Here is a 144,179-nt window from a genome sequence, read left to right as displayed (position 1 = left end):
TCTGTTCATAATTATCTTTTTTTGTACACACAAAGAAAACATATAGACAAACAAAGTTAATATAAAATTTAATAATTATACAGCAATACAGTGGCTAACTATAGCTACTCTATTTAATTACCTATTCTAACGTGATTGGACTATTTCAATTATAAATCCTAGGAGAGATAAAATCTTTTTACTTATACACTGTATAAATAAAGTATGTTCTAAGATATTTCCATGATTTATTCCATGAATACTGCATGGATTTCATTGCATGTGAGAATTTCTCTGCTTCTTCTTCCTATTAACCATTAAATGTTATGTCATACTGGGGATGTGAGCCCTGAAGCAGTGGCAGGAAATATCTGCAAAATGGCAAATGCTTCCTATTACCAAGAGTGCTGATTACAAAGCTACCTTTACACGTGGATTATTCGTGTTTACAGCAACATAATGCAATGTTTTATAGTTTTTCAAGAAGAAAGCATCTGTGGTATAGTAAAAATTACTCTGAATCCTGGATGGAAGAATCTGAGTTCCAATCCAGCCTTTGTTACCAGTAGCTGGTAACAAAGTTACCAGTTAGTTAGCTACTGCTGTGTAACAAATTATCCCAAGACTTAGTGGCTTATAACAGTATTTGTTACCTCTTACGGATTTGATGGGTCAAGCATTTGGGAACGGCTAAACTGGATGGTTCTGGCTTGGGGTCTTTCATGGGGTTACAGTGATGATGCCGGTCAGGGCAGCAGCCACCTGTAGGTATGACAGCAGCTGGAGCATCAGCATCCGAGGTATCTTACTATGTGGTATTGGCAGAAAATATCCATTCCTCACTGGCAGCTTGACTGGCCTCACTTTCTAGCAGCTGACTTTCCCCAAAATGGGAGATACTGGAAAGAGAGGGTGAGAAGGAGACCATAATGCCTTTTTGACCTAGTCTTAGAAGTCATAAATCACCATTTATACACATTCAGTTCATTGGAAGTGAGTCACTACGGGTGGTCACACTACAGAGCAAGAAAATTAGGCTCCCTTGTATGAAGTGAGGAATTTTATATCTATATATCTATATATATAGATATACAGGTGTATTTTCATACCACCGTAGTGACCATAGGAGCTTGAGTAGTTAAACCTCGCTGAACATCAGTCTTCTCCACAAATGAAAATCACAATATCTACCTCAAAGAATTATTGGGACTGTTCAGTAAGATGATACATCTGACATTTTGTAAAATGTAAGCTACTGCGTCAATGTAAAGTTGATCGAATGTAATGTCAGTGATGTTTTGTCATGGACATCACCAATGCATGTTGAAGAAATCTTGTTTAGTGACTTCCAAGGTAGGCAGACACTGGTACTGTGCACCCTCCTCTCGAAAAAGAAGGATACAAATCTTTGACTGTTAAAGTACACAGCACTCAAAGATTTTGTTGTAACCATTGAGAATAATAATTTGCTAATGAGTCAGGTGCCAGTGGCTCACGCCTGTAATCCTAATCCCAGCAGTTTGGGAGGCCGAGGCTGGTGGATCACCTGAGGTCAGGAGTTCAAGACCAGCCTGGCCAACATGGTGAAACCCCATCTCTATGAAAAGTACAAAAATTAGCCAAGCATGGTGGTGCGTGCCTGTAATCCCAGCAACTCAAGAGGCTGAGACAGGAAAATTGCTTGAAACCCAGGAGGCAGAGATTGCAGTGAGCCCAAATTGTGCCACTACACTCCAGTCTGGGTGAGCAAAACTCCATCTCATAAATAATAATAATAATTTGTTAATGAAAAATGTTAATTTCCAAAGAATTACAGAGTTTAAATATCAGAATGATTTATCTTATTATTTTGGGTGGATTGACCAAATATACAGACTTTGTTTTTCGTGTTTTTGTTTGTTTGTTTTCCTGTATGACAAGAGGCTGGAGACTGGCAGACAGCATGAGCTTCTGCAGCAGGGCAGTTCTGTGAGCCATGGGGCTCAGGCCCCTCTGTTTCTGGGTAATCACCCTGGTCCTTGGTACCTTCCGCCTGCTCCCCTTGCAGCACTGATCCTTCATTCCAGGCAGACGGAATAAGATCAAAGCACAAAAAAAGTTTGCTGAATATGCCCTGTTTTACTTTAATTTCTTATTTTCAAATAAATTTAGACTTTTGGAAAAGCTGTAAAGATAGTAGAGAGTTCTTATATACCTTTCATCCAGATTCACTTAAGGATAACATCTTTTATAATTGTGGCATATTTATTGAAATCAGAAAACTAACATTCACAGTGAACCAATTGGTATTAGTTACACTATAACTAATTATTATCAACTAATAGTATCATTATTTACTTATCCATAATACGATGATGGTAATAACAAAATATAGAGTATAATATTAAATACTGCAACATAGGATATTAATGATAGTACTACTGCTAGTTTTAGTTAATAATATTAACTAATTTACAGACCTTATTACAATGTTCTCAGTTTTACCACTAATGTCTTTCTTTTGGCTCCGTGATTCACAATGCATTTATGTGTCATGTCACCACCGTTGTCTGTAATCTGTGCCAGTCCTTCACTCTTTTCTTGTCTTTTGGGAACTTGAAACTCTTGGAAACACTTGGCCTGTTATTATGTAGAATGCCCCTCAGTTTGGGTTTATCTAATGTTTTCACATGACTAAATTGAGGTTACTCAATTTTCCAAAACTGCTGCAGATGTGATGATACTGTGCTCTTCCCATTACATGATATCATATGATATATGAGATGTAAACATAGATTATTGTTTTCTTTCTTTTTTTTTTTAGATGGAGTCTCGCTCTGTCCCCAGGCCAGAGTGCAATGGCATGATCTTGGCTCACTGTAACCTCTGCTTCCCGGGTTCAAGCGATTCTCCTGCCTCAGTCTCCCCAGTAGATGGGATTACAAGCATGTGCCTCCACCCCCAGCTAATTTTTGCATTTTTAGTAGAGACGAGATTTCACCATGTTGGCCAGGATGGTCTGGATCTCTCAACCTCATGATCCACCCGCCTTGGCCTCCCAAAGTGCTGGGATTACAGGCATGAGCCACTGTGCCCAGCGGATCATTTTTGTTTGTTTGTTTGTTTGCTTTTGTTTGTTTTGTTTTGTTTTTTATGTTGTCTGTCAGGTGTCTTTACTTTTAAGTGATTTTTTTTCCTTTTTTTTTTTTTTATTATTATTATACTTTGAGTTCTAGGGTACACGTGCATAACGTGCAGGTTTGTTACATATGTATACTTGTGCCATGTTGGTGTGCTGCAACCATCAACTCGTCAGCACCCATCAACTCATCATTTACATCAGGTATAACTCCCAATGCAATCCCTCCCCCCTCCCCCCTCCCCATGATAGGCCCCGGTGTGTGATGTTCCCCTTCCCGAGTCCAAGTGATCTCATTGTTCAGTTCCCACCTATGAGTGAGAACATGCGGTGTTTGGTTTTGTGTTCTTGTGATAGTTTGCTAAGAATGATGGTTTCCAGCTGCATCCATGGCCCTACAAAGGACATAAACTCATCCTTTTTTATGGCTGCATAGTATTCCATGGTGTATATGTGCCACAAATTTATAACTTGTAAGTATCTTCTGGGAAGATATTTTTAGGCTATGGAAATATTGTTTTTCATCATACAGTTGCCCAGTAATTTTAGCACCAATAAGGGCTTTTTGCCTACAGTGACTACTTATGTAGTGTTTAATTTGATGACTTCTGTAGGGATATATAAATGAGCCAATGAGAAACCACAGACATCACATTTCTAGCTTAATTTTGAAAGGTAAACGTCTTATAGGCAAATTTTAAAAAGTTAAGGCAATTTGGTTTCATCAGGAGAACCAAAGAAAAAATGAGTAGTTTGAATTTCTGGTCATAATGATAGTATTCTTGATCTTCTAAATATGGAAGCAACTAATTAAATATATTTACAACAGGAAGAACTAGATATACTTGCAAAATTCAAAGAGGAAACCAAACCAATACAGCCAAGTTCTATTTGCGGGTCCAGTAGATCTTCCAAAGAAACGGCAGAATTGTGATAGGTAGGTACTTTTAAAACTGGAAAGAGCTGGGAAAGGTACAAGTGGATGTTAATCATGGCATAGACATCAATACATGATCAATCAAGTTTTACTTCTTGTTTTCATGAGATGAAAAATTCTTCCTTATTTATTCAAAATCACCATCACATTTTTTTTTTTTTTTTTTTTTTTTGTAGTAAGACTACTAGGGTTTCTGTTACTTATTGGAAGATACAGTTAAGGAGAGAGAAGGGGTGTATAAAGTAAAAATACATGGCAGCTGTCCAACAAAGTCAGTAATCCACTTCAGGGACCCCAAAACAGATTTTCTGGAGTGTCTGTCTGTGCACAAGTTTGTCAGCATTTGAGAGAAATGACTGAGCAGCAACAACAAAGAGTGTTTAAACAAACCAATCTGGATGTCAAAAGGTTATGTGCCGCAGAGGGCTGCTGGTGTTAATTCTACGTGGATTAACACCACAGCCATTTCCTAAAATAGAAAAACTTGAAACAAGTGTGTGAGCTCAGAGGCCGCTTTTTTTTGTATGAGGTCTAGATTAGACATTTATTTTTTTCTTTGAACTGGTGAAGTTCTCTCTACTCAGTGAGACTGGTGAGGTTGCATGAATAGCCTGTGAATCAATCACAGGACCCAGTTCTGCCCTTAGACCTCAAGGGGAGAGGAGGCTATGCTGGACCCCATACTGTAGAGGGTCCCCACTCTGACCCTCTTGTGAACAATGCACCCCTCGGCATGGGACAAGAAGTCCAAGAACACCATAAGCCAAGGGAACGTGCACACCCTTAGCCTGTGTCTCCTTCTGCACAATGCTTTCAGGGGCTCTTCCTTGCAGAGTGTGGAGCTCATTTGCAAGAGCAGATCTCTTGCTTGGATTCATGTTCCTGTGGTCACATCACACTATCCCCAGTAGGGGCCTCTCTCCAGCAAGGGGATGAGGATGTTGTTTGATCATGGGGCTAATGTACATGACCACTGGTACTCTCCAAGGTGTGGCAGGGACAGGACAGGAATAGCAGAGAATTCACTACAGGGGTGTGTGTGTGTGTGTGTGTGTGTGTGTGTGTGTAGGTAAGGAGTATAGAGCAGGAGGCTTTCACAATATTCCAGATGAACACAGTGAAATCCGCCAAGCCTAAATTCAAATTATACTGAAAGGTATCAGTGTCAAGAGAAGAGAATAGGATATACCTCACTTGTTTAACAGATTGTTTCCTTCTTTATATAAAGTAATTTTAGGTGGTAAAATATACAGAAAATATAAATATATATAAAACCTACATAAAATTTAACATTTTCATCATTTTAAGTGTGAAATTCCGTGACTTTAAGTTCATTCATGATGTTGTACAACCATCAGTACTACATTCAGAATGTTTTCATAATTGTAAACAAAACCTTTGTTCCTATTAAACACTAACTTCCCACTCCCCTGTACCCTCAGGCCTTGGTAACCATTATTCTTCTTTCTGCTTTCCTGCATTTGCCTATTCTAGATCCTGAATATAGTGGACACATACATTGTTATCTCTTTGTGTCTAGCATCTTTCCTGTAGCACACTGTTTTCAAGTTTCATCCATGTTGTTGCGTGTGTCTGTACTTCATTCACTTTTATAGATAAATAATATTTCATTGCATGTGTGTACCACATATTGCTTATCCATTCATTAGTTCCTGGGCACTTGTCTTGCTTCCATGTTTTAATGATGGTGAATATGCTGCTCTGAACATTGTTGTACAAGTGTCCTCTTGAATCCCTGTTTTCAATTTTTTTGGGGGTATATAATTAAGAGTGGAATTGCTGGATCAGACGGAAACTGTATGTTCAACATTTTGAAGAAGTGCCAAGCTGTCATTGCCTTGGTTTTCCCTTATACTATTTGCACATGTAGTATGTAGATCTCCACTGTAGCCCTGGGTCCTGCAAACATTTTTAGGGACAGGGCCTGACAGCAACCTTATGGATCTATACATGTAGAAAGTGAATCCATCCTTGTAAATGTTGGTCTTTCACTTTTTTCCTCTTTTGCTTTCCATATTATATAATTGAGAAATCTGGGTTTCCATCAGTGTTCAAACTTGGAAACTTTTGTGTCATATTAAAAAAAAAAATCCAAATCAAGCTGTTTTGTGGTATTTCAGATCTGACTGAAACCAGGAAGTAATAGAAATATAAAAAGAAAACTTGATCCTCTGAGGTTTTCTGTACCAAAGTAACTTGGATAAAAATTAAGCCTTTAAAATTTTTGAGGTTCATATATCAATGCCACTGATTTCTAAAAAATATTGTATGACTAGCTTCTTTTGGAAAGTAGAAAAAAAAAAAACTAATTCTCCTACAAGACTTTGTAGAAATTCTTTGTCTTAAATAATACAGCTTAAAAAATGAGCCTTTTAAAACTGTGAAGGATATCAGAAAGAAACAGGAAGAAAGAAGAAAAGCAGAAATTAAAAGATCGAACAAGAACTACGTTAGCAGTGAGACCCAATTTAAAGAGTTTGGGTCCAGCCAGAGCCTTTCAAATCTTTTGAGCTTATATAGTATTCTGATCGCTAACAACCCATATTCTTGAAAAATTAACCAGAAAACTAGCATGAGCTAAATGTCTTCATGTTTGAATTAGAGAACAGGGAAAGGTCTTGCTGCCTTCAGGGAAAGCTTTTAATCAGAATGTCTCTTCATCCTGGCTTTTCACCTTTCCTAACATTCAATTGTTTTTTCACACTGGTCTTGAAAGAGCCTGTGGCTCTAAGAAAAGAAGGATGGATTTCTTCCCCTTGCTTAGCACGGTTTATGTCAAGATTTTGCCCTTGTAAAAGCACCTAAGTGTGCTGGTGACACTCAGAGAGGGATGCTCATTCAAAAGTAGTCTCTGCTTTTGTTAAACTTTTATTTCAAAACAATCACTGCTATGAAAAATTCTAACTTTCGATTCACAGGTCGTTTTTTTGAAAGTATATTTTCTGATTAAAAACACGTATATCTCCAACTAGTATCCATCCTTATTTCTAGAAGTATCACCATGCATTTTGCACCCCCAAAATAACCTTTTTGCCCAGTAAAAAATGTTTTGTAAGTATTCATATGTACCCACAGTCCATAATTAAAACATCCCACTTCTCTTTGTTAAAAATTCCTTATGTTTACAGTTTTTAAAGAGCTTTGCATTCACTAACTAAGTAGTCAGAAACTTTTGAGACAGCTTTGCAGAACAAGACACAAAAACTACATGCTAAGTAACTTGCTCATGGTCACATGATAATTATGGAAGATGCTTGGTTATAGGACTGGGTGCTAACGTATTTTTCCTAAGAAAAATAAACATAAACCTTCATTGCATCTAGTCCACACCAGGATGATGTTTTGGGCATATGTTTCTCCAAGCATCTGGTAGGGACAGAACAAGTCTAAGGGACTTCTGAAAGGTGTAAATTCAGTAGGATTTCCCACTGAAATTTTTATAAAGAAATTTAGAAAAAAATAATCAAATGCGAGTTCAGAAGGTCTTGAGGATAGGAAAAATATTAGCTTATTAGGGAACTTGTTAAGGTTGTCAGAGTTTTACTATCACATTGCAGCTTCTTCAGTGCCTCCTCGTTTTGGAAAGTGTTCGGAACTTTTAGGCGCAGTTCTGGACACCTCGCATGTCTGGGCATACACAGTGGTATTTCTTAAAGATTATAAGGACTCAGCAGCAAATCAGGCTGTTTTTCACATAGTCAGAGATGGCTGAGCCTTAAGAATGCTGCAAAACATCCTCAGGTGATTATTAATACTCAGAAGGCTTCCCCACATCTCTTGCACCTGCGATCCTCATCGTACTCTTTCCCAAATATGGAACAGCCATGATAATACGTGTGTGATTAATAAATTATTACTAAAAGATTAGTAATCTTTAACATCTGAGATTCTCACCGGTTGTTAAGGATCTTAAAAATAGGACAATAATCAATTTAAACCTTTAAACTGTTTTGTTTCTGATAGTATTCCACATCCTAGCATTCAATGTATTTTTATTGGTGACTCCATATGACAAAGTGAAAAGGAGGAGGGTTTTGGAGAAAGAGATACAGAAATTCACATTTTAGCTACCCGATAACTGTAAAAACAAGGGCAGTTCTGTATTGGGCTTGCATTTTTCTTTTCAGTGAATCTATTTAACTGAAATGGAAATAAAACACATATCAATAATTGCACCAAGATACTGAAGGTAGTTTTTATTGAGAATGTGATCACTAAGGAATTGACAGAATTGAGAAATGAGAAAATTTCAAAGATACACATGCCTGAAAGCAGAAATCATATCTTATATGTCAGACATGAAAATAAAAGTCAGCCTCTTGAAATACAGGACTAATCCATCTTGAATCTCTGCAACTGTAGGGAATAGTTATTGTTTGCTAGTCTAGCACACATTTTAGTAAACTTTTCTGTTCTTAATGTTAAACTATATTTCTTATACATCTTTTTAGTGTTAATTATTTTAACATGCATGCTTATATTTACCACTTACATGGGAAGAAATAGAATTCTTAAGTCTGAGAAGGTTGGTAATCATTTACATTTCTGACACATAACTGAAGGCATGGTTGAGAATTAGAATAATTAAAATAGCACTGGGGGACAAACTGAAAACTGTGACTCCATTCTGATAGAAGGAGTCATTGTCCTTGAACAATTTGCAAATATGTTCCCTTCTTTTCCCGTAACAGGGTCCCATGTTTTATGCAACTCATCCATTATGAATTGCAGCCCTGTTTCTTACAGAGAAGTGAATTTACAAAAGACACACATTTCACATAATGTTCACCTTTGTCACCTCAATGACACCCTGCTCCCTTCTCTTACCTTCCCCGACACCACACAGTTCACCACCAGCTTTTCCTCTTTCTCAAAGCTCTCTAACTTCTAACCTGCCACTGAAACTCACGGTTGTGCTTAGTATCTGCATGAAACTTCCCTGCACTTGGCAAGTTTTAAAAGTCAACTTTCTTTTTCCTTACACTTTATTGTCTTCAGTCTTTTATTTCTACTACATTTTAATAAAAGTATTCCGTATTCCATTTCTATTAATCTTTTGTTAAAGTTTATTAGAAATAGAATGCTGAATAGAAAATAGGAAGTTTAGCTGTATTTAATGTGATTATTCATTATACTGATATTTTTCTTGTATAGTTTTTGAACTGATTTATGGGTAGTTAGCTCCAAACTAAAGGAATACCATGATATTTTCAACACTATTATCAGCACTATGTCAGGTGTAAAGTTTGATCCATGAGCAGAGTGCAATTTCAAGATCATGAATTTTCACAAACTTGAATGTTACTATTGTGTTTATGCTTAATAGATGATTTCTTTGGCACCTTTCTCAAACACACACAGACACACACACACACACACACACACATCTATACATGGTAACATAGACTAAAGCAAATAGAGAAGTTCAAGTATTGCAAAGACTGAATCACAAAAATATGTCATTGATCTCATTTGTTAATCAATGAATGGTTAATAAGATTAAGAAGACACATCACAAGGTCACAGTCCATTCAGCTGAATTATGTTGTTATGGCTAGAGGCTCATGAGAGGAAAAGGTATGGCTAAGAACAGAAGATCCGTTAAGCTCCAAGCCTGTTTAATTATTTAAGCCACTGAGACAAGTTAGATGTGGAGTGTGAGATGCCGGTGTAGAGTCTTCAACTGATTTTCCTTGGAGAGGTGGACCTGACTTAAGAGTGCTGGAAATCAGGTGGATTGGCTGTGACTAGCTTTTGACCAAAATGGAGTTTTCCATGAAAATGCAAACCAATCTTTAGAATTTGAATTACATAAAGCAAAAAATTCTTATATAAGTGCTTATAATTTTACCACTCTACCACTGTGGGATGCATGCCACGAGATTTTGTGAGTAGTTCTAAAAAGTATGTCTTCTTGGACAATATCCAAAGTAGACCACATGCACACTGAATCAAGCCTTACACAATAGCTTTTCTATATATGTATCTATATCTACATCTATATTTATATCTGTATCTAGCTAAAAGAAAAGCTCCACATACTGATAGAATTATATAAAAGCAAATACTAACGTCTGGGAATTTTGATTATAGTACAATGAATTGAAAAGAAAACAAAAATAATTTTTAAGGTATTAAGCAAGCATAGAGAGACATTTTGGTACTTACAAGGATTTCTGGGAATACAAGCAATTATTTTTTTGTCAGGGACCATATATTTAGGTACAGATCATTAACAATGCTTTCTTTAATGTTTATTTGGTGAATTATACATGTTAACTTTAAGGGCAATTAAAATCCATAATTATAATATGAGAAACTTTTGCTCCACTTAATTTTTTTTTATTATAAATGTGGCTAGCATTGAATCATTGACTATAACCATGTAATTTTAATGCTCAGGAAACATCTGTTAGAAGAAATTTCCCTATAGAAGACATTTATCAATGTCCTGCCTTATCTCTGGTTATCTTTGGTTTATTACATTTTATGATAACCATAAAACTGAAACCATCCTCATTTACAGTTTTCCTCTTCCAAATTTAGGGAAATTATATTTTTAAATGTTTATCATTATCTCATTATAAAATCTACAGAAATAATAAACCACAGCATGCCTGATTCTAAAATGAGACTTTTGAATTTCTACAATAAATAGAATATAACGAACTCTGCTTCTTTGGGTATAGCAGGTCAAATGTGGATTAATGAGCAGATAGCTTTAACATGTTTATCATGTTATAATCTGATCGTTATCTTTACTCATCAAGATACACTAACTTAACTGAAGTATCAAGTGATCTCAAAACCTCAGTAGTGTCTGATAAAGGTTGCTGTCTCACCTGTGCCACGAGATCATTGCCATTTGACTGCTGCTTCATCCATATCACCTTCATTCCAGGGCTCAGCCTGGCTGAATATCTTTTTACAGGATTGCTGATAATGAAGGATAGAAGGAACATGGTGAACACTATGCAGTCTCAGAAGATGTACTTGGAAGGGACATGTTACTTCTGCTGTCATTTCCTTGGCCAGAGCAAGTGAAATGCTGAACCTGATCAGTGGCTTGTTGTTTGAACAGTAACACAACCTACTGTTATGCATAGAATGATATTGGAGCCATATATTTCAATTGGCCATTATGAATGTCTCTCGTAGTTTTCTTTACACATTTTCTCAAAACCTAGAGTAAAATTTAAAAAAGGAAAGCCAGATAAATTCTCTCATCTCCAAATTCAGCGTCCTAAATTCCACTTACTTTAATCAGAGTATAAAAATCAGGTAGCTCAGATTTTAATGGACAAGTCATTTTTGTCTCTTCTTTTGTTATCAGTGTTTATACTGATTATTTGAAAGAAACAAGAGCCTCCTCAACCTTCCAAAATACACACACACACACGTACACACACACATCAGCAACATTAGAGAGGGTGACCTAAAAGTGTTTTAAAATCTATGACACAGTTAAAAGAAACTATGGCTTCAAAGTTTTCCCAAGCAAGTTATATGTCAGAATGTGAGTAGGAGAAAACTGTTGAACTGCCACGATTCTGCTGGTGGTTACATTGTCACTTCCAATCATGTTCTGACCATAATGTCATCAGAGCAATTAGTTCATCCCAAGCTTGTTCTGTAGTGCCACTCCATAGGGAAATAGCAAATCTGTCCTACTGACTGCAGTTCTCTAAAGTGTCCTTAAAGTTTAGTTATTTCAAACTTAGTGGAAGAAATGTGTTGTTGGTAGTGGTCGTCTGTGCTAGTACTCTTTAATCATTACCTGCCAGGAAACACTTTTTTATTTACCAGTGTATGAGAGTTTAGGTAAGAATTATTCTACTACTGAAAGCTCAAGACATATTTGTGCTGTAGTGATAAATATAGATTTTTTAAAAATTCTTACTTTTCAGGTACTTTTCTCTTTAGCTGTTTTATTTTAGTGTATCTTTTTTTTTTCATTTTTTATGGAATTGTAAGGCACATTTCGTGGTTCTAGTTTACAACTATAACATCATTTCCAGAGTCATCAATTCCTTTGTCAGGACATGACAGTATATTTTTCCATTGTTTAGACTTCCTAAAATGCCTGATAACCAAACACAAAGAGTTATCATTATACAGTTATGTATGATACAGCTTCCTCTATGTAATGTGTCGCATAGAGTATTTTATTTCCAGCCTAAGATCATTATTTGTTAGAGAAACTAAGGAACAAGAAATAAGGATGCACTGACACAAATAGACAGTAGTGAATTCAGAATGCATAGAAGAGTGTGCAAAGAAAAGCAAATGCATCCATGCCCAATTACCTAATTTGTAATTGCAGCTATTCATTGCACTTGATTCTTTCCTTCAACTCCTTCTGTTCCTTCCCTCCTCGGAGCTCCTCCTTCTCGGCGTTTGTATGGCAGCTTCGTAATACACCCAGAATACTTAGCAATCTCTTCTCCGATTTGCTCTAGCTTCAAAGGACTATGGTCATGATTACATGCAGTAATGATACATTCAATTTGAAACTACAATCTGTGTAACTTTGTGTTTCTCTTTGAAGGTTTAGTTATGATTGTGTCAACCACAAGAGGAAGAATAATTCCTGTGCTCAGAGACAGGTCAAAGACAAATAATGTGTGTGTGTGTTTGTGTGTGTGTGTGTTTGTGTGTGTGTGCATGTGTATGTGTGTGAGAGAGAGAGACAGAGACAGAGACAGAGAGAGAGATTGAAAAACATTAAAAAAAGCAAATTTTAAGAACTGAGCCCCAATTCCTTTTTTTTTTCTTTTTTATTGTGGCACATAACATTTACTATCTTAATCATTTTTAAATGAACAGTTTAGTGATATTAAATACACATATTTCATTGTGTAGACATCACCATCCTCCATCTTCAGGGCTCTTTCCACCTTTCAAAACTGAAATTCTATCCATTAAACAATTCCTTATTCCCCGCCCTGCCCCCAACTCGGCTGCTGGCAGAGTTCTACTTTCTGTCTATATGATTTTGATCACTGTAAGTACCTCATGTAAGTATAATCATACAGAATTTACCTTTTTGTGATGGGCTGATTTCACTTAGCATCCTAAAGGTTCATCCATGTCGAAGTCTATGTTAGACTTGGCTTCCTTTTTAAGGCTGAATATTTCATCATATATATCAATCACATTATATATGTTGTATCCTAAGCATTTTATATTTTTCGGCCTTACATTTGGGTCTTTGATTCATATTCAGTTAATTTTTATATGGAGGTTCATGTAAGGTTCAACTTCATTCCGTTGCATGTGGAGATTCAGTTTTCTCAGCATCCGTTGTTAAAAATACTGTCTTTTTCCCATTAACTGATCTTGCCACCCTTGTCAAAAATAATTTGGCTATGTAAGTATTTTATTCTATTGGTCAATATGTTTGTTTTATGCCAGCTGATACAATCATATATAACCATTCATTTATTAGTTTAATAATGGGATTTTTTGGTGGAATCATAAGAGTTGTCTACATATATGATTGTATCAGCTATGGACAGAGATAAGTTTACTTCTTCCTTTATTCCAATATATGTTCTTTCTTTTCCTTGCCTAATGGCTCTGGCTAGGATTTCCAGTACTATGTCAAATAGAAGTGAGGAAAGCGGACACCCTTGCATTGTTCTTGGTCTTACAGGAAAAACTTTTAAAAAAAATTATGATGAGGTAGTTTCCTTCTATCCTAGTTTACTGAATTTTTTTTTAATTATGAAAGGCTATTGAATTTTGTCAAGTGCTTTTACTGCATCACTAAAAGATGATTACATACCTTTTTTCTTCATTAATATGGTATATTCCATTGGTAATGTGGTGTATCCCATTGTTTAATTTTTGTATGCTGAACCATCTTTGTATTCCAGGCATAAATCGTACTTTGATTTTTGTATGTTGAACCATCTTTGTATTCCAGGCATAAATCCTCCTTAGAAGTGGTGTATAATTCCTTTAACATGTTGCTAAATTCAGTTTGCTAGATCTTTTTTGAAGATTGTTCCCATTAATGTTCATATGGAATATTGATCTTTAGTTTTCTATTTTTTGTGATGTCTTTGACTTTGGTATCAAGGTAATTCTGGCCTCATAGAATGTGTTAGGAAGTGTTCCCTCTTCTTTGATATTTTGGAAATTATTGAAAATTGGGGTTAGCCCTTCTTTAAATGTTTGGTAGAATTCAGCAAATACTCCATCAGGCCAAGGACTTTTGTTTGTCAGGATATTTTTGATTAGTAATCTATCTCCTGACTCTTCAAATGTCTATTACTATTTTCTCTTTGTTTGAGGTTTAGATTTAGTAGGCTTTGCATTTCTAGAAATTTATCCACTTCACCCAGGTTATTCAATTTGTTGGCATATCATTACTTTCATAATACTCTCTGTTGGCCTTTGTATTTATGTAGAGTTGGAAGTAATGTTCCTACTTTCCTTTTTTTTTTTTTTTTTATTTTGGTAGCTTGAGTCTTCCTTTTCTCTTCATTCTTTCTAGCTAAAGGTTTTCTAAATTTGTTACTATTTTGAAGAACCAACTTTTGGTTTCATTTGTTTTTGCTATTATTTTACATTCTCTATTTTATCTCAGCTGTAATGTTTGTTATTCCATTTTTTTGTTAGTTTTGGGTTCAGTATATTCTTATTTTTTTAGTTCCTTAAGTTGTAAAGTTAGGTTGATGATTTTCTTATTTTTCATAATGTATGCCTCTAAATTTTCTAACAGTGCTTTCATTATGTCTCATATGTTTTGACATACTGTTTGCTCATTTTCATTTATCTCCAAGTATTTTCTAATTTCTCATGTAATTTATTCTTTGGTCCATTGGTAAGAATATGTTGTTTAATTTCCACAAATTTGTAAATGTTCTCATTTTTCTTCTGTTACTGATTTCTTACTTTATCCCATTTTGATCAGGAAAATGTTTTGTATGATATCTTTCACTGTAAGTTTTTTGAGACTTAATTTGTGACCTAATACATGTTCTATCCAGGAAAATGTTCCATGTGTACTTGAAAATAATGTGTATGCACATTATAGTCACTGGGTATAATATAATATAGTCACTGGGTAGAGTGTTCCATATCTGTCCATTAGACCTAGTTGGGTGTATTGTGCCATTCAAGTTCTCTGTTTCCTTACTTATATTCTGTCTCATTGTTCTATTCATTATTGAGAATGGGGTATGATAACTGCAACAATTATTATAGAACTGTATATTTCTCTTTTCGATTCTGTCACTTTTTGCTTCATATATTTTTATGGTCTGTTATTAAATGCATAAATATTTATAATTTTAATATCATCTTGCTACATTAAATCTTTTGACAATATATAATGTCCTTCTTGTAGGTTTTAAAATCTACTTTGTCTGATATTAGTATAGCCGCTCTTGCTCTTCTTTGCTTACTATTTGGACGACATATATTTTTTCATCCTTTAACTTTCAGTGTATCTGTGTCTTTGGATCTAAAGTGAGTCTATTGTAGACTGGGCATTCATCATTTTTTAAAGTCCATTTTACTAACCTCTGTATTCTGATTGGAGAGCTTAATCCATTTACACTTAAAGTCATTGCTGATAAGCAAGCAATTTTGCTATTTGTTTTTTATATGCCTTATAGCTTTCTCATACCTCATTTTCTACCTTTCTGTCTTTTGTGTTTAGTTCATGTAATTGATTTTTCAGTTAAATATAATTTTTTTGCTATTTTGTTTCTTCTATATTCTTTGTTGTTACCATGGTGATTATATTCAACATGCTAAAGTTATAACATTCTAATTTGAATTTGTGCCAACTTAATTTTAATAATACACTCAAATATGTTTAACAGCTCTGTCCCCACCTCTTTCAGTTGTTCATGCTATAAAATCTTATCTTATACATTTCATGTTCAAAAACATAAACTAATACTCTTTTATGCATTCATCTCTCAAATTATGTAGAGAACAAAATGTGGAATTACAAACCAAAATTACAATACCAGCTTTTAGCATAATAGTCTTAGCGTTTTAGTGTCTTAAATGATGTAGAAAACAAAGTGAAGTTATACAGCATGTTACAATAATACTAGCTTTTAAAATTGCCTGTTGTTTAATTGAGATTTAATTTTTGTATAGCTTTTAGTTATTTTCTAGGGTCCTTTTATTTTATCCCAAATAACTCCCCTGAGTGTTTCTTGTAGTGAAGGTCTAGAGGTAATAAACTCCCCCAGCTTTTGATTACCTGGAATGCCTTAATTTCTTCCTCATTTTGGGTAACAGTTTTGCTGAATCTAGTATTGTTGGTTGACAGTATTTTACACTTCGCATTTTGTATGCCTTATGATTTTCACTTGAAAACTGAGAATTTGAATCTAATAATATGTTAACTCTGATAACCAGATTCTCCTTCTTTCGGAGAGTTAGCTGTTTTGCTCTTGATTTTTTGTTGTTGTTGTTGTAGCTGTCTCTGTGCCAAGTATTAGCATGAGGTGTAAACTTACTCTCTCCTCAGGTTTTTTTCTGAGCTTGTATCTTCCCACTGTGTCTACATGGTGACTTCCTAATTTCACACATGTATGCAGTTGCTTGTGAATGTCTTTATCTTCAATGTCAGGCGCCCAAAAGCGTAAAAAGAGAAAAACAAAGGGAGAAAAAACGAGGCACCACCCTCTTTACATGCCCTGGGAACCACTTCAGCCAGGGGAGAGAGACTGACAATAAATGAGGAAGTACAATAACAATGGCCACTGCTTCTTTGTCTGCACCTCTGGGATCAGAAACAGTGATCAGTGATCAGAGCATGGATCTCTGTTATCTGGGAGGCAGGGTTGTTTGTTGCCCACCCTAGTTTCTACAAACTGTGTGGTAGCTGCTCTAGGAACAAGTGGACCGCTGCCTACCACAGAGTTGAGAGGTGGGGAATGAATAGGTGCTATTGTGTTAACAGCTAAAATTGACCACAATTAACCACAATTGACAATCTAAGTCAAATCCTGGGAGTTGCAAGTACAAGTCTTTCCCTGGAATTTAATTTAATTTCAATAGATTCCAGAATTCCAAAATAGTTACATCAGACAGATTCTGCCAGGGCAATTTTTTTTTCTATGTAGGGATACATATTTCTAGTGCTACCTACTCTATCATCTTTCTAGAATACTCTCCTCTCCAATTTTTTATATCATCATTTCTGGAGTTGTAGGCCAATAATCTATATTTTACCAATTTCTCTAGGTGACTCTTTGTCTACTTTAAGTTTTCAAGCCAGAGTTAGCCCTCTCTATCCTCAGTATAAAACAAAAGCACCATGAAAACACCTGGCTCTAAGTGTGGTTGCTGTTTAATTTGTGTTCCAAACCAGAAAAAAAATTCAGAGTAAAAGAAGGTGCTATTAATAATTCATCTGTAATAACATATATGAACTAGGACTATCTGAAATAGTTTTTTGAGAGACATTTAGAAAAAATTATGCTTTGGAAATTTTTTTAGGGGGTGCCATTAATTTGATTTTGTCCAATTTTTGCAACAAAATTTTGACTTTTATAGTGAGATGATATTCATAAATCTGAGTATTCATATCTAAAAATCTAGAAGCATTTTTTCCTAAGGATGTCATATAGATCATACAAAAATAACTGTAGAAATGTTGAATCCATAATATGTCAAATGAGTTGCAGCCATTTTAATATTTTGTTCATTTTTATATATTCTATCTATATAATATATAGCAGTTTTCTGATAGTAACTTCCAATTCCTCTCTCAAAATGGACTGGACAAATTTCTTAGCCGGAAAAGACTGTTCTTATACCATTCAAATTTTATCAGTCCATTTCTCTGGGTCCCCTGTTGTTCTTATTCCATAGCATCTTCCATGGGATTGATCTCTTCCTTGTGTTAGAGTTAATATTATTATTTTCAGAAGTCTTGGTTTTTTCATTGGCAAATGTTCAAATAAAACTTTACAACCAAATCTTTATAATGCTGTTGCCAACTTTGTTTCTTTAAATAGTGCTATTGCTATAGGGCAATTGTGCAGTGGGATGGGTATATGAATCTGTGTGAAAAATGATATTTTAAATGCTTTGTAGGGAAGAGTAACCAATCTGGATTGAATTGAATGCTAAATTGACTTTTCATTTGGAAAAAATTTAGATGTTATAGTAGTTCTTATATAAGAACATTAAACATCTCACCCTAAATGAAGTACCTCAGGGGATGTTGTGATAGCTATAATTGTTTGTGACGGAAATATTCACTCTTAGAAGACTTGGGTATTGGCAAGAACGTGGAAAAGGAACAAGCAGCAACACGTATCCAACTGTGCTTCAGCAGGGGAAATACAGCTATGTTCCTGGGTCACTGGACTCTTGTTATGGATTGAACAATCCAAGCTATATAAAGAGACATAATGACTATGACCAGAACTTGGTGAAATATGACTATTCCGTTTGAATTCAGCTTCTAAGCAATATTCCTGAAAGAGATCTGATTTCGAGTCAATGTTGTAGCTACCAGCCTTGAAGTTACCTCAACTTTGGTATTCGATTATTCCCTTAGCTAGTAGAAACTGACTATGGTGAATTCTTACCCCAAATGTATTTTTCTGCACTAGATGAACTATAACCTTTCATAGTCTGTGATTGGTGCACCTTCTCTATCTCCCTTTTTTAGATGCACTGAGGAAGTCCCCTGTGGTCCTAAAGCTGCACCTGTGTGGCTGTTGTCTAATGTCCCATTTTGGTGCTCAGTGTCATGAGTATTAAGATGATTCTGAGTAAGAGTCCTAATTAATGCCACCAAAATTTGGTGAACCCTTGTCTTTTGGGGAAGAGGGGGAGAATTCTTCACCATAGGCCTCAAACCTGGCTTCTTCACTTCTGTGTATGAGATACTTTCAAACGACTTTTCTCACTTTTAAATTTTATTCATAGATGTAAAGTTTTGGCATTTTGGCTAATTAAATTTCAAATTTTTATTTGCTTGTTCCTGCTTTGATGAGCTACTTATGTTGTGTTTGATAGATAGTAGAAAAGAGGCTGCATTAGACAAGTATGAGAAGACATGCTTACAGTCACATAAAAGGAGAAGAAAAATATGTGTGTGACTGTAGACCGTACCTCCATGAACATTACAAATTTCTGACTGCCATCTAGAAAACGTGCTTTATCAACATGATGTCAATGATGTGGATATTTTACTTACTTTCTATTTTGTTATACGTGTTTGGTTTAGATGTAACCTTTGACCATTTCTGTATAATTTTAACAAAATAGATTTAACTGCACAAGAATCACCCTAGAAGTAACTTTCCATAATGCATTAAAGGTCATGCTTTCCCTGATGACAGCAAGTTTTTGTAGTTAGACCTTGGGAAAGACAACAAGGAGATCTGAGAGCTAATGCAAAATTATCTTTACTAGCTGGATCTCCTTGGACTGGTCATTTATCCTTTGAATCCTAATTTCCCCCTTAGCACTGACAAATATCATCTCCCCAAAGCCATAACTGAGCAGAAAGTGAAGCTTAGCATTTTTTATTCTGATAGAAGAGATTGTGTCCATGCAATTATGACAGTAAAAATAAATGAGCATAGCTTGAAATATTTCTTTAATAGAAACTTAGCCTTTGGATTTAAGGTTATATAAAGTGAAAAGGAAATTGGGTAATTAATATGAAGTCAAACATTAAAAGATTCCTCAAGTAATCCAAAGGTATCTAATGTTCAATGGCGTAAAATACCTCTCTAGTCCTTATGATGAGAAGAGAAGGTCCTGATGAATGTCTAAGTAGGGATGAAACTCTAAGGCTAAATTTCTATGAAGAAATAGTGTAATAAAATTTTTGAAAGATATTCAGAGATATTTCTTGAGATCATTATCATGTATTCTGTACACAAGTGCATTCTTTCCATTTTATTTTCAATTATTTTCCATGTACAGCTATAACTTTAGAAAGCCTGATTGTTATTCTTTGGCTTTTTTCCCTCAATTAAATCATGTTTTCTTGGTGGAAAGAGAGTTTTAAAATAAAATGGAAGCAAGCGGTATCAATTTAGAGAGTTACTAAAACCGAAAATCAGGGAAATGTAGATAATATAAACTAATATCAAGCTAATTCTTTTATGTGTTAGTGTTAATCTTTTATGGGTGAATGAGGTTAAATGTGTGTTAGTATAAAGGACATAAAGGAATAAGCAAAGACACTAGGATCAGAACATGACTCTATATCTATATCAGCTGAGTCTATTTATAGTAGAATCACTACAAAGTGGTGACCACACAGAGCTGCATTTTTTTTCTTTTGATATGCATACATTTTCACTAAAATAAAGAAGGAAGGAAGGAAGGAAGGAAAAATATTTTTTAAAAAGAAACTCTTTGATGATTCAACATCATGTAGAAGTTATTATTATGTTGAGCTTGACCTGAATCTGTAACTCTTGACATTTAGCTCTTGAAAATACATCTATTTTCTTGGCCGATAGTCTTAAAAGACAGAATCCAACATAATAAGCCTGCACATGTATCCCCATATCTATAATGAATGTTGAAATTATAAAATAAAATGCAATATATATTCACAAATATTAAAAAAAGTGCAGAGATATGGGAAGACATATGTGTCTTAAGTGTGCTTATTTCTATGAATTCGTTAGATGACAAAGCTCTTTTCTGCATGCATCATTGCTCAGATGTTTTTGTCTGAAATTCTCTTCACATTGACATACATGCATTGAACAATATGAGAATGTATGCATTAAACTAGCTCGAATGATGTCCACATTCTCAGTTTTTTCACCATAACTTTTTCTTTCCAAAGTGCATGATGCCGCAGAAAAGAAAAGCTAACTGTGAAACTCAAAGAAAATCTTTGTTAGGGCCTGAGTATTTTTTTTTCTTTAATCTCTATGCCTTTCACATTCTTAGCTTCGGTAATCCTTGAAGAGAACAGAGTCAAACCTTGTATTTTAATTAGGATCTTTCAGTGTTTGTGGCCTCGAGGAGCGAGAGCAAGAAAGACATTCTGTGGGTGTGTGTGAAAGAGAGGACCAAGGTTGTTTTCTTTGTGACTAGCGATTATATTGTGTAAGAGCAGATGACAAAGGAGATTTGATTTGCGATATGAAACCAAATGCACTAAAAGGAAAGCGTACTAGTTTGAATTAGGTATATTAAATCAGTACTTCATATAAACCAGTGAATAGTAAAGGAGAATATATAGGAGGAAAAAGTAGTAGAAGTTGCATTTCTTAACCAATCGCAACGTTTGCAAATGGGCTTGTCACATACCATCATGTAAGTACTAGTCAAGTCTAAGGTATAAGCAAGTATTTTTCATTTTTAAGGATTATTGCAAAGATAGAGAGTTTCACAATAAATGAATTGACTGCCCTTCTACAAGTCTTTACTTACAACTACAATTATAATTTTTCCATGGTCATATTATGAATTATTAAAAGAATATTGACATTTTGCTATATTTTTAAATCATCTTTAAGTCATTTCAAATAGTGAAATAGTATTACACTAATTAAACTTTATTAAGTACATTTTCAACCTCAGTTAAGTTTTTTAATCAATGTTTATTTCAGTTAGGGGATAGTTTTATTTATTTTTTTCTTCTTTGAAATAGTATCTTTGAAACCAATGTCCACATGATTTCTTTACAGATAAAAGAGTTCTGTTTACGAAATAAGAATAAACTCCCTGTAATTTTAATATCACCGAAACTATTTTAATCTCTTTTTGGATATGTACTTCAACTTAAACTACATATATAGCTATAGATATATAGATATGTCTATATTTAAATATAGACACATCTCTCAAAACGTATAGAAATGTATTTCTCAAATGTGTAAAGTATAGTGAAGCTACCAGACCACAAACGATGTTTTCTATTTATAGATCTATTTGCAATTTGGGATGTGCCAAATTCTCACACCTTGTTGTCAATATTAGTCTGACAAGACTAAAAGGAAATTTAAAATATTAAGATAATCCTCTTTAGGATCCACGTGGAACACTGAAAAAGGTGTGAAAATATTGATCTCAGACTTCTTGTGAGTTTGATGTGCTTTATATTTGTAATGCTATTCTCTTCGCTGCATTCATATGTGTGCTTGAAGCTTGCTGCCTTGTAGGAGACAACGCAACAACCCTTACCAATGCCACTTTTATAAGATTTTGCCTGCTGTGTGTCAATGTGACTCTTCAGTACAGTACTTAAGGGAGTGCAGGGAACATGACCTACCTTGAGTCATCCAAAGAATGTTTCTCCAGTTCCTGTAGTTCCTGTGAATTCCTAATGTCTTTATAATAAATGGTCACCTAGAAATTAATGTAACTGGGTTGATTGTGTTGCATGACATTAAGTAAACCTAACTGCTGCAACAGGGTGCGATCTGCATCATGGCAAATACATTGTGGGAGAGAGGGACACGTCCTCCCTCAGCACCCACAAAAGGGATCATTAAGCAAGGCTGGAACACTTCTCCAGCGAGAACAGATGTAACCTTGGAATCTTTCTCCACACAGTGCTCCAGGAAGCGATTCGACATGAGTCTGTACTGGCATAGGAAAATAAAACTGTTTGGCATGGCTGCCGTGTGGGTCTTATTTTCTTTTGCCTCTTACCAAGAATTATTTTAAAAATGAAACTATTGTCAACCAATGAATGTAAAGGTGTTATTTTTCATTATTATTTTTTAGGTTTATGTTTTGAAATCCCCCCTCAGTTGCAGGAAAAAAGTAAGATACAGAATATAAAGAGACAAAATAAATGATAAAAAACAAAATAAGCATGTTTATATGCCAGAAATCAAGAAGAAAAGGCAATGATAAAAACGGCTGAAGCCCGAGGCATCCTAAGCCCTGGGTCTGGAAGCAGGTGTTCACAGTGGCATACTTGGGCATTCTGGGGCACTGAGGACTGTAAGTACCACTCACAAGGTGACTGGCCAGCAAAACTTACTGCTTACCATAAACAATGTCTGGGCTCCCACCTTGAAAAATGATGCTGGAAAAAAAAGGTGTTATTGATCATTTTCTGGGACTAAGGCTTAGTGAGGTTTACTTACAGAAAATAAAAAAAGCAAGCAGTCATACAACCAACATTGGGCCAAGTTGCCTGTTGGATTTGACATATCCTGAAATCACAGGGAAAAGGTTGGCACTATGCTAAGATGTGGCTCAAGATGGGAGGCCACAGGGCAGGCAGGAAGGTGGCAAAAGCAAACTAGAAGACCTGTGTCACTAATGAGATAAGCAAGAGTAAGAGAAAGGAAGAAAGAGAGAAGATGGATGTCCTCTAGTTGAAATAAATATACTAAAACAAATAGAACAATATGAAAAGACCCTACATAGGTTAAGTATCCTCCAAAAAAGGCACAGCATTCATGTGAGTTTCATATTGCTACTACAGCAAATTGCCACAAACTTAGTAGCTTAACACAACATGCATTCATTACTTTACAGCAGCTTAGACATCCAACATGGGGCTCACTGGGCTCAAATCCAGGCGTTGGCAGGGCTGCTTTTCTTCCTGAGGCTCTAGGGAAAAATCATTTGCTTTGGTTTTTCAGCTCTGGAGGCTGCTGCATTCCTTGGCTCTTGGCTGCCTCTCCATCTTCAAAGTGCATCACTGCAACCTGCGCTTATTCCATCAAGTTGGCTCTGTCTCTCACATTTCTACTTCTCTCATGCAAGGACCCTTGGGATTCTACTGGACTCACCTGGATAATCCAAGATAATCCCTTCATCTTAAAATCCTTAATTTAGTCACACACAGAAAATCACTTCCGTTACGTAAAGTAACATATTTCCATATCCTGGAGGAATGGGGCATTGATTTGTCTACCACAGCATCCACAAAGGGAACAACAAACATGGTCCAATAAATGCATATAGAAATAAATTTGTGGATTCAAGAAAAAGTGGAGTCATGGTTATAAAAATATTTAATAGAGAGAAGAGTTTCCAGACTAGACATACAGGAAAGAATTCACCCAGGATGCAACTTAGAGAAAATGCTAAGGCATAGGCAAAGGAATTGCATGTATGTGCACACACACACACACACACACACACACCACATATAAAAGAACAATTCAGAGATGTGAAGGGTAGATTAAGAGACTCTGACATATAACCATGAGGTTCAGAATAAAAAGAATAAAGGAGAAACAATACTGAAAAAAGTAAGGAATTTTCCACAATTGAAGGAAAACATGAGCCTTCAGACTGGATGTGCCTGTCTAGTACTGAGAAAAATAAATGAAAATAAATCCACACCAGAGGCACAAAGTAATGAAATTGTAGCACATCAAAATCCATATTCCCTTTGGGTTTGATTGGAGGAATAAATTCAAGAGATGTATTGTACAGTGACTACAGTTAATAATATTTATTATATTATTGAAAGTTGCTGAGTAGATTTTAAATGTTCTTACTATAAAAATGAAGTATGTTAAATAACACGTATATTAATTAGCTTGATGTAGCCATTCTACAATGTATAAGTATTTCAAAACAACATATTTTACATAATAAATACATAGTCAAAATAATATAAGAATTTTTAAACGATAAAAAATACATTTTAAAAATTGGAAGTCCACGTTCTTAACAACTAAACATGAGAAAAGTATTATCCACAAAAAATAACAATTAGGCCTCTATAGAAACCTAACTCTTAAAAACAAACATTGGAGAATACTTTCAAAATGCTTTGGCAAAAACAAAAAACAAAATAACAATGAAAGAGCTCTATGAATTTAAAATTTTATACTCAGATAAAGCATTAATCAAGATGAGATACAAAATGAAGTACATGGTTTCTTACAGCTCAGTTTTCCTATCTGCATTCACTTTAGTTTTGCAATAGTATTTCTTGCAGTAACATTCTTTTATTTGTGTGTCCAAACATACCTATTTATCCAGTAACTAATTCAAGGTACGAGAGGAGTGACGATACTAATGACAGAAATCAGAGCAGGGAATCGGAAGAGAGAAGTGCACGCTCCCATGCATGGCGCTCTTGAGTTGACAAGAGGACATGTGATCCCAAGATTTCTCTTGACAGAGACTACGTTTACACAAATTAAAGGAATCGTGTAGCATTAAATAACCAAATTCATAGCCTTAGTAACTTACATTGCACTGGGTTTTAACATGGAGCTGTTGTTAAAGGAAGGGTCAGATGGTTGAAAAATTAATTGGCAAACACGTTGATTGCATAAGCTGGAAGTACTGTTGAAAACTGTGGTTCTTTATTAAACAAAAACACTTTGGATATTGGGAAGAGAGCAACAGTGAAGTTTCCTTTGAATCAGGAGTAAGGAATATGTTCTACTCACTATCTACATGATGATGATCTCAAGTTATTGTTTCTCATAAATATCATAGATGTGCTAAAATTTGAAATAGGTTTTCAATCAGGACTAATCACCCATCAGTGGCAATGTGGAGCCTTGAGTTTGGAAAGATTTTCTTTAGTGTGTTAGGTTGTTCTTGTGTTGCTACAAAGCAATATCTGAGACTGGGTAATTTGTAAAAAGAGAGGTTTAATTGGCTCATATTCTTCAGGCTGTACAGGTAGCATAGCACCGACATCTGCTTCTGGGGAGTCCTCAGAAAGAAGAAGGCAAAGGGTCAGCAGGTGTCTCTTATGGCAGGAGCTGGAGCAAGAGTAGGGAGAAGTGCCACACTTTTCAACAATCAGATCCTGTAAGAACTCACTCACTACTGCAAGCACAGCACCAAGGGGATAATGTTAAACCACTCATGAGAAATCCATCCCCATGGTCTAATCACCTCCCACCAGGTCCCACCTCCAACATTGGGGATTACATGTCAATGTGAGATTCAAAGAGGACACGTATCCAAACTATATCATATACAATCCCAAGACAGAGTCTAATAAAGTGTCAGATCAATTAATTGTAGATATCTGTCATTAGGTAACTGAAACAGAAGGAATGGCCACAGAGGTCTTGTAGGTTTGTGGCTTGTGCAGGTGTTTGCTGAGAAATGTTTTACAATAGGTTTTCATGAGTGGTCAGGGAAGGCCTTATTTGTAGCATTTGCCAATCTCCCTGATACAAATATTCCAGCCATGGCTGATTTACTCATAAGATGGAACTGAATTCTGACCACAGCTGTCTGTTGCCAGCTGGTGTGAGTCAGCTCCAGAACCTCAAGAGTCTGGTGGCTTAGTGCTGAAACTCAGTGTTTAAAGCAGTTGCCTTTTGTTCCCCTATAGGGAAGGAAAGTTCAGGTGTGAGAAGAGTTTGAGCCAGTTTAGTTAGTATTTATAAGAACGAGTTTAAAAGAATGGAAATGGTTCGTGGTTCGAATAATTGAGACTCTGAAGAGTGGTTGAATAAATTGCTGTGTTTTATCCTGGAGAGGAGGGAGCTGGAGAGTGATTTAATAATCTTTATATTTATGGGGTTTTCTTTTTGACAGAAGATGGTTCCCAGTTACTTTCCATCCCTAAGTTTCAAATCAAGATAAATCTAGACTTAAGTATTCCCCTTTCCTACCCAGTAATTATCACTTTAAAAATATTTTAGAAAAAAATGCATTGTATAAAGAATGCTTTCTTAGATTGACTATCAGTTGATCCACTTTCTATACTTCAACTCCTGCTGGCCTTTTACACTATATGTAAGATTAGGCAATAAAGATAGGGAAAGTTCAAGGGAAAACTTCTGAGGCCAAGTAATCCAATAGGAATCCAATAGCAACATGAGAAGGCAGAAACTATTTTACCCAATAACTCTAGCTAGAAATTTCAGCAATCGCCAACCATTCCTGCTCCCTCATATGTCATTCATCACGCTGCTTCACGAATTCTAACTCCAGAAGTCCTCTTGAATTTTTCCCAGCCTGTCCTCTCAAATCACTGGTCTAGTGCAAGCTATTCTTTATAATATTGCAATCTGCTTTTATTCCACTTTAAATAAACAGAGTGGAGAATTGTTGACCAGATGAATAAAAAGTTGGCCACCAATTTGACATTATCCCCCTAACTAACATTATCTCAAAGTATACTTCTCAGGAGGGTATTTTAAGTCATTTGAAATTCTAAATGCAATATTGAGTATCTTCTGCACGTGTTTTCATTGGTTCAATATGAAAGATTATACTATTTCCACCATATTACCAAATTATGATTGGATTGTGTTATAATGCTCTTAGGTTTAATCACTCTGAATCCTTTGCCTAAAATGTAGATTTTTGTTTTTGCTATAAAAAAGACATTAGAGTCTATGCCAAAATTTGCAATTCTTCTATAAAATTATTTTTTGTCTAAATCTTGAAAATAACTTAGAATCACAAAATGTTCAGGGAAATCTCTAGTGAGAAAAATAAAATTTATAGCTCACAGACTCTATTGAACAGACAACCATCTGTTCAACTTAAAACATTTTGTCTCAAATAACATAATAACTCACAAATGATGATGGATTAGGTAACTTCATTTCATATTTATTAATTTATTAACCCAACTCTTTTTAAAGCCATCAATTTGCATGAAGCTTATGAGTGAGATATATATAAAAAATCCTAACATTTGATGATCTCCTAATATGTGCTAGGTGCTTTATATGTATGACATTTTAACAAATATTTAAGTCAGATACTACCTCTTTTTTCAGATAAAGAAATTGAGTCTTAAATTAAATGATTTACTTATAGTCACAAAAATGAAGTGTGCTGATACAGTCTGAATCTACTGATGGCTTCAAAATCATTTTCTGTGATGCAATGCAGCTTCTTGTAGGGGAGTATAGCATGGAAATAAGGCAGGCAGTTTTTGCTTTCCAAATTTTTAGTATAGATGAAGAAAAATACATACTCAATTACCAATACCGTTTAAAAACAATGTCTTTGATTTAATATATGGTAAATATTAAATATGTGGTAATGAAAATAAGTATCGTTTTAGAGTTCACAGGGAAGGAAAATATCCTTTGTAAGCTGGGGCATTTTAGATATTCAATTTTATTTATTTTATATAATGAAATAGTCAGCACTCCAACCATCCATCTATCCACCAGTGTATTCATTTATCTACCTGTCCATCCATTCATCCATCCAAACATCTATGTAGCCATCCATTCACACATTCATTATTTCATCCTGCATTCATACATCAATAACTACTCTCTAAGAAAGAAGATAAATTTATTCAGGCTTCTATGTAGATGGAAGTGTTTTGATACTAAAATGTGGATGTTTGTAATTTTATTATTGCCATTTCCTTTCCAAATGTATGCCAATCATACATTTCTAAGACTTATCCATTACCTCTGAAATGCTTCCTCTTGGAAATGGTGCACATCACTTCTACTGACATTTTATTGGCCAAAGCACATCACAGAATCATGCCTGAGCCTATCCTCAGGAAGACAAGGAAGTATAATTTACCCATTTGTCCAGCAAACACAGGAGATCCAGAAATATTGGTGAACACTGATAATGTCCATGAAGCTGAAAAAATGTGGAATAAATATTAATACTTAGGACACAAAGAGGTATTTACCATGATAAAACATATTTAAGACACAAGGGTTTTTACTAAGAGCGAAAACAAACTTTGTCTTAGTCAGTTCTGTCTACTCTAACAGAGTACCATAGACTGGGTGGTTTTAACAACGGACATTTATTTCTCAGCCAGTTGTGATGGCTGGAAGTCTGAGATCAGGGTGACAGCTTCTGATAAGGACCATCCTTCTGGCTGCACACTGCCGACTTCTCCTTGTATGCTTAAGTGGCGGACAACAGAGACTTCCTGGAGTGACAAGGGCTCCAATCCCGTTTGAGAGAGCTCTGCCCGGAAGAGCTAATCACCCAAAGTCTCTACCTCCTAATACCAACACTTTGAGGATTAGAATTTCAAAATATAAATTTTGGGGCACACAAATATTTAGCCCATAACAACCCTGGAGGTAAAATTCTAAGTAGCAGAAATCTTTCATCTCTTCTAAAACTAACACTAGTAGAAAACATATTCTTTCATTCAACACTTAGAGTCCATATTGGAGAACAGGAAAAGATGTATTATATTACATGTGTACATATACAAACACACATACAAACAAATGTTTGTATGTATATATAGATATTTATATATAATACAAATAATATATAATATATACACTGCATCTGGCACTAGTAGGTAATTGCTATGTCAGGGCACATTTATTACAGTTTTCTCTCTAACTCATAGGGGATAGTTTTTTAATCAGCTGGTAATATCATATATTTCAGTTTTTTCTTGCAAATAAGAGTGGAATAGAAAGATTTTTACTGTTGACAATTGTGCCCTCAAGTGTTAACAATATTCACAAGTGTTTAAGGAAATAATTAGGTTCCTTTCATTATATCATACTTGTACTATATTTATAACATGACCTTTGTTCTATTTATATATACAAGGAGTATATCCTAACAGGAAATTTGTGAAGAAGAAACACTTGATAATATCCTAATTCCCCAACAGAATTATACAATAGTTCCTCAATGACCTTACCTTGAGAAAAAATTAAATCAAAGACACCTGCATTAGAGATCAATTTCCTGATGCTCAGTTTGTATTCATCATGCTGAGCTATCCAAGGACACCTTTCTTGCCCTGTCATTTGATGGAAATGATTTCCATGTGTTTTATGATTCAACTCCATTCTCCCTTAGACAATACAGTGACTTCAAACATTTGAACTCTACAATTGGCTGGCTGACTAGGCCTTGTAAAAATTGCTTTTTGTTGTTGTTGTTCAGAATATTCTATATTGTACCTAAGAAGTGCAAAACACAAATTTTGGGCAAGAATAGTGGCATACACATTATAGGGTGATTTCACATTTCAGTATTATTTACAAATATGACATCAAACATTAGTGGTTTTATTTCATTTTTATATCAGAGGCATTCTAAATACGATGTGACAATGTTAACTCTGAATTTCCTTGTTTTCATCCGTTTAACCCAGATTTTTGCTATGCAGTTCTGAACACTGCCATGCTTTCAACTTTTCAACAAGAAACAGGTGGTTAATACATACATGTAACTCTACAATTTGATCTTAGCATTTCATGTAATACTTTGGTAATGCCTAAATATTATGTATGTAGTTGTCCAGAGCATCTTATTTTCACCTTTTCAGTTCCATTAAAGAGCAAATTCATAGAAAATTAACCAAAATTGAATATGAATAAAACCTCACTTCCTTAGTGTATCCTCTTATACAAAAATATTTTGAGTTTTTTTATTTATGTGATAGCAGCCGCATTTGGGTTCAGTAAGCACGTGTTTTGATCATACTTTAAGATGTGTTGTTTCTTGACGCCCCTCAATTTGTACTGGAATCACTAATATATAATCTGAAATTGTGGTTATTGAGATTTTTCTCTCGATAATGGGATTCGAATGCTGCCCTGTTTGATCTGCATTAACTGTTTGGAATTCCAGAACATTGACTGGCACTTCAGAAGTCACCAGAGTATTCTGTAGCCTTCAGAGGGTAAATTTCAGTCATGTAGGGATGATTTTCTTGGCAAAGAGCATTTTGCACTCTGAGTCAAAATAAGTGGGTTTTAAGCCCAGGTCAGTCTCAATTCCACCACTTGTAGGTAAACTGCAGATGACTTTAGAAGTAATGTCAGCCTCAGAAACAGTAAAATATGCTGAAGATATGGACACAGGCACAGAGTCTGCATCATCTTAGTCCCAAACTCTCACATTAGTGAATTGTTCCAACAATGACATAATGAATTATATTTAACTCTTCTTGCTGCTCATGTTTTGCTATTTGTCATCAATTGGAGCTGGTGAGAGTTTTAGTAAAGTGCTTAGCATCACCTGAGGGTAAATTTCTATTTCTCTTGGATTCCTTTGATCATCCTCTGCACTTTATGTAATGAGTGACCTTTCTATCTGGTTCAAATAGAGAATGTAGAGAAGTAAAATGCTTCATGCAAGAGAACATCACTGATGTCAAAATGCAGGGGCAACATGAAAGAAGGGCAGAAGGGTTCCGGACACAAAGGGCAGGGCACTGCTTGGACTGGCTATTGTCGGGGTTGCAGCCAGAACCTTCCTTTAGAATTTGGGAACTATGGAGAAAACACAGTGATGCAGATCAATACATGCCGGTTTTATTACAGATGTTGAAGAACGCAGTTCACTACTGTGATCATACATTTGGGCTTCCCAAGTTTTTCTCCTGAATTAAACATATGACTAAATTGGCAGGCTTTTTTCCTAACAACTGTGAAGTGCTAGTCTTTAGACGTTTTCAGCATCCAGCAGCAAATAACATGAATGTCCAACGGTGGGGATGGCTCCAAAAAAGAGAGAAAACCAAATGAAACTGAGTTGAGCATTATTTTTTCTTTAAGCAGAGGAAGATCACTCTTATCACAGGAAGTTGTGAGTGGAGTATAAGAAGCTGCATGTGCCTAGGAGGTGGGAGTTGTGCCTGCTCCAAGGAAAAATGACAAGTGTTGAACAAGCAGCACTCCCAGAAAATAACACATTGCAATAGATGCCCATTACTGTCTCTCCATGTATTAAATTGGTTTAAAACATTGTCTTTTTGTTGGTCTCTTTTGAGTTTATAAGTTCCCATGAATATTTTCTTTCCTTCACTTATTTTGGGTTTAATTTGTGCTTTTTTCTATCCTTAAGATGAAAGCATAGATGATAACTGATTTTAGACTTTGCTTATTTTCTAATACATGCATTTAAAGATAAAAGTTTCCTCTTACAAGTGATTTAGCTGCTTTCTTCAAATTTTACCTTTCAAAAGTTTATACGGTTTATTTTTATTATTGTTCAATTTGAAATTTTTTCTAATTTCCCTTGTCAGTTCCACTTTTACATACAGATTATTTAAAATTATGCTGCTTCCCAAATATTTGGGAATTTTTACAGGCATATTATACTATTGTTTGTGATTTCTAATAGAATACCATTATATTCAGAGAAAAATATCATGTTATATTTCAATCCTTTTAAATTTGTCACAACTTATTTTATGGTTGAGATGGTGATCTACCTGAGTGAATGTTTTATATGCATAGAACAGATAAAGTGTATTCTTCAATTGTTCGATATAATGTTCTATATGTGTCAATTAGACTAATATTGATGGTGTTCAAGTCTTCCAGATCCTTATTAATTTTTATCTATTAGTTATATTAATTGCTGAAAAAGCATGTTTAATGTCTGACTGTGATTGGAGTCTTTTCTGTAATTCTCCTTCAGTTCTTTAAATTGTTAAATTTATGTAATTTGAAGCTTTGTAATTGTATTTATCCACATATTTAATTAGAAGTTTTTGTAGTTTTAAAAATATTTACCCTTTCTGGGGCTTTTTCTTTCTTCCAAACTGCTATTTTTCCTCTTAAGCCTGAAGAATTTACTTTAGCATTTTTATAGAACAGATCTGCTCTAGACGATTCTCTCAGACTTTCCTGGTGAACATATAAAAATATACAGAAATGCTTTTAAGGTATTGTCTCAGGATATTTACTATCATGTTATCTTTTACTATCTTTCAACTTTTTTTTTTTTTTTTTTTTTTTGAGACAGAGTCTCGCTCTGTCACCCAGCCTGGAGTACAGTGGCATGATCTCGGCTCACTGCAAACTCTGCCTCCCGGGTTCACACCATTCTCCTGCCTCAGGCTCCCGAGTAGCTGGGAGTACAGGTGCCCACCACCACGACTGGCTAATTTTTTTTTTTTTTTTTGTATGTTTAGTAGAGCCAGGGTTTCACAGTGTTAGCCAGGATGGTCAGTGTTAGCCAGGATGGTCTCGATCTCCTGATCTCGTGATCTGCCTGCCTTGGCCTCCCAAAATGCTGGGATTACAGGCGTGAGTCACCGTGCCCGGCCATCTTTCAACAATTTAAAGACATTTCATAGTCTTCTAGTTTCATTCCTCTTATGAGCGCATGCATGTTTTTTATCTCCTCCAGCCTCTTTCAAGATTTTCCAATCATGTTTGGTTTTCATCATCAATTTGGTGATCATTTGCCTGGTTCTTGTTATATTTGAATTTATTTACTGTTTCTTATTTATGTGAGTTGATATATTTCATCTATTTTAGAAAATTGTCACCCATGCTTTCTTCAAAAATGTCTTCTACCTTGTTATCTGTCCTCTTTTTACAAGACCCTTAACGTAAATATGTTTGATGGAATAATATTTTCCACACATCTCAGATGGCTCTCCTTTTCTTTTTTATTTTGTTTTATTTTTGAGAGGAGTCTCGCTCTGTCACCCAGGCTGGAATGCAGTGGCGCGATCTCGGCTCACTGAAACCTCTGCCTCAAGTCATTCTCCTGCCTCAGCCCCCCAAGTAGCTGGGATTACAGGTGCCTGCCACCACGCCCAGCTGATTTTGTATTTTAATAGAGACAGGGTTTCACCACGTTGGTCAGGCTAGTCTCAAACTCCTGACCTCAGATGATACACCTGCCTTGACCTCCCAGAGTGCTGGGATTACAGGCATGGCTCTCCTTTCCTTCTTCTCTTCCTTATTTTTCTCCTTCTTTCTTTTCCTCTCTCTCTCCCTTTCTCCTTTTTTTTTTCTTATATTTCAATGTGGGTGATTTCTATTGATCTACTTGTTTACTGATTCTTTCCTTTGGTATGCCAATTTACTGATAGACCTGTCCGATTAATACTCCATCTCAATTTTTTATTTTTTTTCTATTCTTGACATTTGGCTTTTTAGTTATGTTTATCTCTCTGCTAAAGTTCTTCATTTTTTCAGAAAAATTGTCTAAAAATCATATTAGATTATGTGACATATCTATTATATTTAACATAAAACTCCTCTCGGGTAATCTCAATATCCATATTTGGAACTACCTTTATTTCTCTTTCTTCTCTTGCCCATATGCCATAGTTATCTTTATACATCTTATTTTATATATATATATATTATACGTATATATATGTATAGCTTATTCATGTCTTGTAATTTTTTATGATCCCTTCCATTTAACAGGGCATGAGATCTGAGCAAGGGAGAGCTGCGGATTTCTCTTTGGGCTTTATAATCCAGCTGCTGACTCTCTGAGTCCGGGCTTCCAGTGAATTATCTTTGCCGTCTGGTTGCTCACCCAGCTTTTTCACAACTCAGATTTCTATGCTTTGTTGCTCAGCTCTGAGCCTTCGGGAGTTGAGTGGACTCAGTGAAGCCCCCAAGAGCCTTGGAGATGTTTCTCACTGCTGTCCTGCTCTACCCAGCTTTCGGCAACAGCTTTTTGGCTTAGAGAGTTTTCTCATGGCTCTCCTGAGCTGCTCCCAGTCTCAAGTCAGCTCCATAAGCCTCCATGGAGATATTTTTCAGGTCCCCTACCGTGCCCCCAAATTTGGGTACATTATGTCCGTGTGCTAAAGTAAAGGCCCCCTGGGACAGAGAGGTGAGTGGGTGCACAGCTGCCTCTGACGCAGCTTCCTCAGGGACCTGAATCATCATACTTCATAGGCTTTTAAAAATGTGTTCAAAATTGGACTTGTTTCTCACATCCCTTTGCTGGCAAATCCTTCCTCCTCTTCCATCACTCCAGCCAGCATCAGTGAAGCACTTCATTCCTCTCTCATAGGAAGAGATCATGACGTTCTATATTTTCGTTCAGTTAGGCTTGTTTGCATCTCCAGCTCTTCACTCTTACAAACTGTTTTGTTATTGTTGTTTTCAAGTTATCCATCTTGTTCTCATTTGTAGTTCTCTTACGGCTTTCTAATTCCGAACCAGAGGTGGAAACTGCTAGCTATTGTTTATAACATGGTCCATTTGCAGTTTATAGGGGTGGTGTGTGAATCGAGTGTGGAAAGGGCCAGAAAAAAATTGTAATGGAAGATGTTATGTTGTCTTAAGCCTTACTTTGCCTTTGCCACTGAGGCTGTGTAGTTTTAATCTTATTGTGCGTAGTACCTTCTCATCACACTAGTGTTTTGCCTTCCAGGGGTATCATTCATATAAGTAAACTGCTGGAAGGCCAGGCGCGGTGGCTCACACCTGTAATCCCAGCATTTTGGGAGGTGAAGCAGGAGGATCACTTGAGGTCAGGACTTCGAGACCAGCCTGACCAACACGGTAAAACTCGTCTCTACTAAAAATATACAAATGAGCCAGGTGTGGTGGTGCATGCCTGTAGTCCCAGCTACTCAGAAAGCTGAGGCTCGAGAATCACTTGAACCTGGGAGGTGGAGGTTGTGGTCAGCCAAGGTTGCTCTACTGCACTTCATTCAGCTGGGCAACAGAGCAAAACTCCATCTCAAAAATGAAAATGAATAAAAAATAAAAATAAACTGCTGGAAGAAGTTTATCAGGTATCCTAAGACATGTACGAATACCAGTGTAAGACCCAACTGGGAATCTTTATGTCTTATTTCGTCCACACCTCCCCACCCACACCATGGATTTAAGAAAGTGTTTTAAAACGTTTGTAGATCAAGCTATCTGGTTTTAAAACATTTGTGGATGAAACTATCTGGTTTTCAAGGAATTTATATTAAGATTGATTTTCAAATCCTGTGTGCTCTAGTCTAGCAGGATAATTATTTGTTAATGTAGATATTTCATAGAGACTTCAGGCAAACACGTGAATGAGGAACAAGGAAAGACCCAAAGAAAGCATGCTATCAGTAGATATCCTAAATCAAATTGTTATTTTACCAAATAATTTGGTGATGCAATTAAATCTAAGTTCTACATAATTAATTTTTCTGTTTCATGAGGCAGTGTGCATGTAACTATATGAAAAACAATATCAATTGGTCTATGATGGTTAGATGATACAACTGTCAGTATTCTTTCAAATAACGAGAAGAATGGATAATACTTTTTATATTTGTATAATCATGTTGTTAAAGCTCTCTATGAGATAGGAAAGCCTTCAGCTACATGTAAAAGAAAATCTAACTCATAGAGTTTTAAACAAATGATGAGTCTTTGCTTTTTTCCTTAAATTTCCTGGAATCCTGTTGACATTGGATTAGCAACAATGGTGTCAAGGACTGAAAGCCAATGATTGCTTTTGCTTTAGACTTTGCACCTACGTTCAAAACAAGAAGAGGGTAGGATAAAGCGTCATTCATTCTGCATCATCAGTAAAGCAAAAAGCCTTCCTAGAAACCTCTCAGCAGTCATATACTTAACACCTTTTTGGCAGAAACTGGGTCATGTTGTCCATGCCTAGGTGTGAGAGAGGGATGGAAGGTGGGAACATGGAGTTGTCAGACCAATTGTATTTCATCTCTTGGGAATGGGGGGATTGATATTGGGTAGATAAAAATCACTTGTTATCACTCTGCCTAAGTGTTCCTTTGAAACATATTACTTGATTCTGGAACTTTATTTGAAAAATTATTTGATATTCAATAGTTATAATGGTAATTCAATTCAAAATATATACGTTGCCTTTAAAAATGATAAATAGCAGTTTAATATCTAGAGTAAACTCATCTACATTTGACAGTAATATTGACTATTCTAGTCTCATAAATCTTGTATCATTTTTGTTGTAATATTGTCATTAATTTAGGCAAGGACAAGGAGAGTATATTTCCCAATCACAAATAGAAGTAACAGGTTGTTGTAAAATTATCAGTGTTTCTTTCTTGAACCACTGTACCTTGAATTTTGATTCAAGAGTGGAAGTATTGTTGACATCCATGGAACTTAGAGCAAATACCAATGCTAATCACATCACATCTAATACCAATGCTAACTACATCACATCTAAAATATAAGCACATTTCAAATTTATATGGATTTTAAATAATCTGTTTTCTTTGGCTTGTAGAAAAATTACCAAATAGCATATTGCATTAAGAATGAAATGTTCTTTAATCAGGATCAAATTACCATCTTATAGCAATAACACATAATTATATACATGCAATATTAAAGTTTATGAGCATATTCTTTAGACAAAATATCCAAAGACATCAATGTTTTCATTATTAAAGAGTTACTTTCCAGTTCACTGAATAAATGCAAATATCAAGAATTTGGTTATATTAGGAATAAACTCCAAGTTGTTTCTATTACTTCAGTATGAAAAGCATGCAAAAATAGTAACTACGTTTTGGTTTGATGGTTTGAAAAATCCGGCATAATTTAAAAGCAACTTTCCATCTGGCTGGTACAGTGAGCAAGTGGAATTAGAAGAGTTGGTTTCTGTTTCTTGATGTGAATGATTGTGATTAGTCTGATGTCTTTGGTTTGCTTTTATTACTGTTTTCACTTCTTTTCTTGGTATATCTGTGTGGATATGCATACAGGATGACATTTCTATCACATTATGGCTTAACAAATAAAACAGAAAATATGTTTACTTTGGATGTATGTGTATTTTGGAGACAGTATTTGTTGCCTACTCAACAGTGTTCTTTTTGCTTCTTGGCAGCCTCCTTGGTATAACCATGCATTTATAGAAGATGACATAACCAGCAGCCTTGGGGTAAGTCTCAGTCATCCGAAGCCAGTCTTGATAATCCCAGCAGACTAGCAACGGAACACAACCTAGTTCTGTCAAGTGAAAAGTGAAGAGAGCTGTGCTGGGAGGCTTCTCAGAAAGGGTTTCTTGTGGCAAAAGAAAGAGAGGGAGGAATAGTTCTTTTTCTTCTGCTGGACAAGGTCATGTGTGTACGTAAGAACTGGAAGTGCTCATGCCCACTGAGCGTGGGGAGAGTCCTGTCTAGCGTGACCCGGTGAGAACAGGCAACCCTTGAACCACCTTACCTAGGTACTCCTGGTGATACGACAGAATACATTTTTCTCACTGTTAAACTCTTTTTTATATTTGTAGCTGGGTGGCTCCAAACCAATATAATTAGCCATATGTAAATATCCTGAAATCTATGTCAATTCAAATTAAATTTAGGTTTTTATTTTCCAGTGATCAAAAATAGAGTATCTCAAGCAATATTGTGTGTGTGTGTATGTGTGTGATATTATTACATAATAACTGGAAGAATTTTGATGTAGATCCTAGCGGTGATGTTATATGCTGAGTATTTTACTTTTTTTAGGATTTAATAATTGTCACAATAAATTTATATGGAGAGATTTTTTAATTATAGAAACTCATTAGTTTGTCCATAATGTAAAAGTGTTAAATTATATAGTTCTGTTGATAATGATATTTTGTAATAGATATTTTTAAGTTGTTAAGAATGAAGGAAAATAATGGTGTAAGTGATTTGTTTTATGCGACCACCGGAGCAGGCGCCAGAGATGAGGCAAGTAGGCAAGGTAAAAAAAACTTTATTAGCTAGCCAATGTGAAGGAGGAAACGGCGAAGTTCACCGGTCTCCGGCGGTGGAGGCCGAGGAAGTCGCTCCGGCGTTCTCAGGCGAGGTTCCTAGGTCTGCATATGACGAGGGGCCGAGGAAGTTCGCGCCGATAGCTTCCTGGAACGGTCTTTTATGGACAGGGCTTGAGGTGGGCAGGATAGGGTCGGGGGTAGAGGCGTCTTCATAGGCGTGGCCAGGTAAGCTTCGATTTCTTCGTTTTGACGTCATACTGCGCAGGCGCAGACAGTCGGTGTTTTTCCCCGGCGCGGGAAAGTCGCTGATGAAGAACCCGGAACTGCGCCATCTTGTTTACCTTCTTTACCTTCTTCCGTCGTGTCCTTTCTCCCTCACCCAAACAGTAAGTAATCAGTTTTAAATAGAGTTTATAGATATTTTTATTATTTGGTATTGTCATGTTGTTTCATGCCTCATAATAGCTGATTATAAATAGGTTTTAACCAATCACTCTCTTTATTCCAGAGGTTTAAGCAGATAAAGAATACAGAGAATGCTTGTAAAGCACTTTCTACCAATATATCAGGACCATTTCTGGATAAGGTCCTTGACTTCTTTTAAGCATGTCTAAAACAACATTTCTAAAAACCTCAAGCAAAACCACTTTAAAAAATCTGAATTCATATAATTTTACCTAATGTGGAACATTGGGAGAGCAGTGACTTTAATATAATATTTTAATGTCTACGTGTATACATCTGTAATTAATAAAATCAGTACAACTCATAACACATGGTCATTCTTAAGCGACAGAGTCATAGAAATGTAACAGCACATTAAAATCCTCTTCTAGTGGCTCCGAGGGGCACCCCATAAACTCTTGAGTAGCTCTTAGCAAATGCAAATTAATGAGCATTAACCCAGACATTCGAAGGCCCAGATAAATCACCATGCTCTTCAGGAATTCGTATGAACAATTCACAGCACTATAATTTTTCCTAAGTTAAGATTAGACTAATGTTGAGAGAGACAGCAAGAGAAACAAAATAAAGGTGCACTGTCCTATGCTCATTATAGGGTTCTCTTCGACCTTGAGGAGACTGCTACTTGGGGACATGTACTGATTCATTTTCTGACTCCTTTTGTTCTTGATTTTGGCATAGCCTTGGTGTCGGGAAATTCTTCCCTCAATGCCTCAATCGCTAACGCTCATATTTAAACACATTTCCTTTTCTGTAATCAGTGAGGAAAGAGCAGCTGGTCACCATCTTCTACACACTAAACCTTTGAGCCTTTTCTTCAGAATAAATGATCCTACTTCTTAGAATCATAAAATTAGAAGGGGTTTTGAAGTCAGACCATCCTTTTTCTGCCTTTAGACAAGACTACCCTTCCCTCTTACCATTCCATACAGATGAGCAAAACCATCCTATTTTTAAAAGAGATCAAGAGAAAGTAATCAAAAGCCTCCAACAGTCACACATTCCTCTGATGAGCAACCCTTACTTTCAGGAAATCATCATCATTATCATCAAATAGCATTTTTCTAACACCCACATGTGCAAAATATGTTTGTGTATTCAGACCCTAAAGAGGGCCCTAGAGGCCCAGAAAAGGTTGAAAAAAAAAAGAACGTACAAAGGTACACAAACATCGCTAGGCTCTTTGCAAGCAATGAGAGAGTCTAGTTCATTGCCATAATAAATTATTTTTAAAAGACAGTCCAGAAACTCCAGGGGATTTTCATTTTCTATTCAGGAAAATGATCTTATAATTAAAGAATATATCCATTCCTTTTCTTTTGTTTGACTATTAGGACTTAGTAACGACTATCAAACTCAAGTCTAATGACCAAAATTGAGAACATAAATATGCAGTATGTGAAATCTGAAACAAATCTGTACTAAGGTTTTAAAATTTGCAACACATATAATCCTGAACCAGTTGCCTCTGTTACAAAGTGTGTGTGTTTTGAGGGGAATTGTCTGTAAAAACATTCAAATCTCTCTTCTCTCCCATTCTGGCTCCTCCTTTATGCTCCTGAAGAACAGAGCTCAAAGGTTGCTCTCAAATGTTCAAAACTTCCCACCAATGGCTGGAATGGTTCTGTTGTCCTTCAGCTTCACCTTCCAGTCAAGGAATTCCCAATTTCTGGGTGTTACTGATTTTTGCTAGGTTTTAACTAAATACAGCAATTTACTTGAAGGTAAGCCTTCCCTTTATATATATTTATAAATATAACATTTATAAATACATTTATATATATAAATATTTATAAATATTTGATAAAGGGAAGATTTGCCAGTCGAACATGCTGGTTGCTGCAGTGGGGGGATTTTGACCTGGGTGGCGCTCCAGTCTGGTCTTCACCTTACCTTTAATTGCTCTGCCAGGGGATGCAACACACAGAGTAAGGTCCACGTCATCCATGCACTCCTTCCTCTTTGTGGGTTTCTCAGCTTTTCTCCATTGCTCACCTTCGTGAGAAGCTCCCTGTAACTGTGCAGGTAATCACAAGGCTCAGAGGGTAGGAGCTGGCCCAGTACCTGCAGATCCTGAAGGGCCCCTAATCTAAGTACACCATTCACCCCAACAGGCTGGAAACTATTTGATACACAAGCTCAAAAGGTTGTTTTGATTACTGTTGCTGCTCCTCCTAAAGCAGAGGAACCAATCTGATATTTCATTGCGTGATTCCTGTACTATGAGTAGTAGGTACTATCTAGCAAGGCTTTACTGCAAACATAAAATATATTAATAGCACATACAATGGCATTGGCATACAGCTCTTTTCTAAATTTTTTTCTAATAGACATGTTTATTCTATTTCCTAAATGGAGTCAAGACTTAACATTTTCACTACCAGTGAATAACATGCTTAAATATTTTAGGAAAATGGTAAGATGTTAACCAGCTCTATTCGTATTAGTGAATGACTCTTAATATTTGAAAGGAAAGAAAGTGACACTAGCTGCTTTCATACACTATCACATTTAAACCTAATTACATTTCAAGGCAGGAATATTTATTATCTTTTTTTCTGTTAAGGAAGTTGAGCCTCCTTTACGACAAACTGAATTCAAATGTAAGCATCTCTAATTCCGGAGTGCATATGTGCACAATTACATAAATAATTTTGTCTAAGAATCAACAAAACTAAATAAATGTTAGGTGTCTAGAATTTATCTAAACATCCTGATGATTGACTATTTATTGCTGATTTTCCTATTGTAATATGCAGAAGTTTCAATTTTAAGATATAATCGCCATCATCTTGTATTTCCACAGAGCTAATCTGTCATTAAATGTACCTAAATTCTTCGCCATTGCCTTTTAAGATTTTCCAATGTTTATCTGTTCTCTGTATCAGTATCCATCACTGTATTCACTCTAAAAGCTGCACTTAATAGTGTACTTACCAAATTAGTAGTTTGGGAAGTACCCGGGAAGTACAGTATAGATACATGTAAATATTACTTCCCTCTGTGCCACAGACTGGGCTTTGATTGTTTCAATTTCAACATCCTGGCAGCATCCAGATTTTATAAATACCGTTTCCAATGCTTTGCATAAAGTTAGGAGCCAGGTCTGAGCTTAAGTCTCAAGGTTGACATTGTTAACATCAGGACAGGCGAGTTCAAAAGCACAGGCGCCAGCTGCCCCACCTCCATAGCACAGACGTCATGGAGCCAGCCACAGGTCTGTTTCAGACTGCAAAGGAGGGGCTCTGACTCCTGTTTCCTTTTGTGCTCTAGGAAGACATTGTAGGCTTCCATAAACAAAAATAAAATACAATCGAATTACAACCTCTTTTTAACCTATTTAGGCCATAAAGGTTAAACATGTATGCATCTATGAAGAAATGCATGTTAAAAAGTGGTTTGAAATAAGACGTGTGGAAGCAAAATTCATTTTTCTTTGTATGGATAAGTAGAATGTTTTTCATACCTCAAAATGCCATAATCATTGTCCTTATCTATTAACTAAATCTCAATGAGAAAGATAAATTATTACATTGCAGAAATATGAGATTTAAGACTTATTCCAAAATATTTAAAGGGTATTCCTTAATGTAATACACTTCTATAAGGAATAGTACAGAATTTTATCTGAGATATTTTTATTAATCAATATTTTTGATTCATATGAATCATTATTTGGATCAGATTTTGATCTCATAAATGTGAAGTATATTGAATAATTCAGAATTAATTAGTTTCCATTTAATCAGTTCAATTCTTATGAGTTCATGAGTAGGCAATTTGGAAAAGACTAAAGATTCTATTTCCTTTGAACTATGGAAGTATTCAAAAGAAACTGGTAAGTTCATGAGTATAATTGTCCCTGTGAGTTCTGTAATCTATGAATATATAGGAAGTTCTTGTCTTTGAGAATAAATGGTTTAAGTGAATTCTATTATCTATATTGTCATTTTGCTTGTATTTCAATTTTATTATGTGCAAACAGAAGCAATGGGTGTACTCTTTGAAAACAGTTTCACAAATTAAGAACTTTAAATAAGCTTTTATCTTCTATTTAGATCAATTTGTCTAAGTATATCAGGTAATTTTCATCCTCATCTTTTTATTTGTTATCTTGTCCAATCCTATTAATGAGCATAAATGGCTCCCCAAGTGTAAATATTTGAAGGGAAATATTGGGTCATTATAAATTCAGGTGGCATCCATAGTTGATGGTGGAATGACGGGAAGAAACTTTCCTCACTAAATGTCAATCAAATTCATCAGCATGATACTTTTACAGGTCTGCACAGCTGGAAAAAAACAGTCACGTCTGTTTCATTGTTATGTAAATTTATGCTGGTACTCAGTGTAATCAACAACCGAAGCTAGAACCATCCTTGAAACAGATTAGATGATTGGATTCTTTTCAATATAATTCTGAAACTGGAACTCTAGGTTCTTCTTAGGTACTTCTTAAATATTTATGGTTATCCAGTAACCATAATATTCTGTACTCAGAATTTCTGTAGTCAGCTAGTATAATCTTTTTCAAGTAATGTATGCTATTCTTATACCTACACCAACAAAATTGTATCTAAAAAATTGGTATCTAGCCTAGGAAAAATCTCAGGTAAGGTTTTATATTTCAGTGTCTTAGTCCCCTTAAGTCATTTCAGTCATAGCCTTAAAACCCTCCTTTAAACAGATTTACCATCACCTCTTGTAAAAACTGGATTTGAGCAAGATGCATTTTATTAATCAAATCCATAAGGCAGTCAATACATTACTTCTTTTGGAATGAAAAAGGAAAAGAGTTATTTCACAAGCAGACGAAAACTACATATGTAACTCTACTTCCCTGGGTAGGCTCCAATACAGGTTTAATCCTGAATTTTCCCATTTTGAAAGGCTTGCCAAGTTAGTTCTCAGACATTTCATGAAGCGTGTTGCTCAGAAGTGACATCAAACGTAATCCTGATTTTTGACAGATTCTTGTATACAATGACACATACCTGGCCTTCAAAATAGGGTAAACTAAAACTCACTGAAGAAGAATAAAAAGGTTACTCTTACAATTCTTGAGGCTTTCAAAAATCGATGATCCTACAGAAGGAGAAGAGGTCGTTTATCATTAGAGCCTTTTTGATGTCAAAGAAAAAAAAGAAAAAAGAAACAGAAAAACATATGCTTGTAACATAGCAGCTGATATTAGTAGCTTTAGAATTTACAAAGCACTTCACTGTTCCATTATTTCAATTAACTCTCATAATGTCGTTGTCTTAACATTTGTATTATACATTTGTATAATATCCAGTCTTAACATTTGTATTATAATTATTTCATTTGAAAGTTGAGGACAGGAGGGTTAAATAACTTGTATTATTTCCCAAAGTCTTGCAGCTGATGAGTGATGTTTCTAGGAGTCTATCTCCAACAGATTGAGTGTGAAATCTGTTTTTTTTTCCTCTATTCCATCGAAATGTGTATTTACTAACTGCGTATCTAATTATGAATTGAAGAATAACATTTATTTAAATTAGTGCAATCAGACTATATCCAGAATATTTCTAGAAATGATTTTTAAGTGATTGATGAGCAAAATGAAGAGTAAAATATATTTTTTGTTCACTTAAATGCAAACACTCTGAGTTAAAATTTTCTCAGTGATTATGTAGTTCAAACAATATTTTCCAAGATTATTTGAACTTAGATACAATTACTGAATTTAGGCAGGTATACATTAGAGTTTCTTAATCTTGGCATCATTGGCTTTTAGGTGGTATAATTACTTGTTTTAGGAAGCTGTCCTGTGCATTGTAGGATTTGGGGCATCCTGTCCTCTACTTACCAGATGCTAAAATTATTCCGGGTTGGGACAACCCCAAATATCTTTAGAAATTGCCAGATCATACTCAGGTGAGAATCAATGGTCTATATTAATTTAACTGTGCCATTTCTCAATATTACGTTGGACAATTATAAAGATTTAGCATGAATTAGCAGAGGCATTAATCTTTTAATGATAGTATAGTAGTGGATATACTGGTACATGACATAGCTATCTAAGATACTTCTATATATGCAGTACACTAAAACTGACACATTCCAGGCATCCCTTCTGATCTTCTATTGACTCCTCTTATCTACAGTAAAAATTTTCTTTAGCTTATTTTGCATCCTCCCAGCATATCTTTACTGGGAGAAAATTGGTCTCTCAGATTTTTGCACATTTGGCAAGTCAGGCACTGACCACCTTTTTGTTCTGGATTCTCTTTTGAGGATATTTATATAGCAAACATCCTTGGAAATGAAGAATCATTTCTCCCTGTGGAACAGTGTGCAAACATACTTACTCCCCATTATAAAACATTCAGGTTTCCTAAGTTCAGGTTCCTCTTACCCTGTAAATTCCCTTGCCCCTTCTAAATTATGGTTTCACATGATCCTCTTTGTGTTGCCCTGTGGGAACAAAATGTTGATACTCTGGATACTGCTGTTAATAAACTTTTCTTGATCTCTGTCCCAGGAGTCTTCTCATTGCCTCCTACTTGAATTCATATATCCATATTAGGATACATTTTTTTTGTTTTGCCAGAAACGCAAAATCTCCAGTCCATCTCATTACTTTTTTTTTTTTTTTTTTTAATGTGGCCTCTCCAGTCTGTCACTCAGGCTGGAGTGCAATCTCAGCTCACTGCAAGTTCTGCCTCCTGGGTTCAAGCCATTCTCCTGCCTCAGCCTCCCAAGTAGCTGGGATTACAGGCGTGCACCACCACACCTGGCTAATTTTTGTATTTTTAGTAGAGATGGGGTTTCACCATGTTGGACAGGGTTGTCTCAAACTACTGACCTTGAAAACCTATCCTTTGACATGAATGACAAATTACATGCTATTTATGCCCCAAAATGCTAACTTCCACATATAGCATTTTAGTATATCCTTATAGATTATATCACATGAAATTTCTTTGTGCACCCATTGAAAGATTATTCCTAAGGATGTCATCCACTATATCACTTATTTTTTCCTCTTTATATAAGCATATTTTCATTTTAAAGGAAAGCTGATTTTTACCTAAACAACAGTTTCTTTTCTTTATGGACATCACAAAAGTTGCGAGTTACTGTGTTTGCATCCTGCCTATGTCTTTTAGGAAATGAAGGCTTCCTTTTTTAAGCCAACCTTTGGCAGCTGCATAATATCATTGATAATAATATTGGGTGTTAACCTTACCACTGATTTATTACTTTTCTACTTTAAAATAATTGGACATCTGAGGAAATGGAAATAAGATATATATTAAAGATATGTGTGTGTATATATATATTCAAGTGTATATATATATAGTTTCATGCCAATCTCCATATTCTGTATATAAATATATATTCCATATTTATATATATGCCAGCCTCTTAAAAAGTTTACATAGAGAGACATCTTCGAATAAATTTTTATAATTAGTGGAGTGGGGGATAGAATCACATGAGCAAACTAGGTAGCAATATGTCTATCCTACATCAAGAAGATCACATGATCTTTGGTGTTTTTCATTGAGTATCCGGGTTAGTAGATAAATTATTGACACAGGGATCGTCAGGGAGGAAAGTGATTGTGATCCCAATGCAAAGCTTGGAAAAGTGATGGAATGGACTAGAGTGGCACTTGACAAACTATCCTGAGAGTACCACTCCAGGAACCTCTGGAGAATTCACAAGGAGAGTAACATTAATGACAAGGGTAGGTTGATACTAGTTTTCAGTACAAGCTCTGGCAGTCCTAAGAAAAGGCTTTTTCTGGCCAAAAGTGTTGCTTACTCTGGAAATCCCTAAGCACTGGCCATTCTGGCATGAAATCTTTCTTTGGGAAAGCATGCGTAAATGATTGAATATTAATTCAAAGAATTTTAATTGTTGAGCCCAAGTATTGAGCGACTTCGCTCTTCTCTGGAGACTGAAGTGGAAAGACCAAGTGTCCTTCAGGATGCGTGGACTCCATGTTCCACAACGTTGTATGGCAGCATCAGAAGCCACTGCCCCAGTTGGTGAAAACCACACTTTCCACCTTCTCCACTCTTTCTACCTTAAGGATGACTAATTCCCAGACACTGAATTTACCCTGGAATTCATGGACATTGTGGTTTTTGTTTGCTTTTGTTTGGTTGGTTAGTTGATTGAGGGAAGTGAGGGGAAATGGTAATAATATCAGATGGGAAGAGTAAATTGATTAAAACTTCTTAAAAGGGGCCGGGCATGGTGGCTCACACCTGTAATCCCAGCACTTTGGGAGGCCGAGGCCGGTGGATCACCTGAGGTCAGGAGTTCAAGACCAGCCTGGCCAACGTAGTGAAACCCCATCTCTACTAAAAATACAAAAAACTAGCCGAGCGTGGTGGTAGGCACCTGTAATCCCAGCTGCTTAGGAGGCTGAGGCAAGAGAATTGCTTGAACCTGGGAGGCAGAGGTTGCAGTAAGCCAAGGCCACACCATTGCACTCCAGCCTGAGCAACAAGAGTGAAACTCCATTTCACACACACACACACACACACACACACACACACACAAAGTTCATTAAAAGGTAATAAAAGAGGTACGATCATGCAGAGCGTTATGCTGACTACTTTTACATTTTTGTCCTGTTTTCTCATCTATGTTTCATTATTTTATGTGAGTTTTTAGATCTACTTAGGCCTTTGTAGATCAGGTTTGTTTAATAGTTAAATTCATCTACAATCAGTCTTACTTTATGCATCCCTATGTATTTATAGATGTTTAGAATGACATTAAAGATTTTGGTAGCTAAATCTGGCCAGTACAAAAAATATATATTATCTCTAGCCTAAAAGTGGAATGTTGTCATTTATGAGCTCATTGTTACCTGACTGTGGTATCTGATTTAAAAAATTATCATAATATCTATTGCTACCTTTTTAGAATGAATTATTTTAAAGAAGCACTTCCGTGGACCATAATCTCAGAGTTGGACAAGAGTTCTAAAACACAAAGTAGAAAAGCTGTCAATATTGTCAGTTATTAATGACTTCCAGTGATATAACACAACTAAATAAAATAAAATAAAAAATGACCCCATTTAATTGGTACTTCTAGGAAATTCAGGTGGGTGTCTGAGGCCACTGAAGAAACTGGGTCGGTTACCATATGGTGTAATCTAATCTCTTTCAATTCTGTAAGTCTGAAATATGTGGTATTTTCAATGCTTTTTTATTTGAGTATTACATTAAATCAGGAAACATTAAATCAAGTCTCTTGGCTTGATGTTTGAGATGGCAGTGCAAAAAGCCTTCTGCTTTCAGTGCTATGGCATTGCTGATCACAATATTCATATGGCATTCTGATATAAGATTTGAGAAATAAATAGAAAAAGAGTCAGTCATTTCAGAGAGGTGACTCCATTATAAAGGTGGGTATGTGTAGCATTTTCTTGAGAAACTTTTAAGTTTTTCTTTGATTTTTCTCTAAGTTTTATCAGCCCTAAGCTGATAAATACTTAATGAATTTTCAGTAATAGTAGACAACTTCCACTAGTATTAAATAACCTTTGTGAATCAACTTGTATAAATCACAACACAAATAGTAAAAACAAAACAAAACAACAAAAAACACTAAACTAAACTACAAAGAAGTCCGAGTGTTTGGATGTGACCCAAAGTGACCATTAAAGTTGTAAATTTTCTCATTAAATTGGTAACAATATAAGCCATCCTCTACATCAATTGAAATGCCAATGTACTTCTGAGTAATAACATCCCTTCCATGTGATCTCTGAGATTTTTATTCTAGCTTTTATGAGCATGAGTATATTCTTTATTTTGAAGGCTGTGTTGATAGATGACTCTGAATTGGAGGGCTACCAAAATCTAAAGGGATTCTTTGCTACTTGTCATGGTTACAATCCTTTTTCTCTTCAGTAGGTTTTGCTTGTCTAAAATGAGGAACTTTCTCAGTAGATGTGCAATTCAATCGAGTCATCTTTTTCCAGATACAGGAATGATTATTAATATTCTGCCCTCTCAGTTCTCTATGATGCCCTTTATGACCATTCAGACACAGGCATTCATACCTCACTGAGGACAGCAGGGACAGAATATGCTGCTGTGATACCAACTGACTCAATGACTTAGCTTCGTGCTCTCTGAGAGCTGCCGACTTCCGTGCACCTAATAACTCCCACCCCTTCCCTGCTTGGTCCAGTGGTCAGATTGTGGGGGAATGGGTCACCACAAGGCACTGCTTTCTGCTGTTCTGCTCTAACTCCTGACCAGACTTCACAAACAGCATGTGCTCGCTTTACCACCCACAAATGCAGAGAACTTTTGGGGGAATACTTTGCACAGTCCTCAACCAGTTCTTTCCTAAAATGTTTGTGAAGTCACCAAACACATCGATGGTCCTCAGTAGATTTTCTTCCGTCTTTCAGTTTGGATACCTCGCGTCTTTGTTTTCATTGCTTTCAGATTCTTTATTTATAGAAGGGAAAGGGGACGAGCTATATACCACACCCAAGATTTCAATTTTGAAAAATTTCGAATCTACAGAGAAGCTTCAAATTTATAGAAACAAAAGTATAATAAATACTAGTGAATACCTTTCAATTAAATTCACCAGTTACAAATTTTACCACATTTGTTTTTTTCTCCCTCATTATATCTATCCATCCATCTACCTAGCTACTTCACTATATCTATCTTTCTGTCTGTATATTACACATACACACACAAATGTGTTACCTTTTCCATCCTTTTCTATGTTTACTTTAGAAATCATGATAATATAGATCATGTATAAGAAAATCAGTAATAATTTAATATTATCCAGTATATAGATTTACTTATACTGTAATTTGTGGTTTCACCATAGTTTGGTTTGCTTTGTTTTGTTTCTGATCTCTATATTCTCTTTCATGGAAAATGTCATTTTATTTGTCTGTGTGGTGACTTGGTTTATTTTGGTTTCCATAACTGAGTTTTTGAAGAATCCAGAGGAGTTATCATTAGAATGTCCTGCATTCTGAATTTGTCTCATTGTTTCCTTCTATTAAGCAGCAAGTGAAACGTTTCTTCTGTTAAGCAGCAAGTAAAACATAGTAAGAATACTATGCAGGTGATATTGTGTACTTAAGGCATTAGAACAGGATGCACATAATTTTATGTTGTTTCATTATTGGTGATGCTGGTTTAATGACTTGGTTATGGTGGTGACTGCCAGGTGACTCCATTATAAAGGTGGGTGGGTGTGTATATATATGATGTGCCAGTGTGTGTATATATATATGTGTGTGTGTATATGTATGTATATGTGTGTGTATGCATATATGTGTGTGTATATATATGATACACACACATCCAGACACATACATATTATATTTATATGGTAAATATATATATATGTATATGATAAATGATAAGTGAAGAATTGTCATCTTGTGGCAATATGAGCATCCTTCTTCCTAAAAATTTTCATCCAGTGTTTTTTATCATCTAATAATTGGTCCTTGGTAAAATCAGTTATTATTATATATTAAAAAACGATGATATTTCTAATTTTGTCATATTCTTCTTATTAACTGGCATTCTTTGAAAATTACTTTTAATATATATATTTTCATCTTTCTAAATTATGTATTTAAGATATTTTAAATATTTAAGCATCTTAAAAAATTTAAAGTAGAACGTTTTGTAATTACTATGATTTCTTATATAAACACCACATTTTGATAAAAATAAAAAGTATATTACATAAACTCATTAAAGTCTTTTAAATATATACACTTATCTGTTTCCTTTCAAAGCAATTTTTGTTAAAAGTAGGAAGGAGTAAAACCCACTGTGCCTTGGGTTTTCATTTTCTATTCCAACTAAAAAGTGCATGTCCACAGAAATGTATCATTCATCCACTCAAACTTTCTTGAGAACCTGCCTCCATCAAGGGACTTCGTTAGCTGTAAAGTGCTGACTAAACTTGTGTTTATACCTCCACTCATGAAATAGGAAATACACACACACACATACACACATATGCATTTATGTTTATACCTCCACTCATGAAATAGGAAATACACACACACACACACACATACACACATATGCATTTGTGTTTATACCTCCACTCATGAAATAGGAAGTACACACACACACATACACACATATGCATTCGTGTTTATACCTTCCCTCATGAAATACGAAATATACACACACACACATATGCATTCGTGTTTCCGCCTTCACTCATGAAATAGGAAATATAGACACACACACACACACACATATGCATTCGTGTTTATACCTCCACTCATGAAATAGGAAATACACACACACACACACACACACACGCATTTATGTTTATACCTCCACTCAGGAAATATGAACTATACACACACACATATGCATTTGTGTCTATACCTCCACCGATGAAATAGGAAATACACACAAACACACACACACACATATGCATTCCTGTTTATACCTCCACTCATGAAATAGGAAGTACACACACACACACACACACACACATACACATTCATGTTTATACCTCCACTCATGGTATAGGAAATATGCACACATACATGCACACACATATTCTTGTTTATAACTCCACTCATGAAATAGGAAATACACACACGTACATTTGTGTTTTTACCTCCAGTCATGAAATAGAATATATGTATATAATATATGTTATGTAAATAAAATTATGTGTATGTATAACATACAATTTTCTAATTTGGGCTGTAGGTCAATATACATACATTTCTCCTGGCTGTAGGTGACCATGTCACTTGCATTTATTATAATATATTTTAATTCATGGAATTTAAATGAAGTTTTAACACCAGAGACTTTCACAGAGATTCAGATAATTTGAGATAGTACATAATATGTTTAAAAAGCTTATTTTTTTCTGTGAGTATTGCTTGTTTCCATAGACGTTTCATTCTATAAAGGTTCAAAATATAATTTTAACTAACAAACTATGTAGGTAATTATACCCATTCTGCAGTCTGTTAGCAGCTTTTGATCAGATTCTCATAGCAGAATTTTCCCATATACAGTTGCTAATATAGAAGAAAAATATCATCTTCTTATTGGATTATCTTGTTAACTTGCTTTTGCCTAATGTTTTGGCATCTTTTGGTAAATTTCTGAAATGAATAACAATAATTTACACAGACTACTCTAATAAAGGGTATTTATAGCCTATGTGAAAATAAAGATACGCATTTTAGGAACTTTTGCAGACATAAATACTTGTTCTGTAAAATATTTGTCAAATGTAGCAGATGTGGAAAGCACAGATCCTGGAGTGAAAAACCTACAGCTTGAATTCCACTCCATCATTTATTAGACCTGTGACTTGGTCAAGTTGCTTAATTTCTCTGAACATCAATTTACTTGTCTGTAAAGAGAGAGTGGTGGTACATAATAGATATTTTGACAGGTTGTTAAAAGCTACAGATGATGTGTGTTGGGAGTCTGATGCCTAGTACTTCTATTAGGCAAGGTTTTTCAGAGGAAAAAACCAATAGGATGTGTATGTATACATATGTACACACACACACACACACACGAATGAGGGACATTTAATTTAAGGAATGGGGTCATGTGGTCATGGCAAATCTGAAATATTAAGGACAGGCAGGCAGGTCTGAAGACAAGGGAAGATTTAACACTGCACCTCCAGTCCGAAGGCAGTCTGGAGTCAGAATTCCTTCTTCCTCAGGGGACCTCAGTCTTTTTCTCTTAAAGCTTTCAACTGATTAGATAAGTCACACACATTATAAAGGACAACCTGCTTTAATGAGTCTACTGATTTCAGTGTGGATCTCATCTGAAAAATACCTTCGCAGAAACACTTAGTCTGAGGTTTAACCATATTTCTGGGTGCTACACATCAAATTAGCTATCACAGAACCTCTACACAGAAAGGTACTGACATTTGTTAAAATCATAGAATTCTATTTACATGACCAACCAGAGTGTGTCTAGAGGGCTCCAGTGGCCCTGCAGAGTTTCCATCTTTACTGACAGTTTCTTGGATAGTGTCTCCTATTGGCTGCTCTCACTTTCTATCTTTCATTGTTTCTTTGAGATTTCATAGGAACAGTCCCATTTTAGCTGAAAGTGTCGCTGGCTCCCAGGATCCCAAAGCCAGTGAGTAGATATGGCAAGTAATACCTGATCCCATATAGAAGAGGGAAAATCCCTCTCTTCCATACCTGTGGCTTAAGGTAGCACTGGTTATCTAGCAGACTCACAAAAATCTACCACGAAAACAGTGACTTCAACTTCTAATTTAGCTTTTCTCCCAATTCATTCTCAAACCAATCCCTCAAATTAAGAAGCAAGGAATGCTTCATTAGTTACCTTCATTACAGTCGTCTCTCTCGAGGTGCACTGAACTCCTTTGTCTTCAACTGATCCTCTCCTCTCCCCACAGAAGATCAATGTGCAGAGGAATATTTCCTTTAAAGCCGGGAGTGCATGCAGCTAAGCAACTTTAGAGATGAATGGTTCCATATTCCCTGGAGCCAATTCTAGATGAGCTCAATTGATATACTCTTAAAAATAGTAATTCTATTTATTTTACAAGTGCTATGTAAACAGAGAGGTAAGTACCAGCATTGTAATTCACTACAAAGACCTGATTTTGATGTACAAACATAACTAAATAGTTACACCCTCTAATTGCAGAATCCAGATTTCCTCCAAACTTTATCTCATTCTAGCCAGGAAAACAGCTATCATCTTTTTTTGGGTTTGTTTTTTTTCATCGAATGCTTTTATTATCATATTTGAAGCTTTTGATTAAGTTGGCATCGTAAGAAACTCTTTCCTATTTTCTTTCTTGTTTTTCTTGATAAGCCTGAGTCGGTAATTCTGGCTAGTATTACAGGTTCGTGTTTTTGGGTACATTCATTTATCATGGAGTGAGTCACTTTGCTGTTTTTGTTTCCACTGTATTCTGAAAGGCACCCACAGAAACATGACAAGAATGCAGGCTTGCATGGAAGAAATTCTCATGCCGGGTCTGCTCTGTCTCCACAGTGAGTCTAGCCTACATAACATCGTCTTTGAACAATAGAAAGCAATGGCTAAGGATAAAAGAATGGGTTCAGATAAAACAGAATTTTCTACCACCCCGAATATTCACTCCATATTTAATATGAAGCCAAATATTTTAACATAAATGTGTTTTTATTGTCTTTGTCCTAGTCTCCCAGTAGGGAAGTTTTTGTACTTGGTACTTCTTTGTGTTTTTTTTTGTTTGTTGGCTTTTACTGTTTTCTTAATTTTAAATTCTAAGCCTCCAGGTGCCTTGTTTATAAAAACGATTCCGGATTTTATACTTTTTAAATATGGTTTCTTAACCATTTGCAGTTTTGCTAAGAGGAAAGGAGAATCTATAAAGTTTGTTTACATGAAAGGAAAATCTCTGTATAGCATTCTATCAAAACTGTAAGAAAATGAAAATTAACTATTAGTATTGATAGGTTTTGGCTGTTCCCTCCAAATGTCATGCTGAGATGATCCCCAGTGTTGGAGGTGGGGTCTGCTGAGAGGTGTTTGGGTCATGGAGGCATATCCTCCATGACTTGGTGCTGTCCTCCTCGACTCCCTCTTGCTCCTGCTCTGGCCGTATGACATACCTGCTCCCCCTTCACCTTCTGCCATGAGCAAAAGCTCCCTGAAGCCCCCCCAGAAGCTGAGCAGATGCCGGGACCAGGCTTATACAGCTTGCAGAACTGTGAGCCAATTAAACCTCTTTTCTTTATAAACTATTCAGTCTCAGGTATTGTTTGGTAGCAAGGCAACAACAGCCTAATAAAAGTAGACCTAATGGAAAGTGAGCCATGCCGTTTGTTCCTTTGAATATATTTGGACAATTAAACCAATATAAAAAAAGAAATTATATGCAGTTTCTGACTCGGGTTCCCTGAATTTAAATGGTAGCAGAAGATTCCCCTATCTGGAAAAGAGAAAGTCTTCCTAGGAAAACGCAGAAGCTGTTCCAAATGTGTAATGGAGCAGCATCCTTCTTCTGAAACACATTTTCACTTGGAAACCTAACAGATAAATAAAAATATGAAGAGGGAGCTTTTCTATTTAGAGTATGAGAAAAGGGTGTCGGGTGCCAGGTTCTACTTCATTAAGCTCCTTTCAAATGCTGAGATGCCATAGACCCTTGTGCTATCCTCCAGGAACTCAGACTCAAAACTCTTGCACCAGAAACAACTAGATGGATAAATCATAAAACGAAACAGAGAGAAAAAACAATTTTCCAATGCTATCACCCCTATTACCTGACAAAAGTCCTGGACGATGGTCTTGAAATCAGTTCCTTCAGGTCTTTAGAGGGTCTCTGTAGTTTTTCCATAGGTTACCAGCCACGTGCTTGGAGGCAAGCTGGCTAAAGTAAAATTCTAAACTGAACTGAGCTTGATAGAGTTCTGTGGTCATATTCCCAGCACAGTCTCTGTGTTGGGAAGGAAAATTGCTTTTTCTCTCATTGCAGAAAAAAAAAAAAAAAGTGTCAATGATCAAATCTAGATTCCTTACAACTTCTGTTAGTTTCCTGCACTTCACGGATAATCAAATTCCTCACAACAAAACTGATGAGCTGTCTCTCAAAATTGTTGACTTTTGCCTTATAAGGTTGGTGGAAGTGAGAATGTGGTATTTTAGGTTCTTAAGACCGACTTTGTATATCCATAGGGAATAATGTATTTTATCCTATTTTCTTACTCTGTATGTATTAACGGCCATTTAAAAGTTCTCTCATATCAGTAGAAATAACTGAGCTGGAGTTTGCTTGTTGACAATGTATAGGTACAATATATCATTAGAAGAGTGATATGACTATTATTTTGGTGAAATAATACAAAAGGAATCATAAAAATAGAGCTGTCTAATAATGAACCATGTGATTAAAAAAAGAAAAGTTAACTTTCTCATCACTGGAAATAAGGAATGAGCCAGTGGCCATGGATCACTGATATCATTGTAAAGATTCCTGTATTGAGTGGGAATGCAGACAAAATAACCTCCGAAGTCTCTGCTAAATTTATGGTCATGTAAAAGAAATACAGCTGGATTGCCTATCAAAAAGATCCAGGGCAGTGGATACTAACTTTCTTTACTTGCAGCCAAAGTTTTGAAATCTTAGTAGAGTGTTTTGTTGTAAATTTAATTGATTAACCCTGATTCTACTGCAGTCAGCAAATTAAATTCAAGCCTGTATTATGAAATATTATGAAATAAGCACTTTAGAACTGTCATCTGTATTAAGCAGCTGTAAAAAAGCAGTGTCAAGCCTTGATGATTTCATATAAAATTGAAATAATTTTCAGTATTCCTCATGGTGATGTATATGTTTTGTTATACACACACAGAATAAAAACAAGCAAACAAAAAAGCCAAAATGTTATTTTAAAATACTTAAGAAAAAAAAAAAAACGGTTTGGAAAAAAATCTCGATATCAGCACTAATTTAACTTTATAAACTTTCCAATGTAGTTCATGTTCAGTATATTAGCATAATATTGATTGTATTAGAGGGGCTCGATATTTCTTACTGACTTAAGTATGTTTAAGTAAGAGCATATCTATTTTGATTAATGAGGTCTATATACCTTCTCTCTTGATTACTCTCCAGTTTTGGGGAAATTACTTTGGTAGCTGTATTAGCTCTTTCAGGCCACCTGAAAACTTCTTAACAAACTAAGTGGTACACTAGTAAACAAAAAGAACTCACGCGGCTTCCCTTGAGACGAATACGTCATTGGGAGTTCTGAGAAACCACTTAAAACATAATTATTGTTTTGAATGAATCAGCAGAGAATTCTAGTCTAAACTCTTCTAAAAGCCTACATTTTTTTCTAATTTTATTACATTTAAATTTAAAGATTTTTTTCAAACCGTTTTTGAACAAGAACAGTCATTAGATTATTTTAAAAGATTAGGCTAAAATATGCAAAATTCCCTTCAGTAATACATTTTTTAACTGGAATTATAATTAGTCATAAGGGGAAAGTCATTTTAGTGGAAAATAAAATTCAAAAAAGCTAAACATTAACTGCTGAAGTTGCTTTTTGCCCTTTGCAAATTCTTTCTTCATTATATCATTCTCTCTATATTTTTGAATGCATGTATTTCCAAAGAAATTACCTTTTGCTTAATATAAAATTTTAGGCAATTAGATGCAAAAGTGTAGTAAAGCAACATTAAAGTTGCCAATTTAAACATAGGGAAGCAAAACAGCCCAGGAGTTAAAGTTCTGACAGCTATTTTAACTAGCACACATGGCCAGTGCCACTCAGTACATATAGACACATGCCCATTTTCACAGTCACTGAGGAGTTCTAAGAGTTGATTTTGAAACATAATGGAAATTTCCTTTTTGGGGGAAATAATAGAAATTTGAGATAAATTATTGACTGTCTGTACTCAAAAGATTTTTTTCCAAAATGAAAAAAATATATAAATGTCTTCAGCATAATAATCTAGGATAAGTAGTTAATGATACTACATTAAGGCATTTCTTAGGGCTTGCAAATTCATGATGGACATTTGGTGATAGCCATGTCCAGGGTTAGAGGAGTTCTTTCTTGCCTCTTTCTTTCTTTCTCTTTCTCTCTTTCTCTCTTTCTTTCTTTTTCTTTTCTTTTCTTTTCCTTCCTTCCTTTCTTTCTTTCTTTCTTTCTTTCTTTCTTTCTTTCTTTCTTTCTTTCTTTCTTTCTTTCTTTCTTTCTTTCTTTCTTTCTTTCCTTTCTTTCTTTCTTTCTCTCTCTCTCTCTTTCTTTCTTTCTTTCTTTCTTTCTTTCTTTCTTTCTTTCTTCTTTCTTTCCTTTTTCTCCCTTCCTTCCTTCCTTTCTTTTCTTTTCTTTTTTCTTTTCTTTTCTTTTCTTTTTTCTTTTCTTTTCCCTTCCTTCCTTCCTTCCTTCCTTCCTTCCTTCCTTCCTTCCTTCCTTCCTTCCTTCCTTCCTTCCTTCCTTCTTTCTTTCTTTCTTTCTTTCTTTCTTTCTTTCTTTCTTTCTTTCTTTCTAAAGGAATGTGTAAATTAATAACAAAAACCTTTAACATATAAATAAATTGATAAATTACTGAGCAAACCAAACCAAACTGTCCACCCATGTTTTTCCTTGTGGTAGCCTGCTCCAACCATACCAGCAAGGCCTACAAAAAGCAAAAAAAAAAAAAAAAAAAAAACCTATGTATTTGGTGATATTTTCTTAAACAAAGATTTTTTATTGTAATGCCTCACTGTTTCTCTCGTTTGAATCTGAGTCACAATTTAGACACAAATCCTGAGGTCAGATCCTGGCTCATAGCTGGATACCATAGAGCATGTGCTGTGTTCCTGACTCCTCATCTACGATATAGAAATGATAAATCCCACAGCAGAATGTTCGAGTGAAAAAGAAATAGGAAAATATAACATCATACATAAGACCTCTTATAAAAAACACAGATTCCAAAATGACATGGTGATTATCATCATTTTATTATAGCCAATAAATTGCCAGGGATTTTAAAAACTATCATTCTCTGAGAATTCTATTTAAGAACATACATATAGATAAACTAGGCATTCAAGATTTTGTAACAGGATCTGGAAATAAAGTCAACACAAAACTTTTATATCCTGCTGCTGGTATTCAATTTTTCTGTTCTTGAACAGATATTAATTGTCCACATTCCCTAATTTCTCTCTCAAGTTTACTTAAAAAAAAAAATCTACTGGGATTATCTACGTGGTGCCAGACACCCGTGAAGGACAGGGTAGCAGAGAAAATAAACACGCTCCCATTTCTATGGAGTTTATCCTATGATGGAGGACATTCTTGGCTTGTGCATTTATTTGGTTCAGCTATGTAAGGGATGGTAAAGGGAATATGTTCATTATAAAAACATAGTCTTACTTTCTCTCCTAATTACTGTAAGTGTTCAGAGGTATGGGAATGGTCAAACAGAAAATGGAAAATTATAATAAAAAAAAGAAAGATATCCAAGTCCAAAGTAAAACTATACAATTTTATAACACAGACCAAGAAAATTTTCACGTAGAATTTGGTATACTTTCGTTGCCCCATCAAATCCACCCTTTTAGTGCTCTATATTTTCTTTCTGTTTTTAACATATGTAACTGGGCATTCTGAGCTGGCTTCCTAGGAGTGCAGACATTAGTAATACAGACAACTTCTGTTCCTCTTCCCCCTACACACCACTTGTAAATCAGTACTTACTTATTTGTATGTTTTCAACTTTTGGAGTTATGACAGAGGAGAAGTAGACGAATTTAGGTAGAAAGATAGGAAGGAACTGCTGAGCCAAAACTGGATGAGAATTGAACAAAGAAACTGGTCTCACCATGGGGTTAGTCTCCAACTCAGCAAAAAATGAATTTTTTTTTTATTATTATTATACTTTAAGTTCTAGGGTACATGTGCATAACGTGCAGGTTTGTTACATATGTATACTTGTGCCATGTTGCTGTGCTGCACCCATCAACTCGTCAGCACCCATCAACTCGTCATTTACATCAGGTATAACTCCCAATGCAAACCCTCCCCCCTCCCCCCTCCCCCCTCCCCATGATAGGCCCCGGTGTGTGATGTTCCCCTTCCCGAGTCCAAGTGATCTCATTGTTCAGTTCCTACCTATGAGTGAGAACATGCGGTGTTTGGTTTTGTGTTCTTGTGATAGTTTGCTAAGAATGATGGTTTCCAGCTGCATCCATGGCCCTACAAAGGACACAAACTCATCCTTTTTTATGGCTGCATAGTATTCCATGGTGTATATGTGCCACATTTTCTTAATCCAGTCTGTCACTGATGGACATTTGGGTTGATTCCAAGTCTTTGCTATTGTGAATAGTGCCGCAGTAAACATACGTGTGCATGTGTCTTTAGAGCAGCATGATTTAAAATAATCCTTTGGGTATATACCCAGTAATGGGATGGCTGGGTCATATGGTACATCTAGTTCTAGATCCTTGAGGAATCGCCATACTGTTTTCCATAATGGTTGAACTAGTTTACAGTTCCACCAACAGTGTAAAAGTGTTCCTATTTCTCCACATCCTCTCCAGCACCTGTTGTTTCCTGACTTTTAATGATCGCCATTCTAACTGGTGTGAGATGGTATCTCATTGTGGTTTTGATTTGCATTTCTCTGATGGCCAGTGATGATGAGCATTTTTTCATGTGTCTGTTGGCTGTATGAATGTCTTCTTTTGAGAAATGTCTGTTCATATCCTTTGCCCACTTTTTGATGGGGCTGTTTGTTTTTTTCTTGTAAATTTGTTTGAGTTCTTTATAGGTTCTGGATATTAGCCCTTTGTCAGATGAGTAGATTGCAAAAATGTTCTCCCATTCTGTAGGTTGCCTGTTCACTCTGATGGTAGTTTCTTTTGCTGTGCAGAAGCTCTTTAGTTTAATGAGATCCCATTTGTCAATTTTGGCTTTTGCTGCCGTTGCTTTTGGTGTTTTAGACATGAAGTCTTTGCCCATGCCTATATCGTGAATGGTACTACCTAGGTTTTCTTCTAGAGTTTTTATGGTATTAGGTCTAACATTTAAGTCTCTAATCCATCTTGAATTAATTTTCGTATAAGTAGTAAAGAAAGGATCCAGTTTCAGCTTTCTACTTATGGCTAGCCAATTTTCCCAGCACCATTTATTAAATAGGGAATCCTTTCCCCATTTCTTGTTTCTCTCAGGTTTGTCAAAGATCAGATGGCTGTAGATGTGTGGTATTATTTCTGAGGACTCTGTTCTGTTCCATTGGTCTATATCTCTGTTTTGGTACCAGTACCATGCTGTTTTGGTTACTGTAGCCTTGTAGTATAGTTTGAAGTCAGGTAGCGTGATGCCTCCAGCTTTGTTCTTTTGACTTAGGATTGTCTTGGAGATGCGGGCTCTTTTTTGGTTCCATATGAACTTTAAAGCAGTTTTTTCCAATTCTGTGAAGAAACTCATTGGTAGTTTGATGGGGATGGCATTGAATCTATAAATAACCTTGGGAAGTATGGCCATTTTCACGATATTGATTCTTCCTATCCATGAGCATGGTATGTTCTTCCATTTGTTTGTGTCCTCTTTGATTTCACTGAGCAGTGGTTTGTAGTTCTCCTTGAAGAGGTCCTTTACATCCCTTGTAAGTTGGATTCCTAGGTATTTTATTCTCTTTGAAGCAATTGTGAATGGAAGTTCATTCCTGATTTGGCTCTCTGTTTGTCTGTTACTGGTGTATAAGAATGCTTGTGATTTTTGCACATTAATTTTGTATCCTGAGACTTTGCTGAAGTTGCTTATCAGGTTAAGGAGATTTTGGGCTGAGAAAAAATGAATTTTTATATTGAGTGACTTGTCAGATCAGGATAGAAATTAAAGCTAGAAGCCCTCAGAAATTGGAGAATTTAATAGAACATTATACGCAAATTAAGCAGAAATTCAGGATCTTCTTTCAGGTATATTTGAATCAAAAGTAAACCAGGGATTGGCAACACAGATGCACATCACCTCGGGACGTTCAGCTGCCCTCAAACCATGACTTTTGCCTAAGGGCCTCAGGTTGGTAATATCCCTAACCTCAGTGTGACAGAGACAAGTCCATTAATCTCTGGAATAAGGCAATCTCATCATAGGCTTCAGCTTATTCAAATCAGTTTTCAAACATGATAGGCAGCATATACTACAGGTTCAACAAGCATAGGCAGTGATTTATCTATGAATGGGAATAAACAGAAATAACCCATTAAGTTTCCAGATATTGAAATTTGTAGACATGGTCTACCAAAATACTATGTTTTTAGGGAAAATGGTAAGTATATGCACTCAAACAAGGGACTGTGTATTAAGTTATCTAAAATATTTAAAACAGATCAAAGGAAACTTCTATAAATAAAATCTAAAAACCTGAAACCACAAAGTCTATGGGTGAAATTAACAGTACGTTAGAAAGAGATGAAGATAGAATGAGTGAGTTAGAAGAAACTCAAAGAAATTATACGGAATAAAACAGAGGAATTAAGAGACATAGAGGACTGAATGAATGGTTAGGCTTTATATTGAATCAGAGTCCTTGAAAGAAAAGAAAAAAGGATGGGTTGAAATAATGTTTGAAGAAATACTGCCTGCGAATATTCCAGAGCTGAGGAAAGACACCAGTACTCAGATCAATGACTGGAACAATTTTTCAGTAGTATAAATACAAAGAAATTTTGCTGATGGTATAGCTGCAAAATACCAAAATCAACTAAACATTTTTAATGTAACCTTGAAAAGAAAGAGAATGTAATAAATTAGCATGATAGGAGAAATATTTAAATCAGTAATTGATTTCTCATCAACAGCAATATAAGACGAAAGAGAATGAAGTAACTTCACAAGCTGAAACATGATAACTCTGAATCTAATGCTTGAATTTCTTTCACAGTTATATTGTCTAGTAATCCAACAGTCACATTAGAAATTAAATAGGAGCAAGAATACTTACTGCAGCCTTATTTGTATTGCCAAAAGCATAGAAATAGCATCCAGGTCAATAAGGAGGCATTTTGATAATAATTATGAGCTAGCAGTTCATTGAAATGTTGGGCATCCATTAGAAAGGAAAAGGCAGTTCTTAAATATCCATGTGGAGTTGTAGTCCAGATGTAATTTTTGCAAGTGCATTGCCATTTGCATAGAGAAAATATATGTGTATATGCAGACACGTGTAGATTTTGTGGTAATCTCTGGAGAGATACTCAAGAAAATAATTGTCCTTGTGGAGAGAAATGAGGTGCTGAAGAAAAGCAGCCAAGGTTGGGGGGATTCATACTCTTTCTACCCCTTGTACCTTTTCAATCTTGTTTCACATGTACTATTATTCATAAATTACACATATTTTTAAAGGTTGGTTTGATTTTATTTTTTAATTAAAAACATAGCTAAAATACAGATATCTCCACAGTTATAAACAGCACAGATTAAGGAATAGTGTTGTGAAGTATCTTCATTTTAGGGGTGATTGTGTTAAAGTTCTGGGAACTTAAATGACCTTTTTCATACCATCCAAATACTGACTTGAGAATTTAAATCCAAATCCCTCTTCAAAATCCATCCTCTTATTTTTACTGTTTAATACCTCCACATATTTTTTAAAAAGTTCTATACATTTGGTACTATATAAGTTGTATTGCCATCAAATGAATATTCATGTTCACTCCAGCATTCATATGTGTTGTCCAACCTATGGGGTCCTGGGTAGATGATTAGGTCATGAGGGCAGAGTCCTCATGAATGAAGTGAGTGCTCTCATAGAGGAGACTCCAGAACACTCTCTTGCCACTTCCTTCCACCATGTGAAGGCCCAGCAAGAAGAAGGCCATCTGTGAACCAGGAAGTGATCCCTCTCCTCTCTAGACACCAAGTGACTCTGCATGTTGATCTTGGGCCTCCTAACTTCCAGAATCCTGAATGTATTTCTGTTTATAAGCCAACCAGTCTCTGGTATTCCATTACAGCAGCCCATACATACCAAAGCTGTGGCACTAACAAAATCCAACAGAGAAGAGTTGGATCTAATTGTTTTATTAAAATTTGATCTTTGCTATGGCCTAAATGGCAGAGACCAGAGTTTTCCCTTTCCACTGTGTGAGCTTACAAATGGGCCGCTAACAGATAACAAATCTACCAGCACCTTGAATCTTGGACTTCCCAGCCTCCAGAGCTGTGAGCAATCAATTTCTGTTGTTTGTCAGCCACCTAATTTATGCTTTTTCATTAGAATAGCCCGAAACGAGTAAGAAGATCCCCCAAAGCAAATCAAGTGCCTTTTACATGCCTATATGCTCAGTAATATTTTTTTAAATGAATAAATGAATAAAGGTAATGTGACTGTGTATTCCCTTTGAATGTAAACCTTTAATACCGTTGCAGTATGATATTGAATTCACTTAAGATTTATTTTTATATAATTGTATAGAAGCAATTTATAATATGGAAATGTTTCTCAAATTTACAGAAATATGATCAATATTATATTTATTATATTTAGTTTGTTATTTAAACAAACTAAAAAGACATGTTTCTTCTCTCACTGTCCATGTAAATTAGTGGAAGACATTGATCTCAAATTACAATATTTAACTGTATTAAATTGTATATATAGATGCAGACTGCATGATAAAAGATTAAATGTTTGATAATTTTAAGCCAGATCCTATTATTAAAATCATCAATGATTTTTACTCTGGAGGTGTAGCCAGATGACATTACCTTCAGAAAGCTTCAAAGCAGCAAAAGCATGTCACAGATCCAAATGCAGTTCCCAGTGCCAAGAAAATAGCTAATATACATGGGCATCGTTCCAAAAAAACCCATATGGCAATGTGAGTTGAACATCTTTTACAGCAGCAATTCCATTCTAACCCAAGTTCTTTCCCTTAAATAGCACCTCTTTTATTTCCTGTAGTCAAACTGGCTGTACAATCCTCACTCTTGCCAAAGCCCTTGTCTGGGATGTGCATCTCCAGGAACCAAAGTGCTAAACCTTTCTTTTTACTAGCCTGCTCTGCCAAAATCCATCTTGACACACCTTAAATTATATTAGATCAAAGGCTGAAAATTACATGCCATCAAAAGCAGAAAGATAAAATGTTTATCTACCGCATTAGGGATGTGCGATGTTTTTAAAGCACTTGATGTTTGAGTGAGACATTATTCAACGTCTCTGCAGTGCAGCATGGCTTACTTCCTTGGGGTAGTTGATAGATATATTGTAACAGGCTGGTGGCAAATATGAAGTGGCATATTCAGTATGTGTTTAGGATGTTTATGTGTTCTCTGATTCTTGTGGTGCTCTGTCTAATTGGAAATAAGGTTTACGTGGTGAGAGCAGTGAAGCAACGACAGGGCAATACTATAAAAGCGAGTCCTGCCACTGGCACTCCATTTCTTTTAATGGATTTCTACATATTTGGAAACTTTTCTAATTTCTCCTTAAAAAATAAACCCATAAATGTCAAGAAGAATGTTTTTCTTCCTAATGGAGTTTGCTTGCCAAGCTGGCTTTGTTGCAACGTTTGTAGGTGGGCTACGGTAAAGACCAGTAGAATTGCAGTAATTTTAAATGAATATTGTCTCAAATGAAATGTAAATAAGGAACTGTGTACCCAGGCTTCAAATTGGTAAACAGATGATGCTATCATCAAGTATATCTTTAATAAATATTTGATGGAATTTACTAAAGTTCATATTTCAATAATCCATCATCCACTCCTAGATATACATTGAGATTACAAACTTAGCAATTTGTGCTGTTTCCAGAATTAAAATTTCCTAGTAAAGTTCAACTATTATATACCCTTAGCATTTTTGCACCCTTAAGTTTTTTCCTGATTATTTTGCAGGCTATAAACATGTTAACCTTTAGGACTCTTTTATGTCTGGGTACTATTTAAAAATGTATTTTAGACACAACAATCATACAATATTTTCTACTGTTATAACTAAAATTATATCTATATATAGACAAATTCTCACGCTGTCGCCCAGACTGGAGTGCAGTGGTGTGATCTCGGCTCACCGCCTCCCTGGTTCAAGCGATTCTCCTTGATTCTCCTGCGTCAGCCTCCAGAGTAGTTAGGATTACAGGCACCCACAACCATACCTGGCTAGCTTGTGTATTTTTAATAGAGACAAGGTTTCACCATGTTGGCCAGGCTTTAACGTAATTGATTATGTTTCAAAAAATAATACAAATTTCAGAAAAATTCACTTGGAAATAATTTTTATTAACTTACACTCTGGGTAGAGAAAAGTAAAACATTGAAAAAGTAACTATTTGCTTTAACACTTACCCTGAAAAAAAATTAATGAATTTATCTACAATTTCTTGGAAGTAGAAATATATTCTCAACATTGTTTTAGAAGCACATATTTAATGGAGAAATTCATTTTTATAGTGTCATTTTTAAACGTAATTTTTAATTTGGAAAATTATGACAAAAACTCATTCATTTGCTTTTTTGGGAAAATGATACGTAACCACAAGTATACGTCAAGTCCTGCAATATGCATAGGGGTTTAATAAAATGTAGGATGACATGGTTCAGACTTGTTTAAGACAAACAGCACTGATAGGCTGTTCCATAAAACTTGTTATATTGCTTGGAAGAAATGAGGCCCATATATAACTGAATACATCAAACTTAGGAAAAAGACAACCATCACCATGTGTTTATCTAGCCCCTGCAATATAATGCATTTTATGCTACACTGTGAAGATCGCTAGCCATTATGAAGTTTCTTAAGGGCGTGGGATGACAAAACATCTATAATGCAATGATTCCAGCACTGTGTGGTGAGTGCTCTGGACTGTGTGGATAAAATGCTTTGGAAACATGAGAGATACCTATGAAAGGTAGCTGGAAAAAGATTCAGAGGAGATAGAACTTTTGAATTTGGGTCTTAACATTCTAAAAAAGGAATAGTTTGACCAAAGACATGGAAATTTATTTGAATTTGACATATTTGTTTGTTTGCTTGATAGAGATAGGGTTTCTCCACATTGCTCAGGTTAGTCTGGAACTCCTGAGCTTGAGCAATCGGACTATCTTGACCTGCCAAAGTGCTGGGATTATAGGTGTAAGCCACATGCGTAGTCTTGAATTTGACATATTTTGATATTTGGGTAAGGGAAGAAGATTAGTGCAATGGTTTGCACATTTGACCCCTCCAAACCTCATGCTAAAATTTGATCCCTGGTGTTGGAGGTGGGGCTTAATGGGAGGTATTTGGGTCATGAGGGTGGATCCCTCATGCATGACTTGGTCCCACTCTGGCCTTAATGAGTGAATTCTCACAGTGTCAGTTCTTGGGAGAGATGGTTGTTAAAAGGAGCCTGGAACCTCACCCCTCTCTCTTGTGTTCTCTCTATACGCATTAGCTTCCCTTCACCTTCCACCATCATTGTAGGTTTCCTGAGATCCTCACCAGAAGCAGATGTTGGTATGCTTCTTGTACAGCCTGCAGAACCGAGAGCCAAATAAACCTCCTTTCTTTGTAAATTACCCAGACTCATGTATTTCTTTATTGAAACATAAATGGACTAAAACATTTGATGTGGTTGAAGTGTAAGTTTTATGGAAGAGATGGTCAAGGATGTGTCCAAATGGGGTGGTTGGTAACAGACTTTGAATGTTTCCCAAATGTATGCCAAAACATCTAGACTTTACTTTTGAGCTAGAGGAAGAACAGGCACAGCCAAAACTAATTGGAAAAGTGATAGATTGCATTTTGGTTGAGAAGGATAATTCTGTTATTAAAATACTAGATCGCCATAGAGAGAGTCAAGAAGACACCAATTTCAGTGGCCATTGTGAAAGAGGACTTGAGTTCATGGAACTTGGAGAAAGAGGTCAGAGAGCATGGCCAGGCTTTTGTGGTCAACTTGACATCAGGGATGATGTACAAAGAAAAGGCAGAGAGGAACAATCTGGGCAGTGATGTCAGTAGAGATTTGGGAAGCTCATTTTGATAGAATGGATCAAACAAAATCCAAATAAAGTGAAATTCTCAGTTATGAGAATTCAATTAAATAATTTTGCTTTGAAGGAAACTAAGATTTTTAAATGCCAAAGATAAAAGCTGAAAGTATTATAACTTTAGTCTTCCCTAAAAGTGTTTTAAGCAAGAGAAAAAAAAAGCACTATATTTTTGAAACAAGTTGACAGGGTATTTGGCTTAATTTAAATGATTTCTCCAGCAGATATTCCTATTGTGGTCCATAAATTTTCAGTCATTTATTAATTTTTGGACCACACAGTAAAGGGTTGGACAGAGATAAAAATCAGGGAAAAGGAATGTCCAGACATAGAAACCGCCGAGTGGGCAGAGCACTGTCCGAAATCAGGGGTCACAATGATGGAAGTGCCGCTAAGGTTGTTTCCAGGCTGTCCTAGATGTACAGAGCCAAGAGGGTGAGTCTTTCAAAGCGACAGTTGAGAAGGAGGTCACTTGAGTAGCAGGAGAGAAATGTTGGCAAGATAACTGGGCCACAAAGACAGTCCAAAGAGAGATCACAGAAGCCCATGAGGAAAGTCAGGAAGGAATTACTACAACTCAATGGCTGCTATCATAAAAACAACCCTGCTGGTATGTGGGAGCTGGTGTCTTCCTGTGAAATATACTCCACCTAATTATCCTACAGCAAGATACTGCATCAGTGCATTCACGTTGCCTGTAAGTCTGCCTTGCCTTGTCTTGCCTTGCCAAGGGTGTGATCCAAAACTGAGTGGGCTGATATGAATTGGGTGGTGCTTTCAATTCCCTACATAGTTTGCCTCCTAAAAATCTCCTTTGGTATTTGGACCATGGGAATGTGAAGGAACCGTTCATCCAGGTAAATTAGAGCTGGAGGTAGGGGCTAACCCTCTCCTGGGGCCTCAGGGAGCTTCGTTGTGGGTCCTGGCCTGAGTGAAAAAGATAGCATCTAGCATCACAGATAACTTCTTTTTGATGCCTAGCCATATTTCTGATTTTCGTGTTTATTAAGAGTGAGAACTACATTTCCTACTAGGCTAGGTCTTACTTCACAGTTCTTAAAACGTGTTAAACCTATTTGTGGTTCTCCTTTGAATTCTTCCCAAGTTCTCCCCATGCCTCTGAAGTTGTGGAGCTGGTCCTCTAGAGATGCTGTGTCTATGATGCCAACCCAATTACAAAACACAAGCAAAAACAAACAGCTACACCAGACTTTCCAGACTCTAAACATCAAATCTCCTCTTTGACCCTATCATGAAAGTGAGTTTTTTAAAGAGTCATTGATTTGCTGTTAAATACATTATTTGCCAAATAATTTGACTCTGTAATCCCAGTGTAGTTATAATTCTGTGTGGCTAACCCTGTGTTGCTCTGCAATTCTGTCCTTTGATTTTATGAATTCTAAAATGCTGATTTAATTTAATTTTTTAAAGATCTTCCAGTTTACTTGAGGCTGATCCACAGAGTCATATTCAAAGAATTCCAGTGAGCCTTTAGGAGGATCTTAAGCCCTCCACTACCTTCCTGGCATTAGTTGGCTTTGAGAGCCAACCTAAGTATTTCAGAGCTGCTAGTGAAATGAATCTTTCTTACAGGTTTTACAGAGGGTTACAGAAAGTTCAGTTTCTGACTCACCCTGGTTTAGGGAAACTGTTTTTTAGGGTCACTCTGTAAGGTTGGAATCTCTCTCTCTCCCTCTCTGTTGGTTAGTGCCCTATAAACACTGACAATTTTCTTTCTCTCCGGTTCTTCATTCTTGGTCTTGTGCTTCAGTTTCCAAGTCCACATAGCTATGCTACAGTGTAAGGTTATTTAGACACACAATTTCATGATTTCTTTCTTCTGGAATTATTTGCTTGACTTGTGATTAGCTTCTCTGAATAAACTTTTTAACTATTGTTACATGATTCCCCTTTTCCTTAAATTTGTTGTTTCTATATTAGAAGCAGGAAAAGGGCCAACGTTTAGAATTTGAAAAGCAGTGTTTGAATGCACTTATTACCTGGTGAATCAGGCATTTACTGCTATCTTACAAATGACCACAGCACATAGTAGATTTAAAGAACAATTATTTGCACATTTCTCAATTTTGTGGGTCAGAAACTGGCAGCACTCAGCTGAGTGACTCTTCTGTTTTATGGGAATTCACGGCGTTCACTCAGAGACAGATAGCTGGTGGGTAGTCCAGTGCCAAGGACCAAGGATGGCGTCACTTATGTGTCTGGCCCTTGACAGGGATGCTGGAAGTCTGGGCTCACCTGGGAGTGGAGATGGCAACACCTACATATGACCTCTCCAGCACGGCAGTCGCAGAGTGGATATGGCAACAACTACACATGACCTCCCCAGCATGGCAGTCTCAGAGTGGATATGGCAACAGCTACACATGACCTCTCCAGCATGGCAGTCTCAGAGTGGATATGGCAACAGCTACACATGACCTCTCCAGCATGGCAGTCTCAGAGTGGATATGGCAACAGCTACACATGACCTCTCCAGCATGGCAGTCTCGGAGTGGATATGGCAACAGCTACACATGACCTCTCCAGCATGGCAGTCTCGGAGTGGATATGGCAACAGCTACACATGACCTCTCCAGCATGGCAGTCTCGGAGTGGATATGGCAACAGCTACACATGACCTCTCCAGCATGGCAGTCTCGGAGTGGATATGGCAACAGCTACACATGACCTCTCCAGCGTGGCAGTCTCAGGTTACTGGCATTTCTTAGGTCTCAGCTGAGGACTCCAGTGCAGGTGTTGCAAGACAGCAGATGCAGCACTGCTTAAGGGTATCCTGAAGTCCCAGAAAGTTTCTTCAGGTACATTCCAGTGGAGAAGGGAGTCACCAAGGCTGGACAGAGTCGTTTATCCTTGGCAGGACTAGCAAAAAATCTTCAGCATCTCTCATCGCACACACGTGGGTAAGTTTTGGACTGGTATGATCTTTTTCCATAATCTCATTTTCATGATTTCTTAATTGAGAATATAATAGTAAATACCAATCTCACAGAGTTATGAGGAATGAAGAAACTTAATCAAATGACTTAATTATTATTTTCATTTCTTATTAATTTGTTCCTGTTGAAATTAATGTTATGTCTGGTCTCATTTTAAATTATTCATTGTTCTGAATTTGGATCCCATCCTCAAGTTTTCAATGCTTGACTCTTGATGAATTCTTGTGTTATACCTCAAAGTTAATAAAATCCTTTTAATCTTGTCTTCACCCTAGCATTGTCTATACTGTCCCCTGGGTGGAAGTTTCCCATCATTCTAATTATTTTTATCCACAAATTTGACTTGTCTCTCCAGTCCCTCTGAAAAACATGTCCTTTCCGTTACATAGTGGGTAGTTGAAGGCCTTTGGACTTCCTATTTTTCCTAGATGAAATGCTCTTCCTTCAGATATCAGAATTTTCCTCTCTCTCTCTCTCTTCCATTCAGAACTCTGCTAAACAATCATCTTACCAGAAAGATCTTTCTTCATCACCCTATGCTAAATAACATTGGTCCCATGCTGCGTTGAGTTACTCTTTTTCCTTGAATCCTGCTGTAGACTTTTCTTCAGACACTTACCATCACCAGGCATAATGTGAATGTGTTTGTTCATTGCATGTCTTCTCCAAGTGAACGGAAACTTGATGACAAGAATGTGTTCCATGACTGGGTGCGGTGGCTGACGCCTGGAATGCCAGCACTGTGGGAGGCTGAGGCGGGCGGATCACGAGGTCAGGAGCTCGAGACCAGCCTGATCAACGTGGTGAAACCCTGTCTCTACTAAAAATAAAAAAATTAGCTTGGCTTCTGTAATCCCAGCTACTTGGAGGCTGAGGCAGGAGAATTGCTTGAACCCTCGAGGTGGAGGTTGCAGTGAGCTGAGATCACTCAAGGAAAAAAAAAAAAAAAAGAATGTTTTCCTTCACCCTAGTGTATAGAGGAGAGCCTGGAACAGAGTAGAGGTTCCATAAGCAAATCAAATAAATGACTGCAAAAGAATTAAGGGACCAAGGTCAAACACAAAAAACTAATTCAACTGCTAAACGATTATTCTGTTTAGGCCAATTGGTAACCCATGACTGCTTGTAAAATTAAATTTCATTGAATGGTACATATTTCAAACATAAACATAGGTTTTTCTTATGAATATAACTGAACTGCAGATTGCAATCAAGATGTTTCCTCCCTTTCTCTCTCATTTAGATTTCTCATCTTATTAGCCATCACTGATCCTACTCTAGTGGTTAAATGCTTAGTTTGGGACATTATCTCAGCCATACCCTCAGAATGGTTGATTCAGTGGTTCGTTGCCCATGTCTGCTGTGATGTCAATAGGCTGTTGAATGCTGTGGGCAATCTCATATTTGGCTAATGATGGTTCTTCAGAAAGCAACACCCTTCAGATTAGTTCAGCAGGGTTCAACTCTGCAGTGACCACAGTTGGGCTGAGCAGGCTGCGTGCCAGGCAGAGCTGTCCGTCTGCTCCAATCAAGAGTGGAACGGGCACTTCTTGGGATTTGGATAAGGAAACATTTGTCTGAGCAGTTTTACCACCTTAGTATGGATTTGATTCTTCTATTTGTATACAGAATAAGCCACATTAAAAAATAAAAAGAAAAAAGAACCAGTTCATTTAATCAAGACATGTTAGTGGTTAGACGTCTTTTATAAGAACCACATCGATAATTCACCTTTTTCATTTTCAAATTAGTTTTTGGTTATTTTGTAGACAGAGAGCCTTAGCCGTAAATTAAAAGTAATGATAATTAGGCACATGTTCTTCATTATGGTGAGGGCTTTGAACATTTCTCCACATAGCTATTAGACATGTCAGCCACATGTAGGACAAGGAACTATAGAATTTCAGAATTTTTTTTTTTTTTTTGGAAAAATGAGCAACAGAATTTTAAGGCAGAAGCGTGAAATGCGAGTGATGGCAAGGCCCAGTGAAGTGGCGAATAGTGTGCTTTATGTGAATATCTGATATTTGTTTTCTTAGTGCTTTTGATCTCAGAACACCTGACAGGACTCGGGCAGAAGCTTTTTGCTGACTGGTTCCATCAGTGCTAAAGATGAAAGGAAACAGTCTTCGTATTCACCGTGGTGTTGATTGCCCTATAAATAGGAAACTACCCAGTTAACCTTGCCTGTTGTCATACGGAGAGTTTTATTAAAAATAAACAGTGCGTGGCGGGTAGCAGAATGTGGAATTTCTGCTTAGATGCCCACAATGCTTTCACATACTTCATTAAAATGTGCAGGAGAACTTCAGAGCCGTGAGTAAAAATATTGTTATGGAAACTGAGGCCTGTTATCATAGCTTCAGTGATTTGCAATAATTATTTAATGAATGAGTTTATGTTTGAAAATATTCACTGTGATAATACGAATTTATCACTCCCCCCCAACCCATCCGATTTCTTTTATTTTGACACATATGGAAGATGCTGTTTTGTTTTGACACTCAGAGGAGATGCTCTTTTTATCAAAAATCACTGAGCAGTAATGAGATTTAGTGAACAATCTTACCAGACTTCCCGAACATAAAGAAATCTGATACTGAGGAGTGCACAGTGTTCTATAATAAGTAATCTTAGGTGTGTGCATGCTTTTCAGTGGCAGTATTCATTTTTCAAGAGTTTCGTATTTGATCTTACCAGGATTTGATGTAAGAAGACTTGGGTAGCTCTTGTGTAGACACAAAGAACAGAGAGGACATCCATAAAGCCATTGAGGCAGGATGCCAACCACAATGTGAGGAGAAACTGATGACTATGCCAGTCATGCATCACCATCTCTTTAGCCTAAGAGCAGGGGGTTTACCAAGCTCCCAAAAAGCTACCATTCCTCTTTCCGCGTAATTGGAACTCATCTTCCTCCTCAGAGGGCTCAGGGATGAATTCAGAAGGAAGTTTGAAGAGAGAGCCCATGGTGTCCAGAACTCAGGCCTGCTTGCAAATGAGTGTTTCTGGGACTGTCTTTCCACATCTCCAGGAGCCTATTTTCTGGGAGCAAAATGAGAGCACTGTTCAGAAGTACTGGAAGGATCCTGCCAACATTGAATTTCTTGAGAGTCTCTGAAGTTAGTTCTTCTAATTTTTAGTGCCCTGACAATTTCATGCAAGTTAGTAACTTTTGCATACTTCAGGTTTCTCATCCGTAAAATTGGGATAATGATAGTATCTACCACCCTCACAGACACAGTCAGGATCAATACTTTGCATCCTTCAATCCAATCAAGTTGACACTCAGTATTAACTATCACATGGTTCCTGAAAATTCTATTTTATTTTGACTTGAGAATAAAAAATCTTTCTCTTTGACCCTGAAAGTTTTTCTTTTTCTTTTTGTTAAAATATTTATATGGATTTCTAAAATATTGTGAGCCCCAAGAACTGTGGTTAATGTGCCTGATGATCTATGTTGCCATCAGGGTTGGTTTCTGATTAGGGTACTTCCTGGCTTGTAGAAGGCTACTTTATCACTATGTCCCAAAATGGCTCTTCCAAGATCTCTGGTCTCCTTTCCTCTTACAAGGACACCAGCCCTATCAGATTAGAGTCCCTCTCTTATGACTTCATTTAGCCTTAATTATCACCTTAAAGGCCCATCTCCAATTGCCTTTGGGGTTAAGAAATCAACATATGAATCTTAGAGGGACACAATTAACTCAATAACAGTGACATTTTAAACACTACAACATAAAGCAAATACCACAGTTTTTTCTTAACTTTAACATGGATATCACATCATATTAAAAGATAGATCATTTCTTCATTTTAATTGAAACCAGATTTATATTGGGATAAGGGGTGACCAATATGGCTTTTTCAACATTCCCTCTTATATTAATGTGTGAGCAGAAGACAAGAATTCGATATTTCTTAATAACTTTTCTAGAAATTGACAAATATTTTTATTTTTACTTTCTCAGATATATTAGTTTTAATAAACTATTTTTGTTGTTATCTAATAATAATCAATTTAGACAATTTGGAGAACATGGATGCACATAAACACACATAAGAATAAAAATGTGCCCTGCTTTCAGCATCAGGGATAATTTAGGGTTATTGCAATTGTTTCTGTTTCAGCAAATTGGAAGGATTATGGTTGATGAGCTGAGGTGAGTATTCTAGGAAGAATATCTGCTGTTGGGTCAGCCATGCTTTCAGTTGTTATGGATGTAGAGTTTGATAGACCATTGAGACATTTAAAAGATGTTCAGAAGGTATTGAACTTTTGGATAGGCAGATCAAAATCCCACAAGGGAAGCCTGACCTACATACAGACATTTGTGAATTGTCTGCATACAGGTGGTTCTGAAGCCATGGATGAAATTGCTAAGTAGAGCATACTCTTGTGAGGAAAGAAGTCGACGACTTACCCATTGGGCACATTAACCACAGTTCCTGGGGCTCACAATATTTTAGAAATCCATATAAATATTTTAATATATTTTAACAAAAAAGAAAAACTTTCAGGGTCAAAGAGAAAGATTTTTTATTCTCAAATCAAAATAAAATAGAATTTTCAGGAACCACGTGATAGTTAATACTGAGTGTCAACTTGATTGAATTGAAGGATGCAAAGTATTGATCCTGACTGTGTCTGTGAGGGTGTTGCCAAAGGAGATTAACATTTGAGTTAATGGACTGGGAAAGGCAGACCCACCCTCAGTCTGGGTGGGCACCATCTAATCAGCTGCCAGCATGGCCAGGATAGTAAGCAGGCAGAAAAACATGAAAAGGCTAGACTAGCCTAGTCTCCCAGCCTACATCTTTCTCCCATGCTGAAAACTTCCTGCCCTCAAACATCGGACTCCAAGTTCTTCATCGTTGTGACTTGGACTGTCTCTCCTTGCTCCTCAACTTGCAGATGGCCTATTGTGGGACCTTGGGATCATGTGAGTTCATACTTAAATACCTAATAAACTCCCATATATGTGTGTGTGTATATATATATATATATATACCATATTAGTTCTGTCCTTCTAGAGAACTCTAATATAGACAATAAAAATCTAGAGTTTTTTCTGAAACAGAAAAAATAAAATATTTAACCATTTAAAAATGTTCAATGTTGATATCAATATGATGTCAGAGTCCAATGAAAACAAAAATACTCAGTTCCCACAAAAGTTTTAATGAGACCCTGATTTGACCTAGTTTGGAGATAGCAACCTTTAAAATATTTGAGAAAAATAAATACCTACACAAGTGTTTGAAAATATCCCAGGTGTCTAACATCTCACTTTCTCTATGTCTTTTCCATACCCCAAATATCAACCATGGCATTTTTCTGCAGATCTTTCAGATCTCAGAAGGTGACATGAAGGAGATCCCTCTGCTGTGAGATGGCTGTTTTCCTATTGTACCTCAATTACATTTATAAACTTCTTTCATGCCATCCTAAGTGGTTTCTGAATTTATTAACTTTAATGTTTAATAAAGCAGTTTCTATAGCAACAATCATATCACAGATGTTTTGTTAAAGTCTCTTTAAAGCACACACCTCTGTCAATATGTTATTTTGAACATTTCAAAGGATAAACTCTTGAAAAAGGCTGCACATATCTCAAGTTTCAAGCTCACAATTTGCATCAATAATTATACCCTCCCTTAATAAAAGAATTATTTAATAGAAAGCTGATGAGCTAATTTTAAGAATAATACAGTAAAAGGTCAAAATAAAACTTAACCACTCTTGAGAAGAAAGTTTAAGGTCAAGAAATAAAAAAAATTACAATCATGGACTACGTACTTTCATCAATGTTAATTACTATAATAAATGTGTGACGAATGATTACCAACATTTTAAATCTATGTGCATTTTTCTCTAATGAGTGGCACTGGTTTTCGTTGCACTTTTAGAGTGCTAACTCCTGGCATATGTGGGTCACTGACCGGGAAAATGCCATCTCAATTCACTTTCTTTCTTCATTGCTATTTCTTATCTGATCTTGAAGTTAAGGCATTGAAACTATTGCAAAACTCTCATTATTTTTTCCCAAATTAAAATGGTAATATTTAATAGCTGCATATTTTGATTACTAATTCCATGCTTTTGGCTCGGGTTTCCTTTTTTTTATGGTTTGTGGTTGTTATCAAGGATTTTTTTTTAAATTGCTTTTTTGTTAAAGAACTTAGCAAAAAATGGATTATACTAAAAGCTACTTCACCTAGAGAAACATAATTTGCTGGGTTTTTTAAAATATAATTTTCTTCTGCTTCTTTGGGAAAAATCAGAAGTAGTCACTTAGGGATGGCAAGGTTTATGCTGAACTCTAAGTAATGCATGTTGTCACTTGCCAGTCACTGAACTTTCTCTGCCTTAGCTTCCTCATTTTTAAAGTGGACTAGGACTCCACTTTTATATCACCAGGTCCAAGTTTAGACACGTGACCCTAAGTTGCTCTATCAGGGATCTCTAGGCATTTCCTATGTGAGACACAAGGTGTGTATGGACTGCAATCAAAGGCAAGTGAGGTGTTTTGTTTTGTTTTGTTTTGTTTTGTTTTGAGACGGAGTCTTGGTCTGTCACCAAGGCTGGAGTACAGTGGTGTGATCTTGGCTCACTACAAACTCCACCTCTGGGTTCAAGTGATTCTCCTGTTTCAGCTTCCTGAGTAGCTGGGATTATAGGTGCACGTCACCGCACACTGCTAATTTTTGTGTTTTTAGTAGGGACGGGATTTCACCATGTTGGTTAGACTGGTCTTGAACTCCTGACTTTGTGATCTGCCCACCTTGGCCTCCCAAAGTGCTGGGATTACAGGCGTGAGCCACCGCTCCTGGCCCCGCAAGTGAGTTTTTAATGAATGCGTGTTCTTGAGGACAGAGGAGGAGCCTGACATTTCTAGTGGGAGATATGCACAGTTCTGTGAGTTAAAGGTTGTTCTTCCTCTTTCCCTGTGCTGGGGAGCTAGGGCAAGCCATGTCTTATGTCTCCCAAGAGTCAAAACCTTTGACTCCTTCTAAATACCACACTGGCTCATACTAACACTGGATGAATGCATTTCCACAACAGAAACTCAGAATCCATCTGTTTAAGGATGCATGACAAATTTCATTTAAAGCAACAGTATGAGAGTCATATTCAAATGTGAAGCAAGAGTGAGCACAAGGCTTTTATTTGTTCTTTAAGAAAAAAAGGAGATATTTTTAGTGAGTTTAAATCATCAACCATGCTTCAGGAAGAAAAATGTAGCCTGGCCTCCTTTCCGTCTCTTTGTGATTGTGGAAAAGTGGACCTTTAAGATTTCTCTGAAAGATTACAGACCTGCTCATTAATTTTACATCCCAAACCTTTGACTGTTGATAAAATGAACAAAAGAATTTAAAATAAAAGTGAAAAAAAAAATGGATCCCCTGTCATCTATGAGGGCCCTCAGGCTACATACAAACACAATACACAAAACCTGCATTATTTACCTGGGACAATGTTATGGTCTATTAAGTCGGTTCTTTTAGAACAGCAGTGAGTTAATGGATTGTTTTCCTGCCAATATTTGTAGTACAGTGAAAAATAAAATGGTGACAATATTTTTATCTGGCTTTTAAATGTTATGTTTTATGGTTGGGTTGATGCTTTGGCTGATCAACTGTTACATGGTGCATGAATATTGACGGGCTTCTCCGTTAGTGCTGATGGTGCATCACTGGCCAGCTATGTGATCTGTGTTCTCCCACTGGCTCTTGCTTAGCATGAGCGATGCATTTGTAGGATGAGGGGCAGGAATGAGAGCTATCGATTGTAGTAACAGAATATAGTAGAGCCGAATGACCAGTTTCAAAATTAAGAAATCTGTTTCCATATCTTGCATTACACTCTTTTTATATTCTTACTCTAAATTCCTTCATGAAATGCACAAACTCCACCCTATGTATACATATATATATTTGCATTTCCTAGCTATTAAAAATAGTTCAAAGTATACCTTCTCCAAAGGGGAAATACTTTGAAATATTTTTGGAAGAAAAATTGCATTATTTTAGATCCATAATAAATAATTATAACGTTTACAAAGCTGGTGCAAAGTAACATTTTCTTATATTGTATAACTCTAAGCCCTTTGGCTTAGAAAATGAGAGAAATATTCCTCTGCTTTTCATCACTTATAGGGATATTCTTGGTATTATTATATAAATTTTATTTTTATTAAATATACCATAAAATTCCAAATGTGTGTTTTGAATTACTGGCAGAAAAGTGTTGGTAATTTTTTCCAGTGTGACTTAACTGTCATTATAATTAAGTAATTGTCTCCCCCAAAATGTTTATTTAAGCAATAAATTTCTGCATATTTGAAAACCTAATAAAAAGTTTTATTAAAGCTGTTCACTCAAAAATGGACAGTTGTGCCCTGCTGAGCAGTAGTTTAACACCAAATCAATGATTTTGCTATTATGTAGACAAGAAAGTGACCTATCATTGACATTAGTAATATTTCCACCAAGTTGAATGTGATGAGGGAACTGTTTGCTGTTACCCTGGAAACTATTCAAAAGGTTTAGGGCTGCTGAAAAACAGAAGACTCTGGGGTGACCCCCGGGATTCCGTTGTCTTTCAGACCACCTAGGATCCACATTTTGGGAATGTATTCTGTATGTCTGAACATGCTTTATTGCCATTTTAGACTGATTGTAGCTAATTTTAAGTTTACGAGACCACCTCTCTTTTTCCCTGTATTTCCAGACTTTCTGGAAGACTTTCTGAAATCATTCAAGTTTATTCTCATTTTTTTATATCTCAGGACTAGTCACTCAATCTTTAACCACTTTTGATCAAGAGATTACTGTACCCTTCTGACACAACTTAAGATCATAAAAAAAGTTGTTACAATTCAATGACTTTTTCTTATATTATAATTCATGCCCTGGCTGAATGATTCTAACTGTTTCTTTTTTTTTTTTGAAACGTATCTTAGGTTTTTCTGGTTCTCAATCAATCTACATGAGCACTCATTCCTTATTTATTCTGGTTCCTACTACATCTTTTATCAGTGTCTCTTTTTGCATTAATTGATCAGTATCTCTTTTTTTTTATATGCAGAAAAAATAGAGTGTGCTTGTAAATGTTTAAGTATTAGCCAGCTATGTAATTTCCTAACACCATCTAATATGCTTATTATTAAATCTAACTCATTTTCTATGCCTTTTATTTGCCCTACACACTATTAAGGACAGAAGAGCAATGGAGTCAGTCTACAACCACAGAACCAGAATCCCTTACTCCCACAGAGAGATTGCCTGTGGGCTTTAGGTATCAGTTTACTTGTCTCTAGAGTTCCAGTTCAAAGGCACCAATAGCCCCATGGGTAGAGTCTGAATCTCTGTTCTATACGACCTGTTGACGAATGCATTGCTTCTGCCTTAGTTATGTCGGAGCACATTAAGTGTCAGCTAGCAGTACGGCACAGGAACACTACATGCGATCTGCTCACCTGAGTTGTGCTGCTTTCAGAAGAGAAGGCACTGGTTTAAATCTGCATGGCAAACCTGCCTGAGCTAGAATTTGATGAGAACCCTCGGGTTAATAGCTTTGCTCTTTGAGAGTGCTCTAAGCTATTTTCATTCCAGGCCAATTTTACATTTACACACTCCCTGTCACTGAAACCCCAAGGTCCTTTGCCAATGAGAAGCAGATATTTACTCACTACAGTTAATGTATCTCCCCAGTGCTTTCTAGCCTTTGGACACAGTTTTTGGGCAACAAGGAAAATAATACGTGTGTATAAATGGCCATTTGTGTTCCTAAAATAGCAAGGGGCTATAACCCAAAGCGTAGAATTATTTGTTGGTTTTTTGTTGTTGTTTGTTTTGTTTTGTTTGGAAACAGAGTCTTGCTTTGTGGCCCAGACTGGAGTGCAATGGTGCAACCTAGGCTCACTGCAAACTCGGCCTGCCCGATTCAAGTGATTCTCCTGCCTCAGCCTCCAGGGAACCTGGGGTTACAGGCACCAGTCACCACGCCTGGCTAGTTTTTGTATTTTTAGTAGGGATGGGGTTTCACCCTGTTGACCAAGTTGGTCTTGAACTCCTGACCTCAGGTGATCCACTGTCTTGGCCTCCCAAAGTGTTGGGATTACAGGTGTGAGCCACCATGCCCGGCCCTAGAATTCTTTTCCTTAAAGACAATTACAATGGTAGCTCCGTTTAAAATCTCACTATAAATCTATTTCATTTATTACTGTGCTATTTTAATATATCGTTATTCCACTTAAAAGAAAAATGTATCAGAGAAATCAGCAAGGGGGCAATAACAAATGTGGATTAGGGTACACAACCCACTTTGGGACCATATTCAATGAAGAATAAGATGAGGGCAAGAGAATGTGATTTCCTTTATTATCATTATTATTGTTATACTTTAATTTCTGGGATACGTGTGCAGAATGTGTAGGTTTGTTACATGGGTATACATGTGCTGGGGTGGTTTGCTGTGCCCATCAACCCGTCATCTCCATTAGGTATTCCTCCTAATGCTGTCCCTCCCCTAGCCCCCCAGCCTCCGACAGGCCCTGGTGTGTGATGCTCCCTCCCTGTGTCCATGTGTTTTCATTGTTCAGCTCCCACCTGTGAGTGAGAACATGGGGTGTTAGGTTTTCTGTTCCTGTGTTAGTTTGCTGAGAATGATGGTTTCCAATCCTGATGAAACTGGATTTCTTAAGATCAATAGTAATTACGGAGTGTGCAGTTCATGAGTGAGTTAGGATGTTTTCTGTTACATGTGAGAGAAAGCCCAACTCAATCTTCCTTAAGCATAAAAAGATACCTTATTGGCATGTATGAGTAACAGTTCAGGAGTAGATCCTCAAGAGTGGCTTATTTAAGGCCTCAGAGGTCATAACCAGAGTCTAATTTATTTCATCTTATATGTATTGATTAATCTTCATCTATGTAAGCTCTATACTTCAGCTCCAGTTCCTACTCAGAAAGAGGGTGACACTTCCTGGTGGACATAACTGAAACCCCAGAATAGGGTCATGGAAGCCCTGAGTTAGCCTAATGTGTGAAAGAGCCCACCTCAGAACCAATTGTGATGCTCAAAGACGTGGGAAGTGCTGATTTTGGAACTCCATCACTGAAGCAGTGAAAAGGAGGCCTGGCATGACTGGCCCCATTTTGCTCCTAAGCCAGCCTTTAGGTGAACTGCTTTTGCTTATCTCTGCATGTTGGCCAAGCTGATTATGGGAGGAAATTAGTTTATAGTTTCACTTTAAAGAAAAGTTTGTAATAATCCCTCCCCAAAACCACGGAGGAAACAAAAAGGGTGTACACATAAGTAAGAACGTTATGTTAAAGATTATAAGAGCATTGTGACGTGACCAAGGACGAAGAATTTCATAATCCACTCCGCTGAACTCTCATTGCTCTCCAGATATATGTGGTCATTGGTTGCCTCGTGATTTCAACTCCTTCCCTCTTTCCCCTTCTCCTAACTTAAAGGGAGCTTAAAATTCTATTAGGATGGTTCTTTAGGACGCTAATCTGCCATCTTCTCAGTTTGCTTGTTCTCCAAAATAAAGTCAGCTTCCTTGCTGCAACACTTGTCTCTTGACTTATTTGCTGTTGCGTGGCAAGCAGTACAAGCTTTGAACTCAGCTACATGTCTCCAAGTCTATGAAAATGATGTCCTCTTAGAGTCCTTGTGTTCACACCTGTCTCCATCTCCTGGGCCTGGGGATGTAGTCAGCTTGACCTAAGCAGAGGAGATGGTGTGTTCTCTCAAGCTGTATGTGAATTTCCTGTTGCCATAAGAAGGTTGATGCTGGGGCTAACAAAACATCAAAGTCTATTATAGATAATATTTCATTAAATCTATGGATACTTCTAGTTTTGTTAGCTTCCAGCCAATTGTCAATGCCACTTCATGAAAATTAAGACAGGAGCCTATTTTTTGGAGCACTTAATATAGACTAGATCTTATGTTAAATTATTTAGACTAGGCAGATATTTATCATGGCAGTTGTGTGAGTAATTATAATTGTGTCTTCTTAGAGCTGAGGAAACATACACCAAAACATTTTAAGTAATATTGACAAGCCCACATAGCTAGTGAGAGGAGAAACAGGAGCTTAGAAACAAGCTTGTCTGACTCCAGAGCCTGCACCTTTGCTTATAAAGACAGAATAGAGAATGCTGTTTGAAAACATAGGTTCAAATGTACGTTTCACCACTTAGTAGCTATACTTCTTTGAATTCTCCACCTAGATTTGGGATATTTTCTTCTATAGCTAATGCCTAAACACTTAAAAGTATTGTTCCTTTAAGGACAGGCACCTTCAGAGCCTGTCAGAAGTTGCGATCAAACTTCTTCCTTAGTCCTGCAATTTCTATTAGCCTCTTTTTCTATGTCAGTTACTCTAGAGTTTACTTAAGTTAATCAACCTTCACTTCAAAACTTCTTCCCTGGAATCTTTTCCCTTTTCCTTTCATGCAGCTGAGCTCAGAGTCTATGCAGTCTTCTAAGCAGGGGTATCTTTATTTATTTATTTGTTTGTTCGTTTTATTTTATTTTTTTGAGAGTCTTGCTCTGTTGCCCAGGCTGGAGTGCAGTGGTGTGATCTCAGCTCACTGCAACCTCCACCTCCCAGGTTCAAGTGATTCTCCCACTTCAGCCTCCCAAGTAGCTGGGATTACAGGTGCCTACCACCATGCATGGCTAATTTTTGTATTTTTAGTAGAGATAGTCTTTCACCATGCTGGACAGGCTGGCCTCTTGACCTCCTGACTTCAGGTGATTTGCCCGCGTCAGCCTCCTAAAGTGCTGAGGTTACAGGCGTGAGCCACCACGTCCAGCCAAAGCAGGGGTGTCTTTAATGCTGCATCTTCAGTGCCTTCCACAGAGCCCGGCATGCAATAGAAGTGTGTGCTAACTCCTCCACTTATCCCTGGGGCAGGCCCAACTCCTCCAGCTTTAGTAGTAGAGTCAAGGAGATCCCAGAAAATCTGTTTTCTCTGTACCCAGCCTTTTAAGGCATCATGAGCAAGACTCTGCCTTTTCTTAGTTTTTCCAGGTGGTGAAGATGTGGAAGAGGAGAAACCACATAAAAATGCAATCACATGAATAAATGTTGCCTACAATGGCTGAATTCGACTGAAGAACTTACACACTAAATCAGGATGCACAGGCTCATGTTTATGCCTTTGTCCCAGGCACCAACTTCTGTTGAACTTCTTTGCTGACCCTGCCTGCAGGTGGAGTTAACTAAATGTTGTGTAGATCTGTCTCATATCACTATTTAGCCCATTTGCAGGTAGGTATGATATTGTTAAAGTGGTGAAAATGCCCCACATTTGACTCAGTTGGATATTCTGCTCCAGCAGATCAGGTTCTAACTGGAATCTTGGTTCACTTCACTTTTGTGGGCTAAGATATTCTATTTGTACTTGATTGAGCATTGTATTAATGATCCTTGATAATGCAGCTCGTCAAATGTAATAGATTTCTTTTGTAATTGACTGGCCATGCCCACTCAAGAGATATATGTTTGTTGCCTGATTGAGTGTCTAAGTAAAGAATTAAATGAATAAATGAAAGAGTAACCTAAGAAATAGACGACACCGGAGCAATGAACTGAGACTTCATTTATTAGGAAGTAATTATTGATAATTTTGTATACGATCTTAAACTATAACTAATATACTCAAAATGCAATAATAGACAAGATAGAAATGGTCCCTTCTTTCATACTTGTGGTTGAAATATATTGTGTTGCTGATGCTCCATAGCTTTTTTACACGTGTTGTTTTCATTTGTTTCAACTAACGGTAAGGAATGTGGATATTTGAATTGGCCAGTGCAAAATGCAGTGACTTGGAAAGAGGGAATCACCCTTAGTGAATCATAAACAATATTTGAAGGTCCTTCAGTGGTTTATTAACTTCAAATAATATAACTAGATGGGTCTTGGTTTTACAAGTAACCAGGAAGTAATGCAAAAATCTTAGCAGGGGGTGGTATCAAAAATATAAAGTTTATGTATAAAAAGCCTTTGAACTCATGAATTTGACATAGACCTTAACTGAAAATGCAGTTATTTCTTGTCAGTTTAAAAATAAATAAATAATTTGTTAAATTGAAAGCAAGGGATCCCTAATCAACTTAGCTCACAGGTAATTTAAAATAAACATAATGCTTATTAGCAGTTCCAATATTTGACTTTTTGCTCAACCTAAATTTAGCAATGTGATGCGCTGAGATATATCACAATAAAGAACAGTTGCTTTAGTTTTGTGTTATTTTGTTTTAATTTATTCCACACACGAGTTTCTGCATGAGCCTGAATCTTTATAATGTGAAAGCTGTTTGGATTCAGGTAGGAAATAAGTTTGAACTGATACATACCAAGTTTCCAAAAGTTCACCTTTTTATCTTACTGCTTAGCTGTTGAATAACACAACTTTTGCTTAGTCAAGCCTTCTTTCATTTTCTTAAAGATGAAAATATAATTCTTGAGTTACTTCTGAAGAACAAGTTGGGGAAATGCAAATAAGAACATTACTCTTCTAGAGTACAAAAAGATTACCAAATTTAGGTTTTCTGGTCAGTAAAATTATATTTTCCTAACTTGTTTACTAATTAGAGTCATTTAATTAGATTATCATTTCTTCTTTTTCCCTTGCCATCTTTTTAAATGATGATATTTCCAGAACTGCTGTATTTAACTGTTCAGTGACATTACATTCACGAAGCTGACAATTATTCAGAAGTAAGTTTCCTCTGTAACTCTCCCATTCTTCATATTCTTTGTTTCTAATTTATATTTGAGTCTGAAAATTGATAAAGTTACTAGTTTAGAAATAATTAACTGTGACTTTTTATTTTCAGAAACATAAATGAGGGTGCACTTCTCCACAGAACCTTTTCCACATTCTTTTAACAACCAAATCATTCCCAATTTTCTGGTGTGTAAATTCAATGTGATCAGCACAAATAAACAAACTGACAAGATTTGGGCAGTTGGAACCCATTGTTTTACAATGTCTTTGTTTAAAATCTTTCATAATTCATCCACAGCAATGGCCTTCCTAGTAATTAGTTACCTTTAATATCTTCATTTTCATTTAAATGTTCAATGATCAGGATAATTAGAATTAATTTCTCATTGTCATTTTATGGTAATGAAGCTTCTGCCACTTATCACAAGCATCCTGCAGGCACAGTGTTAGCAGACAAATATGTGACTCCTCACACTTCACACACTGGTTTATGGTCCCTGGTTAAAGTGATAACAGTAGGACCTGGCCTGATTCCAGTTTAAATATATGCCATATTCGATGAAAGACTGTGGGTAGTCAAGCCGATATTCTTGCCCCTTGTGGAAGGCATTCTATGTGCAACTCAGTTCTCCTTAAGCAACACAAGAGAATTTTCATCTCCATTGGTCTGGGTGTTTTACAGAGTGGGATTAGTTCTACGGTTAGAACAAAAGGAAATATCTTTGTGAATGAAGATGGAAAGCAATGTCAATTCAAACCTTTATAAAAACTTCAGATAGAATTCAGGAAAGCAAAGGTCGAGAAACCGAGTACCAGAAAATCTATGAAGAAGAAAGTAAGGCAGTGATTTCTCAAACTAGAAGAGCCTTCTTGCATTATCTGGTCTAGGATTTTCCAGTCACCAAAAAAAAAAAATTTAATTGTGTATTATCCTCCCCATTCATTCCCTGCCATATCTCTGCCTCAGCAACTGCAGCGGAGTTCATCCTATCATTTGCATTCTCTCCCTTATTCCTGGGAAACATTTAGATAGGGTAAAGGATTTGATTGAGCAGAAACGTGGGGTGAGAAATAGGGAGCATATCTAGGTTTGTCAAAGAAGGTATTTAAGGCTGCCCTGTGAAATCATACCAGTTTCAAAATTAGAAACTTGATATTTTTTACAGCTGAGTTTTCTTCACCACATTTTAAACTTTTTCTTTATTCTACATTTTCTCAAGAAGAGATATGATATTAGCAAGTTCTATATTAGTTGAAATTATCATTAATTAATTATTTGCTGTTTTACGTGACGAGAAATACTTGCTTTCAATAACCCCAACCTCATTTTCTTATGAGTTTGGGTAAGCTAAAAAGAAGGTCAAACTTAGTAACTTAAAGAAAAACCACATTTTATTTTGCTTATAATTGCTGAGAAAGGAAATTGGAAAGGGCTTGGCAGGGCAGAATCGGAAGTTTTCCTTTGTGTCTGGCAGATGTTGGCTAGTGTTGCAGTTATGTGGAGTCTATTTAAACTGGACTTCCTATGGCTTCTTCATGTGGCTGGTGGTGAATGTTGGCTGTTGGCTGGGAACTCAGCAGGGGATGACAAGTGGATCACCTCCATGTGTCTTTATAGCATGGCAGTCTCAGGCTTTTAGAATTTCTTCCAGTGGCTGGTATATACTTGAAAGAATGTCCCAAGAGAGTCCAAGGCAGAAATGTGTGGCTTATTTATAACTAGTTTTGGAAGTTACAATGAGACATTTCTGCTCCAGTTTACTGATCACAAGAGAGTTACTAAGATTGATTGAGTCTCTATCCATGTGAGGGAGGTGAATCAAAGAACTTGTGATCAGATTTTAGACCTGTCATAGAGTGTAGAAAAGCTAAGAGGCTTCGTATTCAAGGGAAGAAATACTTTAAAGTTCTCCAGGGATGAGGGTTAGTGATGATTCGGGGCAAGACCAGTGAAGTAAGAGAGGCTGGGACATGCATTGAAGAAGCTCAGTGAGAAAGTTCTCTGGTAATGGGCTGCGATGTGCTGGAGTTAGTCCACAATGGTTTGCAAGAGCCAGTTACTCACTTGTTTACTCAGTTCTAGCTCTGAGTTCAGTGATGTCATTGATAGTTTGGATATGACTACAGTGGAATATTTACACCACATTAATTAGCAGACACTACAAATAAGGGTGTTTTTCTCCCCAGGAGACGCAGTTGCTGAATAGTTACCAATTGGTAATGGGGCAACTTAGAAACTACTTTTTGGAGAACTGTACTTCTCATAGCAATTCTACATTGTGAACTTTAGGGTTAAAAACACTCTGCTTTTGTAAGCTTTTCAGTAAAATTTGCAAAGTCCCCTATTGCTTTTGGGTAAGTGACATTTTTGGGGATAATCTAATGTGATTCTGAATTTGAGTCAACACTGGCTGTTTCAGAACAGCACATGTTGAAGCAGGAGCCTGATGCAGAATACGTCATTAGAGGGAAAGTGCTGGTAATTAGCAGAAATTACAGGAAGCTCTGGACTTCAAAGACTTTAAAATTGAGTGTGTGAACCAAGCACATTTGAGTTTCCAGGGAAGGAGTGAAGCTCCAGTTGATACTTTGGTTACACAACTGCATGAGAATTTATCATTTACGGCATACTTTTATGTAGCTCATAATGTTTTAAGTGGGTTATAGATCGAATGCACATATTTAAATATTTTGTATGACATTGGACAAGTCACTTAAATTTTCTGATACTCAGATTCTTTATCTCTAAGAATTAGCTGAAAGTATCTTTATAGAGAGTTGTTTCAATGGGTGCTATAAGATTAAAAAGAAAAATAAGAGATCAACATTGGCCATGAGTTTAGTAAATATTTCCCAGGCGTGGAACACCACTTCCAAATTTTTGTAAGTTGGTGTTGATGGGAAATAAGCAATGATTAAGCAAAGGAAAATCAGGAGAAATATTGTTCACAAAGGGCAATGCTGTATAAGTACAAAAAAAGGGGGAAGCCACAGTTTTTGGGTTTCACAAGGAAGTAGAGGGCTGGCTTTCATTCATGCCCCACTCCTGCCTCAGTTTCATTGCTTCTTGCCTGCAAGGCTTTCTCACTCTGACAGAAGGCAAGCAAACTCAGAGGGGCCCCAAGGTGGTCTGGCAGAGGAGGTAAAATATATAGTTTTGCAATTGGAAAATAATATTAAAGTTCTTAGAGTGAGAATGTGAGTAGAAAGCAGAGATTTTAATAATATGACACAAGGAAGTCAATTTTAAATATTTTGCAATATTAACAAAAATTTTTGGAACTTAATAGAATATATTTAACTTAATAAAAATATATATTTTATTTTATGTGTGAATAACACAAACAAATATTTGAATGAGTTCAGAGTTGATATTTTAAAATAATAAATGTTTCGTTCTAGTTCATTTAATTGTGGGTCTTGACTGGCAATTTTGGAGAGGACTCAGGAAATAAAAAAGGAGAGTAAGGAAAGCCTCAAGTTTAGATACCACCTAAGTCGTCATTAATAGCTATTGGTAGAAATATGGGTGGTGAAGACCTTTCTGATGTATTCCCAGATCCTATTGGGGAGAATGGGATTGGAAAATGGAGAAAAGTCTATCTTTGTCATGCAGTGTCTTATAACTTGGCTGAATTGTGTTCCTGTCCTGATGTTTTGGGAAAGGTAGAACTTGTGAGTGATGAAATTGTATATTTGGCTGAAGCACTTTCTAAACAACATTTTGAAAGAGTAGCTTCATTCCTCTTTGCTGCTCCTAGTAAACTGTGAGAAGAGAAAAATTATTTGAAGATGGAATTGTTAATCAAAAGGAAACCAAAACTTAAAATATTTGGAAAATTCTTAGTCTATCCATATTGTAAAGAATGAAGAAGTATCTTTGTAAGAGATGTCCAAGTGTGTGACCAAATGACAATCTGATATAATTACTCAGTCATTTAACAGAATCTAGAACCTGTTGTCCCAGACCGTGGAAGAATCATCCTAAAAGCAATTCAAGAATTATCAGGGCTGCCACTCCTATCAAAATGCAAAAACCTGGGGAGCAGGGTGGTTTCCAATTTAAAGGAGAGACCACCACTACCCCGTGCTGCTTCACATTGTGGGTCTATCTCCCTTACTCTGTTACCATGCACCTTGGTAGCCCCAAATTCAGTTCTAATGAACTCTGGTAGAGAATTGCTAGAGGGGCAAAGCCACCACAGTGAACTTCTGTTAGACCAATGCCCAGCAGAGTCACAAGAGTAGGGCTGCCCTGAGACCTCAGACTGGGAGAGCCACTGGCATAAAATTCTTGGTTGGGAGATCCACAGGCGCACATCTCCAATCCATGAGAGCTGCAGTGTAAGTTGTATCTGGCAAAGCCATGTAGCCAGGGGTTCCCAGAGCTTTGGGGGTCCAAACTCTGGGGGCCAAAGCTAAGGGAGTACCACCCAGGGTGCTCAGAAGGGACTTCTCCCCAAAGTGGATTGGAAGGGCAGAACATCAAACCAAAGAAGATTGTTACTGAGACTTAAGATATAATGTTTTCTCTGTTGCGTTGTGGACTTAGAGCCTCTTGCCTCTTTCCTCTTCCTGTTTCTATGTTTTGGAATGGGGATGCATGTTCTGTGCCTGTCCCATCGTTGTATTTTGGAAGCACATAACTTGTTTGATTTCATAGGCTCACAGCTAGGGAAAAATTTTCCTCAAAATGAATCATACTTTGAGTCTCATTTATACCTAACTTAGATGATATTTAGATGAGATTTTGGACTTTGAACTGTTGAGTTGATGTTTGACCAAGTTAAGATGTTTGGGGCTACTGGGATGGAATGAATGTCCTTGCTTATGAGAAGAACATGAATTTTGAGGGCTGGGGCAGAATGCTACAGTCTGAATGTTCGTATCCCCTCAAAATATGTAAAAATTTGATTTTCCAACGTGACAGCATTAAGTGGTGGGGCTTTTAGAAGGTGATTATGGTGGAGCCCTCATGAATGGGATTAGTGCACTTACAAAAGAAGCCCAAGGGAAACCTCTTTCTCCTTCCAACATGGGAAGACACAGGTGAAATATGACATGTGTCTTCTATGAACCTAGGAGAGGATCCACACCAGACTCCAAATTTCGTTGTGCCTTGATCTCAAACCTCTTAGCCTCCAGAACTACGAGACATACATTTCTGTTGTTTACAAAGCTGTGCAATTTATGATATTTGATTACAGCAGCCAGAAGAGTCTAAGACATGGTCCTACAATGAAGTTAGAGAATTTTTAAAATGTCTGTTTACTGTTACAAATGGCAAACAAAAAGTCATTATGCTTACACACACAATAAATGTGTGTAAGTTCAAAACAACAATTTTTTTAATATGAAAGTCCCAGTTAGTTTTAAAAGGAAATGAACAACTGAGAGGAATAAAACTTTTGTTCTTGTTTTGACAGTGATGGAGAAGGGTTTTCAAAAATAATGAGTTGACTTCAGGTTGGAATTAAAGAATTACCTACCATAAAACTGTCTTTTGGATATCCTAAAAACTCATCTGTTTTGAGATATACAACATGTAAAGACCAATGACTTTATTTTCCTGCACAGAGAAAGGAGACCTAAAAAGGATTATTTTAGGTTTGGATTCAGAAATGGCCATTGTGTAAAGTATGTGAGAGCAGATTTGAATAATTGCCATAGTGCAGAAATAATTGCTTTTAGTACCTGATTTTTTAAAGTTATTATTTCATCCATAATATATATTTTTCTTATATCTTTAAAAATTTTACACGATAAAATGAAAATTGAACTAACTTAGACAAAGGTTATTTTCAAATTATGAAAGTATGTATATTTCAAAATGTTTATTGAATACTTATGCACAATGGTCAAAACACATATTTTTATATAATACACTATGATTTTTAGCATTCTGAGCAAATATGTGAAACCTTTTAGATATTTGCCTTATTGTTAACAAAGAAGTTAGTGAAATGTATTACATATATACAGTTCTTTTATATTAGCTTGAGTTTTTTAAAATCAGCCTTTACCAGGTGTATTAGTCCATTCTCACTCTGCCAATAAAGGCTTACCTGAGACTGGGTAATTTATAAAGGAAAGAGGTTTAATTGGCTCACAGTTCAACATGGCTGGGGAGGCCTCAGGAAAGTTACCTCATGGTGGAAGGGGAAACAAACACGTCTTTCTTCACAAGGCAGCAGGAAGGAGAAGTGCTGAGCAAAGAGGGGAAAGCACCTTATAAAACCATCAGATCTTCTGAGAGCTCATTTGTTATCATGAAAATAGCAGCATGAGGGTAACCACCCCCATGATTCAATTACTTCCCACCGGGTCCCTTCCACAACACATGGGGATAATGGGAATTACACTCAAGATGAGATGTGGGTGTGGACACAGTCAAACTATATCATTTTATCCCTGCCCTCTTTAAGTCTCATGTCCTCACATTTCAAAACACAATCATGCCCTTCCATTAGTCCCCTAAAGTCTTAACTAATTCCAGCATTAACTACAAAGTCCAAGTCCAGAGTCTCATCTGAGACAACGCAATACCCTTTCACTATGAGCCTGTAAAATCAAAAGCAAGTTAGTTAGTTACTAGATACAATGAGGGTACAGGCAATGGTTAAATACAGCCATATCAATTGGGAGAAATTGGCAAAAACAAAGAGGCCACAGGCCCCATGGAAGTCCAAAATCCAGTAGGGCAGTTATTAAACCTTAAAGTTCCAAAATGATCTTAGACTCCATGTTTCACATCCAGGGCATACTGACACAAGACGTGGGCTCCCACAGCCTTTGGCAGCTCCACCCCTGTGGCTTTGCAGGTACAATTCCCCTCCTAGCTGCTTTCATAGGCTGGCATTGAGTTCCTGCAGCCTTTCCAGGTGCACAGTGCAAGCTGTTTGGTGGATCTACCATTCTGGGGTCTGAAGGAGGGTGGCCCTCTTCTCAAAGCTCCACTAGGCAGTGCCCCAGTAGGGACTCTGTGTGGGGGCTCTGACCCCACATTTCCTTTCCATACTGCCCTAGCAGAGTTCTTCATGAGGGCTCCACCCCTGCAGCAAACTTTTCCCTGGACATCCCAACATTTCCATACATCCTCTGAAATCTATGCAGAGGTTCCCAAACCTCCAATCTGGTCTTCTGTGCATCCACTGGCCCAACACCACGTGGAAGCTGCCAAGCCTTGGGGCTTGCACTGTCTGAAGCAATGGCCCAAGCTGTACCTTGGCTCCTTTTAGTGACAGCTGACATTGAGCCAGTTGGGACTCAGGGCACCATGTCTTGAGGCTGCACAGAGCATGGGGACACTGGTTCTGGTCCAATAAAGCATTTTTTCCTTTTAGTTCTTCAGGCTTGTGATGGGAGGGGCTGCCATGAAGGTCTCTGACATGTCCTGGAGACGTTTTCCCCATTTTTTTGGTGATTCACATTTGGCTTCTTGTTACTTATGCAAATTTCTGCAGTGTGCTTGAATTCCTCACCAGAAAATGGGTTTTTCTTTTTTATTGCATCTTCAGGCTGCAATTTTTAAAACTTTTATGCTCTGGTTACTCTTGAATGCCTTGTTGCTTAGAAATTTATTCTGCCAAATACCCTAAATCATCTCTCTCAGGTTCAAAGTTCCACATATCTCTAGGGCAAGGGCAAAAACTGCCAGTCTCCTTGCTAAAGCATAGCAAGAGTCACCTTTGCTCCAGTTCCCAAAAGGTTCCTCATCTTCAAATGTTCCATGTACTACTATATTAAGCACATACAGGTGCTCAGTAAATGTCAATGTTAGGCAAATAAATGAACGGATAAATCATGGACCAACTTAGCTGCTCAGTGAGTTTATGGTTGCTTATCTTTGAGAAGCATCTTTTGCCTTTCTCCATATTGAGATTGTTTAACTGAGCTGCATAACTTTGGTATATATTACTATATGTGTTTAAATTTTGTATATATTTTGTCTACATTTATAGCAAATTTTATTGAGAATATTTTTTTTCTCAAAACAGCATCCCTTTAATCTAGAACAAAACAGTTTTTATAGCTCTCTTTTGAAATAAATACTAAAGAATAAATTGGTCAGGTTCTTTCTCCGATCGTGAAGTACCTGCAAACTGCTTCCCATAAATGGCGGAAAAGGTTAAGAGACATTACCAGGATAGCTGCCCCAAATTGTTGCTGGTATCATTAAAATAGTCAACAAAAATGTGGAGCCTACAGCCTTGTAAAAATAGAAACATTTAAATCCATACTTCAGTCATTTCCTTTCCCTGATTTATGTTTTCTTGGTGTTTGCAGGCACAGTCAACAGCAGTGGAAAAGATGGCTCATGTGTGGCTCAGGCTGACTCCACAATCAGAGTAATTATGTGGAAATCAATCAGAATTTTCTTCTTAGAAGACATTTGTTCTGACATAATGACTGACATTCCAGCTAATTTTTATTCATAGGCTTCTCCTTTCACAATGATCTCTATTTCTCTAAATGTTATTCTGTGTCTTTCTTGCTTGCCTGCACATTCTGAAAAAAAAGGAAAATAATTCCATACATTTTATTTTGATACTTAATGTTGTTTGCTAACATATTCAGAACACAATGAAACTTTATTTATTAGAGCACTTATAATATATATTAGGAAAATATCAGTTAGGTACCACCAGTTATTTTAGACAGGTATCTCTTGGGGAAAATGTGGTGAAAATAGAGAGGTAATGATTGAATTAATATGTGAAAGAGTCAGTCGGCCATCATTATGCTAAAATTATTTTGCAGTTCAGGGGACATTTTAAACTTTATTTTTTAAGAATTCAACTTTAATTTAATTTCTTGTAGTTGAAAGAATTCTAAGATGCCACCAATGTCCCAGGCCTTGTCAAAAACATCCTCTCGAGTGTGTGTGAGTGAGACCCGAAAATTGCCCCTTGCTGCCAGAACACGGCAAAGGTGATGGGATCTTTTATGTTTTGTGGCAAAAGTTAACCATATTTACAGGAGTGATTATTCTTCTTAATCAGCTGACTTTAAGTTGAACAAAAGGGAGATTTTCCTGGGTGAGTCCTGATTTAAGCAAGAAAGGCTTTAAAAGAGGCCAGAGAATGTAAATGTGTGAGAAATTAGAAGCAGCGGAGCCTCTGTTCTGGTGATCTTCAGTAGCAGGTCACTGTGAATTCTACAGCTCGACCACCTTATCACTGGACTGTTGGCCCTTTCTACAGCTCGGTCACCTTGATCACTGGAATATGGGCCGTTGGAGCCACCGGCCATCATATTAGCAATCTGACTATGTTGAGGCCACTGTGTTGTGAGGAAGCCCAAACTAGTCCAGAGACCCTGACACTAGTTTAAAGGATAGAGATGCCCCATTAACCCTCCCCAGCTCTACTATCACCCTCTGCTCCTCTCCCTACTCAGTCTTAGTCACCACTTAAATGCAATCACAAGGAAAGACTCTGAACTGGAAACACCAAGCCAAGCTCTTTCCTAGTTCTGGTGCCCTATAAACCCTGAAAGTTAATGCAATTATTATTATTTTTAAACCACCGAGTTTTCAGGGTGATCAGTCATGCAAGCCTGAAAAGGACTATTCTTTCTGGCACTGAAAATTACGAAGAGTGATTAACAAGATAAGAATGTAGTTTGTGCTGTCTGCCATGGATTTGTGTTGTAGCTTTAGTGATTGCTTGAAGCACCCTTACTAATTGCCAGCCTATTGCTGATACCTAGCTAAATTAGCATATGTTAGCTTTGATACCACTATAGGCATTTAGAGGATAGCTGATAAGTTCTATATAAAATATAATTACTTTCCTATCTTTAGCTTATCCTAAAGTAGCAGCTATTATATTCTCTTCTTGATTAGCTTTATACATAACCAGAGAAAGTAAAATATCACAGAGTATATTTGAAGACATAAAAATCTTTGAACAAAGTTCAAGTAATGAATCAGGATGCTCTTACATCCTCCACCTGACAGTAAATATATTTTATATTCCTAAATTTTAATCTTTTAACAAAAGTAAACTATATACTGGAGTATTTCAATTTCTAGGGAAAGGAAATTATTATTTACTGCCTTTGAGGCTATAATCTATTTAGCTATTATTTTTATATTGATCGATTTATAATAAAGGTCAGAGAAAATACAACCACATATATGTTGTTTATATAATTTTAACTTTTGTAATTAAAATACTGGGTATACTGCAAGATGTCAATATTTATAAAACCCTATATTTGAAACAATGTATTTTATATACTCCTAATCCATTGCCTTGTGTGTCATTGAAGAAACTGAAGTTCACGATAATGACTGAACAAATGCCTCAAAGATGGTCTGTGGCAGAACCAAAAATGTCCATGTTACCTTTCTCTTTCCACATTGTGGTGATCTGCCTAATTTGACTTTCTGCTTAGATGTCTAGACTCTACCCCTCATTCGTTCTGCTAGTGTATTGTTGAACCCTTTCTATTAACCTACCCTCGATTTTTCTGTTGCACAATCTGTAGCCTGAATGTTGAGTCCCAAATGCATGACCTACCTGGCTGAGTAATCTAACTAGGTTAGTCCGAGTATATCACTTTAAGGCCAATGTAAAGTTATCTTGTATCTACCTCATAGTTTTGCAGAGGCAAGAAATAGAAGTTAAGGAAGAGAAGAAGCCCATCGTGAATCAGTTAGAATTTCGTTGGATGTAGAAAATCTCTACAAGCAAAAACCCATTTGATTGAACAAGCAAGCTTATGCAGTTAAATATATCAAAGAACTTGTCACAAAAAGTGCAAAAGGAAAGTAAAATAAGGAGGGAGCATGAAGAAGCCAGCTTATATGAAGGATTCAAAACAGGGATATAGGGAAATTCAAGCCAAAAAAAAAAAGGAATTCTTATAAATGACCCAAGCGTGAATTCAATATTTGGTCGATATTCCAACAGATTTAGTAATGCTATTTGTAAAGTCAACAGGCTGCCCATTTTTGCCTCACACTCTGACTGCATGTAATCTGTCAAATACTCTGATGACTTCTGGAGATGCTGATGCAAAAAAGATATACAAACTTTACCTTGAAAAGATAGTTCACAGTTTAGCCATGGAGTTATGGGAAGCATCTTGTCTTCAATTTCAGCCCCTCCTCTGTCCCTCTCCCAGACACCCACTGTCCTCTTTCTCACCACATCCATCCCCTTTTTTGTCCTGGCTTTGGTGCACTATTTATAATTCTTTCTTCTCATACCTACCATAACTATGTTGGGTAGTAAGAACATCAGTATGGAGACCGCTTAACCCTAACTAACACCAGCTCCATCTGTTTGGTATTAATTTGTGTTTACTGAACTTGAGGCCTTGAGTACTACAAAAAGTAGAATACGCTACTGGTGAGCATTACTTTATTAATAATTAGGCTCCACTTGGATGTTTGCCATTCGTATGTAGCCGTTCTTTCCTTGGAGCCTGTGAACTTTCTATGGATGTCACAAAAAGAGTTTTAAGGATTTTGTTTAAATTAAAATTAACACACCAAGAAAATACTACGCCTCAAACAAAAAATAATCAGTTAATTTAGTTTTTTGAAATCTTTTACAAAACACGTGTGATAAACATTTAATAATCTTTATGCAAGGATATTTGGGATATTAAACTTGTCACAGATTTAATGATGCATTTTATTGTATAAAATTTTTCTTTTATCTTCAATGTGAATTCTCTAAGTAAAAACTGAAGAGTAAGATGTTATCATTAAACATTTCAGAAAATGCACACTGTCCTAGACTGCACGGTGTCAAAATGATCAGCCAGTAGAGGTTGTGGTGAACATGTAGTAAATTTTATCAACAAGTAATGTGAATATATGAAATGTATTGATTTTCCAAAAGAAACTTTTACACTTCTTGGTAAAGATAAACTTTCATGGAAGAAAAAATAAAAACATAATTTTAGCAACCCAAACCATACTAAAGTTATAAACACTTGACCAAATGTTTGAGTACCCCAAAAATTATTCCTGTGTGGATTCTTCTTCTAGAATGATTGGTCCTCCTGGCCTTATTACTCTCCATTTCTGTCCCACTGAGGTTAGCCAGAGTTCACTTGCCTTGTCAGTTAAGTTTCTAAATCAGATGAATTATGTTTTCTATAATTGAGTTAACCACAGTTAATTGCTTAATAGACTCTGTCTACACTAACTGAAAAAAAAGAATTAATTGCTTGGAAAAAAATGCGTTATATATTTTAGTCACGTCTACACAGTCATCCAAGACAAAGTGACAAAGGCACTTTCAACAGTGGCCAGAGCCAATGGCGACAGCGGGGCCAGCGCTTAGCTCAGCCATGTGTTGAATCTACTACTTTGGGATGTGGATATAAAGAAAATGAGTTATAAATGGAACTTCTCCTTAGAGCTTAATTCATTATCATTATTATTATTATTTCTTTACATAAGAAAATAATTTTAGGACAGCCTTGGCAAAAGTTTAGGTACAATTTAAGAAAATGCCATTTGTAAAAAAAAAAAAAAAGACTTTTTTTTTTAAAATTATGTTTTTACTTTTAATGATTTAGGTTTAGGTTTTAAAAATGTATTTCCTAGCCAAGATCTAATACCAGCTATCTGGGATTTTTCTAAATTTTCTCTGAAAACATGAGATTCATGTACAGTTATTTAAAATTTGCTACAGCCATTTTTAATATATCTTTTATGTTTGAAGAGATGCCAATAGCTTATTATAGTAAACTATGATAGCAATGCCAATGAATGCTCAATTCCATTGCTTAAATATAAGTGAAATAATAAAGGAAAAGACCAGTATTGAATATAATGCCTCTTCCTGCTACACTCTAACAAATTCGCTACAATAAATGGAAAGTTGAAAATATAATAAAAACTTAGGTAATATATTTAAGTATAATTTATAATCAAGGCAATATCAGAAAATCTTGAATTATTTGTACTCTAAAATGAATTTATGCTTTTCAGTGCTGGAAGCATTCTAGAAGCTGTTTCAATGGTGAAATCATTTTGTCAAACATTCTTTGAAGTCTATGACCTTAAATAGAGCATTTAAATGGAAACCATCATTCTTAGCAAACTATCACAAGAACAGAAAACCAAACACCGCATGTTCTCACTCATAGGTGGGAACTGAACAATGAGATCACTTGGACTCGGGAAGGGGAACATCACACACCGGGGCCTATCATGGGGAGGGGGGAGGGGGAAGGGATTGCATTGGGAGTTATACCTGATATAAATGACGAGTTGATGGGTGCTGACGAGTTGATGGGTGCAGCACAGCAACATGACACAAGTATACATATGTAACAAACCTGCACGTTATGCACATGTACCCTAGAACTTAAAGTACAATAATAATAAAAAATAAAAAAAGATTAAAAAAAAAAACCCAATGGTTTAGAAAAGTCCAGAGAAACAAGTATATTGGCAATTGTAGATAATTTTTGAGATATTTAACAAAACAGTGAAGTACAATAAGCATCCTATTCACAATTCCAATGTAAAAAAAGATGTGGTCATAGGCAGAATTATACTAAGAAAAACCTATGAAGAAAATAAATCTTGTTTGTTACCTCCAAGATCTCACCATATTTTTCCCATGTCTCTACATCTATGCCCTACTGTTTCTGCTGCTTCATTAATCTTAAATTGACTTAAGTTGATATTGGTTATTTGAATATTTCTTATCTGTATCACAAGTTCAACAAGGAAAAAATCTTGATAATAAAAAAAAGGCAAAGGAAGCTTTTAAAAATTTACCCATGGATTGTAATTAGCCATGATCCCCATCCTGTTTCTTTAGAACTGTTAGATAAGAGTTTTCTGCACTTGAAACTTTGAGTGTTTCTAAAAATATTTCCTTTTTTAAGCTTACCAAGTTTATAGATATCATCCAGACAGAGTGAACTGAAGCAAGAGTCCCTGGCTAGAAAGTGTGCCTGGCATGTTCTAAGAAAACAAAAGGCCCCATAAGTGTTCCTAAAAGGGAATAAAATCAGAAAGTGGGGAGAGGGGATGCACAGCTCCTTGTCGATTATTAGAAGAACTTTGAGAAATGCAAAACCACTTGTGGTTTTGTGAATCCACTGCTGTTTTCAGGATACACTGCAGGGGGTAATGGCACAAAAGGGAAATCTCCTGGTTGATAGTTTGGTAATCTAGACAGACTATGGTGTTGGCTAGAATCAAGTTAGTAGCAAGTCGAGTTATCAGAAATGTGGAAATTGGTTTTATATTGAGAAATAAGCCGATGGTGTTGCTGAGAATTGCATGTGTAGTGAGGGAGAACAAAGAGACTCAAGAGTGCACGTTTTTTAACCAAAGCAGCTACAAAGATGCCATTGCCTTTGTACCCTTCATTCTCTGATTCCTTTTTTCTTCTCTGCCTTCATTCTCTGATTGTCTTTCCCAAGACAGCTTTAGCTTGTCCACACCTAACCATGCTTCTGTCTAGGGCCTTGGCACTTTGCAATTCCTTCCACCTGGAATGCAGTTGCCTAAGATATCCTCATCAATTCTCTCTCATGTTCTTCAAGTTTTTGTTTGAATGTCACCTTTTCAATACAACTTGCCTTGCCCGCCTATCTTAGATTGTATCCCCCAAAATATACTTCCTGTCTACCTTCTCTGATTTGTCTTACTCCGTAGCATTTATCCCAATCTAACAAACATATTTTGCTTATTTTATTTATTGCCTATTTTCCCAGTAAAATGGCAACTCAGTAACAAGGATGTGTGCTTGTTTTGTTCCTACTCTCTCTCCAAAACCTGGAATAGTATTTGGCATATAATAGCACAATAAGTATGGGTTAGATGCATGAATTAATGCAGGAAATTAGCCAAGCTATTTATTGTACTCTGGTCTCTGAGAAAATTTGCAAGCAAGAAGAAAGATTGTTCTGTGGAAGAATGTAGGAGACAAAGCAAAAAACTCCATCATGGTGTATCAGGATGAAAAGTTTTATACTTTAATTTAGTTTGTGGTAAAGTCTTCCTCATAAGGAGGATGAAAACAAAAGCCCTAGTAGTATTAGATCCCCAGAGAAAAGCAATTAGCTGAGCTCCTTAACATGACTCAAACTTTCTCTAATTTGGGGGAATGGTTGGCCCTAACTCTCACTGAGCCTGCATACTGAGGAGAACGTGTCAAAATCTAGCAGTCTAGAAGGATGAATGCAAAAGAACAGTAACACCAATATTCCCTCTACCCAGCTGACATTTCTCTCCCATCCTTCATTTCCTTACCATAACCCTCTGTGCTAGCCCATTGCGCATGGATAATGTCCAAGACTGTGCAATGATGTACAAGATCATGATAATCGACTTGTAACCTCTGTCCTTTTTCTTCATGCTCCCCCAAATCCAGTGATTCTGAACTGCTACAGTTCCATAAACCAAACAACCCTTTTCCCCAATTTTACGATTAAATGCTTTTCCTTTTCTATTCTGTCTAGAATAGCCTTTCTTATCTCATTTCTTTGTGAATTTTAATTCATCCTTTAATAATGATTTATAGCAGTTCTTCATTAGTGAAATTCCTGGTACATTTTCCACCATCCCTGAAAAATTAATTGCTCCCTTATTGATTTCCCATTGATTCTAATAGTTATGAAATATTTTATTACAATTACTAGTTCACATATCTGAATTCTGCTTGGGGCTGTGAAGAATCTGAAGGCAAGAAACATGTTCTTCTTTCTTTGTATAAATTGGACTTATCACATAATAATGTCTCATTAGGTTGAATGAATGATTAATATTAACAAAGAAAATTGTCAAAATTAGGTAAGCTTGTTTTAAAAAGTTGAAATTAAACATTAGCCGTAAGTTTTCTAGAAAACTGAGCACTTTCTGATGTGTTTGGAATCACATTAAGAAAGTCGTCTCTTTTGCTACTTTGGTTTACCAGAATGAAGGTTAACTGGAAAGATTTCCCAGAGAAAACAAGACCACAAATGTTTTGAAGTGGGGGAAAAATATTTTATTGAAATAGAAGTGGTACAAAAACAAGAAATATAACATGTGATACAGTGGATATAAGCGTATGTGAAATATATGGATGAACATCCATACAGGTTTCACAGGACTGAAAGGTGCAACTGGTACAGAGAGGCTGGTTGTTGAAGTATTTAAAACTCACAATCAAAGCTCTGATAGTAGGATGCAATGTCAGTGCTTACTAATCGAGACAAATTTGCTTAAGATCATTGTATAATTACACCCAAATTCCAATTTGTGAATAGGTTTACTCATCGTGACCTAGCTGATAACGTGGAAAGATAAACGAGGCAGATACACAGAACATTTTGCAGACTATGGTGGCTGCGAGAATAGCTTTTCGCTTGATTCGGGCTTTAAGTGTTAGCCTGAACACTCAGAACACTACTTATTTTTGGAAAGGGATTAACGAAGACATTTATTTTAGAGACTACTTTGTTGTTGTTGACTTTTTCATTGTTGTTCTTCCCTCTCATCTGGGATATTTCCCTTGCCCTTCTGACAGCTTGTCAATGGGAAGGCGTCCGTTCCTGCTTTATTTATTGCATATCTGTCTGCTTAATATGAATCTATTACAGAGAATAAGGAAATCCATTTAGGGCCGACTAATGTAAAAATACTCTTTGATGAGCAGTATATTGCAATATAGCTCAGAATTTTCAAATTTAATATATTGGCTCTTCCAAATATTCATATTTGCTGAGGGTTGCTTTTATAAATTTCTGCTTTGGAGCATACAGCTCAGTGGAAAGATACATGTTTATCTGAATTAGCTGGCTCTAGTCCCAAATGAATATTTGTACAAATCTGTTTTTAGCATTGATATTAATTTATTAGACAATTATCATATGGCAAATGATGCAAAGTTTGGAACTTGTTTCACATTTTTTTAATGGTTTGTACTCACTCCCCTCCCCCATATACGAGATTTTAAGTCTATAGGGATATCTGAGTACATATTTATGCAGATTACTTTTTATTTATGGAAGGGGATTGCTTTTTCCCCCAGGTGGTTATAAAACTGCTATTTCACTTTGACATGATACAAATTGGTGTAGAGAAAACAAATTATTCTAAACTCTTTAGAAACCAAAATGATGCTGTTGGAGCATAGTAATAACGTAAATAAATCTAGAAGATGGAAATTTTTATTTTTCCAGAACTGGATGGGTTTGTCCTGGATCATGCCTCTGAATTTAGGTCTCTGATTTTTATCCAGGGGTGATTTTTGACTTGTATAAAGTCGTGGAAACCAAGAGCCATCATAAACCAAGAATTGTTTTACAATCTTTGGAAATGTGTATTTACATAGACCATGAAATAAAAAATATTTTGTTCATGATAAGTTGTTTTTAATGCTGCTCTGAACAGCAGATCAAAAAAAAAATTTTTACGAGCAAGTAAGTCGTTTTGTGTTTTACTTGCCTGCCTTATAGATATGGAATGTTGGACCACAAAAGAATACCTGAGTTTAGGACCATAGATTCTTTTAGTAAAATTTTATTGAAAATTAAAGTATATATAGAAAAGTGCACAAATCCGAAGCCCACGGTTCAATGGATTTTAAGTGAATATAGCCATGTAACTAGCATGCCAATAAAATAAGGCATTGATAGAGCATTACCCGACCCAGGCCTTCTCATGCCTCATCCCAAAGGTAATTGCTATCCTGCCCTTTAATTATTACATATTAGTTTGGCCTATTCTCTTGCAGACAACTCTTCAATGCATGTAAGTTCCATTTTAGAAGATCTTGCAAGTGGAATTTGCCTTCTGCCGCTAATCAGTCTTTAACCAGGAGATATCAAGATGGAATCAGAGGAAATCTAAGCATTTCAAGTGGTTTTGCCATGATAGCATCCTTTGTGATTACTGAAAGAAACCTGGAAGTTGATAAAGTAATCCATGATAAAGTACAGATTTTGCTTTGATAGTGGCCAAGTTGTTCATGCCACAATGTTTCCCTGCACTATTTTTACCCAATAATGAGTTTAACAGTAAAAGTTTAAGTAATGCCATATTCCACTAACATACAACAATACAATGGAATTAGGTAACAAATTTTAAAGATCAGAGAAAAAGGAATTGTGATATTTAAGAATTACATGTGGTTAGAAATCTTTATATATCAACATATTGAAAGAAATTAATTCAGTCAGTTCAGGCATGACGTTTATTTTTAACAATTAGTATTCTATTCTCTGTAATCATGTTCCACAGTTTAATGTGCTTAATGAGTTCTTACTGGAAGGGGACTATTTCGGGAGAGAATAATGGCCTTTAATCACTTCACTCAAGCTATTAGCAGGAAAGATTGTCAGGAAATATTATTACTTTTGTTATAAAATTAACTGAACTTTCACTTGGATGAAACAAGAAGTTTGTCAATATGGTATATAACCTCCAAGGTCTTTCTCCCTCTTCCTTATGCTATTTCCCCCTCTTCTTCACCATGTGTTATTGATTCATTTGAATAATCTATGATTACTTTCCTTCTTAATAGCCTGAGAAGAAAAATAGCTTCTAACTAAGCAACTCCCAAGTCCTTAAGCTAGATGTTATGTTTATATTATCTCAATTAATCCCACTCAGTGTAGTAGATGGTATGACCATGTTACAATTGTGCAAAATGGAGTTTCAGGAAGATACACAATTTGCTCAATATCAAACTCGTATAACTTCTACAGAAAATAATTGAAGCACAAAGTCATAGGACTCTTAACCTCTGCTGAAAGATGCTTTTATATAGCATCTAAAATGTTATGTTAGATATATTAGCTGGAGAAATTTTATCTTTTCCAAAACGGAACAATATTTTAGTGTTTTCTGAGTGAAAATAGTAAACACTATTCAGATTCAGGTGATGGTATCTTTGATTATCCTCACGAGACAATCAGTGTAGGTAGTTCAGTGCATCTCAAAGCATAGTACCTGGACCAGCAGGACAGCAGTGATATTGGTGAGTTTGTTGTACACACACAATTATGAGCCCTGCCTTAAATCTCTGAATATCTGAGCATGAGACCCAGGAAATTATATTTTAATAGGTTATTGGGATGATTCTTATTTATGTTAAAGTTTGGGAACCACTGACATATTTCTTAAAAGCATGAATTGCAGAAACACACTATGTAAGTTTATATTCATGTTCTGTAAAATACTAGCTATGTGACATTGACCAACTAATTCATCTTTCTGGATCTCTGTCTTCTTCATTTATGAAACTTATATAATAATCATATCTGCATCACATTGTTGTTTTGAGCTTTGGTGAACACACATAGAAAAGTGCCATGCTAGGGCCGGGCACAGTGGCTCATGCCTGTAATTCCAGCACTTTGGGAGGTTGAGGTGGGTGGATCACCTGAGGTCAGGAGTTCAAGACCAGCCTGGCCAACATGGTGAAACTCCGTCTCTAGTAAAAATACAAAAAATTACCCGGGCATTGTGGCAGAAGCCTGTAATCCCAGCTACTCGGGAGGCTGAGGCAGGAGAATCGCTTGAACCTGGGAGGCAGAGGTTGCAGTGAACCAAACAATCCAGCCTGGGCAACAAGAGTGAAACTCCATCTCAATTAAAAAAAAAAAAGAAAGAAAAGAAAGAAAAGTAAAGTACCATGCTCATAGCAAGAACTATCTTAGTGATGGTAAATACACAGATCTTGTTTTAATAATACAAGTTAAGTAATGATATAAAGCATTCATTAAATATCTCAATATTTGGGGAACCATTTCTTTTAATAATAAAGTCTAATAAATGTTGTTATTAAATAGAAATACACTTTTATAAACATGCATTTTTTAAAAATATACGAATCAGAAAAGGAAAGGTGATGGAAAACTCATACAAATATGATATAGTAAATTGCACTGTTTTTGTGAAGATGATTTTATGCAGAATTCAAAGTAGATGCAATTAGTGCTACAAATTAGAAATTGCAAATGATGAATTCACAAACACATGATTTAACAAATCAGAGAAGAGAAAAAAATATCTGATGAATTTCAATCTCTACATGTGGATTTAATCTTGTGATAAGCAGTTCTCAGGAGAAAGCATGAGATGTCATTTGTCATTCCAGAAAGTGGGAGAACATAAAAGTTGAGAACACTTATTACATAAGCAAGAAGTATCAATGAAGACAATTAATATAATACATACAGATGCATTTGACTGTATGAGAAAAGGCATTTCATGTTATTTGCTTTGTAGATACAATATCAGTTTCGATGAGATTCATGCTGCATGGATGGTTACACCTGTCACCTGTGGATGGCTAATCTTAATGCCTGTGATGACAAGTAGACCACAGAGGAGAATGCAAAGGATTTGAGTGAAGAGCCACTGATGGTGTGTAAATGCCAGAGCCATGACCATGCACTTTTCGGGGGATGTGCTTAAATATTTTCAGAGTTCTCAGAAGTTAGGGCATCCACGGAAAATACTTTTGTTTTTTTCTAGTTCATCTGCACAGGTTGAACACACATTGTTAGATAGTGTCTATGTCAGAGCATACGTGAACAAATGAATTGGAAAAGTCAATAGACGTATATTTGTATTGCTCTTTATCAATCTAAAAAGATATATTAAACGATAAAATGACAATTCAATTTTTAACAGCATTCTAGTCTCCAGAAGGTGTTTTCTCATCCACCCTCTTAAGCCATTCTCACAATAGTACAAGGGAGAATTTCGATGATGAGACCAGGTCACTCAGCAATATGGTGATGTGGACGAGAGACCTCCTCAGATTTTTGTTTCTCAATTTTTGTTCTGCCTACTATGCCATACATGCTGTAATCATTTAATTAGAATTTATATTTCAATAAATACAAACTAAAGGGTTTTTGCAATTATGTTAAGACACACATGTTAAACTTTGTAATTATGTCAGCAAATTAAAAGAGTTTAAATCCACACCCCATTAGCCAGGTGTGGTGGTGCACACCTGTCTGTAATCCCAGTTTTGGAAAACTGAGGTGGGAGGATCACTGAGCCCAGAAGAGGTGGAAACTGAAGTGAGCTATGATTGCATCACTGCACTCTAGCCTGGGGGACAGAGCATGGTTCTTTGTCCAAAAAAAAAAAAAAAATACACCACAGAGAGAAGTGATCTTATCCTTATGCTATATATATATGTGTGTGTGCATATATATATAAAATTCATATTTTTATTATATATTTATACATATACGTATTTTTAGAGAATTACAATTCTATCTAGGTAGGCTTACATTTGAAAAGAGACAATCCTATTCTATTGACTGTTAGAGAGTTAAAGACCCTTCCATAAGCAGAGAGGGCACACATGGGACTTTGTGCCAGGACAGGCGCAGCTGTGGGGGTCGTTCCTTAGCAGCTTTTGCAGGTCTGCTCTGCACCTGAAGCGCCGCCTGTAGAAGATGGATGAAACCTGACAATGCCAAAGGGTTGCTGGGCTTAGGAAACACGGGCTCCGTGGGGGTAACTAGATCTTTATGGATCCGGAAGCCACTTCCCTTTCTCTGGATATCTGTCTCTTTGTGTGGCCTTATAGGCTGCATTTTTCTTGCCTGTATGCCTGAGGTCTTGATTTAGTCACACTGGCAGGGTGCAGGCTGGCCTGACTCTGCCAGTGATTTCATGGTGCAGTTACAATGTCATTTAGTTACTTTCCCTTGGAGGAACTGCTACTGTTGATGAAGAGTGCTTTGGACCAAATATTTTATGGGCCCAAAGTTCATGTATTAAAGCCCTAATTCCTAATGTGATGATGTGAGGAAGTGGGACCTCTGGGAGGTAAATAACATCATGAGGGTAGAGCCCTTATGAATGAGACTAGTGTCCATGTTAGAAGAGATGGAGGACATGATCTCTCTCTCCACCGTTTGAGGATACAGCAAGAAGGCAGCCTTCTGCAAGTCAGGAAGAGAGCCCTCACCAAGAACCCTCTCTGCCAGCAGTTGGATCTCAGACTCCCCAGCCTCCAGAGCTATGAAAAATACATTCCTGCATTTTAGGCCACCCAGTCTAAGTCAGAGAGGTAAAATACATAGTGTTTGGTCCACTTATTTGTTATTAAATTCACTATCTATTCAGCTTCACTTATACCCTTAGAAAAGTTTGTGAGTGCAGTTAAATGGGTGGAGAGGGTAGTTGCAGATAATCAGAGAAGGGGAATAGAGACAGGATGAAGGGAAAACTAGTTCCTTTAAATTGAAAAATGATAATATGATCCACTCATATGAATAGATTTTTGTTCAATTCTGCTCCAATTGTATTATTCAACTTCTCTAAAAATGGCGCCTGTATAGGACAGAGTGATATTTACCCTGCTGTAAGATGTGTCTCCAGGCAGATAGCAGGAGATACATTCCTAATTGATTCCAGGAGGGAATGCCACCACCATCACCACTATCATTTATGTTGATATAAAAACTGAAATGTCAATGATTATTTCTGTTCTCTAACATTTCCAATCAGATAATTTAAACATTTTACTCTAAGAATTTTTCAACTCAAATGTTATGCTTCCTGTTTTATGCATTTTCATTATTAACTCTAGTTTCATGAGAGTCCCAGTTTTTATACATCATGTTATAGCTTTGATATTAACATGGTTTTGAGCTAACATAATTTTTGCCAAAGTGTGTATTAACCTAATTTGATCACACAATTTGGTTATTCTTTGTTCTGATGCTAAGCGAATCCAATGCTTTTGTTGTTGTTGTTTATAGAAACCCATTAATTCTATTGATTGTAAAGAGTAGTCTAGAAGAAACTTAAAGAAAATTTAATCAGATTTTACTTTTTCTGTCACAATTTGGCACTTAATAGCTGTATATTTTATTCTAGGTGCATCCTGAAAGTCTTGTAATGTTCACATTGCAATATTAAAGCATAACAGATGAGCCTAACACGTTCAGTGTTTAATTTGTACAGATCAAGATACTATAATTGCAATAACTTAAATGTGTCTAACCCTTGAACAACATAGGTGGGTCCACTTATCTGCAGATTTGCTCCCACCTCGGTTACCCTAGACACAGCAAAACCAACCCCCACTCTTCTTCGCCCTTCTCAGTCTGCTCAGTATGAAGATGATGAGAATGAACACCTTTATGATGATCCACTTCCACTTCATGAATAGTAAATATATTTTCTCTTCCTTATGAATTCCTTAATAGCATTTTCTTTTCTGCAGCTTTCTTTATTGTAAGAATACAGAATATAAATCATATAACATACAAAATATGTATTAATTTACTGCTCGTTATCAGTGAGGTTTTCAGTCAACAGTAGACTGTCAGTAGTCAAGCTTTTGAGGAGTCCAAGTTATATGTAAATTTTTGACTGTGTGACTGGGAATGGAGGTGTTGGCAGTCAGAACCTCCACATTATTCAATGGTCAACTGTATAATTTTTTAGTGGAAGTGTTGGAATGTTTAGTTTGATACAGCCATGCAGAAATATTTCATATAAATATGTGTAAAATTAAGAATGTAGAACTAAAAATAATATACTTAGTGTATTAGTTATTAACAGCTAATATTGATTTAGCTCTGTGATAAGAAATTTACATGCATTATCTCATTTGTCACATTGTCATGAGATCAGCATTTTTATTTGTCTTTAATTTACAGATGAGGAAACTAAGTCTAAGAGAAGTTAAGTGATTTACCCAGTATTACATGACAAAAGAAAAAGTCAGAGTTTAAACTTAAAGCCGAGTCTTTGCAATTCTAAAGTCCATGTTCTTAACTACTGCCTTTCTGAACTTATTAGCCAAACTGAATTCTGAGGATCTCACAAAAAGTTATGCGCTAATTCTTTTGGAAGCATTTATATTATGAGTTTCTAAAATTGCAAATTCTTTTGTACATGACAGGGAGGTGAAATCATGGCAGTTAGAGGCAAACATACTCTGTTTAGTTCCCATTTGTGCTACTTAACAGTTGTGAACCCGAAGAGTACAATTTAGTAACCTCAGCTGTTAAGGTGTGTAAACAAGTTCATTGCATAGAGGTATTGGGAAAATGAAGCAAGAGAATATATGGCTAACAAAAACTATGATTTTCATTTTTTCCCTGTGTGTATATTTAGGGGGAAAGTTAAGACTGCCTACTTATTACGTTTCACTGAAAACAAAACAAAACAAAAGATTAAAAATACAAACATGTTGCCCTTGTTTACTTTGTCTAACTCAAGTTATGTTGATGTCATCCTTTTCTGTGTAACCACAAACACAACTGGTAAAGATTGAGTTAGTAATGTTCCCTCAATTCCAGATTGCCTTCTCTATCATACAATTTCTTTCAGTGGTACCACAATTCTTCCAGGCTGTGATAGAAACTTTGAAATTATATTTTGCTATTTTTTTCTTTTGCATCATTATTTTACATTTTGTTGTCAAATGTTTATTTTCTACAGAATATCTTATGATCCCATGCTTCTAAATTCTAGTCAGTGACTTTCCTGAATCTTACTCCTCTAATGTACAATCCAAATAACACTTCCTTCTCTTCTTTCATTTAACAAGTAATAATTTAATGTCATCACTGTGTCACATCTTTGGTGTCACTTCTCAGTATGCAGAACACCAAGGGATTCACATCGTAGTGTGATTCTTCTCTTGTGTATTAACACCAATGCTTTCTTGGCCTCTTAACGCTTCCTCCTTGATATTTTTCAGTTCCAGGCACTCTGCCACACACTCTCATGGCCACATTCAGGACCTTGTTAACACCTGGAAATTCTCCATCTTTGAACTGTGAAAGATTAGTATCTGCAATCAGTAAATGGCATCATCTCTCATAGCTTTTATTTCCCAGTGCCTTCTATTCACACTCAAACTTTGTTTTTGTTTTTGTTTTTCTGCCTGCTGCTTCTTCCCTCATTAAGCCACCCACATCATTTGATCCCTTTACTCACGGCATTTTCAGGAACATCCCCTCCTCCTCTTTTTATCTTCACTCACTCTAGTGTGAGTATCTTAACAATTATACAATACACTTTCAGTGTTCCTAGACTCGTGTTGTTAGAGACAGCTGGGTGACAGAATGCCCTGATGCAGACTGGGGGTCCCTGGATACTGAGGGTCTCCAGTTTCAGCTGGCCTCCTCCCTTAGCTAAGAGATAGAAACAAGAATCTTAGCATTATTCTAATGCTCATGTATCTAGTCTTTTCTGGTATAGTTTTCCCCCATACATCTTGATTTTTAGCCATATTAAGTGTTTTTTCACTTCCCAGATAAGCAATTTTGTCTCCAGGCTTTGTGCCATTTTCACTTTTTTTACCTGCCAAACTTTTTGTATCCTTAAATACTCAATTTAACATTCTCCTTTATGAGATTTCAGTTTTTTCTCTTGGACTGAGATTGAGAACCTCTCTCTGGGCTCCAATAATTTCAAATGCCTACTTAAATTTTGAAGCGTAATTTCATTTTATAAGAATACGTGGATTTCAGACTACTAAGCAATAGAAATATGGATACAAGACATACACGGGACCACTTGGGGCGTAGTAAGTATTCAAGAATACTGAATACTTGGTGGATATTTGGGGAGTGTGTTAGGCCATTTTAACACTGCTATAAAGAGCTTCCTGAGACCGAGTAATTTATAAAGAAAAGAGGTTTAGTTGACTCACAGTTCTGCATGGCTGGGGAGGTCTCAGGAAAGTTAGAATCATGGTAGAAGGGGAAGCAGGCATGTATTACATGGCAGCAGGTGAGAGAGAGAGAAGGAAAAAAACCCAGCCACTTACAAAGCTATCAGATCTCGTGAGAACTCACTCACTATCACAAGAACGGCAAGGCAGAAACCACTCCCATGATCCAAACACCTCCCACCATGTCCCTTCCCTGACAGGTGAGGATTACGGATTACAACTTGAGATGAGATTTGGTTGGGGACACAGCCAAACCATATCAGGGAGTATTATAATTGTTAAATAATGACTGTCCCCAGTGCATTGAAATGTAAGTCTCATAAAACGAATCTATATTTGTTTAATGCAAATTTAAATTCAAGATGGCAGACTAAACATATGCATTTTTTACTTATCTTTCCAAGTCTTTGTTAAGTTTTAAATGAATTATATGAAACAGCAAGAAGAAGAGAATTAAAAAGGAAGTAGTAAGCCACATGGGAAATATGCATGAAAGTTAGAAGCTGAGGAAGTGAGCAGTAATCTAAAATCTCAGAGAGGTTTTGGGTTCATAGGCATGCAGAAAGAGAATGAGAATTGGGTCCAAAAAAAGGTGAGTAATTGAAAGTGAGTAGTTGAACAGTTGTGCTGATCAGTCTAGCTTTGCAGCTCATTGCCAAAGAAGAGATCAAATTGGAATTTTTGGCCAAATACTACAGGGTTGTCCGTGATATTTACTAGCAACTGAGTGAGCAGCATGAGAGTCAAAACTGCTAGCTATGTGTTGAGACCCCAAAGCAAACCCCTTACATTTTATCAGTTGACAGAATATGCTTCACATGTGCCCTGACTTAAGCTTATTTTTCATTCATAAGCATTAGGTAATTTTTAGTAATATCATTAGCCTTCTCTATGTAGGGGTATGTGACAATTAAAGGTCTCTTTCCCTGCCATCTCAGACAGAATTCTACTGTACATGCAACCATGTACCATCAAGTAGGGACAAAATCAATTGTACTGAGTGTAATGAAGTCCGAGTTCTCTGTCTTTTATATCCTCTGATTGTACACAGCATAAAATGTTGACTCAAACCAGAGCACGAAATACTCAAAGGACAGAATTCAGCTTATCTTATGGTCAGATATTTGCACCAAAATAATTGAATCCGTGACTGGATACAAAGCCTTGGATGACATCACAAAGTGTTCAGGCTCTCGAACTTACTAGGTCCTTGTAACTTTCTTTTGAAACAATAGGGGCTGGGTGTGGTGGCTCACTTCTGTAATCCCAGCACTTTGGGAGGCCAAGGCTGGTGGATCACGAGGTCCAGAGATCGACACTATCCTGACCAACGTGGTGAAACCCCGTCTCTACTAAAAATACAAAAATTAGCTGGGCGTGGTGGTGCATGCCTGTAGTCCCAGATACTCTGGAGGCTGAGGTAGGAGAATTGCTTGAACCTGAGAGGCAGGGGTTGCAGGTTGCAATGAGTGGAGAGTGTGCCACTGCACTCCAGCCTGGTGACAGAGTGAGACTCCATCAAAAAAATATATATATTTTAAAAAAGAAAAATGGAAGTGCATATGGAATTCTAGGCATCTCACACATCTTTAACATTAGTATTTCCTCAATTAAAATGCTTTTAAAAATTCTAACCACTAGACCACTAGAGATTTATGCTTTTGGTTTTATTAAATATGTTATTTAACCAACCTCTGGTCTCATCAGAGAGAAAAATAGATGGCATGTTTATACCTTTCCTTGTTTCAGGCTTCTGATTAGGATTCCTACTAGTCAGCCATTTCCAGGGTACACATTCCTAATCAACATGAGTATTACCATAAATTATTTCTCAAAATTTATATTAGGTTTAAACCTAAAAAATTTATTTTTTTAAGATCAAATAATGTCGAATATTGGCAAGTCATATGGTTTATATTGTTAAAGCAAACTAAATATGGCCTGAGAAAAGACTTCATACATCTGCATTTGAGTCCTTGTGGATGAACTGCAACCTAACTTAATAGGTAGAGAACATTTTAAACCTAACTTAGGAGTTTGTGCTTATAACAATAGGTGAATCTCCATCAATCCCAGCAGCCATACTTCAGCCACTCATGCACCGCTGAATGTTCAAACTGTGTTCAAATAAGGCAAATGCCAATCTCTAACCAATCCATCTGTTTCTGTACCTCACTTCTGATTCCTGTACGTCATTTTACTTTATTTGTCTATACATTTACTCTGACCATGAGGCACCCCTGGAGTCTCTCTGAATCTGCTGTGTTTCTGGGGGCTGCCCGATTCATGAATCATTCATTGCTCAATTAAACTCCTTTCAATTTAGTTTGGCTGAAGTTTTCCTTTTAATAGTAGTCTCTCCTGGGAGAGTCAAATTCATATGGCAGGCAAGGATTAAGAGAGATTGTTTTCCAAAAAATGGAAAGTAAAAGTTGCCATTTTGTTAAGGCCTAGGCAGAGAAACTGGTATAGGTATACTTCTACCATATTCTATCAGTTACGCACTATCATGGAGCAGGCTCTTATGCAATGGAAGAGGACAAAGGTGGCCTCATCTTCCCCCCATGCTCTGTTACAAATATCGATCTGTCTCTTCTTGCATGGCCTGTCTTTCCTTGGATTTTAGGCTATTTCATTTCCTTGCAATATCAGCTCTCTGTTGAATTCAAGAGTAGAGATGATTTTGTAGTATGTTCCACTTTTTTTTCCGCAAAATTTTTAAGGTATTAGTAATACTCTTTCATGTTCCATATCCTAAGTGGAAGTGGAACTTTCTTGCTATAAATTTTGAATTAGCAATTCTAGATTCTAGACTCCAAAGCAGTTGTATCTGCAAAAGTTCTGAGGGAAATTGTGAAACTAAAATTCCAAAAACAAAACAAAAAAATCCTTGTTTAACCAAATTATCATTCTAAAATAAAAACAAAAAATGATATTTTATAAGTACTCAGGAAATTGTCTTTATACAAATGTCTGGAGAAATAGATTTCTAAGAATATATTTCAGCAAAACAAGGAAAAAAAATAACATGGGGATATATTGGGTCCGAAGTAACAGTGCCTCTAACCCCAGAGATAAGTGACATGAGGTCCCAGAATCATTTTAAGCAGGCTTAGAAGCTGAATGTATAAAATATATCATGTAAAATATGGCATGGCACAGAGGGCAATTAGGGTCATTCTGATTCTTGATCTTGATCTGATTTTCAATGAAGAAAATAGATTGGCCAAAGAATGACATACTAACCACACCTTTTTTTTCATTACATACACTTTTTACTCCATACTGCAGAGATATATACAATTGTTTTATCTTCCCAACCAGACAGTAAGTTACTTGCCTATCTTCTTATTAAAAATAATGTAGATACAGTCTCTTACGAAAGTCGAGAAACGTCAGTCATTTGATAAGTGTGTGAGTTTGTTCATGTGGTCTTATAGGAAATAACAAACATAATTTAAATTGGTACAGGTTGTACACAGAACATTTTAAAAAGTTCTATCTAATCTTAAAACCATGGATTTTTATATAATGTTTTGAATTTTATAATCATTAAAAACATTGGAAATGTGTTGAGCTTAATATGAATTAAGATTTTTATATTAGGATATCGTGGGTTTTGCCAATAGAATTCTAAAACATAAATATATCTAATCTGATTACTATGTAGGTTATGCACTGTGACTCATTAGAATATATGATGTGTTGTTTAAAGTCATAATGATCATCAGACAAAATATGACCATCTTTAAAATCATCTCATAGATCTAAGTAGCGAATAAACTAGACAAAAGTAATGTAAAAATGATTGACATTATCAATGAAGGGTCAGTGGATAACTGTGTGACTCCGATTCTGACACTCAAAAGGAAACCACATCACTTAAGGAGTATTATGAGGAAAATGAACCAAATTTTTAGGAAATATCACAGAAAGCGTAAACCAAGAAGACTTTACTATTAAACATTTTTTCAGATATGCCAATGCCATGAAAAAAAAACAAAGAACTGAGGACCCATTCCAGTTTAAAGGAGATTCAAGAGACATTACGACCGAACATCCACTAAGCTATCAGAGACATTAACTAGGTCAATTCATAAAACTGAAATATGGAAGGTAGATCAAAAAAGGTTTTCTATCAACATTCTGTTTCCTAGAACAGTAGCTTGTGGTTAACAAAGAGGATGCCCTTGTAGTTAGTACTAAGGGATGTGGATGTAGGGGCCATGTGTCAATGACTTGCAGTTGGCAGTGAGTGTGTGGGCGTAGGAAAAGGATTTATGGGAGCTCTGAGTGTGTGGTTGCAATTTTTCTGTAAGCTTGAAATTATCCTCAAATAAAAGTTTAAAAATGTTACCCCAGGAAAGATTGGCACGACATTATTTTAGATGAATACTTCGAAAGCTTCCTTATTTTTTGAAAGTTACCAGAACATGCTGATTTCACATTTGGGATTTAACCTCTCTGCTTTAGTTATAAACTTAGATGTAAGTGTAAGAACCTAGTTTAAGTTATCTTGAGAAGCACAATATTTGAGTTACTACAGTTTCCTTTTAAATGGAAATGAAATACATTTCAAGTCATACTAATATTTGTTGGTTTTGAACTACTTGTAGCTCTTCCTTAGAAAACTGAAACACAAACTCTCTTTTAAGTACATGCCCCCTTAAACTACGGCAACTATGAAGATTTATGTCTTATGAAGTTTATTTTAACAGTTATTAGATTCTTTTTAAATTATTATTATTATTATTTATTTTTAGAGACAAAGTCTCACTCTGTAACCAAGACTGGAGTGCTGTGGCCAAATCATACCTCGCTGTAGCTTCAAATTCCCAGGCTCAAGCCATCTTCTTGCCTCAGCCTCCTGAGTTGCTGGGATTACAGGCATGAGCTACCATGCTGAGCATACAAATTATTTGGTTTGATGAAATAATTATTGATAAAATCAACAGAAATGACCATTATAAATTAAATGTTTACAAAGTGGTTTAGTGAAGTTATCGGTAGAAAGAGTTGAAACAATAAAATATTTTTGGCTTGGAATTTGTGTAGATTTTGCCCTTCAGTGTAGACTCTTGTCTAAACACTTGAATAAAAGACATTCAAATTTACAAAATGGTACTTTATTGGCCAGCCTAGATAATTTCTCTTGCTTCCTCATCCCCCTTTTTACTTACTCCTGAGGGCTTAATATCACAGATGACTGAAATTCATCTGCACTCTACTTACTATTTGTAACCAGCTGTGATTTTATTTTCTGATGCTGCCACATGAAAAAAGTTTTTTTTCCTGAGCTATACGTGTTAATTAGTGTCTTTGTATCTTGCTAATTAAGTTCTAGCAACACCTTCTCCCTCTTCCTCGTTTGCATTTAATGAGCTCACTTGTCGTATTAATTTATTAGATAATTAGATAAAACAAAAAATAGTTGAGTTTCTTGAGGAGTGGCTTTGGAAAGTGCCCCTTAAATATTCAAACACGGATAAAAATGTACACATTACAAGACAAAAAATCACTTTAAGAAGAAATATACTTAATGTTAGCCTGCAGACTCATACTGACATTTTAAATAATGTGATCATTAGGGCTTATACAAAAAAGGAAGAGATTGATTCAAAGGCTCAGGCAATCACAATTATTTTGGTGTAAGCAAAACAGGATCACATATGGTACAACATGATGCTCATACCAGAAACCTTTGCAATATTTAAGCACAACAAACAAATTATCAGTTAAGCAATGTGCCCCTTGGACTCTAATTATCATTTTTATTTGCATGTTCATTTTTTTCTAAAATTTTTTAAGCCAGTGGCCAGGCAGTATTCAATTCTTTGCTATTTATCATGATACCAGAATTTATTTGACAAAGAGTGGAAAAATCATTGACGTACAGTGAAGCTGATCATTGTTTAATAGTAGAATTCTGTCGTTCATCAGCAGTTAGGGAATTGTGGAAATCATTTTGAATGAGAACATCCAGATGTTATTGATTCCAATTTTCTGGTCCAACTCAAACTCATTTGGGCCATTAGCTTTCCAACTTGTCCAATATCATCAGAAAAGGCAATGACATCTCTTACTGCTCTTTTTTTGTCTTTGGTTGAGTAACAGATTCCACTGGACTGGCATATATATTCTGGCTGCCCTTTAGGAAATCTAAACATTCGATGTCAAAAATACACATCTTTTAAAATAGCTCTCGATATTAAGGTAAAGCAAACATTCAAATTTCAAAATATCAAGCTGTAAATATTAATCCTAAACAGAAATATATCCAATAGACATTGAAATTGTATGTAGTGAACAACAAACAATAAATTAAAGTGGAAAATTATAATAATATGCAATATTTCACGTATTCTTTGATAGATGTAATGACAAAAGCTACTACCTTGCCTGCCTCAGTGTTAGTAACATTGAGCTTTCCAGCTAGGATTGACGCATTTTTATATGAATCCTTAAAAAGTGCAGTAACTACCCTCCTGGAGAGGATGCTATCACTGCTTCCTGAGGGATAGCACTAATATTTCCAGGCTGTCTGCTTTACATCAACACTTTGCTTTAGGATGGAAACAGGTTTGTAGAGAGACTGTGAGCTCAACGGTGAGATCAGTTTGTCTCCATTTGATCTTTTGATGAAATGCGTTGGGGTAAAACCTCTTCCCAGTGTCCTTAGTAGCTCAGAATTAGAAAAGATAAGTTTTCTCCTACGTATTCAAGAAGAGTCAGAACCAGGTAATCGACGTAGCCAACTAAAACCTCTATAATTATTGGTTTTGTTCTGCCTCAAATTCTAAGTTAAATCCCTTATGACTGTTAAAAGCATAAAGGGGAAGAGAATGCCCAGAGAGGCAATTGGAGAGACAGAGATAGCAGAGCTGTGAGAAGACTGTTTGCAGAAAATATTCTTCCCATGTGTGGACTTGGCCTTTGAAGCAGAGAATTACAACAGGAAATTAGGGAAAGGCTGGTGTAGCCTCATAAACAAGTACAAAATTGTGTCAGCACACCAAAATATTTCACTAGACTGCCCTTCCCCTAGGAGGTTCACAGGTGGTATAATAAATGAAATCAGCAATCCTTCTACACGTCTCGCTTATATGGTTATTTTGGCTCAGCCAACCATTAGTTATTTGTAAGCTGGGGCATAAATACAGACACTAGTTGAATATTTATGTCCAGCTCCAGAATCCACCTTCATTAATTTGTCTACATATGGGGAATATAGCCATGGGGGGAATGGAGAATATTTACTCTGGGAGCCCTTCACTGTAATGCATTAATATGAATGTGCTCTTGGGCGGGAGGTCCTGGAACTCTTGGTAGGTGTTGGGTCCCTACTGACGCTCTATCGTTTTCTTTTTTCCTTCAACTCAATATAAAACTGAAAAGCCACTTTGAACAGTTAGCAAGTGTGATACTGCCAGACTCATCCTATAAGAAGTTAACTACATTTTTATCCAGACATAGTATTTTTTATTAGCTTACTTGTGGAGTCCCTCCTCAGAGTCCAACTAAACATGGTGCTAAACATTCTTTTGCCTTTGTAGAGGAATAGCATTCTGGGACTCCTTTGTTTTTCACCAAACAGTACAATTAACCAGGTATTGAACTCATATTCTCATTAAAGTCATTGTTACCATTCTTTTACAAAAAAATAATAATAATACTCAAGGAGTAAAGGAATGTAAAAATTGACACTAAAAAAAATCACCTATGTTCAACTTTCTCTGGATATTAGATTTGGAATGTATGCATAGAAAATGGTCTCAGTGTCAAAGATTTAACGCTGCACGAGAAAGCATCTCCACAAGAACATCTCCTTTAATTCTGTCTTCTCATTTATCAAATAATAGCTATAGACTGCACTTTCCTTTTGTTCCTTTTGTGTAAGAAGGAATTATAGTGGTTTGCCACATTAAAGTACTTTAAAAGTGCTTCCTGAAATTTGGTAGAGAATCTTCTTAAAATTTTACTCCACTCTGCATCTTTCTGGATATCTATCACTCCTGAGATGGTTTTTCCAGGCTTAGATTAGTTTTCTAAATCTCTCAGCTTTCTTTTATCTCAAGTGACACAGCAGATGAATTATATCATGAGTTTAGCCTGGACTCTCTTGAGTTTACCAAGAAGGAACACTGAAATTCTGTAAAATGACTTACATTTAAGGGTGAAGGAATTAAGAGACATCTCAAGCTATCCCCTTATTAGAAGGTAAAGTAGGAATCATAAAATAATATATTTGACCTACTGCTCAGAAATGATTAAATCCAACAGGCTTACCAACAGAGTTGTACCGTAGAATTTCCAGGGGAGTTATCCTAAAGCACAGATACTGGGCTCTGCCTTTGACCTTCTAGGTAGATAAACACCAGTGATTTTGAAAGCAATTCCCTGTGATTCTACTGAATCTCCACAAATCTTGTGTAACCTCTCAATTTTAAAAAGAAGCTAATTTTTTTTTCAGTCTAAGTCATTTATTCAAAGTCAAACATGTTTTAGTGATGGAGAAGAATCTGCTTTTTTTTTTTTTTTTTTTTTTTGAGAGGGAGTCTCACGCTGTTGCCCAGGCTGGAGTGCAGTGGCGCGATCTCGGCTCACTGCAAGCTCCGCCTCCCGGGTTCCCGCCATTCTCCTGCCTCAGCCTCCTGAGTAGCTGGGACTACAGGCGCCCGCCACCGCGCCCGGCTAATTTTTTGTATTTTTAGTAGAGACGGGGTTTCACTGTGGTCTCGATCTCCTGACCTTGTGATCCGCCCGCCTCGGCCTCCCAAAGTGCTGGGATTACAGGCTTGAGCCACCGCGCCCGGCCAGAATCTGCTTTTAAATGTATTAAAATGAACTGATTGGAATCATGTTTCTTATTGTTTTCCTGTATAAAGTTAGACAAATAGGATATTTTTGACGTTATAAATTATTTAAATACCCTTAAAATGTTTACAATATCGTTTGTTATATTTTCATCTTCTGGGGTAATGATATTTAAATAAAATGAGGTACTGAGTGTTTGCTGAAACTAACTAGAAATCTTAGGCCTTTAAAATAGCCATCTCATATTTTTAGAAGAAATATCAATAATTTTTATATATTTTTAAATTTATGAGATGAAAAGTTAGCTTTTACTAATCTTATCAGGCTAAATTGAGTAATAATGAAGAAAATGAAGAGTTTAGAAATATGTCTTTGGAATATCAGTAAAATCTTTAAAAAGAAAAAAAACCCTCATCTATATGTATGAGAAATGTAAAGTCACACTTTGCTGAAATGAAAAACGGCCTTGGAAAATTTCATGGAATGAAACTAAATGGCAGCACATCACTTTTCCAGATGGGGTCATGTGATTGTGGCTCAGATCATGGGGTGATGGCAAACTCTTCCAACGCAAAAATAGTAGCAATCCAGTCCCAAGATAATACCAAACATAGGATCACAGATGAGTAATTTGTCAGTTTCTTAAAAGAAAGGGTTGTTAGGAACGAGAGTAAGGATGTGCCTCAATTACAATACCCCAGATATGGTACTATTTTGAAAACGGTGTGGGGGTTTTGTGAGGGATGCCAAGCATACATTATGCTAGAAATCTGCATTGGGAAGAAATATTATTTTTTTGCTACCTGTTACAAATATGCCTATAGACTGTGATTTAAATAAATAATGTGCTTAGACTGGGTGTGGTGGCTCATGCCTGTAATCCCAACACTTGTGGGAGGCCGAGCCAGGTGGATAACTTGAGGTCAGGAGTTCGAGACCAGCCTGGCCAACATGGTGAAACGCCATCTCTACTAAAAATACAAAAATTAGCTGGGCGTGGTGGCGGGTGCCTGGAATCTCAGCTACTGGGGAGGCTTGAGGCAGGAGAATCGCTCGAACCTGGCAGGCGGAGGTTGCAGTGATCTGAGATAGCACCACTATACTCCAGCCTGGGTGACAGAGTGAGACTCCATCTCAAAAATAAATAATAAATAAACAAATAAATAAATAAAATAATGTGTTTATATTTTTTAATGGAAAAATAAATCTGAAGTTAGGCAGTCCAGACTTGAATTTCTCGTTCTCAATTCCTATTCATTTTCCTGCGTTTTGAGGGTTTCTCCTGGAAAGTAAAACAACTAAATGCTTTATCTTCTGCCCTTCAGAATTCGGGACATCACCACATCATTTTACCTTTAAGATACTGGACTGGATTCATAGATGAATAAGCCATATACAATATACATAGGAGTATGAAGAGAGAGAGACAACCTTCTGAGCTAATTTTGTAACTAATATTGTAGTTTAATGTAATGAGAAATAAAACTAGAAGATGGTGATAGAATGCAGAGGGCACCTTCAATCAGAGAGATGATATGAAAGACAGAAATGTTTTTATATAATTTGATGTATTATAGGTAGATTAAAAAGTTAGTTTAAAAAATGTAATCAAGAACTTACAATGATAAGTTGTTCTTTTTCAAATATCATGACAATAATGCTGCACAGTCTAAAAATTTCACAGCTTAGAACAATAAACATTTACTCCGGAGCTCTCTGTTCTGTGGTTGGCTGAGTTTTGGCTACTCTTGACTTGGCTGAGCTGGGAGGATGGATCCGCTTCAGGCTGCAAGCTGGCTGAGCTTGGCTCATCACGTTTCATTACGAGGCACAGACTGAAGTGTTTGCAGCAGCCCAGGCTGTGGCATGTTCTTTAAAGGCAGTGAGAGAAGCTTATGAATGAATGAAGCCGAACTACATAAGCACACTTAATGGAATCAAAATGCAAGGACTGGGAAGTGCATGCCACCAGTCATCAAGCTATGGTAAAGCTGTTGATGTACTACTACAGGGGAGTGGAGTGCTGGTACGAATCATTCAGTCTTTCACAAAAAATGAGCAAAATGCAAGTTATTCAAATAGAATCGTTAAATACAAAAACCTACTTAAAACTTATGGGTATATTAGCTATCTGTCTCAAATGTACTTTTAAAGTACATTTTAAGCTATAAGCACTTTCACTGCGGAAAGTATGCAATAATGAAGAAGATAATTGCTTTGGTCATTGGGAAAGTGTTTTTCAGGTAGAAGTGAATGCAGAAACAACCATTCCAAGCAAAACCAATGACTTCTAGGGTAGACTGGAAAGAGAATTCTACTTAACAAAAAAGAAAGAGCACTCGGAATTGAGATGGAGATGCTAAACTGAGCGATTCGTGTTGCAGCTTTGCTGATCCTTCATGGAATACACTCATTAATTATCACAGATGTCACATATGTACTCTGCATTCACTGTGATTTGATGTATAATTGGTTCTTAACTTCTCTATGCTTAACATTTTGCTTAGAATTTAGCACTCATCTTCAGGTATTATAAGGCTTTTAAAATGATATTTTCCCTTCTACTTCAGAGGAAGTATGCCTTTGTTTGTTTATTTGTTTGTTTTGTTTTGTTTCTTAGAGACAGGGTCTTGGTCTATCGCCCAGGCTGGAGTGCAGTGGTTTGATCATAGCTCATTGTAACCTTGAACTCCTGGACTCAAGCTATCCTTTTGCCTTAGTCTCCCAAGCAGCTGGGACTACATGCTTGGCTATTTTATTTTATTTTATTTTATTAGACATGGTGTCTGGCTATGTTGCCGAGGCTGATCTCAAACTCCTGGCCTCAAACTCCCGAACTCAAGCAATCCTCCCACCTCAAGGTGTGAGGCCAGCACCTTGACCCTCCAAAGTGCTGAGATTACACGCATGAGCCACTGGTTATAAGACCTGGCCAGAAGTATGGGGTTTTCTCTGCTCTCACATATAATACATATTTAGGTTTTCTCAATGATGAAATTATGTTTGTTTTAGTTTTAATAAACCATATGTGCTTTGAATTAGTAAAAAGAAGTTGTGATTCATTTATTTTCAACTGCTACTTCCCTTCTCTTTTGGAGGTGCTCAGTTAAAAGATTCCCTTAATTATTTGCCACTGAGTCTGAGTTGACACAAAAGCATTTCTAGGTGCTATTCTTGTTCCCTGGTTGGCCGACAAAGAGCCCCACTCACTGATGGCACTGGGGAAGGACAGAGCCTGTTGGACAAACCAAACCTAGGCATTAATATCAAATGGACAAAAGGATCCTGAGACGTTTAGACAATGGTTTACTTTTATGAAACTGATATAAAAATGACAAGAAATTTAGATAAATATTTCCTTTTTTAAAAATGATATGAATTACAAATTTCCTACACTGTCAATTAGAAAATTTAAATTACATAAAACGATAAAATTATAATTTTTTTCTTAATGTTGACATTTTCGTACTAAGATATTTATCCCACTTTTAGGATCTTGAATTATATTGGGAGTGTATTATTTTCAACTCATAAATCACCTTTTAAACATTTGGTTCTTATAACCTTTTCCTTGTCAGGAAAACTGAACCTGTATTTATAAAATATGGATGTTCCAGCAGCTGGTTCAAAAAATGATTCAGTAGGCCAGGCGCGGTGGCTCACGCCTGTAATCCCAGCACTTTGGGAGGCCGAGGCGGGCGGATCATGAGGTCAAGAGATCGAGACCATCCTAGCCAACATGGTGAAACCCTGTCTCTACTAAAAATACAAAAAATTAGCTGGGCATGGTGGCATGTGCCTGTAGTCCCAGCTACTTGGGAGACTGAGGCAGGAGAATTGCTTGAACCTCAGAGGCAGAGCTTGCAGTGAGCCAAGATCGTGCCACTGCACTCCAGCCTGGCAACAGAGTGAAAATCTGTCTCAACAAAAACAAAAAAAAAGAGATTCAGTAGTAATAATCACATCAATTATATGGTTAAAACAATGAGGTCTGAGTCACTGAAAAGTTACATCACTTAATTTGTTCAATGCAGTTTCTAAAGTTATCAAAAAGTGTATTAGATTTAAAAGAGACTTGAAAGAGAAACTGATGCAATGTCCTTACAACAGAGAATTTTCTCACCAGAATTTTTGAATGTACTGAAGGACGCAGCCCTGGTGACATTCCCATTACACATGTAGATCAGAAACTAAGAAGTCTGTGAGTAACGTTTGGAAGGAACTATGTTTAAATACGAAAAATGATGTGACTCATGATTGAAAAAGAAAGTCATGTAAATTGAAAGTGCAAACACTTTACAGGAGAAATTTATGAGACCAAAAATAGGTAGGAAAATAAAAATGAAAGTACATATGATTGCCTAAAACCCATGATCAAATGAAACAAGTAAATAAAACCAATGAGAATGAGCAGCACTAAGAGTAGCAGGGAAGTTTGATCCAGGCCATGTCACTGAATTACTTTTGGAATTTGGTAATCATCAGTTAATATGTGAGCAGCATGATTAGTTCATAATTCCACTTTAAAAAATTCACAGAGTTACACAGGAAAGAACAGAGTATATATGGAAGACATGCACAGCTTCTATATCAATGTGACACTGCTCTGAGTAATTAAACACCGTTTCCAGGAAAGATTTGTTCAGTTGTTCCTAGAGTGTGTGGACACATCCAGGACATTCAGCTTCACTGACTTCTCGTTTGTTTTAGTTTTTACCATCTTTTAAATTGGGGGAAAATGATGTGTTGTTCACTAATCTTTTCTTCTGAGATGTCAATCTAAATCTGTTACTCAACAATAAGCAGATTCTGTTCTGATTTAGGCAATTACAATGCTTAGTAAACAAGAAAATTACCCTAGCAATGGAATTAGGTTTTGTGGACATGATCAGGTCATCTTTTTGAGGTATCTGCCTTTTCCTGCATTCATAATAACCACTATTACTCTGATTACTTTTATACTCTCCCCATAAGTAGTGGAGTTCCCACTTAAGAAATGAAAAACAGAATTCAGAGAAAATGTAACCTTCTGAATTCTTGTATAAATTTCCTCTTCATTCAGTGCCATGCTAGCCTGGAAGAAATGATTTGTCAAATATTCTTCCCAATCAAACAGCAGTCATATTCCTTCAGAGAATTTTCACACTGAAAACAACTATTAGTTTTACTCTGATAGCACAAGTCAATCCTAGTGTCTTTGGATCCTGAATTTATCTGCAGAGTTCAGAAGAAACAAGACAAAACATTTTTGCAAACGTCATCCATTCATCAAGTGGCAAAGCAGATGTGCGGATTTCAATGCAGATAGTTTCTGTCCAGCTATTTGCTCTCCTTCTGGATGTTGGTTTTGTTGTAGGGCTGGGTCTCCTCATAAACCTGAGATGGTTGCTAGCACCATGTAAGGTTATGCAGTTCTTCCTTGGCATCCACTGAAAAAAGAGTAGATGTCTTTTTCTCAGGAAATTCGTAGTTGGGTATTTAGGTCACATGTGCATTCTTAAACAATCACTGTTGCCAACAGAAGACAATACATTAACTGGCTCACCTACGATCCTATACTTGTAGAGTTTCACCCAAATACAAAGATCTTAAGAAAGAGAGGATTGGTTCCTCTTCCTCAAGAAAAATTAAATCAATGTTGATGCGAGAGTGGGAATGCATGTTGAGAGACAAACAATAAACACAACAAGATTATAAATCAGGTCTGCTGGCCCTCAATATTTTCTTTTGTTTACCATATCAGAAAATTTTCCACGATTCAAAGCTCACTCAATAAATGCATTGCCCTTGGATAAAAGCCATTGGTAAAATAACCAATAAGTCATCCTCCTTTGAACCTTTAGCCATATTCATGTCTACCTACATTAGGTGTATTTCTTTGCTTCCCACATTCCATCAGCGTGAAATACTTCTTGAGAGCCAGACATGTGCTAGGAAATATGGACATGAACAGATTTATAGGCTGTGATTTCCTCATCCCAACTCTTGAAGGATTAATGGGGATCATCCATGCAGACAATGGAGAAAGTCTTCAAAGAGAAGTGAAGATCAATGCTAACAAGATGATAACTAAAACAGCATAGAATGTTCAGAAGCCTCATTGCTTAACCCAAAAGTATGAGGGAGAAGAGGCAATGATTGGTAGAAATTAGATCTTGTAGGATCTTGTATAACTGAAGCAAAAGCTGGAGATGTATTTTATCATGAATAGAGTACAAACAAAATAATTTTCATAGGTGAGCATCATTTTTGCTTTTACTTATAAATAAGAACTCCTTCTGGCAAGAGTGTGGCATATCACCTGGGAGCAGGAAGAATATATTGCCTTCAGTGAGGCAATGCTGAGCTTTTTACCAAGGTCCAGGCTAGAAATGAAGCCCAGATGAAGAACGCCAAAGTAGGTTTGTTGAGGTGAAAACAGATTCAAGTCCTCTTTAATACACAGGCTCTTAGGACTGGGAGAGAATTAAATGTAGTGGATGGGGTATTGAGAAGTGAGGGAGCATGACCTGGTTTTCTGACTTAGTGTTGTAGTGTGTGGTAATGCATTAAGAGAAACAGAAATTGTACCTGAAGGAAAATGCTTGTAGAGGAAAAGAATCATTTTAAATATGATAAATTGGAAGTGTATGAGACATTTCGGGGGGAGGTCTAACAGGTAACTTACAATACATGTGTGCAGAGCCATATAGAAGAATCTAGGCGTTCAGTGTCTGCTCCAGGGTCATCAGTATGTACCTGGCAGTCAAAACAATAAAGAGTGGCTGAGATCATCCAGGGAGAGTGTTTTGAATGAGAAGCAAATAGAAGACATTTGGATAACGCCCAATATTTAATGAATGAATTAAAGATACAGAGCCTGTCAAGGAGCTGAAGAATGAAAGGTCAGAGAAATAGGAGCATATTTGAGGTGAAGAGAGTGATCAGCAGTAAAATTGAATGAACAAACACCAAGAAAGCCAAAGCCAGCCATGTAGAAGAGCTTCACATTTGAAAAATTTTAAGAGGCATTCTTAAATGAACACTGTCCTTTATTTTGTTTTGAAATATGATTTATTGATTCTTTAATCACTCAATATTGCAACTGGGATTTCTTCAGAGGTCTCCAAGTCTCCTTCTCTATTTTCACAGATCAAAATTCTCAGGTGCGGAGTATGTCAGGAGCTACTCAAGGTTACACATTTAGCTGACAACTATGTCAAGACTAAAATTTCATGATCTTTATTTCAGTTCATCTGTAGAATTTTTAATAACTTATCCTCCAAACATAAACCATAAATTTTATTTATGTTTTAAGAGCACATACACCCCTTTACATCAAGTCCTTACGCTTTGCAACCCCTTCATTCTTATCAGGTATCAATTCTTCAGACGTCCCTCTCTTCAGTCATTCCTCTCTTTTCTTCTCAGCCTGGATATCATAAATACCTATCTTTTCTCTCTTGTCGTATAACTGAGTCCATCATCTTTTGTCCTTCATTTCTACCTGACCCTAAAACCTACACATCAGATCAATCCTATGGTCTCTCTTTTTAGACTCCATCCTTGTGGTGAACACAATGCCGTAATTATGTGAATTGGTCTAATTCTAATTCTCGCCATCTAAATCCTTCCTGAGCCCACAGTCCTGTACAGAAAATATGTTTCTACTCTGGGTCAGCATTTGACGTGCCTTTTCTGTAGGGTTATACTTTCTCCGATTATTAACATTTCTTGGCAAACTCTCCTTTCCTGTATATTCAGAATATACCTCACATGCTACTTCACAGAGACAGTCAACACTGCCAGCTAGTAGCACATACAACTGTGGCCCTGTCATGCCTAAATCATGTCAATTTACATCCTCCCTCTTTTTTCCACTTTATTCCTTTTCTTTGTACAATGTCAATCTGTTTCAACCTTGGCCACTGCTTCAAACATCTTACATTGTCAGTCATTATCCTTCTCTTGTGGATTTCCAACATCTTACCCTCTACCAAATCTTTTCCCTTCATCAGTTACCATAATCAGGTTTTATTTTTAGATGATGTAAATTTCTATAATTTTATGTTAACCCTAGCTTATCCCTCTTTCCTCCTATTCTTCCTCTTAGAGTTGGGTATTTAGGTCACATGTACACTCTCAAACAATAACTGTTGCCAGCAGAAAACAATATATTAACAGGCAATTAATCAAGTATGAACTCCGAATTTCCAACAGAACGTCCTTGATACTCTGTGTATGTGTGCTTGTGTGTGTGCATGCGTGTGTGTGTGTGTGTGTGTGTGTGTGTGTGTGTCAAGACAAGTTTATGACAAGAAGGAGAGACTCACAGAAGGTCATCAAGAGTTAGAAATTTAAATGAGAATACACGTGAAAGGAATTTTCTAGCCCACACCTGCCAAAGTGTTTTCTGATAGTTCATGTGAAGAAATACCTGGAGGTTGTTGTCGTAAGTACACTACATGGTGTTCACCATTAATGTAGGTGGCATGAGTCTAAAAAAGGGTGAAAACTGGTATTAACAGAGTGTTATACAGCAGGTACTGTGCTAAGGGCTTTATGAGGAAGGGTTAAATTAGTCATATAATAATATACTTAAAGCTTTAATTTCATGGTGGGATAGTTCACTCTCGTGTGATCATAATTGTTGTACAATTCTGAATTAAAGAACCTTTCAAGATGTTATTAATGAAGTATCTTTACTGAATGAATTCTATCTGACCCTCCCAGTTAAAGGCTTATACACAAATTTTGCTAACCCTATTAGTGATGTGTTTCTGACTGCTGCCGTAACATTTATTTGGAGATAAGATGTGCTATATATTACAGATGGACTTTGGGAAGTGACTGAGGGTGACAACAATTAATTAACAAGCCTCCAAATGAAATTTTTATGCTGGAGAGTAAGAAATGCGAATTTCTGAAACACAGCGGCGTGAAATAATGCAGTATGAATGGTTAAGGAAGCTTTCTAGGTTTTGAAATTCTACATTAAAAGATAAGTAATTTTCAATGAAAATAACACGCAGAAGTAAATACTGGGTAAAGCTGAATAATTAACAAATATTCCAGAGGGCCAGTAGTCTGTGTTGGTCAGAATGAAACTTTCACAGAGAGAAGAGTGAAAGTGAAGCTGATAAAGTAATGAAATAATTGGTATCAGTGTCTCTAAAGTAAGACTGAGGAATTTGAGTGTTGTAGACAGTGAGGAGCCTCTGAAATCCTGAGAATGGATTCAATGTAAGCAAAATCGTATTTTGGAAGCAGCTAGCTGGCATGCATGGGTGGTTGGAGAGAAGTCACCGGTGAGCAGGTCATTGCAGGTGTTGGTCTTGGATACTGGTTTAGTGTGCCGGCAGGGGGGTTGCTGTGAGGGAATTTTGGAAGCCTGAATGAGCAGTTCTTAGCAACTACATGAGGGGATGAAGACATGTAAAAGAAAGTCAACTGTGACTCCAAGATTTCCCCGAATACTTATATCTTATTCCGAGGCTATTTTGAATATATCGAGGGTATATATTCTGAATATATCCTTGATATATTCAAGATTCCTCCTGAATAAGTGACACAGACCTGATGTCATTCGGTATTCGAGGTAAGATAACAATGTAACTGAATTCTCCTATAAAGAGCAAAAATATGTTTTAATTATTTTACAAGTACTCAACACATTAAGGAACTTATCTAGAGTTTTCTGGAGACTCAAGTCACAGCTGTTGTTGATTTTATTAATTAGGTTTACATGAACCAACATAGAGCTACACTGCTTTATATGTATAATAGGTCCTATTTTTGAAATGGCTGATACAGCTTTTGTAAGTGGTTTTTAAATTGAGAGAACTTGACATCTAGCTTTTAATATTTAAAGGAATGAACTAGGATAGCTATTCAGGTCATTTGAATATTTTGTGCAAATTCTCATACTCATTATGTCATGTCTACACTCTTGCGGTTTCGTATAACTCAATCCTCGTTTTGAATATCATGATTTAAATACTTATAAAATATTACCAAAGAAACCTTGAGGCTCTAAGTAATACAATAATTAGTGTCTCCCAATAGCCCAATAGACTACATAAATAATTTTCTCCCACTATTTCCTCCCAAGATTTTGAAACCTCAATCCAAGTTTTAAAAACTGATCTATACTAGGTACTAGAGATCTCTATCGGAGACGCTAAGAGATTATAAGCTGCATCTAGAAAACATTAAACCAGTGTTCTAAATGGTTTGAGAGTCTTACTTTTATTCTGGGTCAGCCAACTTTAGATTCTTTTGTGAATGTGTCTTTTACCTGTACTTCTACTCTCCAAATAATTCCCTATAACAGTTATTTTTTAATCTTTCATACTTTTATTCTACATCTAAAACCTTGACAGGATTTGCTAATTTATTTTAAAATTTTCGTTTGTAATATTTATCAAAATAAATTAGTTTTGAGTAACTGTATCTTGATGTTTTTAAATACAGGTTTCTAACATGAGACTGAAATCTAAAATATTATCGTCATCCAAAATAATCTGAAAAAATAAAATACAATATATACACACATACAATATAGTTACAGTGAATAAGATCTAGTATTTGATAGCAGAACAGGTGACTATAGTCAACAATAACATATTGTACATTTTAATATAACTGAGAGAGTATAATTGGATTGTTTGTAACACAAAGAAAAAATAAATGTTTGTGATAATGGATATATGTCCCCACACAAAGTGCAGTGCCTATGCCTGTTATCCCAGCATTTTCGGAGGCCGAGGAGGGTGGATCACTTGAGGCCGGGAGTTTGAGACCAGCCTGGCCAACATGGTGAAACCCGTCTATACTAAAAATACAAAAATTAGCAGGGCGTGGTGGCGGGCACCTGTAATCCCAGCTACTCGGGAGGCTGAGGCAAGAGAATCACTTGAACCCAGCAGGTGGAGGTTGCAGTGAGCAGATATTGTGCCACTGCACTCCAGTCTGGGTGACAGACTGGGACTCTATCTTAACAATATATGTATATAAACATGTATATACATATATATTATACACACATATAAATATATATGTATGTATTTATACATATAAATATATTTATACACACACTGAGGGTCATTGTGTAACAATAAGTCTCCAAACTGAACAATTTTAGCTACCTTGTCATATAAAGCCTCTAATATCACAGATTTAAAATTTCCTCCTGGGAAGTATTAATTAAGGAAATCCCAACTTCTTTTACAAATTAAAACCCATGTTCTCCATAAATTAATATCATAAAACATTTCTTGTTCATGTCAAGTGGTCAGGTGTCTTTGGGGAGTTGAGAATTACCTGATATCTCTGTTCTTTTATATCAACTCCATAAGGACATCCCATTGCATTACTTGGTATGTGTTTCTGTATGCCTCTTTAGTGTAAAATTTAAAAGAAGGGGGATGTTTAAGTAATATCAGGATTAATGAAATAATTTTCAAGTAAAATATATTTCCGTGGGGCTGCCAGTGACTCATCACAACTGGTGTGTATTTCTCACTCCCGTGAAAAATTCTCCATTGGTCCACTGGCTGAGATCTTGTGTCTTTTTCCCTTTAGAATCCCAGTGGAAGGAGTCCCCTCTTTGTGACACTGAAGTTTCCCTAGAAAAAAAATAGGAGTCACACGATGGTCTTAAAGTAATAGACGTCCTTTCTGCTCACATTTCCTTGGCCAATGCAAGTCACATGGTCAAGCCTGATGTCATAAGGGTGGGAGGCGTGATCTTCCTATAGGACAGGGGAGCAAATACTTTCAATCCATCATAAAACCTGGATGAAATAGTAAGATATCTATTAAATCTATGTTTCTTAAACACACATGACTCTGTCTATACAAGGACTCCTTTCTGCATTATTTGTAATGTTAATACATAAAAATATGAAGGAGAGTGTGCCTCATTTTCATGATCAAATTTTACCTGTTGTCTTTTCTCTATTATCAAAATGCCGGTAGTCTTCTAATGATATTTATTTATTTATTTATTTTTAGTTACTGAATAATGATAATGGTGTCTCTTTCAGATCTACAACTTTCTGAGTTTTAAAGTCATGGAGGAAAAACTATAATGAAATAAAATATAATTTTATCTAAAAATAAATAAATTTGGGGATAAATCCAAGCATATTGTTCTTAACATGTAATGTAATGCTTTTATTGATTTTGGTGCCTTAGGAGTTTTAAGAGCATAGAAATACACCATATCTGTGTTTAGTTTATTAAAGAATCATTTGTTAGAACTTCCCAGACAGCACTTTTGGAGATGGTAATCTGAGATCATGGTGTCATGGTGTCCTTGCTAATCACTCTTAATAGGATATTTAAACCCCCTTTCCAGAAAGAAAACAAGGAGCTTCCAACTTCCCACGTACTCCATCACAAATCATCCTTCCCCCGTACTGTTGCAACACATCTACCCCGTCCAACACCTCTACCCCATCCTCCAAGGCCATTGTGTTAATAGTGTAACCACTTCTCTCATTTTTCTGCAGTTTTTCCCTGTTCCTGTTAAGTGTGGTGTATTAGTCCTTTCTCATACTGCTGTAAATAAATACCCAAGACTGGATAAATCATAAAGAAAGGAGGTTTAATTGGCTTACGTTTCTGCAGCCTGTACAGGAAGTACGGTTGGGGCGGCCTCAGGAAACTTATCATGGCAGAAGGTGAAGGGAAAGCAGACACGTCTTACATAGTGGGAACAGGAAGGGTGCGTGAGGTACCACACACATTTAAACAACCAGGTCTCCTGAGAACTCTATCATAAGACAGCACTAGTGGGATGGTGCTAAACCATTAGAAACCACCTCTATGATCCAATCACCTCCCACTAGGCCTCATCTCCAACACTGAGGATTACAGTTCAGCATGAGATTTGGGTAGGGATACAGAGCCAAACCATATCATATGTCAACGTTGTTCTTGCCCTGAAAACAAGAACAAGGCCTAGCATGGTGGCTCACACCTGTAATCCCAGCACTTTGGGAGGCCAAGGCAGGTGAATCACGAGGTCAGGAGTTCAAGACCAGCCTGACCAACATGGGGAAACCCCGTCTCTACTAAAAATACAAAATTAGCCAGGCATGGTGGCGCATGCCGGTGATCCCAGGTACTCAGGAGGCTGAGGCAGGAGAATCACTTGAACCTGGGAAGTAGAGATTCCTGCGAGCTGAGATCACATCACTGCATTACAGCCTAGGCAGCAGAGTGAGACTCCATCTCAAAAAAATAAAATAAAAAATAAAATAAAATAAAATAAAAAGAGCAGAATCTTCCCTTGATGCTCATTATGCATACATGTTTTCGGCTCTGTGGACCATATGGACTCTGTCACAATTACTCAACTATATGATTGCAGTGAAAACAGCTATGACAATATAAAAATGAGTGAGCATAACTTTTTTCAATAAAACTTTATTCACAGAAACAGGTGGCCCAGTGGTGGCCCTTAGATTGCTGACTCCTCCACTATAGTCTTTCTGTTAACCTACCCCTTTCTGTTTCTTCAGACAATCTTCTTAGAAAAAGTTTCTATTTCTCATGGTTTCCAGGTTCTTACCTCTGTTTCGTGCTTGAAAACTGTGCAATTTGACCTTTAAGCCCAAAGTTTTCTGACAGCTTGGGGCAAGAGTGCCTTTCTGACTGAGTCAGAAGCATTATCTGTGATATTATCTTGGGAGTACAGTTCCATTTGGCTTTCCTCAGTTTAGACTTCTTACCCTGCTGATGCTCTCCTGTGTTCTGTTAAACTATCCACCCTTGGTTCTCCTCCAGTATGTGATGTTTCTTCTCAGTGTCTTTATCTTTAAGAATGCCTTTAACTGTAAGAGATTCAAAAACTCAACAATAACCAAAATAAACAAGAATTTTTTTTCAGATTTCAAACCTGACATCTGGAGTTAAGGAGTTCAAGGTTGGTGCAGGCCTTTTGCAATGTCATCACAGGTCCAGGCATTTTCCTATTTCTGCTCTGTCTTCCATATCATTTTGCCTTTTGTCCTCATGTTTGTTGCTATATAGTAACTTTAGGGTTGAAATGCCATGGACAATCCCCATGTGTCTAAGAAAAAAAAAAAAAAAAGGACAAAATTAGTTCGTTTTATAAATTCTTTATTTAATGTATCAGAAAGGAAAAGTCTCCCTAAGACCCTGGCAGCCATGTCTCCTTAGGTATCGTTGGCCTGAATTACACCAGACCTGAACTTTGTCAGTTCAGTGCATGAGAGAAGCTGGGAAGGTTCATATTTCTAACCAGGTGCACTGCCTGTTTCTCCAAATTCGGTTTTCATTAGGAAGAAAGACGAGTTAATGGATATTGGCTAAACAATTAGCATGTCTCCCATAGTGACCTGTGGAGGATATTTCTCTTCCGATGACTCAGTGTCAGTGTTCTAGGAATTTATCTTTCAACTTCTTTTTCTGTTAAACTGCAGGCATTTCCTGCGCAGTCTCATTCGCTATCTTAGCATGACACATTAGGCGCTGATGCCCAAATTCTTCTGGCTCAGATTTTAGTATCCTATATCCGTCTCCTAGGGGGTTTCACCTTCTGGTTTTCCCACATGTATTTCAAATAAAAGATAGTCTAAAGTAATGCTGTTTCTTTAACCGGCTAGTTCTCATACATCTCTACCTTGATTGTAACTATAAAAACAATAATCAAGAAACTGAAACTCAGCTTCTCCTCTCACTCCTTCAACTGCTGTACTCAAACAACTGCCAAGTGCCATTTATAAAGTTTCTTAACATCCCTTGAGGCTATTAACATATTTCAATACCCACTGTCATTCTCATGACTAGTGTCTTGGTTAAAACCTGTATTATTTCTCCCTGTGTCTACTGAAGATTACATTCTCACCTGGTTATTCTGCTTCCCATTAATACTGCTATCAGAACAATCTCTCTAAAATAGAAACCATTTTTTCTAGGTTAAAGCCCTTCAATGGCTTGTCATAATTAACATCTGGTAACTCATACAGTCCCTAAACAATCTTATTTGTCCAACGGTATTGCTGAGGACTTCTAAATCTTTCACTCACTTCAGACTCACTCTTATAGCTTTTTTGGTTTACAAAAGATATTTACCTGATATCTACCAGATATCTCATGCTTCAAGACTGAAATCATTACCTGCAAATACCCTCCAAATCTATACTTTGTCCTTCATGTTCCCTTCTTTAGAAGACGTTTTGTTAACAACTCCATTCCTCCTAGAAGTTTTGTAGCAGTCATCCCTGATTTTCCCCTCTGCTTCATCCCTAACCAGCCTCCTTTCTTCTAATCAGCCACAACATCCTATTGCTTCAATTATCTTAATGCCTCTCAAATATACTCACTCGGCTCTACCGTGGTGATTACAGCCTTACTTCAGGCTCCTGTAATCACTTACCTAAAATATGACCAGATTCTTTTAACCTTTTACTTTTGTTCATTTAAAAAAATTATTCTAGAGGTTTTATTTTCTACAATGGAACTAAGATTATATTATTCACTTCCTCAAATAATTCAATGTCTTACCATTACCCTTCAAATGAAGCCTAAACTTATTATTGTAGTTTAGAAAGCTTTTCCAGAGCTGGCCACATCTATCACAGATAATGCTGCAGGCAGCTTGTATCTGTGACTCTGTCATCACCTCCCTCTTTGTACTTATCACACTAAGGATGCTGGGAACTACCATGGCTTCCCCTGTTACCATTATCCTGGTCCTCACTGTAACTGTAATTGGCAGATTACATGTCCGAATCCTCCACTCTTTCATCACATTATGGAATTTCTGATCTCAACCATGATGTTCTTCCTATGCCTGGCTCTGTGTTTGGCAAATGGTAAGGGTCAGTGTGCCCTTCCATGCATGGATGAGTCATTGGGATGTCGCCTTTGCTCCTATCTCTCATCCCATCATCCCCCATCGCTGCACTTAACTCACTTGCATTTTCTCTTCCCTAAACAGCAGATTCAGTTTGGGTTTTGAGGTGTTCTATCAATGTATGCTAGCAGAGAATGCTAGCTTCTTCCCACAGTAAGAAAACAAGAAGAAATATCCTACCTTCTCCTCAGATGTAGAGTGAACTTGGATTTCCTTCCTGTATAAGTTCTATCAGCTTCAATGCATGCATAGGTATCTCCAAAAAATTAAATAAAACTGCTAAAGGTTCTTCCTAAATGCTACTTATCACTCCGTTTACCATGTCCCTAGTGCTAAACAACTATTTATAATCAGTTTTAAAAAATAGTTTTGTTCTCTCCATTCCCATTTTGGAGCTTCCTCCAGCTCCTCAAACTTTTTCATTTTGTATTTCATCCTGGCAATGCATGTAAACACCCTTTAATGTTATTAGTGGTATGTGTGTCTCTAAAGGCAACAGATACCCTTTCAGTCTCCAATTTATCAGAAGACTCATTGATATTTAACTTTCTGGACCATTCCAGATTTTATAAAATGTGACCATCATTTGACTTCAGTAACTACAATTGCATCATTTTGCTCTTGTTGCTTTGCCTCTGCTTCAGATTGATCTCTACCCTAAAATGTTGCTCCTTCACAAATCCATATTTAACTGACTGAATATGCAACATTTTCACTTAGTGATCTCAAGATACATCTCAAACTTAACATCCCCCAAACAAAATATCATAATTCTTGCCTTTACAAATGAAAATCTGTCACTACAAGTTACTTTTCAGTTTTAGAAAATCATAAGAAATGGAATTTTAGAATATGCATTCTCTTGTGTCAGGCTTTGAAGGACACAATGTTTTGTGTTCTAGTGCAATATTTTTACAATTTGTCCACGTTGCATCAGATTTGACCTTTTTTATTGCATAGTCATAATTTTTATACAGATATACCAACTGAATACGGTTATATAAAATTCATCTATAATTATTTTGTGGACTTATGTTTATATTTTTCTTAGGGAAATGTTTAACTGGGGTTTTCTGGTCATGTGGTACGCATAAATTGAACTATGAAATGCAGAACTTTCTCCAAGCAACTATTGTTAGGGTCTGAGATTTTAACCTACTTACAAGCTAACATGTTAGTTTATTAATGCCTTATGGATGCAAGCAGAAGACACAAAACTTCTGAGTCAGAGAAACAGGAGTTTATAATCCACAGTAGAGCAACCATCATGAGCATCATGTTTGACTTGGCTTTTCTTATCGCCCACATCCCACAGGGATGACACAGAGGGCCCAGATGGATGACTGAAGATTACAGGAGAGGAACGGTGATCTTGGGGAACTCTTCATTTTAGGGTAACGGCGAGTAAGCCTAAACTTTGTCTTGGATAAAAACATTTCCTCATCCCTCAAAGTGGCTCATTGCAATCACAACCCTGAGAAATGGCCCAGGTTAAAAAATAATAAAAAGTGGGAGGTTTGATACTAGATACTTTTCTAGATATTTTGAAGTATCTTAGAAAATGTATGGTGTTAGGAGAGACCCATGGAGGACTATTTCACAACAGCTGAGTAATTTTACATTCCCATTAGCAAAGAAAGGAAAATTATTTAATTTCGATAATTCTAGTAGGTGTATATTAACTTGAATTTCCTTGAAGAATAATGATACTGAATATCTTTCCTTTTCTTGCTTATTGAGCATTCATATGTCTCCTTTTGCAATGTGTATGTTCAAGAATTGTTTTTTTTTATTGGGTTACATCTTCTTATTTTTCAGTTTTAAGGGTTCTTTGCATATTATTAATATACATTTTTTCAGATATGTGCATTGCAGATCTTTTTCTCTCACTCTGTGGCTTACATTTTCATGGTCTTAGAGGAACCTTCTGAAGAATAAAATCTTAGCTTGGTGAAATGTAATTTTTTTATTTTTTAACACTTGGTGCTTTTGTATTCTAAGACATGTTTCCCCACCCCTACAAGTCTAAAATTTTTATCTTATGCTTTCTTTTACAAGTTCTATAGTATTAATTGTGATTTTTTTTGTCTAATTTTGAGTTATTTTTGTGTATGGTGTGAGGTGGTATTCAGGTTTACTTTTTCCAGGTGAAATGCACTTGTTCTACCAACATTTATTTAAAAGGCTGTCCTATTCCTGTTCATTTCTGATTGAATTATGTTTGTCCTTTCTCTCACTGAATTCTGACGTTTCTCAAAAATCAAATAATAACATTTACATATTTCCAGTTTGGGGCTCTCTATAATGTTCTTTCTTTATGCCAATATCACACTGTCTTGAATGCTGAACATTTAAATTAAGTACTCTAGCTGGAAGTATTTGATGGGTTCCAATCCATTACACTTATTATTATTACTATTATGATTACAATAATTACTATTAATGGTTGTTTACAGCAGGTAGGCTAGTCCTGTAGCAGCCATTTTGCCATAACTAATAGTGTGATATTCTGGTTACTTACAATTTGATATTTTTCTTCCTTTAGTAAATTGAAGGTTTCCAGAAATTCCTTACTATTTCTCCCGTTGAAATAGGGAAGCAAATTCACCTCATCTTGAATATGGGCTCATTTTATTGACTGCTTGTTCAACAGAAGGTGGGACAAAAAAGGAAAAAAAAAAAAAACATTATGTTCGTGGACTTCCAAGACTAGGTCATACGAATCCTTGAAGCTTCTTTCCAGCTCTCTTGGAACACTCTCTCAGTGAGACCCGAGATGCCATGTAAGTCTAACAACTACCCCATTGCAGTACTGGGGAAGACACATGGAGGTGTTCTGATGGACAGCTCCTGCCTAGCCCAGAATTCCAGATTCCCTGCCAAGATGCTATGAAAGTGAGAATAGTCCTCTTGGATCTTCCAGACCAGTTCTTCTGCCTGCTAAGTGTTAGTGTGACTTCTAGAAATGCCATGTTGAAAGTAAGGAAAACTCCACGGGTAAACACACTTCTGCTAATAAGTAGGATACCAGAACTGCTGTTGGCAGCTGTCAGGTGAAAGTGGTTCTCATGTGTCAGATTCTAGTGGAAGTTTTTAGTGTCTCTTTTCCTTAAGGGCTTAGTATGTTTCTCTACTGCTCCCAGCAGAGGTTCTCAGCTTACTCCAAAGAACACTGACTTTGATATCATGCCGATCAGGGTTCGAATTCACACACTTCCATTTACAATCTGTATAACATTAAATCCTGTTCTAACGTTTCTGTCATTCAGCTTTGTCATCTCTCTACACAGAAAAGTACTCACCCATGGTCATCCCACCTCTGCTGCCTAAACACTATATTAATGTTACGTGGCTTCCCCAAAGATAGTATCACCTTCCTCAGGATGCATTGTGAAAATTCAATGTGACCATCTATGTAAAAAATTTGATGTTAGGCACACAGGATTTGGTTGATAAATGTTAGGTTTATTCACATGAGGACTTGATGAAAAAAAGGTAAAAGCATGTATCTATCACAAAAAAGGGTCAAATAAATGCCAGTTTCCTTCATTCTTTTCCTTTTAGGGCACTTCAAAAATATGGAAAACTAGTTACTGCACAGCCTCAAGAAGCTCAAGTTACTAATAAAAATGATCCTAATTATGGCTTGAGTTGTAGTTGTTTTACAAAATGTAAAAATTATTGAGATAATAATTAGTTTTTTCCTAAACAATTTTACTTGTAGAGATTTTAAATTCTGTCATAAAAACACCCATAAGTCTCTCAACTGCAAAGAATTTAGCATCACCTTGTTTTTTTCCAGATTTGAAAAAAGCAGTAATCTGACTACAGAATAAACCATGGGCGGTATAGTACAAAAAATGCTATTATATTTTTAAACGTTGTGCAGTCCATTGATCAGACAGGCAGAGGTGGGGAGGACAAAGCCAAACACTGAATACACATTTTGCTACAAAGAACCTTGTCTAAACAGTTTCATTTAGAAATGCACATTTATTTGACTGTATTTGCAAATCATCATTTTTTCTCTAAAAATAATACGGAGTGTGGAAATGCTTTCCTATGTAGGAAGATTTTTTATTTATTTTGCTGAGTTTCAGGAAATGAAGCTTAGCTGCTACCTCGCATAGAAACACCAAACTATAGAATGCACAAAATTAGCACAGAGTCTGCCATGTATAGCAATTTCGATACTGCTACCTACACTTCACATTTACTGCATCCATCCAATTACACCCATGTTGTGGATGCACAGCACTTAGAGCAGGCTGGCAGTTCACAAGAGTGCAACAGATGTCACGCAGTCTGCATATCAGTCAATCTGCTTCCTGACACGCTTTAAGAAAGCCTGTTCCTTACATTTTGGTATGTTTTTGCAATGGCTGGTACCAGTTGTTCCTTTCCATGTTTAGTGCCTCCTTCAGGGTCTCTTGTAAGGCAGGCCTAGTGGTGACAAAATCTCTAAGCATTTGCTTATCTGTAAAGGATTTTATTTCTCCTTCACTTATGAAACTTAGTTTGGCTGGATATGAAATTCTGGGTTTAAAATTCTTTTCTTTAAGAATGTTGAATATTGGCCCCCACTCTCTTCTGGCTTGGAGAGTTTCTGCCGAGAGATCTGCTGTTATTCTGATGGGCTTCCCTTTGTGGGTAACCCGACCTTTCTCTCTGGCTGCCCTTAACAGTTTTTCCTTCATTTCAACTTTGGTGAATCTGACAATTATGTGTCTTGTAGTTGCTCTTCTCGATGAGTATCTTTGTGGCGTTCTCTGTATTTCCTGAATTTGAATGTTGGCCTGCCTTACTAGGTTGGGGAAGTTCTCCTGGATGATATCCTGAAGAGTGTTTTCCAACTTGGTTCCATTTTCACCATCACTTTCAGGCACCCCAATCAGATGTAGATTTGGTCTTTTCACATAATCTCATACTTCATCGATGCTAGGAAGAAACTGCATCAACTAACGAGCAAAATAACCATTTACTATCATCATGACAGGATCAAGTTCACACATAACAATATTAACCTTAAATGTAAATGGACTAAATGGTCCAATTAAAAGACACAAACTATCAAACCGGATAAAGAGTCAAGACCCATCTGTTTACTGTATTCGGGAGACCCATCTCACATGCAGAGACACACATAGGCTCAAACTAAAGGGATGGAGGAAGATCTACCAAGCAAATGGAGAACCAAAAAAAGCAGGGGTTGCAATCCTAGTCTCTGATAAAACAGACTTTAAACCATCAAAATCAAAAGAGACAAAGAAGGCCATTACATAATGGTAAAGGGATCAATTCAACAGGAAGAGCTAACTATCCTAAATACATATGCACCCAATACAGGAGCACTCAGATTCATAGAGCAAGTCCTTAGAGACTTACAAAGAGACTTAGACTCCCATACCATAATAATGGGAGACTTCACACCCCACTGTCAACATTAGACAGATCAACGAGACAGAAAGTTAACAAGGATATCCAGGAATTGAACTCATCTCTGCACGAAGCAGACCTAATAGACATCTACAGAACTCTCCACCCCAAATCAACAGAATATACATTCTACTCAGCACCACATCACACTTATTCCAAAATTGACCACATAATTGGAAGTAAAGCACTCCTCAGCAAATGTACAAGAACAGAAATTATAACAAACTGTCTCTCAGACCACAGTGCAATCAAACTAGAACTCAGGACTAAGAAACTCAATCAAAACCGCTCAACTACATGGAAACTGTACAACCTGCTCCTGAATGACTACTGGGTACATAATGAAATGAAGGCAGAAATAAAGATGTTCTTTGAAACCACTGAGAACAAAGACACAACATACCAGAATCTCTGGGACACATTTAAAGCAGTGTGTAGCAGGAAATTTATAGCACTAAATGCCCACAAGAGAAAGCTGGAAAGATCTGAAATTGACACTCTAACCTCACAATTAAAAGAACTAGAGAAGCAAGAGCAAACACATTCAAAAGCTAGCAGAAGGCAAGAAATAACTAAGATCAGAGCAGAACTGAAGGAGATAGAGACACAAAAAACCCTCCAAAAAATCAATGAATCCAGGAGTTGGTTTTTTTAAAAGATCAACAAAATTGATAGACCACTAGCAAGACAAATAAAGAAGAAAAGAGAGAAGAATCAAATAGATGCAATAAAAAATGATAAAGGGGATATCACCACCGACCCCACAGAAATACAAACTACCATCAGAGAATACTATAAACACCTCTATGCAAATAAACTAGAAAATCTAGAAGAAATGGATAATTTCGTGGACACTTACACTCTCCCACGTCTAAACCAGGAAGAAGTTGAATCCCTGAATAGACCAATAGCAGGCTCTGAAATTGAGGCAATAATTAATAGCCTACCAACCAAAAAAAAAGTCCAGGACCAGATGGATTCACAGCTGAATTCTACCAAAAGTACATGGAGGAGCTGGTACCATTCCTTCTGAAACTATTCCAATCAATAGAAAAAGAGGGAATCCTCCCTAACTCATTTTATGAGGCCAACATCATCCCGATACCAAAGCCTAGCAGAGACACAACAAAAAAAGAGAATTTTAGACCAATATCCCTGATGAACATCGATGCAAAAATCCTCAATAAAATACTGGCAAACCAAATCCAGCAGCACATCTAAAAGCTTATCCACCATGATCAAGTGGGCTTCATCCCTGGGATGCAATCCTGGTTCAACATATGTAAATCAATAAACGTAATTCAACATATAAACAGAACCAAAGACAAAAACCACATGATTATCTCAATAGATGCAGAAAAGACCTTTGACAAAACTCTACAGCCCTTCATGCTAAAAACTCTCAATAAACTAGGTATTGAGGGAACGTATCTCAAAATAATAAGAGCTATTTATGACAAACCCACAGCCAATATCATACTGAATGGGCAAAAACTGGAAGCATTCCCTTTGAAAACTGGCACAAGACAGGGATGTCCTCTCTCACCACTCCTGTTCAACATAGTGTTGGAAGTTCTGGCTAGGGCAATCAGGCAAGAGAAAGAAATCAAGGGTATTCACTTAGGAAAAGAAGAAGTCAAATTGTCCCTGTTTGCAGATGACATGATTGTATATTTAGAAAATCCCATTGTCTCAGCCCAAAATCTCCTTAACCTGATAAGCAACTTCAGCAAAGTCTCAGGATACAAAATCAATGTGCAAAAATCACAAGCATTCTTATATACCAGTAACGGACAAACAGAGAGCCAAATCATGAATGAACTTCCATTCACAATTGCTTCAAAGAGAATAAAATACCTAGGAATCCAACTTACAAGGGATGTAAAGGACCTCTTCAAGGAGAACTACAAACCACTGCTCAGTGAAATAAAAGAGGACACAAACAAATGGAAGGACATATCATGCTCATGGATAGGAAGAATCAATATTGTCAAAATGGCCATACTGCCCAAGATAATTTATAGATTCAATGCCATCCCCATCAAGCTACCAATGAGTTTCTTCACAGAATTGGAAAAAACTGCTTTAAAGTTCATATGGAACCAAAAAAGAGCCCGCATCTCCAAGACAATCCTAAGTCAAAAAAACAAAGCTGAAGGCATCACGCTACCTGACTTCAAACTACACTACAAGGCTACAGGAACCAAAACATCATGGTACTGGTACCAAAACAGAGATATAGACCAATGGAATAGAACAGAGTCCTCAGAAATAATACCACACATCTACAGCCATCTGATCTTTGACAAACTTGACATAAATCAAGAAATGGGGAAAGGATTCCCTATTTAATAAACAGTGCTGGGAAAACTGGCTAGTCATAAGTAGAAAGCTGAAACTGGATCCTTTCCTTACTCCTTATACAAAAATTAATTCAAGATGGATTAGAGACTTAAATGTTATACCTAAACCCATAAAAACCCTAGAAGAAAACCTAGGTAATACCATTCAGGACATAGGCATGGGCAAGGACTTCATGTCTAAAACACCAAAAGCAACGGCAGCAAAAGCCAAAATTGACAAATGGGATCTCATTAAACTAAAGAGCTTCTGCACAGCAAAAGAAACTACCATCAGAGTGAACAGGCAACCTACAGAATGGGAGAAAATTTTTGCAATCTACTCATCTGACAAAGGGCTAATATCCAGAACCTACAAAGAACTCAGACAAATTTACAAGAAAAAAACAAACAACCCCATCATAAAGTGGGCAAGGGATATGAACAGACACTTCTCAAAAGAAGACATGCATGCAGCCAACAGACACATGAAAAAATGTTCGTCATCACTGGCCATCAGAGAAATGCAAATCAAAACCACAATGAGATACCATCTCACACCAGTTAGAATGGCGATCATTAAAAAGTCAGGAAACAACAGGTGCTGGAGAGGATGTGGAGAAATAGGAACACTTTTACACTGTTGGTGGGATTGTAAAGTAGTTCAACCATTATGGAAAACAGTATGGCGATTCCTCAAGGATCTAGAACTGGAAGTACCATATGACCCAGCCATCCCATTACTGGGTATATACCCAAAGGATTATAAATCATGCTGCTATAAAGATACATGCACACATATGTTCATTGTGGCACTATTCACAATAGCAAAGACTTGGAACCAACCCAAATGTCCATCAATGACACACTGGATTAAGAGAACGTGGCACATATACACCATGGAATACTATGCAGGCATAAAAAAGAATGAGTTCATATCCTTTGTAGGAACACGGATGCAGCTGGAAACCATCATTCTCAGCAAACTATCACAAGAACAGAAAGCCAAACACCGCATGTTCTCA

Source organism: Macaca fascicularis, chromosome 17 (genome assembly GCF_037993035.2).
Source record: "Macaca fascicularis isolate 582-1 chromosome 17, T2T-MFA8v1.1".
Classification (NCBI taxonomy): Eukaryota; Metazoa; Chordata; class Mammalia; order Primates; family Cercopithecidae; genus Macaca; species Macaca fascicularis.
This window is presented reverse-complemented; position numbering follows the sequence as displayed.